Here is a 144,179-nt window from a genome sequence, read left to right as displayed (position 1 = left end):
ACACGCTGCCCACCTAGGGGAGGTAAGGAGTTGGGCAATTATTAGATGACTGTTTGCCCCAAGTACTGGTATGCCCAGCCCCAGATAATCTGAACAAATTAACTATGGTATGGCTAAGAGTTCCTGGAAGGAAGAAACATTGGAGGAAAGCAGACATTCAGAGAGGATCATCACAGCACCATCACAATCATTACAATGAGACTCTAGGAGTGGTAATTTGAGACAGGGAGGGGAAACAGGCCTCAAGAAGGCAAACTGGAGGATCAACAAAGAAAAATGTACTCCCCCATGTTTGCACCTGAGGACAAAGACCCTGGGGCCCTGCCCTAGTTACTACTCTGGTTGTTAGGATACCACAAAACACGACCAAGAAATTGAGGAGCAAAAGAAGAAGAAACAAGAATGAAATCAAAAGAACCAGGAGCAGTTCTATGAAATATATCACTTCAAAGTCAACTCTTCTACCTTGGAAGGATAGTGACTTTAATGGCATCAGCAGCAAAAACCTACAAAAGGGGTCTAAAATATTCATTTCCAAGATCATTTATGGAAAATGTCCAGGGTCCCTGGGGAGCAGCGGCCAAGTGTGCCCATGGAGGTGATCCATGATGATCATTCCTCCCCCCCGCACATATTCACTTCCAATTCAAGTGGAAGAGGAGGAGAAAGTAAGGGGGAGTCATTGATTTCCCCAGGCAGAATCAGCTCTGATACAGAGACAGTCACAGACTGAGGGAGAGGCAGAGGCAGAGGCAAAGACACAGTGAGACAGCAGAGAATGAGAAACAGATATAGATTCAGAGACAGGGGATGGAGAGGCCCAGAGAGACAGGGATAAAGACCAGCTGAGACCAGGAGACATCACAGGGAAGCGGAGAAAAAGATGGTGAGATGGGGGGAGAATGAGAAATGGATACAAACCCTGAGGCTGGGGTGGAGACCAACTGAGACCAGGAGAAATGATAGGCAGAAATGTACAACAGAAACAGACAGACAGGTGAAGAGGCTGAGCAGCGACCAGAAAAAGAAAGAGATGGAAAAGGGAAAAGAAAGCCATAGGAAATTTTCCAGCAAAACAGAAAGCATCACAATCCTTCAAAAAAAATTCAGAGACATGAAGCCCAATCTGAAGCTCCTTTCCATGGGGCAGTTTTTCCTGTGGTAAGGAAAACCAAAGTCAAGCACTATTCTGACAAGTGTCCATTTGCCCCCAGATTAAAACTTCCCTGGACTTAAAGAGGCCAGCATGAATGGGAAGGCAGCTACATAGCACAGTGGATAGATTATATGAATGGGAATTAGGAAGACCTGAGTTTGACTCCTGCCCCAGACACCAGCTGTGTGACCTGCACCCTTAACTTCTCTGTTTCCTCATAACAGCCCGTGCCTCATGAAGTTGTCATGAGGGTCAGAAGAACTGACAGATGTTAAGAGCTTTGTGAACCTTAAAGTTTTATACTAAGGCTAGCTATGAAAATAAGACTAATAATAAGATTAATTACGAAAATGGTCCCAAAGAGGAGATGAGGACACCTGGATTCAGTGTAATGTGGAGGAAAGAGCAGTAGATTTGAAGTGAGAGGAGCAAGGTTTGAATTCTGTTCTGCTTCTTATTCTCTCTTTGGCCTTGGGCATGTCACAATCTTTCTGAGACTCTGTTTCCCTCATCTGTAAAATGAAGGGGTCCCTTCCAGTTCTCTATTTATGATCCTATGATCCAGTTCAGCTGATTTACTACCTTGGCCTTGACCAAGACTTGCTTTCCCCTCCACTTCTACCTTTTCTCATCTCAATTTCCACAAATTGGAAAGATGGGATGAAGGGGACAATTATCAGGATGAGTTACAGGTTTAAGAGCTGAAAGAGACCTTAAAGGTCATCGAGTCTACCCCCTCATTTTATAAACAAGGCAATGATGACTAAGAGAGTTAATGAATAATAATAATAATTTATATTTACATAGTGATTTAAAATTTACAAAGGACTTTACCCACAACAATCCTACGAGTCAAGACAGCACAAATATTATTATGCCCATTTTACAGAAAAGGAAACTGAGGTTTTAAGTGCTTAAGTGACTGCCCCATGGTCACATGAAGTAGCAATGATAGAAAATATGATTCAAATTCATGTCTCCCAACTCTAGGTCTTCACTTTGGCTATGCTGCCTTTGAGACATAGGTGAGGAAGAGAGAAGTCAAGGGAACCAACCCCCTAGCTGAGTGGGTGGCTGTTGTGGTCATTATTTGTCAATCAAGACAAGGAAAGTTACAGCTCATTAATTCTATTGACAACTGCTCCGGGCCAGGCACTGTGCTGGAAATACAAAGGTAAAAATGAAAAACAGTCTCTGTTCTCAAAGAACTTACTTTTTTGCAAGGCACTTCCTTGTCCCAGGTGGGGAGTACAATGTATGAAGTAGCTTTCAAATGTGGGGATGATTATCCCATGAGTCTGATTTCTTTTTTTTTTCCTAAAACATTGAGTAAAAATAATTTTTAAAAATTGTGGTGGCAAAGAATTGGAAATCAAGGGGATGCCCATCAATTGAGGAATGGCTAAACAAGTTGTGATATATGAACGTAATGGAATACTATTGTACTATAAGAAATGGGGATGATACAGACTTCATAATAACCTGGAAAGACCTACAAGATCTGATGCTGAGTGAGAGGAGCAGAACCAGGAGAACATTATACACGATACAGACACACCGTATCTGTGATGACTAACTTTGATAGACTTGGCTCTTCTCAGCAATTCAAGGTTCAAAGACAGCTCCAAAAGACTTATGATGGAAAAAGCTATTCACACCCAGAGAAAGAATTACGGAGTCTGAATGCAGACTGAGGCAAACTATTTGCTCTCTCTTTTTTTTCTTCTTTGGTTTTGTTTCTTCCTTCTCATGGCTCATTCCATTGGTTATAATTCTTCTTTACAGCTTGACTATTGTGAAAATGAGTTTAATATGAAGGTATATGTAGAACTTATATCAGATTACATGCCATCTTGGCAGGGAATGGGGGGAGGAGAGAATGGGGGAGAAAATTTGGAACTCAAAAAGTTGTGGAACTGAGTGTTATAAACTAAAAATAAAAACAATTTTTAAAAAACAGCATCCTAAGGAGAATAAAATGATAAGAATCCTCCATCCAGGGAAGCAGTTTGGTATAACGGAAAATTCATTGAATTGAAGTTAAAGTTCTTTAGTTTCCACTTACCAGCTGTGTACTAATCACTTCACCTCTCTGGGACTCAATGCCCTCATCTGTAAAATGGTATTAATAATACTGTCCCTACCAAACTCACAGGGCTGTTGTGAGTGGAGTTCTCTGTAAGCAATAAAGTGATAGAGCCATCTTTGGCACAGTGGGAAGAATGACAGATTTATAGTCAGTGCACCTCATTTCAAATTCTAAATATTCCATGAACTACCTGTGTGACCTGAGACAAGTCACCTAACCTCTCTGGGCCTCAGTTTCCTCATCTGTAAAAATGGTAGAGGTTGAACTAGATGGACTATAAGATCCCTCCAAGATCTAGGTCTATGATCCTATGATTAATTATCTGTAGGAGGAATTTATAAGAACCAAGGTGGGTTGGAATTGTTTGGGGGAACTTACTTGGGGAAGGGCAGGTAGGTGGTAGAATGGAGAGAGTGCCAGGCCTAGAGTCAGGAAGATCTGTGTTCAAATCTGGCCTCAGACACTTACTGTGTCTGTATGACTCTGGGCAAGTCACTCTGTTTACCTCAGTCTTCCATCTGTAAAATGAGCTGGAGAAGGAAATGACAAACCAGCCCAGTGTCTTTGCCAAGAAAACCCCAAATAGATTCATGAAGAGTTGGACACCACTAAAACAACTAAACAACTCAGGGAAGGTATTATTTGAGTTTCTTTAATGCTTCAAAAGGACTATGATTTCATCAGCTTGGGTGCTCATGAACACAGATTACAACCCACACACATACTACCACCACCACCAAGCCTTTATTAGACCATCTTCATGAACCATTACGGCTGAACCAGTTCATCACCTGGTAGGGAATCTCTCTGCACTTAGCCAGAATGGATCTTTTCTGCAGACACACCATTGCTGATCTAGACTCACAGAAGCCCAGGATTGGAAAAGACTACAGAGAATGGAATGGATTAGTACTGGGGTGTATGAAGTGATGACTATGAAGAATTCAGAGAACAATAAGAAGTTTTATATGAACCAATGCAGAATGAAGTAAGCAGAACCAGGAAAACACAGTGACTGCAACAAGGGAAATGGGGGAGAAATGGTGATAATGAAAAAGAAAGTGAATGCTGTATCATTATAATGAGCAAGCTTGCCTAAGGAGAAGAAACGAGAAAATGCACCTGTCTCCCTCCTTCTCTGCAGAGGCGGTGGGCTATGGGTATAGAATGTTGCACATACTGTCAGATTCAGTTGATAAGTTGGTTAGTTTTGCTTATCTACTTTTTCCTTCTTTCTTTTTTATTCTTTGTTACAAGGGATGGATCACTGGGTAGGAGAAGTGAGAGATATATACTCCGAAATAAAGGTGATATAAAAACAGATGCTGTCAATTAAAAATTTTAATTTAAAAAACAAGAAAGAAAACTACCTCACAGAAGCCCCTTAGTCTAACCTTTACTTGACAAAGAATTCCTTCTACATTATACCTGATGTGTGGTCTTTCAGCCTGTGCTTTAAAAACCTCAAGGGAGGGGAAACCGACCACCTTCCCAGGCAGCCCATTTCACTCTTGAATAGCTCTGATTATTAAGGAGTTTTTCCTTACATTAAGTTTAAATTTGCCTTTAAATGGCAATTTCCACTCCTTGCTCCTAGTTCTGACCTCTGAGGCCAAGCAAAACATGTCTAATTCTTGTTTCATATGATAGCTTTTCCCATAATGAAAAGCAGTGATTGTCCTGCTGCACCCTCACCCTGGTCCCCAGTCTTCTATCCTCATAGAGCATGAACTAAGGTCCTTTACCATCCTGGCTGCCTTCCTCAGGTCACTGCCAGCTAAGCAGCACCAGCTCTTTCAGATGATTCTCCTATAGCATGAACTCAAGACCCTTCACCATTACGGTTGCCTTCCTCTGGATGTTCTGGTCGTAGATTATCTATGGCCTTCCTAAAATGAGCTGCCAAGATGTAAAGAGATACAAGAGATGTTAGGATGGTAAAAAAAAAAAAAACTTTAGAGGCAGGCAGCAAAGTGACATAATGGACAGAGCACTGAACCTGGGGTCAGGAAGAACTGAATTCAAATTTGGCCTCAGATAATGACTAGCTGTGTGACCTTGGGCAAGTCACTTAACCTCTAGTTCTCTCAGTTTCTTTAATGGTAATGTGGGGGTAATAGTAGCACTTAGCTCAAAAGGTAAGGATCAAATTAGATAATATTTGTAAAGCTCTTAGCACAGTGCTTGGCACATAGAAGGTGCTTATTAAATTATTTGGCAACATACCAGATATGGGGGAATAAGAAAGAGTGAGAAGTGAAGAATGTCACCTAAATTGTGAACCTGGGGGACTGGGAGAATGGTGGTGTCCTCAACAATAACAAGGAAGTTTAGAAGGAAGGTAAGCTGGAGAGGAAATACAATGAGCTTAGTTTTGATCACATTGAGTTTAAGATGTCTACTGGAGGGGCAGCTAGGTGACACAGTGAGTAGAGCACCAGCCCTGGAGTCAGGAGAACCTAAGTTCAAATCTGGACTAAGACACTTGACACATGTACTAGCTGTGTGACCTTAGGCAAGTCACTTAACCCCAATTGCCCTGCCAAAAAAAAAACAACAAAACAACAAAAAAAGCTATCTACTGGATTTCCAGTTTGAGATCTCCTGTTGGAGATGAGAGCCTGGAGGTCTGCAAAGGCAATAGAGCCACATAGATAAACTTAAGAGTCATTAGCATAGGAATGATCATTGAATGGATGGGAGCTGATGAGACCACCAAGTGAAATAACAGAAGAAAAAAAGAGAGCCCAGGACATAACCTTTGGGATACTCAAGGTTAGTGGTTGACTTGTCCATGATCACACAGCTAGGAAGTAACTGAGACCAAATTGGAACTCAGATCTTCCTGCCTCCTAGTTCAGCTCTCTATCTGAAAGAGGCACATATTTCTGGACATAGACAAGTGGGAGATTATTCTTGCTTGACTCTGCATATTTGATATAAAGATTTTGTTTTTCTTTGTTTCTCTAGTGCAGGGGAAGGGGAGGTGAGAGGGAGAAAATGATACTTGATAATTGAAAAAATAAAATTGAATTACAAATGCAATAATACCTACACAAGATGAAATGTAGCCCAAGATCATATTAACTTTCTTGGTTGCCATATTGTATGGTTGACTAACATCGAGTTAACACAGATCTTTTTCAGATGAGTTACTGTCTAGTCACATCTTCTCTACTTTGTATTTTTGATCTAACTTTTTCTTAAATTCAAGTATAAGACTTTATACTTAACCCTGATGAATTTCATCCTAATGTTAAGATCTTTTTGGCTCCTGGCTCTGTCATCCAGTGAGTTAGCTCAGACTCCTAGCTTTGTGCCATCTATGTTTTCTCCAAGTCTTTGATGAAGATGTTACATAGCCCAAAGCAAAGCACAGCTTCCTGGGTTGTGCCATTGGAGACCTCCTCCTGTGTTGATCTCAAATCATTAATGACTACTATTTAGTTCAACCAGCTCCCAATCTACCCCACTAGACTCACATCTCATCCACATATTTCCATCTTGTCCTTAAGAATAGCAGGAAAGATTTTATCAAAAGCTTGGTTGAAATCTAGGTAAATTCTATTGGAGTCTCCTGACCTATGAGGAGATTTTCTGCTTCAGTAGAACCCACTTGAACACATACTTGGGCAGCTTAGCATTCAAGAACCCAAGGTCACCTTTACACCTCAATGAGGCCTCAATCTTAACTAGAGGGAATTTTCTCCAAGGTCTTGAAAAATTAGAAGGTCAGAAGATCACGTGAAGCTGGAAGGAACCTTCAAGGTCACCTAGTCCAACCCCTCATTGTGTTTATTTTCTTCTTTTTAAAATAAGGCCTCCCCATCTTGCCCAGAATGGAAGTACAAAGGCTAGTACTGACCAGTCTTTCACCTGCTCCATCTGCAACCTGGGCTGGTTGGCCACTCCTTGAACATCCTACTTGTCCCCCACTCTAACGGGCTCACCATATTGATGCCAGACTTATTGAGGACACCCATTGGCATAGTCCACTGCAATTTGAAATTCCCAAACTCAGGGCATTTATATACCTCAGTCTTCCCACAAGCAGGGACCACAGGAGTTAACCACCATACTCCACCCAACCCATTGTACAGATGAGAAAACTAAGGCTGAGAAACCATGGTCACCCAGGTGGTAAGTGACCAAGTCAAGATTTTGTCCTCTAAGGTTAAATCCAACAGTCTTTCCACTGTACCATGTACTCAAATGGCCTAATTCTATTTCTATCATTATAGTCCTGGGATTCAGTTTTCTCCATCTGCAAAATGGGGGAAATGATTGTAACTATATATGAAGGATTAATTCCAGTGCTTTGCACAGTGCCCCATCCATAGTAGGTATATAATAAATGTTTATTGAATTGGATATTAGGGAAGATGAAGGAACTGTCATGTGAAGTACTTACTGTTTGAGCCTCAACAGATATTTTGTTATGTGCTTCCCATATAGTCTAGGCTGGCATAAAAAAAAGAAGCCAGATGGCAACCCCACTCAGTCACTGCCCAAAGCAATGTTACAGTTTCACCTCTTCAGAACCAATATGATGTGCACTGATTTTCTTTGTTTCTTGGAATACACACACACACACACACACACACACACACACACACACACACATCATTGTTATTTGCCACCACTTTTTCAGCTGTGTTCTTTTCCACAAACTAGACTGTAGCTTGGACTTGGTAAAAACTTCTAGTCTCCCCTTCTTCCTGGCATCTTGGCACAGTGGGAAAAAAGTACTAACCAAAGAGTCAAGAGACCTGAGTTCAAGTTCTAGCTCGTGCACTCACTAATTAAGCAATGGCTTGGGCAAGTCCCTTCCTGACTACAGCCTTCAACTTCCCTACTTATAAAACAAGGGAGTTAGACTGAGCGATCTCTATGGAGCCTTCTAGCTGTTATGAGCTTTTTCTAAACCTCATCACCCAGGTTCCATTCTCAGGATTGCTACCAACATATCCCCTGCTGTTAGTCCTTTGCTAGGCTTCAGTGGATGCTTCCAGCATGCCCTTCCTTCATTCCTCTGGCCCTGGAAAGCTCTCCATACCCTCACAGACTGATTGCAAGTAGTGATACTCAGAGCTGCCAAATAGCAAGATGCTGTATCAATAGCATGGTCCCATTAATGAGCCTAAATGGTTTTCATACAGCACTATCCTTCCCATAGCTATCAGTTTATTTTTGTAATAACACTTTACAATAATTGCTCAGGGGACAGGAGGAGGCTGTTACTCATGAGGGTAGGGACAAGCAGGGAGAGCCCTACCTCTTCAGGAATAAGGTAGAATAAAAATCATCTGGGAATGGTCCCCGACACTTCTGCTTGGAAGCAAGTGGATTGGCTAGGGTGGCTAGCTGCATGATGAGAAAGAAGCATATTGGACAGAACCAGAAAAGAGCTGGACTTAGCTAAAGGGGAGCATAGTTCTAGTGTTGAGAGGGACTTTAGGGGCCAACTTTTCCAACCTCCCCATTTCACAGATGAGCAAACTGAGGCCCAGAGGGAGCAAATAACTTGACAGAGGTCCTTCAGTGGTGGAAGTAGGATTTGAACCTGAGTACCATGACTTCCAAAGACCCCAAGGAACTAGGGTTCAAATATCCATTAGGCCTTAAAACCTCCCTGATATTTCTCAGGTCTTTCAAATGTTTTAAGCCACCATTTGCTCGTCTGAAAAATGGGAGTTTTGACTACATTCAGCTAGGTAGCACAGTAGAGAGTATTGAACTTGGAGTCAGGAAAACCTAAGTTCAGATCCTGACACAGAATACTTCCTTGTGGTATGACTCTGCAGAAGTCCTTCAGCCTCTATAGAGTGGAGATGATAATAACAGAAACCTTACATTGTTGTTGTGAATACCAAATGAGGTAACACATGTGTATCATATATATGTATATATACATATATATATATATAAATGATAATGATCAACTAAGCTAAAATAGCTAGCTATTATTATTCTAATGTACTTTTCGGCTCTAAATCCTTATGAATATGCCTTATGAGAGTTGTGACTTTCCCCATTAGGTTGCAAGCTTCTTGAAGTCACAAACTGTCTTCTTTGTCTTATTTGTATCCCCATTGCTTGCCATGGTGCCTGACTCCTTACTTTATAAATTTTTATTGAATTAAAAGAAGCTGTGGATGTTTAAGTTAGAGAAGAGAAGACTTGGGGAGAACATTAAAGCTCTCTTTAAATATTTGAAGGATCAACTTGGGAAAGATTAGATTTGTTCCCTCTGAGCAATGGATAAAAGTTCACAGGGGGCGTGTTTTGGCTTGATAGAAGGGAAAACCTCCTCACTATCAGAGTTGTCCAAAAGTGGATTGGACTGCCTAAGCAGGTAGTTAGCTCTGAGTCCTTAGAGGCCTTTTAACATAGGCCGGACAACATTTGTTTGTTTATTGTTGGGAACGCAGAGGTTATCCATGTTTCAGGTAGGGACCAACTTAGATGCCCTCTGAGGTCCTTTCGGGTTGTAAGAATCTCTGATTGTAGACCCATAGATTGACTTGGCCTTGCTTCTTTGTATTCATGGACCTGAGACCAAGAGCAAGAACACTCTGGAGAGATTTCTGCTATAATTTCACATTAAGAATTGATAATATAGTGGAGGGGTTGGACTAGATTAATCTATCGTCCCTTCTAGTGCTAACATTCTATGAATCCATGAAATCCAACTCAATTCATGTCATGGAAGTTGGGGCAGGGAGAGAAGAGAAGCCCTAAAAGACAGAACTAAGAACAATGGTTGGCTTTTACAGATTTGGGTTCAAGGTCCGAGGATTAGAGATCTCCAAAGTTGAATGTGCTGCCTTGGAAGTGAATGAGTTCTCTATCGGTGCAAATCTGCAAACAGAGTCTGGACGTATTTGTTGGGATGGAGCAGAGGGGCAGCAGCAGCAGCAGCAAGAGATACCACTTAAAGTCTGCCAAGCACTTTACAAATAGCAACATTTTTTCCATGTAACAGCTCTGGGAGGTAGATGCCAGCATTATCTCCATTTTACAGATGAGAAGCCTGAGGCAGGCAGAGGTTAGGTGACTTTCCAGACACCCAGAGCTAGTGAATTGTCTAAGGCTGAGTTTAAAATAACCCCAAGTCTAGCTCTCTGTCCATGTGCCTCCTAGCTGCCTTCTGGTTCAGGCAGGAGTTGGAACGAATGACCTCCGAGGTTCCCTTTCTAATGCTCTTTCTCTTAGCAGAATAGTTGGGGGCAGGAGGAGAAAGGGGGTGGGGGTGTTGGATTTTTGTTAGCTATAGTAGTACAGTTTGGGGAGGACTGCGTTTCCATGGAGACAGCCTCTGGGGAAGCTGGAAGATTGGGCCATCGTGTACACAGACAGATATGCATGGACCTGAGAGAAACAGCAACAGATTTGCTGAATCATCGGCCTCCTGTATTTATAGGCCCTGGCAAAGACAGACCTGCTTGTTGGAGGCTAATAATAATATATTGTGTTAATTGAAAAAAAAACCAGGCTGAGAGCATCCATTCAAATTCCACTTAGAATAAATAGTAGCGCCAGAGCCCACCAAGGAGGACTAAGTGCGAAGGAACGGGTGCGAGTGTGTGTGTGTGTAAGTGTACGTTGGCTCAGGGCATAATGAGGAGAGCCTAAGAGCATATGAAGCTAAGCAGGATTGCTGGCCCTTTGAGGATTACAAAGCAGCCTACAGATCTCTGGAGTTGGCTCCTGTTCAGCCCATTTTATATATGGGCACACTAACCTAAAGCCGGGGGAATCAAGGTCATAGGATTTCGATCTGGAAGAGACCATCTCAATCACTTGGCTTCCTTATTTTGCAGATGAAGAAATGGAAGCTTAGAGACATGCTGCAACTTACCCAAGGCCACACAGGCATTACAGAGCAGAGCCAGAATTCGAACCCAGGTCCTCTGATGTGCCTTCTACTACACATGGATGCCTCTCTCGGTAAGGCTATGATAGTCTGCACTTCAATGCTTCTTCCATCCTTAGGCTTCATTCCTGGGGGGAGGGAGCATTCATTATTCATTCCCCTCCACCCACAGCCCTACACTTTTTAGTTCCTTCTGTGTGCCAGGCTTGTGCTCTATGCTACTGTAGGGGAGAGGGGAAAAAAAGAGGAGACGCTGCCCTGAGATAAACAATCTGGTTGGTGGGAAAAGACAAGATTTGTATATAGAACAATGACGGAACACTACAAGGACCCTTGAAACAAGCATTGGATGGATGACTCTAGGCCTAGTTAGCCACAGACTAAAGGCAAGGGCCCAGGAGACCTAGAACATGGAGCTGAAGGGGCCCTTCGACACCCAACCCTATCCTGCCTTGGATGGATGGGGATTCAGAAATCCAAGTGACCTTCTCTCCACCACACATTAGGACAACCAGAAACATGGCCCCCTTTGGCAGTCAGCCTGGTGAAACCTAGGGGCCCTGTCTCAGAATTCTGCTTTTAAATGTAAAAAAGAAATAAGGATAGGGATTGTTACAGGTTGTAAAAAATATGTACTCTGTCTTCCTTTCAAGTTTGTGGACTCATGGGATCTGTCCATGGTCCTGTGGAACACAGGTTAAAACCCCTAAGCAAGAAGGTCATAGGTTGTAGAGAAAGGAATTAGGAGGCCTGGGTTCCAGTCCCATTCCATTGACATGCTATATCATAGGATCCATCACAGAGCTGAAAAGGACCTCAAAAGCTCTCCAGTCCAATCTTCTCATTTTACAGATAAGGAAAATGAGGCCCTGGGACATAATGTGATTTGTTCAAAGTCACAGGTAGTAAGTGTCAGAGACGGCACTTTGTGTTTGGTCCTTTCACCTCCAGGACAGATACAAAATCCTCTGATTGGCCTTCAAAGCCCTTCATAACCCAGCTCCCTCCTACCTTTCAAGGCTTCTTATGCCTTATTCCCCAATATGTTCTCTTTAATCCAATGATGCTGGCTTCCTTGATATTCCATCAGTAAGACACTCCATCTCAGCTCCAGGAATCTTGTCTGGCTGTTCCCCCATGCCTGAAATGCTCTCCCTCTTCCTCTCTGGCTCCCAACTTCCCTGGCTTCCTTCAAGTCCCAACTAAAATCTCAGCAACTACAGGAAGCCTTTCCCAACCCTTCTTAATTCCAGTGCCTTCTGCCTTTTAACTATTTCCTATGTATCCTGTAGATAGTTTGTACATATTTGCATATGGTCTCCCTCCTTAGAGTGTAAGTTCCTTGAGGGCAGGAATTGCTTTTTGCCTCTTTTTATATTCTCAGCACTTAGCACAGCACTTGGTACACAGTAGATACTTAATAAATGTTCATTGATTGACTGACTGCGATGGAATTTGAACCCAGGTTCTCTACCTCTGGAGTCAATGCTCTTTCTACAATACAGGTTGTTTCCACAGATCTCCTGATTCTAGTACATGTTCTGCACAGTTCATCAGGCTAAGCCCATGCCAATGAGGCACAATCTTTACTGAAAACCTGAGGGTAGGTCCAGGAAGCATTAAGGACCTTCTCTCAGGCCAAAGCCAGACAGCCCTGGGAATGTTTAAATGCCCCCTACAAGTATAATTGTCCCCCTTCACACCCCCCCAAAAAGGTAATCATTTTTAAAGAATCTTTCCCCTGCTGGTGTGATTAGGCAAGCAGCAGGGAGACAGGAGAGAAAATTAATTATGCAATTGGGGTTCAGGTAACAGGGGGCAGGGTGTAAATGAGAAAATGCTCATTGGTAGAGGTAATCATAGAACCCATCAACCCTGCAAAAGATCTTTCAAGTCATCTTGTGCAAACTCCTGATTTTACAGATGAGGAAAGTGATTCCTCGAGAGAAGTGATTTGTCCAAGGCCACACAGCAAGTTAGTGGTGGAGCTGGAACCAAAAACTGAGTCACCTCCCCCTCAGTCCAGGGCTCTCTGGATCATATTACTCTCCAGTGACAGTTCCTGAGCCCCTCCCTAATATCAGGAGTGGCTGGCTAGAATGAAGAGGCCCCTGAAAATGACAAATGGGGAAAACTTGAAAAGGAAAGAGGACCAAGGAAGAATAGAAAGAGGAAGGTGGGAGGAGAAAAATGAGGCTGGAGTGAATAGGATGAGGAAGAGAAGGAGAGAAAGGACAGAGAGAAAAAGGGAAGGAAAGAAAGGGAAAAGAGAGGGAGGGAGAAAGGGAGAAAAGAAGCAAAAGGAAGAAGAGGGGGCAGGAAGGAGATGCAGAGTGAATGAGAGAAGAGGAAAGGGGGAGAAGGAAGAGAAAGAAGGAGGAAGGAGTATCATATCTGCATGTTTGGCCTCATCCATTGGACTGTAGGCTCCCTGAGGGCAGGGATCTTGTCTTCTTCTATCTTTTATTTCATTGCACAGCACTGTAGTGAGCACACGGGACTGGAGAAATATTTGTCCACTCACTTTCAGGAAAAGCACAGAACCATATTCTATTAGAATAGTTGTGAAAACTCCCATAGGATTCCTTTAAACATGTATCAGATTTAATTGTAAGAAACACACCACAAGCCCTATCCTAATTGGATCCCCAGTGAAGGGAAGGCAAAATCAGGCAGGCCCCATTATCTATGATTCTCTAATGAAGATAATAATTCCAAACAGCAGATAATCTAAAGTCACTGATATTTAGCTCTGAGATACAGTAAGACATTTAGCAGTAGATTTACCCTTCAGGTGAGATCTTGTTGAGGTGAAGGTATGAGCTTCTAAGTGAGCAAACATGGTGAATGGATAAGAGAGGAAGGGCCCAACAGAGGAGCTAAAGAAGACACCCAGAGTCTGGCTTGAAGAACAAACACATTGTTTTAGTCAATAGTTCCAGTACAATTATCCCTTCCCCATCATGGTGGGTAGGGGCACAGTGCTCCCATGATCTGGAAAATCTGTAAAAATTTTGGCCCTCCCTCCATACCAGAGAAAAAGTCTGAATTTTTTTCTTTTTTGGAGTGTTTACAGTATCAAAAGATATATAAAATATGTGGATATTATACAATACTCTCTCTATGTATATATGTACATGTATTGCACTTCTAAGTTTCTAAACTTTTTCTGTGTTAACTGCTGACCTTTGCATGGCATCTCAATTTTCCACAAAACTCCCCCAAACTTAAAAATTCCCACTTAATTTCTAATGCTGACCCATGATATATTGAAAATGCAATGGGGAAAATCACAAGGTGGGAAGGATAACTGTATTTTGAAGGCTGCCCTTGACCCAGAGGTCTGCCTCTCCTCCTCACTGAAGGAAAGAGAGTCCCAGGATCGTAGACTTAGACCTTGAAGACGTCAGAGATCATCTAATTCGACCCCCTCATTTTATATCAGAGGAAACTGAAATCCAAGCACTTAGTAACTAGCCCAAGGACACCCAGGTATTAAGTCTCAGAAGCAGGATTTGAACCTAGGTTCTCTGACTCCAGACTCAGGGTTCTTTCTACAGTACCACGCTGCCACCCAAGAGGCTAGGCAAGCCCCTAGAAATTCAGTTAAGAGCCAAAGAGCCCCAGACTCTTTGTCATGGTTGTGGTAGAGACAGTGTGACAAGCTGGGGGTGCAGCATAGAATGAAATCACTGGGCATTTAGGATAGGCAAGGTGAGAAAGAGGAATAATATACACATTTTGCAAACTTAGAATTTCACTCTGATAGCCTTGTTCCCTTGCCTTTCTCTTCTACCCTCTCGTGTTCTCCCTCATAGGAAGATCCCATCTATGTCAAGAGATAGTATAACTAAGAAGCTAAGAGGTCTGCCGAGCTATTGGTCAGTATTTCTAAGATCTGTGCATACCCCCTCTCCTACCCTCCCCCACCAAGTTAATTTTGTCACAATTGAGTCCTTTGGGAAAGAAGGAAAGGGAGATGAATGGGGAAGGAGGCAAGAAGGAGGTGACAGAGAGGACCAAACAGACCTCTAGAAAATCACCCAGACAACAGGTATGAATCAGAAGTAGCTGAATCCTAGTACTGATTCCCCAGATTTTTAAGGGAACCATTGCACTCCAGGACAGATCCATCCATCAGAGGCAAGACACTGACCTCCAAAGCCAATAACCTCTCTAATCTCCCATCAGAAGAATTGAGCTTAGGATTGTTCAAGATAAAGGAGTTGAGAGTATGTGGGAAAATATCTTTTTATCCAACATTATGACACCTTTACCCATCCTGAATATGGAGGAGCACCCTCCTTCCTGAGACATATGGAAGCCAAACCATTGTCAAACATCCAGGGGCTTATGCCTGAATCACTGCCAGGTTAACCTGAGCTTACATAACTATGAAAGAACTATCTTACCACCCCTGGGGGCGAGAGTTGTAGTCAAGAGGAAGATGCTGTTTTGTAGGGCTGATCCTCCAACCTGGAGGATGACCCTCCACTGAAGAAGAAGATCTGGGCACAGTCAGAGGATCCAATTATATGTATAATGAAATGCTTTAGCTTCTGAAAACCTAGGGATTTTGATGGAATGTTATACCTTTTTGATATCTCACAAAACCCTTGAATCTCTGAGTTGGACTTTGGTGATCATCTAATCCAACATCCCATTCAGTGTAGGAATCTATTCTATGACATCGCTGGTATGTGGCCATCTAGCCTCTGCCCAAACCCTTCCAAAGAAGGAAGGAAGAAAGGGGAGCTTGCTAGGCTGGAAAGTAGACAGCTCTGCTGTCGGGCAGCTCTAATTGTTAAAATAATAATAACAAGAATGAAAGCTGACATTTGTATAGCACTTTATAGCTAACAAAGCATTTTACACACATTATCTCATTTCAGCCTCATGGCAGCCTGTAGTAATCTATTCTCTCCAGAGACAATAGTGGAATTATCCCCATTTGGATTCTACCACCTTAGAACCCAATGTACTATGTAAGACAGTGATAATGGCACTTAAGAAGATGAAGTTGGGAGGTAACACTGGACTTTACCAAATACACAGAGAAGGAATCTGTGCTGAAGTCAACACATTGTAAAAGCCACTCAGGTATTAATTTTCAAGATATCTCAAAAAAGGAACAATTTCAGAAGAATAGAAAAGAACATAGACAACATATTTCTGTAACAAAAAAGCTAATAAGATGTAAAAAACTATTAACTCATAGTTCAGAGCTATTTTTTATCTCTCTGTACACATTCTGAGGGCATCGTTGATGAAAATGTTAAAAGGGAACAGGCTGGCCTGTATAGGGGCTGTTGTACATCAGAGTATACCTTTGCAATCATATGACCAACTGAAAAGTAGACAGAATATTTTTTTTTCTTTTTAATCCCACTGTGTCTATTATTCAGAATTATAACTAGGATGATCTGTCCCTGAGTAACTGACATCCAGGGGGTCATATTTTCTTTCCTTTCATGGTCTTCAAGATCCCTCAAGATCAGTATACCTATTTTTTTTGGTACTTTCCATCGCCCAACCCCAGGAAGCTTCCTCTAGGTCTCATCACTGTGGTGCCTTTCTCCCAGAGCCTGTCTCCTCCATTCAAACATCCTTTCTTCCTTTTCTTCTCATAGATGTGAGTGTTGGAAACCATTGGTTCTGCCATAGGAATGTGGACTCAACTTTCTGGGGCGTAGATCATGCTCTCTTTCAGTACAACTCTATCCAGGGTGGGTTATCCCCTGTGCCACTTCCCCAACAACTATGTTTGCTTCAAATATAAGAACTCCTAATTACAAAAACCAATGAACCACTTAAAAATGCAATGGCATCACTTTGTAAATTGGACAAGTCATGTGGGGAAACTATTTAGAGTTCCCTTATTCATAAAGTGAGGCACCTGCTCTTCTTCAAAACTCTCGATGACCAAACTCCTATTTGAAAAGTAGCTAGGTAGGTACATAGGCAATGGGGCAGAAAACAGGGAGGAAGCAAGGAAAGAAGGAAGTAATAAAGGAAGGAAGGAAAGAAGGAAGGAAGGAAGGAAGGAAGGAAGGAAGGAAGGAAGGAAGGAAGGAAGGGAGGGAGGAAGGAAGGAAAGAAGGGAGGAAGGAAGGAAGGAAGAAAGAAGGGAAGGGAAGGGAAGGGAAGGGAAGGGAAGGGAAGGGAAGGGAAGGGAAGGGAAGGGAAGGGAAGAAAGAAGAGAGAAGGAAGAAGGGAGGGAAAGGGGAGAGAAGTGAGAAAAGGGTAAAAGAGAGAAATGAAAAGGTGAGGGGAGGGAAACTGGAAGGAAAATGGGGAGAAAAGAAGGAAGGGAAAGAAGAGAGCAAGGAAGGAGAGAAGTAGGGAAGGGGAAGGGTAAAAGATAAGGGAAGTGAGGGAGGAAAAGAATGAAAATAAGTAGAGAAGGGAGGAGAGAAAATAAAATGAGGGAGAATGGGTACTGTAAAAATACCAAGGAGGTCATTTGAATTCACATTAACATTCAAGAGAAGATCTCTTCAAGAGCTATTATTAATAGTAAATTAAATAGTAGAGCTAGTCTTAAAAGCAAAGAGTTATTCTGGTCCAATTTTCCACTCTTCTGGTTCTCAGGGAAATAACCCCTGTTTCCAGGGAAATAAGCCAATCCCTGCCATGCTGGCCACCATTCATTGATTTGAGTTTGGATGAAGAATTCTCTGCATTTTCTAATCCCCAGGCCCTCTGTGCACTTACGAAATCCCATCAAATAACTGTCCTTTAGCATCCTTTTGCATATTAGGAGTTCTGTCGTACTGCTTGGTCTGTAGTGAAAGAAGATGTAGATGACTCTAACAATATGAACTCCATGACACTGAATCTTAGGGTTACACATTTTATGTCTAAAAACAAGGAGCTCTTTTCTGGGAGAAATGGAGGAAGGAAGGAAGAGAGAGAGGAAGGGTAGGTGGGAAATGACCTTTTGACGTTGTTGTTTTGATCTACAAAGAATAGAGAACAACAAGCACCCATGGAATTCATGGTGGTAGATCTCAAGAGTATCTACTGTACTCATAGAAGAAGAGAAGAAATCTCAGAATAGTTTGATATGAATTCTTGATAGACTCTTAAAAATGAAACTCTAACAACACAAACACAAATGATTTCCATGAGAAAACAAAGGAGGAGTTGTCTAAAAATGATTGATGTGCATACATAAGGAATTTATTGACTAACTTGTGTTTTCTTCAATGTATATACAGAAGATGGAATCAGAGCAAGTAATAGAGGGTAAATGCAAAAGAGTGGCATAGTCATGTAATTATATGAGAAGTACCACAATTCAGAATGAACAGAAATGGCTTATCAGCTATGTTTGGAAAAAAGATAGGACAGTTTTATTGGCATGGATGAAATGATGATAACAGATGATAGAGGGCACCCAACGAATCCAGTGTAATCTATCGAGTACTTATTATGTGTCAGACACTGATAGATACTAGGAACACAAAGACAAAAATGAAATGGCCCCTGCCCTCGAGAAGTTTATATTCCATTGGGGTAGACAATTTGCATATATGTGTTGACATAATATATAGCCATATGTAATGCTGAGGTGATTGAATCAATCAATCAAATTATTCCAAGCCACTTAAAGTGAGTGATGAGATGCTCAATCAATCAATCTCAATCATCAGGCCTTTGACTAAGTGTGAAAAGTCTTTGAAACTGATGTGATGTTGCCCAAGATTTGTATCTGGATAGACTGAGAAAACTTGGTCATACTCCAAGAATCATCTATAAATTATCAAGCTAGTTTAGAATTGGACTCATTCCAGAAAGTGGAGCACACATGGTGTTCTAGATAAACCCTCTGAGAGGGAAAAACTGCTTCTTGGGGAATTAGAGCTCTTGACCTAGGTCTGCTTTTCTACCTCACTTTGGCTGTAAGGAGACTTTGTGAGCTTTGAAGGGTCCAGAAGATGATCTTCACCTCTTCTCAAGGATATCCTAGCTGAATCCCTAGATCAGCTGATGGAAGTGTCTGCACTGGAAGCCATGGATGGATTGGTCAAAGATTCACAGCTTCACAAGGATTCCAGCAGGGATTCTATACCATGACCAAGGGAGATTTCTTGAGTGCCCTGCAAATGGAAGAAAATTACTTCTAAGAAGGAAGCTATGAGTTACCCTCTGGCCATATGTGCTCTCTAAGCTTGAGTCCACTTTCTCCACTGGACCCTCTATGTGCTTGTAGAAGAATGGGTCACAGACTTTTTTGGGGGGAAGGTACAAATTATTGTACTGTATAACCTTGATAACTATCCCCTTTTAGCTAACTAAAATGATTCTCAACTAATCATCTTGGGGAGGAAGCATGCCAACAGGGGCTTGAGACGGTGACAATTTTTAAAAAAAAATCATCCTTTGGGACCTGAGACAGCTGAGATTGGCAGTTGGGATAAGGATCCTCAGACCTCAAATGGTCTAGCAATAAATAAAAATAATTTTGGAATAAATAAAGCTTCATGTCAAAGATGGTACTTGAGTTAAGTTTTGAAGGAAAGAAGGTGTTCTAAAAGGAAGAAATAAGGAAGGTATATATTCCAGTCATGAGGGACATAGCCAATGAAAAGGCAAAATGATGAGAAATAGGATGTCTTACAAGGAACAGCAAGGAGGCCATTTTGTCTGGATTGTAGAGTGTGAGAATGTATATACATAATAATGCTGAAAAGATAAGTTAGAATCAAGTTGTGAAGAGTTTTAAATGGCAAACAGGAGTTTGTACTTTGTCCTAAAAATAGTAGAGAGCCATTGGAGTTCATTGAGTAAGGGAGTGATGTGGTCAGCTCTGTGTTTAGGAAGGCCATTTTGGCAGCTAAATGGAGAATGACTTAGAGAGGGAAGGGACTTGAGGAAGGGAGAGAAACTAAAAGACTATTGAAATAGTCCAGGAGAGAGTTGGTAAGGACCCACACTGGCCTGGTGGTATCCATGTAAGTACAAAGAAGGGAATGAATTGAGATACATTGTGGAGGTGTTGCAGAGAGAAACAAGACTTGACATCTATGAAAGGTGATGGAGAATGAAGAGTTAAGGATAATGTTAAGGTTGGAATCTGTATGACTCAGAGGATGGTGGTGCCTTAGACAATGACAGAGAACTACAGAAGAGAGGGGAGTTTTAGCAGGGAAACAAGTTTTGTTTTGGTCATGTTAAGTTTCAGGGGCCTAAACACATCCAATTTGATAAGTCCAATAGGCAGCTGGTCACATAGGAGTAGAGTTCAGATCAGGGACTAAGGCTAAGTAAAAAAAATCTGGGAAGCATCTGAACAGAGATGATAAATGAACCTATGGGAACATGGGATCACCAAGTGAGAGTCTACAGAGAGAAGAGGGCCTATGACAGAGCTTTGGGGGACATCCATGGTTTGTAGGTATGGCAAGATGAAGATCCACAAAAAGAAATTGAAGGAACAGTCAGAAGATAGGAGGAAAATGGAGAGCATTCACTCAAGAGGAGAAAGCATCGAGAAGGAAAAGGTGGCAAAAAACATCAAATGCTGCAAAGGTCCAAAAGGATGTGGACTGAGAGAATGCCATTGGATTTAGCAGAGATCATCTGTGAGTTTGGAGAGAGCAGTCTCAGTTGAGAGATGAGGTCAGAAGCCAGGTTGGAGACGGTTTAGAAGAGTGAAAGGTGAAGACGTGAATGCACCAAGTACAGATGCATTTTCCAAGGAGTTTACTGGTAAAGGGGGAGGAGATAGAACAATAGCTAGTGGGCATGGCAGCTAGGTAGCATCTGGAGTCAGGAAGACTCAGACACTTGGTAGCCATGTGACCCTGGACAAGTCATTTAACCTTTGTTTGCCTCAGTTCATCATGTGTAAAATGAGCTGGAGGTAGAAATGGCAAACCACTTCAGTAGTTTTGCCAAGGAAACCCCAAATGAGGTCATGAAAAGTTGGTCATGGTAGCATCCAGTGAGGATTTTTAAGGATAGGAGAGATCTGGGTATGTCTGTAAGCAGCATGGAAAGGGAAAGATTATAGAAAGTTGAAAGGGGGAGAGTAAAGGTTAGAGAAAGATTGGAGAGAACAGTGGAGGCAACATTGGGGAGGAGACTAAAAGGAATAGGCCAAGAAGACCTGAGTTCAAATCCTACCTCAGATACTTTCTTAGCTGAGTGATCCTAGGCAAGTAATTTTACCCATCTCAGCCTCAGTTTCCTCTTCTCTAAAATGGAGATAATAGTAGTACCTACCTCACAAGGTTGTTCTGAGGATTAAATGAGATAATATATGTAATTTTTTTGCAAACTCTAAAGTGTTACATAAATGGTAACTTCTATGATGGTGATGATGATGATGATGGTAGTAGTGGTGGTGGTGGTGATGATGATGATGATGATGATGGTAGTGGTGGTGGTGGTGGTGAGGGTGATGATGATGATGGTGGTGGTGGTAATGGTGATGGTGATGGTGATGATGATGATGATGATGGTGGTGGTGGTGGTGAGAGTGATGGTGATGATGATGGTGATGATGATGATGGTGGTGGTGGTGATGGTGGTGGTGGTGATGGTGGTGGTGGTGGTGGTGATGGTGATGGTGATGATGATGATGATGATGATGGTGGTGGTGGTGGTGGTGGTGGTGATGATGATGGTGGTGGTGGTGGTGGTGGTGGTGGTAATGATGACCTGAGGAGGAGGAAGAGATAGGAAGGAGCTCTCAGTGAATGACCTCAATTTTACATTTTTGGTGCAGTATGACCAACGTCCTCCCTCATAACAGAACAGAATAGTGTCTACTTCATCTGATGTACACATACATCAGATGTTTTTGTTTGTTTTTGTTGTCAAAGGAAGAATCCAAATCTGGCAATAGAGGGCATTGAAATGACTGCAATATAAAACCAAAGGCGTCAATAAAATACATCGTAAAAGAAAAAACAGCAGAGTTACCACAGGATTAGATATGGGTAAATTGGCCTAATTGTTTTTTGTTTTGCTTTTTTTAATGGAAGAAAATGAAATCTTTAGATTACAGGCCTATTAGCTTAACTACGATTTCTGGCAAAATTCTAAAACATATTATTAAAGGGATGGTTATTGATTACCAGCAATCACAAGAGGCCAGCATTGCTTCATCAGAAACTGGCCATGCCATACTAAGCTCATTTGGGGCATATAGGTGGCACAGTAGATAGAGAACTGAGCTTAGAGTCAGGAAGACCTGAATTCAAATCAAGCCTCAGTCACTCCTTAGCTTTGTGATCCTGGACAAGTTACTTGACTCTGTTTGCCTCAGTTTCCACAACTGTAAAATGGGGATAATAGTAACACTTACCTACCAGGGTTGTTGTAAGGATCGAATGAGATAATATTTCTAAAGTGTTTAAAGTGTCTGACATATTGTAGGCACTTAATAAATGCTTGTTTCCTTCCTTCATTTTTGTCAGGGGTATTAGTCTTCCAAATCAATAAGCATTTATTGAATACTTACTATGTGCCAGGTGCTTCGCTAAGTGCTGGGGATACAAAGAAAAAGCAAGAATAGTCCCTGTCCTCAAGCAACTTGCCTTCTAACAAATGTAAAGGAGTTGCTATGGTTATTCACTTCTGCTATTCGTTTGGAAAAGATAGAGGGATGTGAACTAAATAATGGTAAAATGAGGCAGAGCTGGTTAATATTAGCTGTCATTTCCATAGTGCTTCAAGGTTTACATAGCTCTTTATATATATTAATTCACTGGGTCCTCAACAGCCTTTTGTTAGCCCCATTTTGTAGATCACCTGAGACACAGAGAAGGGAACAAGCACTTATTGAGTGCCTGCTATGTGCTAAGTGATAATTTTACAGTTGAGGTTAAATGACTCACCTAAGATCACACAGCCATTAAGTATCTGAAGCAGGATTCTTACTCAGGTCTCCTGACTCTAAGTCCCCAACTCTATACAGCCCAGCTGCCTGGTGAAATGATTAGATCCAAAGACTCATCATTAATAGTTCAAAGTAAAATTAGAACCCCAGGGATCTGTGCCTGTTCCTATGGTGTATTGATTAAATGAGATTCTATCTATAAAGCTCTTAGTGCCTGGCACATAGTAGGTACTTAATAAATATTTGTTCCTTCCCCCTCACGTGACACTTTTAAAATGACTTAAATAAAGACAGCATGCTCGGCAAATTTGCAAATGACCCAGATCTGGGAGGGCTAGCTAACCATTTGAATAACTGAGTCAGGATTCAAAAGTATCTTGTCTGATTATAACATTGGGTTAAATCTAGTAAGGTGGCATTTAATAAGGAGAAATGTAAAGTCTTAATGAGTTTAAAAAATCAACCTCATAAGTGCAAGGCAAAGAAGGCATGGCTAAATAATAAGTCATTTGAAAAAGATTTGGGAATTTTAGTGGATGGCAAGCTTAATATGAGTCAATGTTGTGATAGGTTAGCTGAGGAGCCAGTGAAATCTTAGGCCATAATAAAAGAGTAATTGTGCCCTGGACTAGGGGTTTCATTCTACCACTTGTAGTAGCAATTAGATTTGAAGATCTTTCCCACCCAGTAATAGGCCATGTGAACTGCTTATGTCATAGGAAGCCTAAAACACACGTGGTGGGAGGATCTTCCTGACAGGAAAAGAAAGTTATGTCACAGGAAATGCTGAGAGAGAGAGAAAAAGATGTTATGGCTGCTAATGGCTGCCCTTATGATTGTTAGAACTGAACAGGCTGACTTAGCTGTACTGTGAGTTTGTTTTGTGGAAGACCCCAGCAGGGAGTCAGAGAGGTTTTGGGATGGCGGGTCTCCAAGTTGTTACATTGTGTGTGGAATGTTTTACTGCTGTGGGAGACTGGATAAATGGCTTGTTGGATCTGGTTCTCTGATGTCTCAATAAATGGTTTACATCTTCTACCTTTTATGTGGAGAGTCTCATATACTTTGCGATACAGAACCACATAGGCATTTTGACAATTATCATCTATATTGTTATTATTGCTTTACTGGTACACCACGATGCTCTGGCTAGTCAGACCACAGAGGGAGTAGTTCTAGGTGGCACATTTTAGGAAGGATGCAGATAAGCTGAAGAGCAACCATGAAATCTTCAGACTATAGACCTGTGAAGATGGCAACCAGAAGACTGAAGGGCCTTCTAGAGATGCATTGAAGGTACTAGAGATGTTTAACCTGCAGAAGAAAAGATTTAACAGGGGGATGTGATAGCTCTTTAAATTATTTGTTGGAAAGAATGTGGGCAAATGGGGACACTAATTCATTATTGGTGGAACTGTAAAATGATCCAATCATTTTGGAGAGCAATCCGGCATTATGTCCAAAGAATTATTAAACAATCTATACCCTTTCACCCAGCAATACCAGTACTTGGTCTATTTCCAAAGATGATTAGGAAAACAGGAAAAGAATCTATATGTTCTAAAATGTTTATAGCAGCTCTCTTTGTGGTGGCAAAGAACTGGACATTGCAGGGATGCCCATCAATTTGGGGAATGGCTGAACAAGTTGTGGCATATGATTGTGATGGAATACTACTGTGCTTTAGGAAATGATGAGCTCAGTGATCTTAGAAAAACATGGATAGACTTGTATGAAACAATGAAGAGCAAGATGAGCAGAACCAAGAGAACATTGTATATAGTAACAGCGATATTGTTTTAAGAATGACTTTGAGTGTATAAGTAATTTTGTCTATTATAAATACCCAAGTTAACTATAAAGGACGTATGAAGAAAGACACTACCTGCATCCAAAGAACTGATAAGTAGAAGTATATATGGAATAATTTTACATAAACATAGCTATTTGTGTCTAATGGTAGCCAACTCTAGGGCAGCAGGGGAGGGAAGAAAAAAAGGAAATTTACATGATAATTTTGTTGTATATTTGAAAGGAATAGCAAGTTTTGCAATTTCATGTGCAATCATCTTTTTGTTGTACTGTGTTATGGAAATGCTTGTTTTATTCCATAAATTAAAAACAAATTTTTTAAAAAACTAAAGTATTTGAAAGGCTGTTACACGGAAGAAAGATTGGATGTGTTCAGCTGGGCTCCAGAAAGCAGAATGAGGAGCAATGGGCACAGTCACAAAAGGGGCCATTTAGGCTTGATGCTTGGGAAAGTATCCTGAAAATTAATCCCACTCCCAAAGTGGAATGGACTATCCCAGGAGGTATTAGTTTATTCCTCACTGAGGGTGTTAAGCAAAAGTTGGGTGACCACATATTAAATATGTTGGCAAGCACACTCTTGATCCACTATAGGTTAAACTAGATGTTCACTGGGGTTCTGGAGTCAAGAACCTCTGAGTTCAAATACAGCTTCAGACACTTACTAGCTGTGTGACTCTAAGAAGTCATTTCACCTCAACTATAAAATTATCATTTAGCACATAGTAGGCATTCAATAAGTGCTTGTCCCCTTCTCCCATCTTAACTCTGAGATCCCATGAAAGATCATTATTAGAATAAAACCTTCAAGATTTAACATTTTAAAACAATAGCTAGCACTTATCTGACGCTTTAAGCTTTGCAACATGCTTTACATGTTATCTTATTTTATCCTCATAATAACCCTATAATATAAGTACTATTATTATTATTCTCTTTTTACAGATGAAGAAATTGAGGCTGATAAATGTAAGGGTTGCACAGCTAGGAAGTGTCTCAGGCAGGATTGCAGGTGGTTGCCAGGTACTGTGGCCTCCCTCTCCAGTATCCATAAAATTACAATAAAAGAGACTTGTCTAAGCTGTTTTCCCCTTTTCACACTCTATATGTTTGTTTCACCACCTCTGTGTATGTGCATTATTCAAGTTTGCTAGCGAGAAAGGATAGAAAATTTCAGATAATTTGGTAGCTGCAGATATTTTAACTCACAAATATCTTTATTCCCTCAGAGAATGTGTTTCCTGTTTTGACTTGTACTCTAAATCGATACGATCTTAAAATTATGGGTTTATATCAGGAGAACAATTTAGTCATGTATTACTTTCTCTACAGAATGTATCCTGGAACAGTCGGAGAGGTAGGAGGAAGACCAGAAGAGAGCAAAGGCATAGCAATTAACATAGGAGAGAGCACTGGTCTTGGCACTGGTTTTGAGCTCTCAGAATAACAAAATCTTAGAGCTGGAATTAACCCCAGAGACCATCTACTCCACACTGAACCTGAAAAAATATTTCTATTTTGACATCCCACTTCCATTGTTCATGCCCTTTGTGACCTTAGTTCAGCCATTTAACTTGTGTGACTCAATTCTGTTATATGTAAAGTGAGGTTGGCACTTAATAGGGATGAGTGGATGGGCTAAGGACCCTTCCAGCTTTAAAGCCAGGATCTTCTATCCAACATCTTCATGAAAATCTCCAATGAGGCAGAACCCACTACCTCTTGAGGCAGACCACATTTGAAACAAATTTTATCCTAAGTACTGCTTTGGCCACATCCTACACATTTTGGCATGTTGTCTCATCATTGTTATTATCTTTAATTAAATGATTGATTGTTTCTATGATTTGTTCTTTGACCCACTCATTCTTTAGGATTAGATTATTTAGTATCCAATTAATTTTTAATCTATGCTTCAAAGGTCCTTCATTGATTTTTTACAGTACAAAATTACCCCCAAAATGTAATTTTATTGCATTATGGTATGAAAAAGATACATTTCATATTTCTGCTTTTCTGCATTTGTTTGTGAGGTTTTTATGCCCTGATACATGGGCAGTTCGGGGAAGGTACCATGAACAGGTGAGAAATAGGCATGATTCTTTCTATTCCCATTCAATATTTTCCAGAGGCCTATCATATCTAACGTTTCTAAAATTCTATTTATCTCCCTAACTTATTTCTTATTTGTTTTATTTTTAGATTTATCTAGGTCTGAGAGGGGGTAAATTGAGGTCCCCTACTAGTATAGTCCCCATACTAGTATAGTATATTTCCTCCTGTAACTCATTTAACTTTTTCTTCAAAATTTAGATTCCATACCTATACCATTTGGTGCAATATGTTCAGTATGTGTATTAATTCATTGTCTATGATACCTTTTAGCAAGATATCATTTCCCTGATTATCACTTTTAATTATGATGAATGTTGCTTTTGTTTTGTCATGGTTACTACCCCTTCCTTTTTTTTGCTTCAGCTGAAGCATAATAGATTCTATTCCAACCCTTTATTTTAACTCTGTGTGTGTGTTTCTCTTTCCACATGTCTCTTGAAAACAACATATGGTTGAATTCTGGTTTCTAATCTATTCTGCTATCTTCTTCTATTTGGTGATGTTTGTCCCATTCACATTCACAGTTATGATTGCTAACTCCATATTTCCTTCCATCTATTCCTCTTCTATTTATCTACCTCTTTGCTACCCTCTCCCCACCAAAAATTTCTTTTCCTTCTGACCACTGCTTCATTTAATCTACCCTCCTTCTTATCACTTCCTAGCCCTTTCTCTTAGCCCCTTTCCCTCCTACTTCTCTGTTGAGTAAGATAAATTTCTGTACTCAACTGTATCTGTATATATAGATATAGATATATATACTTTTCCCTCCTTGATCCAGTTCAGATGATGGTAAGTTTCAAGTATTGCCTGTCTCTTCATTTCCCCCTCCATTATAACACTCTTCCTTCACTTTTTTATGTGAGATAATTTTCACCTTTCTTCCTCTTCGTTCCTCTTTCTCCTAGCACATCCCTCATTTTTGCCCTTCCCCTCTTCTTTTGAGATCATCCCAACATGGCAGACACACACTCTGTCAGTAGACTGCTTCTAATTACCCTAATAGTGATAAAGTTCATAGGTGTTACATGTATCACCTTCCCATATAGGAATATAAAGAGTTTAAACTTGTTAAACCTTATAATTTCTCAATCATATTTACCTTTTTATACTTCTCTTGAGTCTTATATTTGAATGTCGAATTTTTCATTCAGTTCTGGTCTTTCCATAAGGAATTCTTGGAAGTCTCCTATTTCATTTAATATCCATTACCACCACCACCCCCTACACAGGATTATACTCAGTTTTGATGGGCAGGTTATTCTTGGTTGTGACCCTAGCTCCTTTGCATTCCAGAATATCATATTCCTAGCCTTTGCGTCTTTATGGTGGTAGCTGCTAAATCTTGTATGATCCTGAACGTGGCTTCATGGTACTTGAATTATTTCTCTCTGGCTGCTTTGCAATATTTTCTCCTTGACGTGAGAGTTCTGGATTTTGGCTATAATATTCTTGAGAATTTTCATTTTGGGATTTCTTTCAGGAAATGACTAGTAGATTCTTTCCATTTTTGCTCTCCCTTCTGGTTCTAAGATATCTATTCAATTTTCCTTTATAATTTCTTAAAATACGATGGCTACGCTCTTTTTTAATCATCTTTCAGATGGTCCAATAATTCTTAAATTATCCCTTTTGGATCTGTTTTCCAGATCAGTTGTGTTTCCTAAGAGATAAATCACATTTTCTTTTATTTTTCCAGTATTTGGATTTTATTATTTCTTGATGCCTCATGGAGTCATTAGCTTCCACTTGAAAAATTCTAATTTTTAAGGAGTAATTTTCTTCAGTGAGATTTTGTACTTCTTTTACCATTTGTCCAATTCTAATTTTAAGGCATTAATTATTTTAGTATTTTTCATCCCTCTTTCACCAAGCTGTTAATTTTCTTTTCATAATTTTCTTATATAGCTCTGTTTTTTCATCATTTTCCTCTATTGCTTTTATTTCATTTAAATTTTTTTTGCTCTTTTTATGTCTTTCTTTAACTCTTCCAAATATTCTTGTTGGGCTTACATTTGAGGCTTTGCTTGTACAGGTTTTCAAGTCATTGTCTTCTTCTAAGTTTATGTCTTAAGCTTCCTATCACTATAGTAGCTTTTTTATGGCCAAGTTCTTTTTTGTTTCTTTTGCTCTTTTTTTTCTAGCCTATTTCTTGACTTTGTACTTTATATTAGAGTTGGCCTCTGCTCACCTCTGGAGAGGAAGATGTCTGGCAGAGCTTCTGTTTTTTGTTTTATTTTGTTTTGTTTCTTAATAATGTCCTTCTGCTGCTCTGTCAGTTTAGTGGGGTCCTGGAAGTTTTCGATGCTTTCAAAATGGTATGACCAAGGGAGAAACCTGATCATTGCCCAACTGGTCTACGCTCTGGTCCTTACCCAGGTAGGATCCCTGCTCTTTTATGATCATGAATGTTCCTCTCCACCTTTGGAAATGTGACCTAGAACTTGGTAATGGGTGTCAGAGTTGCCAATCTTGCTTCTAGTACTAATATAGGGATCACCTAGGATCTCTTTGTGATGAGGTGTTCAGTCCCCTTTCACTCCCTGGGTATTGTGATGCTCCCCTTCACTGCTGCTACCCAACCCACAGCCAGTGACACTTTCACTGCTCCATTCTCCTAGCCAGCCCCACTGCAGTGTCCATATACCTCTCTTTCTTTTTTTGAACGCCGCCCTGGGCCTGAAAATAAAATGGCTCACTGTGACTTTTCCTTGACTTCCCCCCTCAGAATTCAGTGTGGCACAATTTTAAAACATTGTCGTAGAAAGGTTGTGTTGGGATAGCTTGGCAAAAATGCCAGCTTCATTCTTCTGTCTTGGCTTCACCCTGAGAAGACCACTTTTGAATAGCTCTAATATACAGAAAGTTTTTTCTTACACTTGAGTTAAATTTTCCTGCACAACTCTACCTAATACTCCTAGTTCTGACCTCTGGGGCCAAGCAGAACAAGTCTAATCCTTCTGCCATATAACAAGCCTCTAGATGATTGAAGACCATCATCACATACCAACTAAATCTTGTTCTCTCCAGGCTAAACATCCCAATATCATTCAAGTGATTCTTAAGTGACATAGTTTTCCATCCTCTCACCTACTAGTCACCATCACCTGGAATTGTCAATATCTTCCCTAGAATGTGATGTTATTGTTTGGTTGTTTTCAGTTGTGTCTGACTCTTCATGACCCCATTTGAGTTGGGTTGTTTTTTGGCTAAGATATTGGAGTGGTTTCCCATTTCTTTCTCCATCTCATTTTACAGATGAGGAAACTGAGGCAAACAGGTACGTGACTTGCCCAGGGTCACACAGCTATTAAGCCAGATTTGAATTCAGAAAGATGAGTCTTCCTGACTCTAGACCTAGCATTCTATCTACTGTGCCACCTACCTGCCCCCATAATATGCTACCCAGAACTGAACATGATAATTGAGATGTGGCAGGGTACAAAATAACTAGAGGTTTCCTTGTTTGGGTCAAAATATCTCAATGCTTCCTGCTATAGATTAGTTCTTCTGGCTGCTATCACACTGTTAATTCATATTGAGCAAAAGCCTCCAGGTATTTGTCACACAAACTGCTGTCTGAATCCAGCGACCTAGAGTCAATCAACAAGCATTGATTAAAACTAACTATGAAGCACATACTAAGCTAAGCATTGGTGGAGACAGAAGTTAAATAGCCCATGCCCCCCTAGGAGCTTGCAATCTAGCCAGCAGAGACAACCTGTATGTGTATGTGTGAGAAAGAGAAAAATAGAGATAGGGATGAGAAAGACAGAAAGAGAGAATGAGAGGGAAAGGGAGACAGAAGGGCAGAGACAAAGAGAGAGGTCTATACGAAGTTATTTATGGGGCAAGGCAGCAGCAGTTGGGAATATCAAGAAAGTCTTTACCTAAAAGTGGGTGTTTACCCCAATCATTGAAGAATACTGGGGATTCCAAGGGACAAAGATGAGAAAAGAGTGAGTGGCAGATACGAAGGCGTGGAGATAGACACTCAGTGCTATGAGGAAGAGTAACAAGACCAATTCCGTGAGATGTAGTTTACATAAAGGGGAATAACATGTGTTAAGTCTGAAAAGGTAAATCACGATCAGACTGTGAAAGGCTTTAAGTGCTAAACAGAGGCATTTATGCTTGACCCTTGTAGTTACAAGGAACCATTGTAGTTTATTAGTAGGGACTGACAAGGTCAAATCCATGTTTTTGGATTATTGCATTGATAACTGTGTGAAAGGATTAGAGGGGGAGGTAGAGGGACCAACTGGGAGGGTATTCCAATGTTCTAGGTGAGAAGTGATGTGGGCCCAAATTAGGGTATTGGTCTAATGAATGGAGAGATGCAGACAGATGGGAGAGGTGCTGTGGAGGTAAAAATGATAATATCTGGCAACTGACTAGACATGGGGGATTCATAAAAGTGAGAATTCAATGATAATAATGAGATTGTGAACTTGGTTTGCTGGAAGGCTGCTGGTGCCCTCAAGAAAAATGGAGAAATTAGGACTTAGGGAATGAAAGATGTTGGACTTTGTTTTGAAAATGTTGAATTTCAGATGCCTATTAGATGTCCCGTTAGAAAGGTCTAATGAGTGTAAAATTGGAGCTCAGAAAAGAGTCTAGCACAGGCAATATAAATATGGGAGTCATCAGAATAGAGATGATAATTAAATCCAAGGAAGCTGTAAAGGCCACCAGAAAGTGTGTAGAAAGAAAAGAACCCAAGACAAAGTCTTAGAGTACAGCCACAATTAGTGAGCATAATGTGGATGATGAACTAGCAAAGGAGATGGAGAAGAAATGGTCAAATAGGGGTGGGGGGCAGAATTAACAGAGAATAGTGACATAAAAATACCAGAGAAGTGAGAATATTTAGGGGGGAAGGTAGTGAACAGTGTCAAATGTCTAAGAGAAGTCATGAAGAAATAGAATTATCATTATTAGCAGTAACAATAATAACTGTCACGTAAAGCTTTAAGATTTGCAAAATACTCAACATATGTTATGTCATTTGACTGAGAAAAGGTCATCAGATTTGTAATTAAGAGATCACAGGTAGGGAGAAAATTAGAGAGAATAGTTTCGGGTGAGTGATGAAGTCAACTGGAAAAGGATTAAGGAATGAGTAAGAAAAGGAAATGAGTATAGACAACTTTTGCCAGGAGTTTGGCTGAGAAAGGGAGCAGTAATATAGGATGATCATTTTATGGGCCTGAAAGGTCTAGTGATAATAATTTTAAAGGATGAGTCAAAATTGGGGATGTTTGTAGGCAGAAGGGAAGGAACCAGTAAATAAATAGGGAGAGGCTGAAGATGGGAGAGATGGAGGGAATACTGAAAGGCTGATCTACTGGAGGAGATGAAAAGAGATGAAATCAAGGGCATGTCTAGAGTGGTTGGCCTTGAGGAAGAGAAGGACTACCTCATCATCAGAGTAAAGGAGAAAATGTTGGGAGATAATGTCAAAGAGTTTAGTATGGAAGAAAGAGTACTGGGTTTGGAGTCTGTCAACCTGGGTTTGAATGCCAGTTCTGCTGCTTAATATCTGTGACCCTGGACAAGACACTTACCCTGTTCTTCTAATTTTCTTGCAATAGCTCTTTTTATTTCTAGGTCATGTATCCTTTTTGACCTTAACTTAGTAAATGGTGTAAGATATTGGTCTACGCCCAGTTTCTGCATAGTGCTTTCCAGTTTTCCCAACAATTTTCACCAAATAATGAGTTCTTATCCCAAAATCTTAAATCTTTACACTTCTCAAATACAAAGCTATTATGTTTATTTGCTGCTGTAAATTGTATGTTGGCTCTATTCCATTCATCTAGCTTTCTACTGCTTAGACAGTACCAGATAGTTTTGATAATTACTGTGTTATAATATAGTTTAAGATCTGGTACTGCTAAACCTCCTTCCTTTACATTTTTCATTAGTTCCTTTGATATTCTTGAATTTTTGTTCATGACTTTCTCATTGCCTCAGTTTCTTCATCTGTAAAAGGAGGAGAATGGACTAGATGGCCTCAAATTCTATATTTTTCAACTCTATATTTATTGTCCTATGGGTTGTCAGATCCAAGGGAAAAGAACAGTAAAGTATGAGCTAAGGTCCTCAGCTGTGAGTGTTGGGGAAGAAGGTGATGTAGAAGGTTTAAGGAGAAAAGAGAAACTTTGGAATAGACACTGTTCAGAATGGGATGGAGAATTAATTGGGGACAAGTCAAAGGATTGCCTTGCTGAGGTGAGGGCCCAGAAATTAGATAACAGAAGTTGTTCGTGGGCCCAGTTAGGTTGGATGGCTTTCTCTTTCTCTATGCTTGTGAATAGGAGCAATTCAGGCAAATCATGATAGTGATTCAGGATTTGATTGAGCGTGAGCAGTGATAGAATAAGGGAGCATGGGATTTCAGAGTGGAAGACAGTATAGAGCTCAACTGGTTAACTAAAGGTACAAGACTAGAAAGGGAGGAAAGTGAAGCAAGAACAATGGCTATGTCAAGTCTTTCCTGACCCCAAGTCCCCTACTTTTGTCATTATAGTACAGAAGGTTTTCCTGGAGAAGTACCACTGAAGACACCTAAGGACTGAATAAGAGAAAAGTGTGGAGGAAGAGAGAGACAGAGAGACAGAAACAGAGAGAGACAGGCAGATGGATAGACACAGAGTCAGAAAGGGGGAGGGGAGTGCGTTGGTAATTGATAGGTTTTTAACACTTATTCAGTCAAATGCCCTGAAGAGTTTGGTCTTAGTTTCCTTGATTAAAGGAAAAAAGGGAAAGCCTAGTTTACATGGGTTCAAGTGACATGCTTGTGACATCAGAAGCTTTTAGACCATGTGGTTTAAGTCCCATTTTTGTGACACTTTTAGGTCACGTGGGTGAGTCGCATGTGTGACTCACCTTTGACCCTGAACAAGATATATAAACCCAGAGGTTGGCATTCTCCCTTGGGGTTCTCACTCTTGGAGGTGTGTTGATGTGGAGACTCTGGGCAGCTGTAGTTAAGAGCCCTCCAGCTTGTAAACCCGGATGTTGGGACTTTGTTAAATCCTGGTAACTGTGCGTTGAGATTTGAATCAGACAAGGTCTGTCTGTTGATGTTTGCAATTTGTTTGTATTTGCTCTGAAGTTCAGGGTGCTGGCTTTATCCTCTGAACTAATTGAATGATACTTGTATATTGGATTAAACTGAGATTGTTAACCCCTTAACGTTACTTTCCCTAGTAAAGCAGATCAAAGAACCTGCATTAGCAGCTTTCCGTGTGCTTGTTGTTGGCAGGTCTTATACCCTTATAGCACCCGCTAGCCAAACTGTTGCAACAGGGAGAAAGAGGGAGAAGGAAACAGAGACAGACAGAGAGATGGAGACAGAGAAAGAGAGGGGGGAGAGACGGGGGAAGGAGGGAGGGAGAGAGGGAAGGAGAGAGAGAGAGAGAGAGAGAGAGAGAGAGAGAGAGAGAGAGAGAGAGAGAGAGAGAGAGAGAACGAGAACTCAAACAGGGGAGGTGAGGGATCTGATAAAAAGATAAAACACAAGCAAACCTCAAAAAAAGGGAGATATAGGAAATGTCATCAAAACATTCTCTATAGTAAAACAAACAGTGAGCCTGGAGTTACAAAGACCTGGGTCCTCAAACCCCTTAACCTCTCAAAGCATCTGTTTCCTCATCTGTAAAATGGAGCTAAGGTTATTTGCACTCCTTTCCTCACAGAGTTGTTGTGATGTTCTAATAAGATAATATAGCATCGCCACCATGAAGCATTGTATAAATGCAAGCCGTTGCTATGGTCCTGAGCCATCTATTCCAGCAGTATCTCTCCCCAGCACATCGACCCCTCCTGCATGTCTCATTTCTATTACAACAGTTTGTGGCTAGGAGGCATTTGCCATTTCACTATTCAATCAAGTACCAAATAGCTGCAGCTAATGTTTATCAAATACTCCCCCAAAGGGAACCTCCAGATAATACATTGATAAGGAGTTCAGGGGGAGAGGTGGAGAGGGGTTTTATAGATTGCTTTTTTAAAGATCGGTAAAGAGAACACTGGTCTCCCTTTGATATATGTACATTTCACCCAGGGCAACTGCATGAACTTCAACAAAATTTGCCTTTTGATCATTAAAAAATCACCACCCCCAGCAAACAAGATTGAATAATCTGTGATCTCCTGGAGGAAGGAGTAGAAAGCAATGTTGAGTGCTCTGTTACTGACAGACTGGAGAAATAGCACTAGGCTTGGAGTTTGGAGACTCAGGCTTGGATCTTAGCTTTACCCATTGATAGCTATGAAACCTTGCACACATCACTTTACTTCTTCATGATTCAGTTTCTTCTTCCAGAAAAAAGGGATCAATCAATAAATAAGCATTTATCTCGTGCCTACTATGTGCTGATCTAAGTACAAGAGATATACAGACCAAAATGTAACAGTTCCTACCCTCAAGGATTTTACATTCTACAATCAGTTAAGAGGCATTATTAACTTCCTATATACCTGAGGAGACAACATATACATATCTAAATATATGCAAAACACTTAGAAAATAAATACCAGGTAGGCTTCTTGTTATCGTTCAGTTGTTTTCAGTCATGTCTGACTGAAGTTTTCTTGGCAAAGATAATGGAATGGTTTGCCGTTTCCTTCTCCAGTTCATTTTATAGATGAGGAAATTGAGGCAAATGGGGTTTAGTGACTTGCCCAGGGTCACAAAGCTAATCAACATCTGAGTCCACATTTGAACACAGGTCTTCCTAACTCCAAGTTCAGCATTCTATCCACTGCACCACCTATCTGCCCAGCAGGTTTTTTAGGGGAAGGGAAGGAATTAGCAGCTGGGGAGTGGGATGAGGAATCACATAAAAGGCAGAGAGTGAGCTGATCTTAGAAGAAAATAAAGCATTTAGAAAGGTGAAAATGAGGAAGAAATCAATTCAGGCACAAGGTTGAAAAGACAAAGGAGAGGAAGAAGGATTCAAGGCAATGAACATTTGTTAAGTGCCTACTTTGTGCCAAGCACTGTGCTAAACACATTTATAAATGTTTTGAACTCATTTGATTTCATCACATAGGGATGAGAAATGGGTTGTTATATATTGTATAAGCAAGAATGCCAGTTTGACTGGGGTATTGAGTATGTGATAGAGAATAATATGTAATAAGCCTGGAAAGGTAGGTTAGAGCCAGGTTGGAAAGGGTTTGTATGACCTACTTAACAGGATTATTATATGAAAGCATTATGTAAAGTATAAGTAATGGTTGTTATTCATTCATGTGAATTGCTAGACTAAAAATGCAATGATTGTCCATATTCAAAGGGAAATGTTAGCCGAGTGTTTTACTTGATGAAAGGAAGAATTGGGTACAAATTTGACCTCAGATGCTACAATGAAACAGTAAGCCCATAATAACAATGTAGATGATAATTGTCAAAATGCCTATGTAGTTCTGTATTGCAAAGCATACAAGACTCTCCACATAGAGGGCAGAAGAAGTAAACCATTTATTCAGACACCAGAAAACCATATCCCATAACCCAGTGCTCAGCTCCCACAGCCAGTCAGTCCACTTCATCATAACAACAAGAAACCCAAAATACCATATCACAGCCTGGAGCTTGGCCATCCCAAAACCTCTCTGACCCCCTGCTGGGGTCTTCCCCAAAACAAACTCCCAGTACAGCTAAGTTAGCCTGTTCAGTTCTAATCATCATGAGGGTGGCCATTAGCAACCATAACATCTTTCTCTCTCTCAGCATTTTCCTGTGACATAACTTCCTTTTCCTGTCAGGAAGCTCCTTCCACCACATGTGTCTTAGGCTTCCTGTGACATAAGCAGGTCACATGGCCTAGTAATGGGTGGGAAAGATCTTCAAATCTAATTGCTATTACATTCAGCCCCAAGATCTTTCTTATTCATTACATAGGGCAATGGGAATTTTGGGATAACTGGTGTCAATGGAACTTTACACAACAATATAACAGGGATAACACAAGAAAAGTATATAAAACAATGTCATCATTCCCCCCTCAAAGGAATGGGGCTCAAAATCTTGGGATAAGGGGTGAAGGTCTCGTCCTCCAAAGCTTCTTCCTACTGAAATTGGACATAGAGCTGTCCCTGCCCCAAAAGATAAAGAGTCATATTCAAGAGGTCAGTTCTTTAGCAAGCTGGCATCTGGAACTCAGTTGATGCCAGGTCCAGGGATGACACATCACAGTCATAGACAGGTCCAGAGGTGACATCTGAACACATCAGAGGGTGACATTTGGCTCAAGCGATCAGGAATCTGCAGGTGGATAGTACTAAGCCTACAAGAAACAAATCTCACAAACAAATCTAGCAGGCAAAAGTCCAAAAATAAACAGAGACTATCATAGCCTCATTTATGATAGAAAACATGAGTTAAAGATACAGTTTCATAGCCATCTTCTCCTGGGTAGACCACTGTTACAGTATTGTCTTTCCCACGTGCTATAATTTCTGCAGCCTTTGGAACATCGTCCAGCTTCTGTTTAACCCATACTTTAGCTCCCAATTTCATACTATCAGTGGAACCAAATCCTTCCTTTCCTCTGATAGTTATTTTGGAAGGAGGGCCAGTTTTCACAAGAGGGTATTGTTTCACAAGGAATAATAATCAATTGAACTATTCTATCATATTTACACAACTATATAGGCTCTTTACCTAAATTCTGGAGAGTCACAATAATTTCTCCTTAATAACTAAAATCTATCACTCCAGCCAATACATATATTATTTGAGCTGCTAATCCCGGTTTAGGTAATATCCATCCAATATTATTCTTAGGGATTCTCATACATATCCCAGTAGAGATTTTTCTTATCTCTTTTCTATCCAACCAAAAGTTCTCTATGCATTGTAAATCATATCCTGCCAGAGGTTCTGACATTGTATCCTCCTGTCTAGATTCTCTGCCCCTGTTTACATACCTGTGTGAATGTGAACAAGTCATTTCATGTTTCTGAGACTTAAGCAACATTTTAGACTTATCCCTTAAGTTAAAGACTTCAATGTTGGTGGTAGGTATCCCCACACAGGAAATCATTGATTGCTGAAGATCCTTAATGAAAGATTCACATTCACAATGCAACCCCACTTCAACCCAAGCCTGGGGCAGTTTCCTTCAATGGCAGAGTCATGGTGATAACATGTCTCCTGGTGTCTGAGAAAATGCTGAGCCACAAGGTTGCATACCTACATAAATGGGGAAGGAATTTCTTCAAAAACTGTTGGAGGACTTTAAGACAGAAGGGCAATCGCAAACTTTTGAGTGACTACTGGGAGCCCAGACATGTGGGAAGCTGGACCCCAACATGTCCTTCAACCCTGTACTTGCAACCCTAGGGTAGTAAAGGTTCTTAACTCCTATACTCAGCCATCTGAATATAGAAGAGGTTGGATCATTTTTTCATTCTCTCCTTTGGGTGATTCCACAGAACAAAGCATTTATATAGCCTCCTGAGAGATGTAATACCAAGGAAATGAGGCCTCTGATGACTTCTGTGCAGGAGCATACCTCCTATATATTTATTTATTAGCAGCATAGAATTGTGTAAATGCTACACAATCCTAAAGATTGCAGATTTAGCCTCATTGAGATCATTCTCACTCTTTGGTGGGATCTTATCTCACTTTCAGCCAAAGAGCTCTTTAACTCATATGTTTTCTTTGGTCTATTCTAATCTGTATAATAGAAAAGGCAAATTGGCAGCTGGGTGGTGCAGTGGATAGAGAGCATTGATCCTAGAGTCAGGAAGACTCCTCTTCCTGAGTTCAAATCCATTCTCAGACACTTACTAGCTGTGTGATCCTAGGCAAGTCACTTAACCCTGTTTGCCTCATTTTCCTCATCTGCAAAGTGAGCTGGAGAAAGAAGTGGCAAACTACTCCAGAATCTTTGCCAAGGAAACCTCAAATGGGGTCACAAAGAGTTGGACACAACTGAAATGACTGAACAATAACAACAATAAATCTGTATAATATCCCCAATATCTGCTTACTATTTGCTTTGATAAAGAGGTGCACTACTTATTCACAATTGCCTTTCATGTAACCAGTATTTTTTTAGGAAGAAGCTAAACTGGCAATAGTAAGCTAAGTATGATCTTCCCCCTGAGAGAGATCAGGAAAAGTGGCACTGATATTAGTTTTCCCAATGTACTTTATCCTTGGCCTACCAATATTTGATATGTGGTGGATAGATATAATTCTAGCCCAGGGGTTCTTAGCCATTAGTTCATGGACCTTCAAAGAATTTATTGATAGATTTCTAGGGATCCATGAACTTAGATGGGGAAAAAATTACACCTTTATTTTCACTAAACTCTAACTGAAATTTAACATTTCCTTCAGTTATTTAAAAACATTATTCTAAGAAGGTAATCATAGACTTCACCATATTACAAAAGGGATGCATGACACACAAAAAGGTCTGTTTTAGCCTTATACTAAGAGATAGGTAAGAGAAGGAACAAGTGCCCCGCCATAGCCTTCCTCTTGTCCCCATAAAGGTAGAAATTAGTCCCCCTTGCAGAGGGATAGGCTAGATCCCAGATCATATATCTATCCATTCCACAGATGTTATAATATTGCATGGCCCAAACAAATATATCAAATGTCTCAAAAACAATGGAAAATATTAGAATCATAGGATCCTAGAAGCTTAAAGGGACCTCAGAAGGCACTGAGTCTAATCTCCTCATTTTACAGACAAGAAAACTGAAGACAAGTGTTTGGAACACTCATTGGGAGGGATTATTTTTCTAGCCATAGAATGTGGCTCTCCGTAGCTGCTGCTATGAGGGGGCTTTCCCCCACCCCCAACCATACTGATTCTCCCAGATTATTAGGGCCTTAACTTGAAAAAATTTCACAGAGAGTCACAGAGTGTTAGAATGAGAAGAAACATGAGAGACCATGTAGCCTAATTTCGTACAATTGGTGGAGAAAGGAAAGGCCACCCAAATCCACATAGCTAATGAATGTGTAGGTGTTTCTTCTATCAGAACTGAAATCCCCTTTGGATTGTCCTGGGTAGCATCATCCAGCCTGTACTCTAATCAATTTTGCGTGCTTTCAACATATAGAGGAGACAGACATGTAGTACTGACTCAGACAAGGCACATACAAGAAGTCTGCCAGTGTCTTCAGGCAATGCTACAGATCCTGACTCAGTCTGCAAGACCTATGTTGGCATGAAGCAGGCACAGATATGGCAGAAACACAGGATGGGACCTGCAAGCTGACATTCTGAATCTTTGATTACTGAAAGAAAACACCTTGGTACCAAGATATAAAGTGAAGGGGCAGCTAGTTGGTGCAGTGAGTAGAGCACCAAGCCTGGAGTCCGAAGTACCTGAGTTCAAATCCAGACTCGGACACTTGACACATTTACTAGCTGTGTGACTTTGGGGAAGTCACTTAACCCCAATTGTCCTGCCTTTCCCCCTGCAAAAAAAAAAGATGAAAAGTGAAGTATCCCAGATGAGCCAGGGGAGTGAAAAGGGGAAGGGAAAGAAAATAAGTATTTCAATAGTGCCTATTATATGCCAGCCTTACAAATATTAACTCCTTGGATCCACACAACAACCCTGGGAAGTAGGTGCTTTTATAATCCTCATTTTACAGTTCAGGTAACTGAGGTAAACAGAGTTTAAGTGACTTTTCCAAGGCTGCACAGTCAGTAAGTGTCTGAGGCAGTATTCTGCCAATTTACTCAAAACTCTTCATCCAAATATAAGTGCTAAGAATTCTTCCAATCTAATTCAATCCCTTGAGATTCTGATTTAATTAAATATCTTTTGCTTTTGCTATGTCTTCTGGCTTGGTGAGCTTCATTGAAAATGAGGATTCAGAATCATGAATAAAAGAGAATATGGAGGGAAATATGGGCTGCAAGACTCAGTCTCAGTCTTCTGACCCCAAGTACAATGCTCTTTTCAACACACCACAGTATTTCCCTCAAAGCAGTGGTTCTCAAAGTTTTTGGTCTTAGGACCCTTTATACTCTTAAAAATCACTGAGGATCCCCCGACCAAGAACTTTGGCTTATGTGGGTTATATCTACTGATATTTACCATATTAGAAAATAAAATATCTTAATATTATTATGCAAATGATTTTGACCTTGCAGACCCACTGAAGTGGTCTCGGGGACCTCCAAGGGTTGGTACACTATCTTCTGAGAACTGCTGCCTCAAGGGTTTATAAGAGGGACATTAGCAACTGTCCTGTCCCATTTGGCCCAGACTCATCTAGAGGCCTGAGGTTGAACTCTTGGGGAAAGGAAATTTGGCATCTTCCAGGGCTATAGTGAGCCTTGGCGCTTGTAATCACGGATGCAAAACAGTGCTTTATTAAATCAGGTAAATGAACCATGTCCAAGGAGCTGCAGTGGGGTCCAGGATGGCAGCAAAGGAAAGAAACATACATAAGATGAAAGCAGGAACCTTGAATACGTACTGCCATGGAGTGATTTGCTTTCTTTAGCCATCAGAACACATGAAGGCCTCTTAAACAAGCGATGGAGGGGCTGTCCACGGCCCTCTATTCTTCTTAATATCAGGCAGCTGTGTTGTTAGGGATGGCATAGACATCATCTACATAAACACCAAACCTGTCTCTCTAGCCAAGAATTGGGAGAGCACAGTGATCTCACAGGATGCTTGCTGTCCAGACCACAAAGAAAGAGTTTCTTGGAATCTCCCCCAATGTACCCCCTCCTGTCACCCTAAGGCCACTTGGAACTGGGAGGGATGCCAAGGGTCTAGGAAAATAGTAGAGGGGCAGAGGCTGGCAGGACCTCAGCTGGCAATAGCTGCCTTCTTCCCTTCCTGCAGATCTTGCTAAAGCATACAAAAGCCTTCTGGCCCTAGATGTTTGCAGACGTGTAGATGAAGGACACATGACTGAGATTCAGCACTCAGAATGGAATGAAACCTCATCCTGGGGGTAACTTTGGTGCCAGAGGCTTAGTCTCATGGAAGGCACTCACAGAGGACTGAGAAGGGGACATGGCTAGCCTGCTGAAGCCATGAAAGAACAATGTCTTGCTCAGGTAATTCCTATGGGGAAAACTGTCTGAATGTCGACCCCTATTATTCGATCTTTGTAATGGGTCTGCACTGACAGAGTCCCTGATGACTTCCTGGCTTTCAAACCTTTGCTGCCACCTCTCTTCCCTTATCCTAGTTTGTACTTTAGATCCAATGTTCAGAATGATCCTGATTTGATAGCACATCGGATCTGAGACTCAGAGCTGGACAGGGCCTTAGACGCCACTTAGTACAATTCCCTCATTTTTAAAGTTTAGGAAGTGGAGGCCAAAAGGTAAGAGGATTTGCTTAAGATCATGCAGATTGAGGCACACTGTTTGCTCTCCTTTTTTCCCTTTGTTTTTTTTCTCTGTTGTTTGTTTTTGGGTTTTGTTTGGTTTTGTTTCTTCTTTCTCCTTATTCATTCCATTGGTCATAATTCTTCTTCACAATTTGACTACCGTGTAAATAAGTTCAATGCGAAGTCATATGTACAAGATATATCAGATTTCATGCTGTTTTGGGGAGGGAGGAGGGAGCGAAGAAAATCGGGAACTCAAAATTATGTGGAACTGAGCGATGTAAACTAAAAATTAAAAATCTTAATTATAAATTTAAAAAAAGAAATAAAAAAAGATCACATGGGTGGTAAGTGGCAAAATGACAATTCAAACCCAGTTTCTCAGATTCCACATCTTATACCCCTTCTTCCCTTTCTCCACCTCTGGTAGTGCCCCAGATCATGACCCCATCAAGGTACTCTCTTCCTAGGAGAATGCTGCCCTCTACCATGTCTGTTGACTGGTCTTAATCATTGGCACTGAGAGCGCCATCCACCTAATGGCCCAGCATTCCTACCTTTGGGGGAACTTCTTTCGATTGGTTCAGATTCCGTTTCCACCCCAAAGAGATTTTTAAAAGGTTTCCATGGTCCCCTCCCAAGAGCATCCTTAAGCCAAAGCCCATTGTCCACTATTCACAATTTTAGAGAAGGATGCTTCGTTGAGAGAATGAGAGAAATAACCCAGTAGAGCAAATTTTTAAGGGGGGAGAATTAGCATTTATATAGTGTCTACTATGTGCCAAGCACTGTGCTAAGGGCTTCACAAATACTATTTCCTCACAACAACCCTGTGAGGTAGGTGCTGTCATCATAGACATTTTGCATTTGAGGAAACTGAGGCAAATAGCGATTATAACATGACTTGCCCAGGGTCACCCAGCTAGTAAGTGGCTGAGGCTGGTTTTGAACTCACTTGTTCCTAAATCTAGGCCCAATGTTCTATTCACTTTGCTGTGATGCTATCTCTAGCAGCTTACTATGGGCTGATGCTACACAATATGCCAAGGCTAGGAAAATAGGCATGACATAGACCCTACTCTCAAAGAATTGACTATTTATTAGGCATATAAGGATCATGCAAATATATACCTGTATGTGCCAGGCACTAGATACAAAGACAAATTCATAATAAACCTTGCCCTCTTGGAGCTTACATTCCAGTAGGGTAAAAAACATTCACACAAATCAGTGAATACAAAATAATAGTGGGGCTGCAGATCATGAAGAGTAGGTAGGAGCTCCTGTACTAAGGGGTGGTCCTTGAATCCAACCTGGAATGGAGCTAGGGATTCCAAGAGGTGAAGTGAGGAGGGAGAGCAGTGGCTTTCAAACTTCAGCAGTATAAGGACCCACTTTTTATTTCTTTTAAAAACCATATAGCTAATTTTTGTTTCTATGTCACCTTCATTTCTAACTATATCCCTCTAGGGAGCTGTCCTTCATAACCTAGAATGACAAAGAGGGGGAATGGCAATTCTATACCAATTAACCAATCAAATAGGAAAGGGTGTATGGTGTCAACCATCCACAGTCCTCTGCCTCTGCAAAGAAGGTACATTTTCTCATCTCCTCCCCAGGACCAAAAGTAGCTATTATAATTGCACAAAATTGGGGGAGAGGGGTTCTTCTCATTCTCATTATTGTATCCATTACTCAAGTTGCTTTCCTGGTTCTCCTTCAGGCTGTATCAATTCATATAAATCTTTCTATGAGGATTCTTAGTTAATACCAAAATATTTTGCAAATTCCTATACTATCCCTCCTCCCTTTGATAATTATATTGCATTTTATGCCACCAGGTAGAATGTGCTAAGATCAAAGGAAAGGTCTAGACCACTAATTCCCTACCTATAGGCTATAGACTCCTTGGAGGTCTGCACATCCAGTCACATACTTTCTCAATAAGTGGATACTAATATAGATCACTCCTCCTTAGTACAAATAATGAATCCCATAAAGTGGTTACATTATTTGAATTCACGCTGCATATTTCCATTGGGCTGGGATCATTTATTATTTTTACATAATCATAACTTTGAATAGTGTGAATTCAAATACATGAGACTATTTCATGGTTTTCGTTCACACTGATTGGGATCTAGCAGTAATACAGATGCTCTCACATGGGGAATCTGCCCATTTTCTTGAAGTTAAAAATAGATCCTTATACTTGAAAATGTTGAAAACCATTGGACCAGATAATGTGTCTAAGAAATTTGAAAAAGCAAAGATCCTTTTCACCTACAGGAATCTGAAATAGCTTCTGGTAAAATATGGCACCTGAAGTAAGCCTGAAAGGAAGAAAAGAATTTCAACAAGCAAGGATTAGAACAGGATGCAGTCCAAGTATTAGGAGACAGCAGCCTCCTCAAATATGTGGAAGTGAGATAGGGCCAGATGAAATCAAGGAATACCTGGGATATACAGTGTGTGAAGGAAATAATAATATTAAACACACTGGAAGAGTAGAATTGGCTTGACAGCTATACACTGGAACATGTTCCAAGAAGGTGGACAGAGATGGTAAAGAAACTTGAAACCATGATTATCAAGGGATGGTTGAGAGACCTAGGGATATGTTCTTTGTCTTTCATTTTCAAAGAGGACCAATGACATCCCAGGGTGTGAATTGGATTTAAGTGAGGCAGAATAGCACAAAGTTATCAGCCTCACTCCCTCTTTTGGAGTCATGGAAATCCAGTGGCAAGACAAAAGTCAAGACAACTGGCGATTGCACAGGATGCAGTGGACGACCTGTGTCTGATCAAGCTCTAAACACACCACAGCATCTGCTTCAGCCACCTTCATGGCCGCTGGAAGAAATTGTTTTCATCTGCCCATTCTACCATAGGAAGTCTTCATTCCTCTAACTCATCAATAGGTTTGAAGCCTTGTTTAGCCCATCTGCCAAGACCATTTATCAAGGCATGGCTGTTGCACATGCTTTTTGGAGGCATAGGTAAGAGCTGGGTAAAAGGTGGCCAACAAAGATGGATTAGCATCCCTGAGAAGGCTTTGGCAAGCCCTCATACCAGAGATGCTAGTCCTCTGAGACACCAGATAAACCCCACTAGGTGTATATAGTCTGGAAAGGAGAAGACTTCCTGGAATGGAGCATGATCACTGTTTTCAAATATTTGGAGAGCTGCTATGTGGAAAATGCAGCAGACTTATTCCATATGGCTACAGAGAGTATAACTAGAACCAATGCAGAGAAAGTTGAGGCAAATTTCAGTTGGTTACAAGAAAGAACTCCCTGAGAATCCAAATCCTACAGTGGAATTGCTCAGTACCTAGCACATAATAGGCAAATGTTTATTGATTGAATAAATGATTGAAATGTAGTAAGTTCCTCATTATATGATGCCTTCAAGTAGATATTGATTAACTTGTCAAGGACATTAAAGATTTCTATACTGAATGGGAGATGAGACTACATGGCCAGTGGACTATGGTGAAAAAATTCACTGCATTTGGACTACTAGAATAGAACTTAAGTTGAAATTTTGATCCTGCTACTAATTCTGATTTTGGTTCCACCTCTGTTCCTCAGTTTCCTTATCTACAGAATGAAAAGGTGAAAGAGATGACCTCTAAGCTCCCTTCTAGTTTTAGGACCTGTGATCTCCTAGAGTCTCCTGATTCTATAATTCTTGTTTCTGACCTGTGGACTCCAAATGCATCCATCATCTTACTCACATGAGTATTTCCACTAGCAGTATAGATTGTACCTGTACATAACTTCTTACCCTGCTTGAATTTTGTCCATGTCCTCCCATAAATGTCCCCAAGAGGTTCCATTGAGACTTTCCTCTGCATGTTTAACATCTAAGAACAATTCAGCCATATTGTGAGAGACAAGGATTTGAGATAACAGATCATTGAATCACAGGATTCACAGATTTACATGTGAGGTCATGTAGTCCAACCTGTTCATCTCACAAATGAGGAAACAAGGCTTATAGAGGTTAAGTTATTTACTCAAGGGCATAGTGGTAGTAATAGGCAGACCTGGAATTCAATTACCTGTGCCTAGATACTAAACTTAGCACTCTTTCTACTGTAGAAGCTAGATGAAGTGGTAGATAGAGCATAGGATTTGGAATCAAGAAGATGCGAGTTCAAATCTAGATATTGCTGATCCTGGGCAACTTCTGTGTGCCTCGCTATCTTCATCTGTAAAATGGGTATAAAAATAGCACCTACCTCCTAAGGTTGTTGTATAGTTCGAAGGATAAAATCTGTAAAGTGATTTACAACCCTTAGAGTGCTGTATAAATGTTAGCTATTATTATGATGATGACTCAAGCAACTCAATGGATTTGTCAGGGATCTGCTGTGGATTATGTGATAGAAGGGGTGGAGACAATCCTAAGAGGAATCAGTGCATTCTTGTTGAAGAGCTATCTTGTGGGACAGCTTTGAAACTAATGTGTTCAATTTAATACATTATTTTTAAAGGCAATCTGTACATAATATTCATATATAGCTTAAAACTGCACTAAGACTTTTTGACACTGTATAATCTTCTTTTTCTCTCCCTCTTTGAAGATGGTAATGCTCATGCTTATTGGTATTTGTCAAGTTCAGAATTTTTTTAAAAATTTAATTGTAGAATTTCCCTATTCTTAGAGCAAGTTAACTATTTTCTGGCTCCATGGAGTTTTAAGGATGATTTACCTTTTAATCATGTTTTCCCTTGGAGAGAGAAGTATCTGACCTATTTCATGAATCAAATCAGAGGCTCTCCCTTAGTTGAGTCTCACAGTCTCCCTGTCCAAAATTCTAGTTCTTACGGACATTTTCAGGGGATCCCAAAGATCAAATATTGGGAATAATACTTAACAATAATAATAATAACAGTTAACATATAATACTTTAAGGTTTGTAAAATACTATATATATGCATATATAGTCTGATTTGATTCTCATAATAACCCTATAAAGTTGGTAATATTATTATCTCCTATTTTACAGATGAAGAAACTGAGGCTCAAGGAGGGTAAGTGATTTGCCCAGGGTCACAGAGTGAGTGGATATCAGAGGCAGGATTTGAACACAGGTCTTCATGACTCCAAGTCCGATATCCTTTCCTTTCTGGTTTCTATAAGATCTTTAAATGGCTCCCAAGCATCCCTAAATCCCCTAAATGATCCGATATGGGTCTTTCATTCCTATTCGAAAGTTCAGGTTGGAAAAAGTGTGATAGGGAAATTTTAATAGCTGGAGAAGAGGGAACAAAAATTCAAGAGCCACATCCATGGATGGGGAAACTGGGTCTGGGGAGCTTTGAAAGAGATGTAGCAGGAAAAAGCTGGGTGCTTGGGGGTTAGTCAGAAGGGAAGAAGTGTAAAAAGGATGATAATCAACCAGAGACAGGAAACTGTTTTCAAGTACCTTTGTGTATGTAAATTATACTTCTAAACACTTGATGTTCAATTTCAAATCACTTTTATCTATTCATTAAAGCTGGTCCCTATTGAACTTGTCAATTACACACACAACACCTACTTCATAATTCTCTCCAAAATGCTGCTAATTCATGAAGCATTTTTAAGTACCTGCTAGATAACAGTCACTGTACCAGAGGTACAAAAATAAAACAGGACACAATCCCCACCCTCAAGGAGCTTATAATCTAGGGAGAGATGGGGTTACACAAGAAACTTTCTGTGCACAGAATCTCAGCTGCAGGAGGGATTTCAGAGGCCATCTAGTGTCACTGCCCCTTGAGGAAGACTTTCTTCTCCCACAGAGGTTGTTAATGGGGTGGTGATGAGGGAGAAGGTTAATCTGTGGATAGATTTCATGGGGTAGTCTGTTAACTGGGATGAGGAAAAACAGATCGTCATTTTCACGAACTTTTGGTTTCCTTTATAATCCTATGCATTTTATTTTATGTACTTAAAACATTCTGAGAAGGGGGAGGGCAAAAAATACTTCACAATTCTTTGTAAAATGCTGCTAAGTCATCAAACATCTGTAAGTACTTATTATATACAAGTCAGTGTGCTATATGCTAGTAATAAACAAAAAAAGTGAAATAAGACACAATCCCTTCCCTCAAGGAGTTTATACTCTAGTAGGCAGATTGTATACAAGCAACTGCAGCTAACTTGCATGGGAAAAAAAATTAGATCATTATTTTCACTGGCCTCCTGTTTCCTTTGAAATTTAATGTATTTTATTTTCTGCATTTAAAAACATGATTCCTTTCCATAGGCTTCAACAGATACTGCCAAAGAGGTCTAGGACACAGGTTAAGGATCCCTGCTCTACAACATCCTCAACTGCCAGTACAAAGGTTTGGAGTCAGGAGATGGAGGTTTGTCGTTTGTCCTTCATTCCTTGAAAAGGACCAGGGACTCTTCAAGGAATGTCATGATAGACCAGGATCACTGGATGGCAGAGTCCATATAGGAGAGGAAAGAATAAGATAAGTGCAAAGGTAGGAAGAGGAAGCATATTTGATCTTGGTGGTAAGAGGGAGCCACTGAAGAATATTTTTAAAAGAGCTACATGTGCAGACCTCATCTTCAGGAAAATCTCTTTGATAGTTCTGTAGAAACTCCATTACACTCTTTGCTGAGGGGAGGTTAGTGGTCCAGGTAAGAAGTGATAAGACCTAAATAATCATAGTCAGTCAATAAACATTTATGAAGCACCTACTATGTGCCAGGCACTATGCCAAGTGCTGAGGATACAAAAAGAGGTAACAGACAGTCCTTGTCCTTGAGGACTTGGGACTTAAAGGTTGAAAAGTACTTTGCATAGATTATCTCATTTCCTGTGAAGAAGGGTTCTCCATTTCCCCAATGGGAAGGAAGCTCACAAAGGTTCTCCATTTCCTAGATAAAGGAATGGAAGCTCATAAAGGTTCTTCATTTCCTCAATGGGAAGGAAGCTCACAAAGGTTCTCCATTTCCCAGATGGGAATGGAAGCTCACAAAGGTTCTCCATTTCCCCAGTGGGAAGGAAGCTTACAAAGGTTCTCCATTTCCTAGATAAAGGAATGGAAGCTCACAAAGGTTTCCCATTTCCCAGATGGTAATGGAAGTTCACAAAGGTCCTCCATTTCCCAGAAGGGAATGGAAGCTTACAAAGATTCTCCATTTCCCAGGTGGTAATGGAAGTTCACAAAGGTTAAGGGACTTGCCCAGGGTTACCTAACTAGTAAGTGTCTGAGGAAGTATTAGAACCCAAGTCTTACCAGCTCCAAGTCCAGCACTCCACCCTCCACACCATGTCGAAATCAAGTGGTAACTGTATGAATGAATAGGCAGAGATAGAAAGATGGTAGCAATAGGGTAAAATTGACAGGATTTCACAACTTAATGTCTATGGAATATGAAAAAAGGGACAAGTAAAAGATGACTCCCAAGATTACTTGGGCACAGTGCCAGTGTTATCAACAACGACTGAATAAAACTTAGAAGGAAGCAGATTACTGGGTGATGATGTACTTAGCTTGGAACATGGAGGTGTTGGGATACCTCTGAGACAGCCAGGTGGTGAAGGCCACTTAAATTATTTAACCTCTACAAGTCTTCATTTTCCCATCTGTAAAATGAAGAGATTGGACCCAGTGGCTCCTGACTTCCCTTTCAGCTACAGTTTTATGATCTTAAAGTGGTGAGAAGCCAGCTTATAGTAGAATCCAGGAATGAGTGAATAGTGACGAGTAGTAGCAGGAAGTCTAGGTCACTCTGTTCAGAAGTTTTGTGTTGAAGGAGAGGAGAAAAACAGGAGAACTTGTGGAAGTAGCAGGATCAAGAAACACATTTGGGAGGATTGCCTTTGGTTTTAGAAGGGAGCAGGAGACTGTATAGGGGAGACTTAAGCATGTTTGCTAGCAACAGAAAGGATCCAGTAAAGAGGAAAAGACTAAGGATATAAAGAGATTGATCAAGGTCACAGAAGAAGTGGGAGAGGGTCAGATCAATGTCACCTGTGAAAGAGCTAGCTTTCTCAGAGGGAAGCCAAGACCAGGGGATAAATGACAAATGAGTAGAAAATGGATGAAAACACAGGATTTGATATATGGAGGAGAGAAGGTTAAAGGAGATGAAAGGGAAATGATACTGGATGCCCTTCATCTTCTCAGGAAAATAGTGAGTGGTGAGGTTATTGGCTAAGAGAATGTGAATGACGAAGGAGGAGCAGAGATGAGGACTTAAGAGAGGGAGAGAAGGGACAGGGGCCCCTGCTCCCTGTGTCCCCCCCCAGACCCCAGCCCAGCTTCCTTGTCACTGGAGATTTCCCATCCTGAGGGCATTAACCAGGGCTGAGAGCCTTAAGTTCTTGTGAGCTCAGTAATGTTGATTGTTTGGCCACAGCACTAAGACAATATTCAAGGGTTTGTGATAACCCTTCATAAAGGTGGAATAATCATGTTAGTTTCCTCTTTGGTTTCATGCATACGTGGGGACATCTGACAACCCATAGTAGTGAATGAAAGGAGCAAAAAAGCAAAGTTAGGCTGGATGTCAGGAATAGCTTAACTCCCCTGAAGTGGAGTGGGCTGCCTTGGGAGGAAGCAAGTTCCCTCATCCTTGGAGGTCTTTAAGCAAAACTAGATGACCATTTTCTTAGATATATCATAGACAGAATATTTTTACACAGGTAAAATTTGGACTAGAATGGACTTTGAGGTCCATTCCAGCTCTGAGATTTTGTGACTCTGTGAGCCTGAAAGTATGCCCAGCCCTACACTAAGAGGCAGAAATAACCGGCAAGTCATCCAGAAGTCAGAATATGATTGTTATCGTTATTAATAATAATAGCTAACATTTATATCACACTATAAGATTCCCAAAATGGCTTACAAATATCATCTCATTTTCTCACAAAAACCCTGGTGGGGGATAGATGCTATTATTATCCCCACTTTACAGATGAGGACATTGAGGCAGATAAAAGTTAAGTGACTTGCCCAGGATCACACAGCTAATAAGTATTTGAAGCAGTATTTGAACTCGGGTCTTCCAGATTCCAAATCCAAGTGTTTAGAGCCAGATTTGTCTTTGTGATTCCAGGTCCAACACTCTATTCATTTAGCTGACATGATCAAAGGAAGGAATCATAGAATGAAAGAATGAAGGCTAGAAGGGACCTTAGAGACAAGAGAGTTCAACCCCTTTCATTTTATATATGAGGAAACTGAGACCCAGAATGGTCATTGATTATTGGTATTTGGATCTAGACGGAAGGTGCCTTAAAAACCAAAATACCTTTATTTTACAGGTATGGAAACTGAAACCAAAGAAGGTCATAGATCATAAGTAGATCATAGATTTCTGTCTAGAGGAGATCCAAAAAATCATTGAATCCAACCCCTTCATTTTACATTCAAGGAAACTGAAGTCCATGAGGTTAAACGACTTATCCAAAGTCACACAGGTAATGAATAACAGGGCTGGGATTCAAAAATTCAGGTCATTGACTACAAGTTCAGAGCTCTTTCTATTCCACCATAATGCTTCCCTGGGTTTATTCAGCCAACAAGTCTTTCCTGAGCCCCTCACATGTACTCAATTCAGTGCTCAGTGGGGGAAACAGTTAAGAGAAGAAACAGTATCATTATCCCCATTTTATAGCTCAGGAAACTGAGGGTCTTGGCAGTTGTTATTTGTATCTGAGGCAGAATGGACTCACAGCTAGTATCTGAGGGAGATTTTGAATCCAGGTTTTCTGATTCCCTCTTCAGCCCTCTATCCGTTAAAGACTTGGGGTCAGGAAAGGCAGGTTCAATTTCCTACCATGCCACTTCCTCATTGTGCGACACTGGACAAGTTGCTTAACCCCTCTGAGATTCTGTTCTCTGCTCTGATGATACCAGTGGGCATCTTTAGTCAGAAGTCTTCCAGATCTATGTATCCATCAACAGACTTTCCCCTGAACTCCAGGACTGAATTACAAATGGCCTATTGGACATTTCCTACTGGATATCCAATAGGCATCTCAAACTCGATTTCCCTGTATTGCTTCTCTATCTTTCCAGCCATCCCGGCTTCTAACCTCAGTGTCACCCTCAACTCTACACTCCCCTCGTCATCCATATCCAATCAGTTAACACTAGAGCAACTAGAACTGTTGATTCTGCCACCACAATCATTCTCATACCTTCTTCCTTCTCTCCACTCCTATAGCCATGCCCTGGGCTCCTGCAACAGCTTCCTAACTTGTCTCACTGCTTCAAATCTTTCCCCCTCAATCTGCACAGATGCCAAAGTGACATTACTAAAGCATAGGTCTCAGCAAGTCACTCTCATTCTCAAAAGGTTCCAGTGGCTCCCTATTACCACCTGGATAAAATGCAGATGCTCCTATTTAGTGTTTAAAGCCCTTTATGATCTAGCTCCACACTACCTTTCCAGACTTATTGCACATTATCCCTTATTACACCTTTGCCCTCACTCTATGTTGCAGCTAAATTGTTCTTTCTGTCTTTGTACACAATATTCTATACCTTTGCACAAGCTGGTCCCCATGCCTAGAATGTTCTACCTTTATTATTCTTCAGTCATTTCAATTGTGTCCAACTCTTCGTCATCCCATTAGGGATTTTCTTGCAAAGATACTGCAGTGCTTCGCCATTTCCTTCTCCAGCTCATTTTACAGATGAGAAAACAAACAAACAAGGTTAAATGATTTGCCCAGGGTCACACAGCTAATAAGTGGTGGAGGCCAAATTTGAACTCAAGTCTTCCTAACTCCAAGCCCTGCATTCTATCCACTGCTGCCACCTAGCTGCCCATTCTCTTGAATAGGAGAAAGCTAAATATTAGTGCCTGAAAATCAGAGATTGGCAAGTGTTGCCTCAGGTCCCAGCCATGGCCAGCCAACCATGAGAATGCCAAGAGGCTGTATGCTGGGATGCCAATGAGGCACCAAGCTTCTGACCAATCCAAAGCATTGCTAGCACTCAGCCCAGTGTTCTATTGCTGAAAGAAAAGCCAGATTTTAACATAAAAAACAGATTTTTTAAATCCTTTCTATTTTCACTATGGCTGTAATGACATGGAGACAAGGTTATTAGGCATAGTGGCGTACATTATTGACATGACATCAAGGTATTTGATTTCATTGGTTTATGAATCCTATCTGACACATAAGTCTTGGAAAGTTATCTAGGAGGTTAATGTCACATAGCTAGGTGTCCAGAGGCCGAACTGAACCACTCACTCTTCGGTGGGAAAGAGTCACTGATTTGGAGTCAGAGGACCTGAATTCAAACCTCAGCTCTGATACTTACTTAGTCCAGAACTTGTATGACCTTGGACAAGTCTGATTCCCCATTGGTAAAATGAGGGGGTTGGACTGTTGGATGACCTCTAAATGCCAAATAAAATCCATAGCATGGCTTTGTCTGAAAAAAAAAGTCTTCCTTCCCAGTAGACAGCATACAGTGGGACGTGAGGAGTGCCAGGAAAATGTACTTGCCCAGAAATATCTCCCCCAATTTGTTGCCTGAAATTCCCCCATTAAAACTATCCCCTTTGGTTTCAGCATTTCCCTCTCCACACAACAAGCCATCCTCCCTCGAGAGCAGACTCTCCATCTTCCTCACCTACATGACCTTAGACATCACCTAGCCCAATTGCTCCTTTGAAAAATGGAGAAACTGAAGCCCAGAGATGTAAAAGGACTTCCCGGGGTCACACAGCTGCCTAGTACTTGAATGAGGTTCAACGTAGGTTGAGGTCCCCTACCTCATACTCAACTGCTTTCTCCACCATGCCACACTGCTTCCCCAGTTTTTCAGACAAAAGAGAGTAACAAGAGCAGGAAGTAGGGTAGGGGATCACCCCTCCCTCCCCACTCCCCAAACAAATTTTGCCTCTTTCCTAACTGTGCCACCCACAGCCCATTCTCCTTGACTTGGGCTTCATAGCTCCAAGGAGGGTCCAATCTGGGGAGGGTCTCTGGCATGCCTGGCCTAATTTACTAATCTCCTTATTGGTCCCCTAATCATATCACCATGGAAACCTAGGTGAGGTCATAGGCATGATAGGAGGCATTAAAGGAACATTCCCTCTTGGCTCCAGTGGACACTCAAACCCCAAAACAAATCCCCTAGGAAGCTTTGAACAGAAAGAAAAGAAGAAATAGATTGATTGCCTTGCCCTTTGGGAGCACCTGGTCCGAGGTGGGTGAGGAGTCATGGCCCTCTCTCTTATGCAGCCTCTGACCTGATGGGGAAGTCAGGGAGCCCTTGGTCTCCAAGGCAGACATGTTCCCTGCTAGGATTGAGGCTCCCCTAAAGTCCTGAATTAAAGACCCAACTCCTGGGCCCTTCCATCTTTGCCAGGGTAGGAATCTCGTGATGACTCAGCTCGTTCAAAATTCCAATCTGAGCACATCCTCTCCCAAACCCTCCTCCCTAGTCAGGGCTCACAGCATCCCCAGAGATATCACAGCTTCTCCGGCGGATCCCAGACACATGTGCCACCGCATGGCTTTTGTTTCATAGTGTTTAGGAATTTAGAATAGAGTTAAAAATATCCTGGCCTCTTTCCCTAGGAGGAGGGAGAGGTCAGCAGGAATTTGGAATCACTTCAGCTGCTCTGAGACCCTTTCCCTTTCAGCCTGGACAAGCCAAGTGGGGAGAGGGGAGGGCAGTTAGGAAAGGGCACTAGACCTGAGTGTGGTATCCCTATAATTGCTTAGGTGGGAAAGACTCCACATCTGCCCCTTCCCAGAGGGGCTTGTGGTATGAGAGGAGCCTGGAAAGAGATATCTGTGTGACTCAAGTTTCCCCAATGAAAAAAGGAGGGGGCTGGACTGCATGATTTCAGAGATACCTTCCAGCTCCAATATTCTGCCATAATAAGGACGAAAACTAGAGGAACCTCCTGTGTGCAGAAACTAGATGGATGGTTGGAGATCATGTGTTCCAACCCCTACCCCATTTTTTGAAAGTAGAAACTGGAGGTCCCAAAAAGAAATTTACTCACCAAAAATCAAATAGTGTGAGTTGTCTCCTAGATTCTTTCCCTTGCTCTACACTGCATCTTCAAAGCTATTGGAAGTCTCAGTAGTCACAGTAATAATATCTGGAAGGCAGGAGATATTTCATCACACAGCCCCATGATGAGAGGCAATCCAGAAAGGAAAGATCGCTGGCCTGCTGTAGTCTTGGGCAGTCTATCAATCAGGAAGCAATTTATTAAGGGTCCATCTTGTGCCAGGCATTGTGGGGGGCTCTGGGGATGCCGAGACCAAAAGGGAAGAGCCCCTGCTCTCAGGGAGCTTGCTTTTTAATCCTAGTCACTCCAATTCTCTGCACCGTACCTCCCTCCTCTATAAAATGAGGAGGTTGGACTGGTTGATCTCTTCCAGCTCTCCTTTTTATGACTCTGTAAGAATCAAACCCTAGAGCTTGGGCACCCCAGGCTTCTGTTCAGCTCTCGACTAGCAAAATCAAGGTCTTGGGTGAATGAAGGTCAATGAGTTCAGAACTCATTAGGCACAAATATGAACACTGTGGTACACCAAAGTTCCCTGAGCCTAGCCCTGTCCCCTGATCATCTGCTTGCACTAACCCTCATTGTGAATAGTTACCATCCTATCCCATTGAAAAAAAAAAAGATTTAGCTTTTCCAGGACACCCCACCCCCTCATCTATTCTTTCCTCATCTCTAAAATGGGAATAATAGTAGCACCCACCTCCCCCAGGGTTGTTGCGAGAATAGAAAGAGAAATATTTGTAAAGTGCTTTGGGAACTTGAAAGTGATATTTAAATACTAGCTACTATTAGCTGAGAGGCAGAGGACACAGCAATGATCGAACCCATTGTACAGATGGGAAGTTGAGGTCTGAAGAGGTTTGTGCCAGCCTACTTTCTTTTCCTCCAAGTACAGGTCCCAAGGAGAACTAAGGAAAGACAAAGAATTACCATTCAGTCATTTTTCAGTCCTTTCTGACTCTTTAGAATCCCACTGGGGTTTTCTCCGCAGAGATATTGGAGTGGATTGCCATTTCATTCTTCATTTTATAGATAAGGAAACTGAGGCAAGCAGGATTAAGTGACCTTCCCAGGATCACACAGCTAGTGTCTGAGGCCGGATTTGAACTCAAGTTCTCTTGCCTTTAGAGCCATAACTCTATCCACTGCACAACCTAGCTGCCCCAAGACCAAATAGGCAATGTTATTTTCACCCACAGATCAATTTATTTTAGGATCCCTGGGATGCTTAACTCCATGGCTGAATTTGTTGGTCAAGTACTAGATGGATAGTTCTGCTGCCAAATAGATTAACTCCTTAGGGCCCAGAATATCAGTTGCATAGACGTGCACTCCATCACCCTACCATTCTTTGCTTAAAAAAACAAAAATCTATGTATCATTATGGGATGCTCCAATCAGATGTGAAAAGAAACTGGGAAATTCCAATCCTGAGAAGTTAGTATTTAATAAGAAAACATGAATGTCAGTGACTCAGAGACAGACATCAGGGGGCGGAGGTGACATGGGGAATGGTAGATGAATGATAAATTAAAGAATAAAGAAAGGTATGGTCTGGTAAGACAGCAGGTGCAGGATTATACCAGGGTACCCTGAGCTATCCAGGACTTTCATTTATTGAATGCCACCCAGAGGACCTCTTCTCTGCCTACCTACCTCCATGACCCTGACAGGCAAATGGTCTATCTGGAAGCTCCAAAATAACATGACTGCTGCAGGTTACTACATTTAGACCTGGAAGGAATCTAAAGAGAGCGCCTAGTTTAAGTTTCTCACTTTTTACGAACAGGGAAACTAAGGCTCAGTGAGTTTAAGTGACTTGCTTCTAGGTAACACAGGTAGAGACAGTCAGAATTTGAACCCAGCTGTCCTGATTCCACTGTACTATAATGACCCCCAACCTTCTGCAAAGTTGAACTTTACACCTGGAATCTGTAAACTTCACAACACCCATGTCTGAGACATCATGTGGTTATAGTATCTAGACCTAAAAGATACCTTCTGGATATTTTAGTCCAGTGGTTCTCAAACTTGAGTCTCAAAGACACCTTTGTATTCTTAAAAATTGAGGAACCCCCTCCCAGTAAAAGCTTCTGTTTATCTGGGTTATCTCTACTGATATTTACCACTTTAAAAACAATGTCTTATTATGATGATGAAAATAGTTTTGATACTATAAAGGATCTCAGAGACCCTGAGGGTCCCTATACCACCCTTTGTTCTGGTCTAAATGCCTTATTTTGCATTTGAGGAAAAAGAAGCCTAGCAAATTAGTAAAATTATCTTTCCAAGGTCACACAGGTAATTAAAGGGCTCAGATATTACAGGATCATAGACTTAGACCTGGAAGGAGCCACCTTAGTGACCATGTAGTCCAACACCTTCTTTTTAAAAATGAAGGAACTGAGGAACAAAGAAATCTAGTGACTTTTCCAAGATCACATGGAAAATATGTAACCTGGAATTGAACCCAGGTCCTTTGATTCCAAAGTCAGTGTTCTTTCAACCTTCTCCAACATTCCAAAATCCCACCTTCTCCAAGAAGGCTTCTGAACTAGAGTCTACTATAGATAAGACTCCAGAATCTCTGCTTTTCCACACAACCTACTTTTATCCTCTACATCCTGTAAATATTTAAACCTATCTCTCTACATTCCCGGGACTCCCTAGCCAGTCTTCCTGTGTCTAATTTCTTCCATCTCCAATCCATTCTGCCAGCATGGTCAAATTAATCTTCTGAAGACACAATACTATTCACGTCATTTCTCTCCTCAAAGTCCTTCGGCAGCTCCCAATTATCATGGTTTTCAAGGCTTTTTATAATCCGCTACACACACACACACACACACACACACACACACACACACACACACACACGCTCGCACTTCTCTAACCTCATCTCCTGTGGCTCCCTAACACAGCTCCTGCTCAGCCATCCCAGTCTCCTCACTGCCTCCTTACACATATGAGGATGCTCTCCACCACCAAACTTCTGCTCACACTGTTCCCACAAGTTGGAATACCCTACCTGTTCCAACCTGCCTATCCAGGTCCTATAATACTTTTCTCATAACTATTCTCATCACCATAATATTATCATCATAATAACCATATGCATTACCATCAATGCCAGAATTGCTCTGGCTACCAATATCATGATGGCCATCACAATTAACCCCATCCCTTGCCACCTTATAAGTATCCACAGGACCATCAGAGTCAGTATCATCACCAGCATCAACATTATCATTATCATGATCCTCAACAGCATAAACATTCTCACCATCACCATCAGCCTCATCTTGGCCATCATCACCTTCAGCATCATCACCATCTCCATCGTAGTCATTGCCGTTACCATCAGCATAGAATCTCAGAGTTGGATGAGATCTCATAAGGTGCCTATTCTAACATGCACCTGAATAAGAATCCACTGTAAATTGTTTGTCATTTAGCCTTTGCTTAAAGACTTCCAGCAAAATAAAAGGAGAATCAACATGCTAAGGTAATCCATTCCCTTTTTCCATAGCTATACTTGTTAGGAAGTTGTTGGGGTTTTTTCTAAATTAAGCTTAAATCTGACTTTCTATACTTTCTACCCATTGTTCTGAGTTCTGCCTTATAAATCAACCCGAACAAGCCTAGCCACCTGCACATGAGATTGTCTTCCACTTGGGCAGCCATCACATACCCATTATTTTCTGTTTTCCTAGTTAAACATATTTAATTTCTGCAACTGGTCCTCATGGTGCCACAGTTGAGGCCCTTCGCCATTGTAGTCACCCTCTTCAGTTTATCAATGTCCTTCCTAAAATATGATGCCCAGGACAGAACACAAAAGTCCAGATGTGATCTGACCAAGGTAGAATAAATAGAGACTATTGTCTCTATATCCTGAACACAATGGCCCTCTTAACACTGCATTAGCTTTCTAGACTGCTATATTATATTATTGACCCACATTGAGCCTGAAAGCCCCCACAGATGTAAGCTGTTTGATGTAAGCTTCTTTCTAGTCTTACCTTCCCTTATTGTACTTGTGAAATTAATTTTTTAGACTCCAATATAGAACTTGACATTTATTTCTATAAAAGTTCATCTTCACAGATTGGGTCCAATTTTCTAGATTACTGAGACATTTGTGAATCAAATGTTTTATGTAATATGAAAACTTGTTAAGTATGCCATATATGTCTTTTTGCAAATTGTGGATAAAAATGTTAAACAATCCAGGGCCAAATACCACTGGGATACTCCCCTACAAGACTCCCTCCAAGCTGACACAGAGTTCTTAATGACTACTACAAGGTCCAGCCATTCCACCATTTCCAAATCTCATTTAATTATACTATCATCTAGCCCATGTAACCTTATTCTCCCATAAGAAGAGCAAGAGAAACTTGGTTAAAGATTCTTCTTAGAATAATTGTTAACACTGCTGCCATCAGCATGAGATCCTCCACCATTGCCACCATATTAAAAATGGAAACAGACTACATTTGTTCTGTGAGTAGCATGAATCCATCATATTTGAAGGCAAGAAAATATCTTCACACTTCAAAATACAGATACCCAAACAACCCAACTATTTAGCAAAAAGCCATGCCTACCATGCAAACACACGTTGCAGATCTGGAGCACCATAGATGTTGAGAGAGAAAGTAATAGTACATTCACACCATACAGGAAAAGCCAAAAAACACCTGGCACAGCTGGAGCTGCAATCATCATTTACCTTCTGTGTTGTAAACAGTCTGGACTGAATTTGCCCAAGGAGTCTTCTGATGCTGGTGTTCTGATCAGCTACCTTTCTCAGCTTTCTGCATCAGGTTACTACAGAATGGAAACTCTGCATTTCAAATCTAGAACATTTAGGCAGGTACCCAGTGGTCTGGGAAATTCTCTCTCTTCCAAATCTAGGATCCCTCCCTTACCTGGCCTATTACGTGCCTCCTTCCATTTATGTTTGTGCCTGTTCAAGATTGCAACAAGAGAGATGTGCTGTGTCTTTGTGTTCCCTTAGAAAGGAGAAGTGCTAACCTATGCCCTTTGCCGAGTTGGGAAAAGGAGGAGAGAAGTGGCCTAAACTTGCCTGATTAATAAAACAGCCACAAATGAAAACTAACCTCAGATGAGAGCAAATTCACAGCTGATCAAAAAATAAATACATTGGCTACAAACTAACCCTCCCTCTCATATATAACTGTGATTCTGAGGCTCTCCATCTCTACGTCCAAGAAATGCCACTTGTGGAGGATGTCAGTACCTTCTCACCAGCTCTATGGCCTTGGCTAGGTCATTTTCCTGCTTTGAACCTCAGTTTCCTCACCTGTAAAAAGAACTACTAATCCCTGACCAAAATAGGTCAGAGTAATATTGAAATGCATCGAAAGCTATGAACAACTATGCAAATATAAGGGCTTAGTATTAATATTATTATTATCATCACCACCACAGGAGATGATTGCCAGTTTACAAAAATCCCTTACTTACATTGTCCTATCTGATCTTCACAGCAACCCAGAGATGTGAATAGAATATGCATCATTATCTCAGCTTTCCGGATGATGAAACTGGGGTCTCAGAGAGGTGAAATACCTCACCCAAGGTCACATGGTCAATAAGTGTGTTAGTCCAGGCCATAAGTGGTCCAGATGTATACATATAGCTATGGGGTCAGGCAGGAAATCACCCCAATGGGACAGCAAAGAGGAGGAATGAGAAGCAAGGGGATGCTTTCTCTTCTCTCACACATCCCAAATCCTCACTCCACCATGTGCATCTCCTTCAGTTAGTATTCAGTGAAATAATGCTGGTGGTAATGAATTCATTTTGCATTCAGTAGGATAACACTCTTGGTTATGAATTTATAATTTGCAAAGGGATAATACAAGGATACTTTTTTTTTCCTTCAAGCCATCAGAGAGGCTGTTGCTTACAAACTTGTAATTCTCTGTTTCGAATCTGTCTGTAAATGACACTATTCTGAGCTGAATAACTCCCTGGGGCAAGGCACACTGTCTTAGAATTAGACATTGAATGTGGCATGAGCCTGCCGTTCTCTGCAGCCCCCAGTCCTCACCCCCCCACATAATAATTGTTCACATTATATAGCATTTTACAATTCAAAAGGGGATTCTCCCACAATTTCCAAATAAGTATTACTCCCTCATACGTATTTTGTCTACCTGACAGCCAGATCCTCTGTTCTCTTTTCCATTCTGTCTAGCCACCAGTTCCACTCTCCTCCCTTCCCAATTCAGTCCATCCCTAGCCCTGATTTCCCATCCCCAAATCTGTCTAATCCCTAGCCTTGCCCCCCTCCCCTTCCCCATTCTACTTCTCCTCAAGTCCTAGCCAAGCATGCCCCGCGTCTTCCAAACATGTCTGGCCATCCCATCACCACCTTCTTCTCCTGGTGTTCCCTTCTTTTTATTCATCTTCTGCTCCTCTCTCTCTACCCCAGGGAAAGTAGAGTCACCGAAGTGGGGGCAGGACTTTTCAATTCAAAACCAGACCATGGGGAAGAATAATTACAGGCTCAGGTCCATCAAAGCATTTTCCAAAAATTTTCCCTTCTCTCAAGAGACTTAAGGCCAGAATCCACCATGTGAATATAGACAAATTATGAGATGTATGAATGATATAAAAGCAGTGAACAGTGACAGATTACTCAACAAACCTTTGCTGAGTGCTCCTCAATAAGCAGTCCCATAAGAAGGGCTATGGAAGAGACAAGAGAAGACCAGGCCCCTGCCCTCAAGGAGCTTACAGTCTCATTGAGGAGATAAGGCAAATTTTGGAAAGGATTTTGAAGAGCTGTGGCCTCCACTGAAATCCTCTGGTGAGAATGTGGAGGTAACACAAGGTTCTTGAAAGGTTTGCAAGTCGGACCTGGACAGGAACTATGTGTCTGCCATTGAGGACCTGCTCAACAGAGTTCACAGAGAAGCTTATTATCCTAAGACGACAAATGGTTCCAGACACAGAAATTCATGAGAATCCCATTGCTTCCTATGTGATCATGGATGATTCACTTAATCTCTGTTCTTCATCCATGAAGTGGAAGAGTTGGAGTCGATGACCTCTAGGGTCCCTTCCAAGTCTATGACATGACAGAGAACATGCCTTTAAGAAGCATAATTGGGGATATGGGGTGGAAGATGGAGAGATGGTTCTACATATGTACCAACAGACACAATACAAGGACCAAAGTCCTTGTATATGTTAGGAAAGTAGAACGACAAAAAACCTGCTAGGAAAATTTGTGGAATTTGTAGAATGAAGGATAATATGCTATAGCCTTCTGGATTTCAAGTCAAAGGATCTTTGGGTTTGAATCCCTATCCTGCTATTTATTGCCTTTCATTTAACCTTCCTGAGACTCAATTTCCTCCTCTGTAAAATGAGAGGTTGGACTAGCTGAACCCTAAGGTGCTTTCCAACTTTAAATCCATGGCCCTAAGATCTCTTTATATCAAACCAGCCCCAAACCATCCACCAATCCTATCCACCAAGAGCCAAGGACCAGCAAACATGGGAAGTTTGTGATGTGTAGATATGTCCCTGCACCCGTTCTTTCCAAGCTCAGGGAACCATAATTGGATTAATAGGTGATACTGTTATTGCAAAGGATATTCAAATCTACTGCCCTGTTGCTCCACTCGTTGTTCCTTTGACTGCCTAGCTCAGAGAGTCTTATCCTAGGCCTGTTTACAATGGAAACTCTTTCTTAATGTATTTTGCTAACTGTATTTCAGCATAATTCATTTCCTTTGGAATCCCATGTATTTTATTTAATGGATTTAAAAATATTCTTTTGAGAAGTGATCCATAGGTTTCATCAGACTCACCAACAGATCCATGACACAAGAAAGGTTAGGAATCCTTGGCCCTGACAAAAACTTCCTGCTGTGTTCTGTCTCCAAGTGCTTGACAGCAGGGATAATCTTACTTTTCTAATTCTATTAACACAGTGATATATACATATATATATATATAATATACATATATACACATATATTCTCTCTGTCTCTGAGAGACAGAGAGAGAGATTCTTTATAGAATTATAGAATGTATATGTATATATATAAAGAATATATATGTAAGTTCTTAATAAATGCTTCATTCATTCCTTCATCCATCCATCCATCTCCCATAGTAAGTCTCTGAAGGTCAAGATCTATTTCTGTATCAGTCTTCCTAGCACCCAGAGTAGTACCTACATACAATAGGCACTTGATAAATGTGTGTTGAGGAACTAATTGACCAAGGGCTATGTCCTGTGGGTTATGGTCCTTTGAGTGCTATAGGAGGTCAGAACAATCATGAGGCTTCATGGAGAATGTAGGATTTGAGGAAGATTTGAAGATGGATTTGATTAGTTCTCCTGCCACCTCCATGAAGTCTCTGACCCATTCCCTCAGCTCCTTCTTATGCATTCCCTATTTTCATTCAAATCAATGTTCACTTACCTCTTGCCGGGCAAATTTTGTCTCCATCCCCCTCCCCCTTCTTCAAATTACTTTATATTTACTTGTGTTACACAGGCATCCTTCCAGTAGAATGTAAGTGCCTTGAGGGTAAGCACTATTTCATTTTTGTCTTTGTATGCCCTGCACCTAGCATAGTGCCTTGAACATAGTAGGTACTCAGTAAATATTTGTGGGGTTAAATCTAATTGAATCCAGTGGAACAATACCTGTGCTCTCTGAGGCGATAGCCTCGTGGGACAGTAACCTTGTTTCCCTCCTCCAGGAACACAAACTAAGAACAAGTGTGCTCCTCTAGTCCTTCTCCCCTTGAGTCCTCTCCACATGCTTTATCCCCTTTGTTCCCTCTGCCATTAACTCCCCCATCTATCTGCATCCTTCTCTAGCCAGTTCCGATTAGACACAACAATTAACTCATTCATTCTCTCATTCTCTGGCCTAACAATAGGAGAACAAGCTCTGAGTAAAAAGGGAACAAGGGTAGGATTATAAAGGCCTCAAGTGGTGTCCCTGAGTGTGGAGGAAGTGCAGGGGAGAAGGCTGGGGGGATAGAGAGAAGCCTCCCCCACTGTCAAAGTCAACCACAAGGGGAAGTGCCTGGCTTACCCATGTGCTTGGGAGCAAGCTTAATTGGCCAGGGCCTTTGGGCCTTTAAAAAAATACCAGATCTCAGCTCCAACAATGGTGAAAAGCAGACCCCCAAGCATCCAAGCTGGAGGCAGAAGACAGTCAGAGAAAGCCAAATTAGCACATCTCCCAGAGGGCGCTGCCTCAGAGCTCTGCTGTGCCAGGAGTCAGGGCAATGTGGCCCAGGGAGTCACTCAGCCTAGGGCAAGGAATGGGGGAAATGGGGACACAAGTGGAAGGGGAGGCTCAGAGAAAGCTCAGCAGTGGTGGAATGATGGAAAAAGGAGTGGTGACTGTACTAGGAAGCCAGGATTTCAGGGAAGAGATCCCAGAAAGGGATATGGAATGGGAAAAGGCTGGACCCAAGAGACTTCAAAGGAAGATGTATCCCCCTAAGGTAACCTAAGAGTCTCCATGGGTCCCTATATAGATTGTGGCCTAAGCACTCTCTGTCTCTGTTGCTGTCTCTGTCTCTGTCTGTGTGTGTGTGTGTCTCTGTCTCTGTCTCTCTCTCTCTCTCTCTCTCTCTCTCTCTCTCTCTCTCTCTCTCTGTGTGTGTGTGTGTGTGTGTCTGCCTCTCTGTGTGTCTCTCTGTGTCCCTCTGTCTCTTTGTCTCTATGTCTCTCTCTATCTTTGTCTCTCTCTCTCTCTGTGTCTGTCTCTCTCTGTCTCTGTCTCTGTCTTTTTCTGTCTCTGTCTGTCTGTCTCTGTCTCTCTCTGTCTCCCTGTCTCTCTCTCTCTCTCTCTCTCTCTCTCTCTCTCTCTCTCTCTCTCTCTCTCTCTCTCTCTCTCAGAGAAAATGAGTTTCTGCCCTTCCAATGAGGCTCATGAAACTGCAAACCTATTAGCCTAAGAGGATGATATTGTCAATACCTCCCTTCAAGAAAGGAGATAGAAAATGATACCAAGAAGAAGCTGCAGACACTTAGGGCACATTAGGGAAGTCCAGGAGCCCAGATGGCATTCATCATAGGTAATCATGGAAGATTTCTAGAAGAAGATGAGTTTCTAAGTTAGTGATAGAGATATGCCTTGTTCCCTAGGCCCAGTAGGACCTTTGAGGGGATAGATGTGAGGTGAGAATTGGATTTGCAGTTAGGACACCGAGACTTAAGAACTGGCTCCTGTATTTACTAGAGGTATGATCCTGGGAAAGCCATTCACCTCTATTCTGTGATCCTCAGTTTCTTCCTTTGTAAAATAGGAATAATAAATAATTTCTTGCCTCAGAGGTTGAAATCTGTGCCACTTCAAAAAGGAATCCTCCCTCATCACTTTATATGTTAGTGTTCTCTCCCTGTGCAAATTTTCTTGTACTTCTTTACCTGTGTATATGTTTTACCTGAGAGTAGAATGTTAGCTGTCTGAGGTCAGAGACTTAGGTTCCATGGTATTATAGTCATCATCATGTGCCGCCAACCTAAGTGTAGCCAGGCTCATTTGACAATGGCCTTACTCCAACTCTTCCAGTTTCCCCTGTTCATCTGTCCTGTATTTCCAGGATTCACATCATTTAATGGAGAAGCTAGAAGTCTGGGAACCTGAATTCCATACTAATGGGCCCTTACATGCCTCAGTTTTGCCACCTGTCACATAGCAAGAGCAAGAGTCTTCCTCACAAAGATGGTGAAGTTTGTTGGATCATAGACAATCACAGGGAATAACTTAGAGATCAAGAGCTAAGGGGGATATCTGAACTTATCTAGTATGGGGGTTCCACAGGTTTCAGGGGGCCCATGAACTTGGATGAGGAAAACCTACATCTTTTTCACTAACCATTGACTGAAATTGAGCATTTCCTTCTATTACAAATGTAGACAGCAAACAGTATTTAGAGAAGGGGTCCAAAGACTTCACCAGACTACCAAAGAGATTCATGACCCAACAAAGCTTGGGAGCCCCCGATTCTAACCCAACCCCTTGATTTTAGAGATCAGAAAACTGAGACCCAGAGAGACTGAGTGATGCTCAAAGTTGGAGTTCAGAGCCTAGATTCAAACTTGGGTCCTCTAGTTCCAAATGGAGCATTCTATCAGCTGTGGTATGCTATCTCTCTGTCACTGAGCAGAGCTACAAAATTTCTGGTAATGTTGAAGCCAGTAGGGGGCTGGAGAAGGAAGGGGTTTGAGGGAGAAATAGAAACATCAACAAAAATTAAATATATGCAATACTTAAAATTTTAGTGCATTTTGCAGGCCCCTGTTGGTCTGAACCATAAAATACATTATGTGCTGGATAGTCTCCTCATAAAACCATTGTATTTGGTTTAGGAAGAGAAATATGAAGGACTGGGCTGGGGATTGGGGAGGAAGGGTTGAGGTTTGGTTGGGGTCCCTTTTTGTCAGGAAATCTTTTTTCCTTAATTTTGTATTCATCCTTAGTCCCTTCCCCTGCCTCACACCTCATCTGGGGTCTTTATATTTGTGTCCTATGTCTCTAGAGGAGAATCAGTTTCCCCTCTGAATAATATTCATCCTTGAAAGACGGTGAGTTTTCTTAAAGAAGGGAAATCTAATTCAATTCAACAAACGCTTATTAAGCTCTGCCATCCATCGGATCACCAGATCCTCGTCAGGGTGGATATCTTACCCTCTTCCCTGCTGCGGTGTGTCTCTCCCTACCTGGAATATCAGAACTCTGGAGAGCGACCTAAACACATTCTCCTTATCCACCCTCACACACTGTGGAGAATTAAGTCATTTGGTTTCCAGACTCCTTAGAGCAGAACAACCCAGATTGAAGGGGAAGTCGGTCCTCCACTCAACTGTGGCCCTGAGGCCACAAAGCCTTAGGAATAAGGCTTCCCGGCCTTTCATCCTATCTGGCCACCCACACCAGTGCCCAGCCAGTGCTCGCACCTTGCCTTCTGTTCTCCTTTACATACTTATTATCCCTCTATCCCACACTTCTGTGCTATCTGAATCTCTTGACAATCCAAGACCTTCAACCCCAAAGCCTTAAGAATAGCACTGCTTCTGGTCCAGTGTCCACAGCCGTCATCCTGGAAAGCAACCCCCACGGAGAGACAGCCTGGTCATTGTTCCTGCAGGTGCTACAGCCTCATCTACTAAAAGCCCAGAACAGAGAGTTCCTGCCACCAATGTCCTTGGCTTTGTCAAATGATTCAACGTCAGAAATAGATGTGATTTTATCAGTGAAAATGACATCAAAGAAGAGGCACTACCATTTGCTTTGCTGCTGCACCCTAAAGACCATAGGACTCTTCCATCTGACTTGCAGCTAAAATCTTCTGTATGTATTATGTCCCCCATTAGAATATGAGCTCCTTGAGAGCAGCAGCTGTCTTACTATTCTCTCCATAGCCTCTGCACTCAGCACAGAGCTTTGCACATAGTAAGCCCTTAATGAATGATTTATTCATTCATTCTTGCTCCAGGAACAATAATAAAATCTGTTTTACTACTTCTCCTGACAAGGGCATCACAATCTATTACCCTGAGGCTCCACTTATGATTCTTGTAACTGCCTAGACCTAAGCTCCCAGTCCCAGCCACCTCCCAAATAGAATGGAAACTCCTTGAGAGTTAAGACTTTTGTATTTGTACCCCCCAAGTGCTCAGCACATTTCCTGGCACATAGTAGGCACTGAATAAAGGCTTCTTAAATAACTGGTTGATATGTGGAGGGAATGCATTCAACTCTGGGGATAAAATGAAGCTTACATTCTTCTGGTAGATACAATATTTACATAGATAAGTAAATACAAAATGATTTGAGGCAAGAGAAAGCACTAACAACTAGGGGAGATCAGGAAGGCTTAGCCAAAGAAAGTGCCCTGGAAAGCATCTCTCCTCTCCAGCTCTTAGAATCCACAAGTTCGGAAACATCACCTTCTATGTGAAACCTTTCCTGATTCCTCCAGTTGCTGGTGACTTCTTTTCTATCCTATCCCCATCTACCCCCACCAGAAAATTATTTTCATTTGTTTTATTTTGTTTATTTACTTATTTTTATTTTGTATATTCTCATATATGTACATGTTATTCAAATCCAGTCTCAGACACTAGCTGTATGACCCTGTGCAAGTCACTTAAGAGCTTCCATCCTCAGTTTCTTTCATCTATAAAACGGGAATAATAGCAGCCCCCACCTCCCAGAGTTGTTGTTATTGTTGTGATGATGATGATGGTGATGATGATGATGGTGATGATGATGCTGTTATTGTCACTTCCCCTAAAGAAATGTAATCTCTTTAATGACAGGGAACGTTTCTTCCTCTTTTTGTATCCCTGGCACTTTCACATTGCCTGGCATATACTGGCACTTTGTGAATACTGGTTGATTGGTTGGTTGATGATTGGAAAGAATCAGAGAGGCAGAGTTGAGGAGGAGATACATCACAGGCATGGGGACAGTCTGTGTACAAAAGCACGGAGGTTAGAGACAAAATAATGATTTCAGAGAACAGCAAATTGACTAGTCTGGCTGGAACCCCAGGTTCTGAAGAACAAATGTCCACCCTGGTCAAGGTGCACAAAGGCCCTTCAAATACCAGGAGGAGGGAGGAATAAAACAGTGGAATTGTTGCTCTTCCTGTGAGGGGCATTTCATCGTATTCAGAGACATTCATTCAATAAGCAATTAGAGAGACAACACAGTCTAAAAGTGGAAAGAGTATGAGACTTGTAGACAGAAGCCCTGAGTTGGAGTCTTGGTTCCACTATTGACCAGACCGTGACTTTAGGTCCCTCTGCATCTCAGTTTCTTCATCTACAAAATACATCTGCTCCTCACTTTGCAGCATCTCTATGAAGATCAAATGAAACAACATTTATAAAGTGCTTCAGAAATTTCTCCATGAGAAAGCTCATCTACCTATGTATGTCAATGCCTACAACCTGGGCACTGAGAAGTGACTCACCCAAAATTACTCAGCTAGTGTATGTCAAAGGCAGAACTTGGACTGAGGACTTCCTGGCTGTCAGACTGGCTTGCTATCCATTACTGCCCTTCTGCCTTTCGTGCCTGATGTTTTTATCCAACAGCCATGTCCTAATAAATGCAGCCATCTATTTCTACCATAGATAGACCCCTCCCTTGGAACAAATAAAAATTAACCAAAAGTAGCCAGTTCATAGAACACATGTAAAATTTTCTAAACCAATAGTCATCTCTCATGCAAGAGGAGAGAAGTGTAGTTCATCACCTTTTTTCCAAAACTAGGATTCTCTTCTTTCCACTTATTTCATATTCCCTTGTATCACAATTATTTTGGTCCTGAAGTTAATAGGTTCATATGGGTTAAGAGCCAAAAAGAAGCCCAGAGGACAACTAGACCAACCCCTTCATTTTCCAGATAAGGAAACTGAGACCTGGAGAGATGAAATACCTTACCCAAGATCACACAGAAAACAGAGGTGGAATTTGTTTTTTCATTCCAAAGCCAGAGATCTTTCCATCATGCCACTTCTACTCCTCTTTTCATCCATTCTTTCATCATATTGTCTTGGGAACAGGGCCTGGATCATAACTATGCCTATATCTCTAGCATCTAGCACAGTGCCTTGAATATAGTTTTAAATGTTTCTTAAATTTAATTAAATTTGTTAAATATTTCACCCATACAAGGGACTCTCCCAGAAAAGCAGGGCCAGGGCTTTGGATTCACATGGACCAGGTTCAGTCCTAGAGAAGTCTGATGACAAAAAGAAATGAGTCACACTTCCTCTGAACCGTCATTACCCTTATTCCAGAGTTCTAGGGGAAATCTCTTAAATAAAGTATAGTTATGGCTCTATGATTCTTTGGATCTATGGATCTATGACTCTAGCTCCCCCCAAAAGGGGTTAACAATGTCCTTTCAGGAAAAAGGTACTCAGTACACAAAGTAATAGATACCAAGTATGGGACAGATATTCATTTCCTCCACAACAACAACAAATGCTTGAAGTGTAAAAGATTTAGAAACATGCACTAATAAATATTTTAAGGAAATAAATATTATTATACTCCCTCAGTATGTTACTTTCACCACTGACTTATGCTGTCTGTGAAACTAACAAGTCTAGATCACTTGGCAAGCCATGGAATGGCTTGGACTTTCTTAGTCATTTCAACTGCAGTGTCCTCTCAGATGTTTCTCCTAGCAGTGGTGTGTCTTCTCCTCCAAGAATCTATGTATTTACAAGAAGTAAACACTGCTGAGCAACCAGAACTGACTCAAGACCTCCTGACTTCTCAAACTCAAAAAGTAACCTCCATTCCTAAGAAGGGAATGTCCATTTCTCAGGATTACTGTCTGTTCAACTACGCTCAGGGGAAAAAACCCAAAGCAGAAGAGGCAGACATGAGACGTGAAGTCCCGTCTCAGGCTCTCTAAAGTAGTTTCATTTTCTCACTTCCATGTACTCATTGCAATATAGATTCTAGGAGAAGTGGGGTAAGGGAGGAGAGAGATCTCTTCCCTACCAACCAGAAACCTAAGGAAGAGCAGGTATTGGCTGTCCACTAAAAGGAAGCCACCTTGAAACTGACTAGAAGCCCACAGCAAAGATTCCTCTTCCTGGATCAATTGTCACTTCTGTGACATGGGTCCTAGTCACAGGGACTAATGAGGGATGGCTGTGTCATGCCAAAGTATAATCCAATGCCCCTCTGCAAGAAGCAAACGTGCATACCTAACTCCATCATCCCTGCTACACACTACATCAATATAAGGTAATTATTATAAACCGAGTTAGACAGTATAGGGGATAGAAAGAAAGTTAAGAAGAAGTCTCTGCCTTCATGCAGTTTACAGTTGGAGAGAGGAGAGCATATATGATTTTCTCAGCCCAGATGCCCTCCAGCATCAAAACTAATCACAAAAGAGATTGTCGAATCATCGATTACTGACTGATGGGATTCTCTGAACTTACTTCACCTCAAAGTCTCTTATGTTTCTATGTGAACTGAAAGAGTCTGTGCTCCCCTGGAATAGCCTTAGAGAACCCAGAAGCATCTTCCTGTTACAACAAGGCAGCAGAAGGGGCGCTTGAGTGGAAGAAGACAAGCATAGAAAGAGAAAAATGTCATAATACTCCATAAACATGGACTATTATAGAAATACAAAGGAAGCAACGATTCATTATACCTAGCAGGATCCGAGAAAGCTCCCTGGTGGAGACAAGGCTTCAGTAAGGCATTAAAGGACAGGGAAGATTTCAGCTGGCACAGATGGGAGGGGAGGGGGAAGGGCATGCAAAGCCAAGGTAGCAAAGCATGGACCGAGTGAAGGAATAAATGAGAAAGCACTTATTAGGCACTTACTATTTGCCCAGAAAGCACTTATTCTAAAGTCCTATGGTCCCACGTGTTTGGGAGCTAGCTAGTTTAACTGGAAATTAGAATGTAGCGAAGTGTAAGGGAAGGCTGAAAAGGTAGACCAGAACTGAATTATAAAGGGCTCTGAATGCCAGGCTAAAGAGTTTGGTCTTTATTTTAAATATAATGGGGAACAATCTGTATTTCCTTCTTAGGTGCATTTTTGGTGCTTTATAGATGACAAACTGATATTTCTAAATCACAGATCCAACCCTATCACTCTCTACCCAAGAATTGTCAATGGCTCCCTATTGCCTCTAAGATTAAATGAAATCTCCTCTATTTGGCTTTTCTTTAAGTTAAACCGATGTCTTTTCCCCATTTTTACATGAAAATCATTTCTGCAGCTCCTCCCTCCCACTTCCCCCTCATTTCTAGGTTAAACATTCCCTTGAATTTGTTTAGTATTTAAAGTCCTATGCTATCAGGGGCTCACCTCCCACTGTTAGAATCCATAGCTCCTTTCTTTTAAAAAACACTATATTTTACTTTTGATTCCATGTAAAAACGATTCTTAACATTCATTTTTTTTTAATTTTGAGTTCCAAATTCTCTCTTTCCCTCTGTCCCCTCCACCCTCCTTGAGAAGGCAAGCAATTTAATATAGATTATACATGTGTGGTCAAACAAAACATATTTGTACATTAGCAGTGTTGCAAAAGTAAATACAGACCAAAAACAAGAAAAAGAAAGAAAGTTTTTAAAAGTATGCTTCAATCTGCATTCAGCCTTCATCAGTTCACTCTCTGTAAGTGGATAGCATTTTTCATCAGAAGTCCTTCAGAATCGTGTTGGATCATTGTATTGCTGAGAATAGCTAAGTCATTCACAGCTGATTATCATTACAATACTGCTACTCCCGTATACGATGTTCTCCTGGTTCTGCTCTCTTCAGTTTGCATTAGTTCACATATGTCTTTCCAGGTTTTTCTGAAACCATCCTGCTCATCATTTCTTATAACACAACAGTATTCCATCACAATAATATACCACGACTTATTCAGCCATTCCCCAATTAATGGGCATCCCCTCGATTTCAAATCCTTTGCCACCACAGAAAAAGCTGCTATAAATATTTTCGTACAAGTAGGTCTTTTTCCCTGTTCTTTGATACCTTTGGGAAACAGACCTAGTAGCGGTATTGCTGGATCAAAGGGTAGGCCCTGTTTTATAGCCCTTTTGGCATAGTTCCAAACTGCTCTCCAGAATGGTTGGATCAGTTCACAACTCCACCAACAATGCATTAGCGTCACAATTCTCCCATATCCCCTCCAAACATTCTCACCCCATTCCCCAAGTTACTTCCAGTTTACTGAATAAGCATTTTGTATTTACTATGTTCACTAGTTTCTTTCCAGTAAAACATAAGCCTCTTGAAGGCAGGACCCTAGGCTCTGATTGGTGGGTGAGATTTCTCCTTACCTAGCCCATAATTTACTTAAGTCACTTAACCTCTGTCTCAGTTTCCTCAACTATAAAATGAAGATAATAATACTTATCTATAGAGTTGTTTTGATGATCAAAAGTGAAAATATTTGTAAAGTTCTTAGCACAGTGTCTGACACATAGTAGGCATTTCATATATGCTTGTTCCCTGCTTCCTGTTCCTTTCCAATGCTTATTCCAGTGTCTAGCACAGAAAAGCTATTAAATTTCTTTCTTTTTTTTCTTTCTTCCTCCCTTTTTTTCTTCCACCACTGCCTAACATAGTGCCTGGAGCATAGTAGGTGCTTAATAAATGTTTGTCAAATTAAATAGAGTTCTAATATTCAATTCAACAAACATTCACTAGCAGTCCCCACTTTCTGCTGCTGGGTATTGCTCCAGGCTCTCATTTGATACTGTCTAATGATAACCCATAATTCACTCCTCACCATCACCACTAGCCCATCCTGCTGATTTTAGAGTCCAAGATTTTCTCTCAATGCATAAATCCCTTCTACAATATCCCCAATAAATGATCAATAGTCTTCGGTTTAAACACCTCCAGTGATGATAAACTTCCTTTTCCAGACACAACAAGATAAGACATGTCTGAACAGTTCTCTTGTTGGATAACTTTGTTTGTTAAAAAGTTCTTTCTCAAATTAAGTCAGAATTTTCCTCCCAGAACCTTCCACCCACTGGTCCTAGTTTCTAGTATGGAACAAAACCAAAGAAGCCTAGTTCTTGCTCCATACAATGATCCTTTAAATATCTGAAGATCATTCTCAAGTTTTCCCCAAGTCTTCTCTCCTCCTGGCTAATCACTCCTAAGTTTAAATATCCTGACCCCCCAGTCATTTCCTTATAACCTCACCAGACACTCCTTTGAAGAAACTTCTTCCTAGCCCCCTCCTTCTATGATTGGTGACCACATCTCCCTGACCCCTATTTCTGGAAAACCCCTTGCCACACTTCACTCCCAACTTTCTTTCCATCTCCTCCATAGCTTTGCCCAACAACCTTGCCCAAACAAACCTCTTTGAGTGTCCTTTCCTCTCTGTTCTCCCCATGAACCATGACTGCATCAACATTGCCATTGTTCCTGGATTAATTGTGTCAACCTATATCCATTCTGTTAAAGGCTATCCCTTTAACTTTCTAGATCAAAGTGCTCCTCCCTGGCCATGGCACTATGCTTTTATGTTAACTCCCTCATTATAACATACTGCCCTTGAAGGCAGTGATTATCTTTGCCTTTCATATTTGTAGTCCCATCACTTAGCACAGTGATTGGCACATAGGGAATAATTAATAAATATTTTACATTTATACATTCAAATTTCTTATGAGAAGCATTATAAACATGTGGACAATAAGATAATGGGAAAAATAAGGGAAAGAAGCACAGTACAGTATAAAGTGTGCCAAATTTGCCACTGAAGAGCCAGAGTTCAAACCTACCTCCAACACCTGTGTGATCCTGGGCAAGTCACTTACCCTTTCTCAGACTCAGTTTACTCATCTAGAAAAGGCAAGTTGGGCTAGATACCTTCCAAAGGCCTTTCCAATCCTTTCAAATTCCTTTCCAATTCTATGGTCCTATGAAATACTGATCCTGGACTCAGGGTTGTATAACCTTAGGAACACTGATTGCTTCACCTCCCTGGATCTCAGTAAAATGGACCTCATCTGTAAAATAAAGCATTGGGTTAAATCTCCAAAGTCCCTTCCAAAATTAAAAACCTACAATTCTGGGATCCAGATCAAGTCTTAGCTGAGACCCTCACTGATTGGAGCAAGTCACTTCAGTTTGTCATAGAAAGGAAGGAAAGAGTCGTTTTTATTAATCACCTACTGTGTGCCCAGCACTATTCTAAGTGTTTTAAAAAATATATCTTATTTGATCCTCACAGAGGGAGGTGTTATTATTATCTGCATTTTAAAGATGAGGAAATTGAGGCAGAGAGAAGTAAAGTGACTTGCCCAGAGTCACACAGCTTTTAAGTATCTGAGGCCAAATTTAAACTCGGGTCTTCCTGACTGCAGGCCCAGAACTCTATCTGATGCATTCACCACCTAGCTGCCTGAGTGAAAATGGTCAAACATGGAGTCAAAGGAGCCAAGTTCAAATCCCAGCTCAGTCCCTTACTGCCTGCATGACCATGCCCAAATCACATCAAAAGTCTGGGCTTCAGTTTCCTCACCTGTAAAGAGATTGGACTAGGTGATCTCAAAGATCCTTCTCGGTATGACGTCTCTGTTCCCATGATTCGCCACACCTTCCAAGACAAGACATGTCTGAACAAGCATGACCAGTACTTACCAGGTTCCAGGCACTGCCTGATCCTTCCTGGCACTGCCTTCCGCACAGGAAAGAGCTATCCAGATGGGAGCCAGTTTGTTCTTTTCAAGTAGCCATCGTATGACATGATTTCTAGACCCTTCACCTTCCTCCTTATTCTCATGTTTCAGTTGCCTTTGGGCTGACTGAAATGAGTTTCATTAGTCTGCCTTGAATCAGAGGGGTGCATTAGGTGACCTCCGGGCACCTCCTAGCAGAATGAGCTGATATGACCATAGAAGGCAGCTTCCCTCCTTTGAGACAGGGGTTTGGAATTGATGGCTGGTGGAGCACAGAGAGCCCTTTATGTACTTCCCTGCCCGCCTTTTAGCCAAAATAAATGAGTCTGTGCTTGCGTGTTGACTTATCGTATTAAGGGAATGGAAGTACAGCTCAGGGTTAGACCTTAGGGCTCTCCTGTTCCACCTCCCTCCTTCCTTTCTTAAAAACATAAAGTATCCTTCCTCCTTCATTCTTCTCCCCAACTTCCTTTATAGGCATCTTCTCTTTGGTCCCTACTTCCCTTTAGCCACCATTTAACCTCACCCCAGGCTTTCTGTTACCCTCCTGACTCACCTCCTCCTACCCTGATCTGTTCTAGGTCATCTCTCTCTCATCCTGCCTCCGACACTTACTGCCTACGTGACCTGAGGCAGTCACTTCACTTCTCTGGAATTCAGTTCCCTCGACTGTAAAATGAGGGCACTGAACTTGAAGATGTCTAAGGTGCCTTTTCTCTTTTTTGTCTTTTTTTGGAGTGGGGGAAAGCAGGGCAATTGGGGTTAAGTGACTTGCCCAAGGTCACACAGCTAGTAAGTGTGTCAAGTGTCTGAGGCCGAATTTGAACTCCTGACTCCAGGCTGGTGCTCTACTCACCGTGCCATCTAGCTGCTCCTCTAAGGTGCCTTCTTAAGGGATTCTGGTCCTCTATCTGGTCCTATATCTAACAATCCTAAAATCCTCTGGGCAAGAAGCTCCCTGCCTTCCAAGTTAACAATTAGCCAGCTGCTCTCCTTGTCATGGACGCTAGGTGGCACCATAGTGCATAGAGCACCTGGCCTGGAGTTAGGAAGACTCCTCTTCCAGAGTTCAAATCTGGCCTCAGACACTTACTGTGTGACCCTGAGCAAGTCACTTCATCCTGTTTGCCTGAGTTTCCTCATCTGCAAAATGAATTGAAGTAAATGGCAAACCACTCCAGTATCTTTGCCAAGGAAACCTCAAATGGGATCACAGAATGACTGAACAACTGCTCATCATAGTCTTGACATTATGGAAGTCAGATAATCATCTAGTTCTCCGTAACAGAAAGGGGAGGCAACAGATAGAAGTGCAGCCTGGAGATATAGAGGCCTTAAGAACTATTCAACACAGAGCCCTTCCCTGGTTTTGGACTAGGGATTAGTATCTGGAGGTACCATGGAAAGAGCACTAATTGGGGAATTGAAGACACTGGGTTCAAATTCCACCTCTGACATTACATTACCTGTGTGACCTTGGACAAGTCACCTAACCTCCATGGGCATGAATTTGCTCATCTGTAAAATGAAGGGGTTGGGTGAAATGGCCTCAAATGTCCCAGCTAGCTCTAAATCAATCATCTTACAGACTCTAAAGTCCCTCCATCATCCTGACAGCTAACAGCCTTGGGTACTTCGAATAGGCCAACCCAAGTGCCAGGGAGAGTAAATTAAGGAACAATTCTAGTGCTTTGCCAGCCCATGGGCAAATATAGAATGTGCCTCTTAAGGGAAGACTCCAATCCTTTGTATTAATGGGGAGAAAAGACATTGAATTTGGGGTTAATTTTCCTGAATAAGAACTTCCACAGAAGGATAGAAGCAGCGCAGTGAGCAAATCATAAGATCATGAGGTTTTAAGTTTGAAGGAATCTTAAAGATGGTCTAAGCAGGGGTTCTTAATACATTGAGAAGTGTATATATAATATGAGGTGAATTGAAGTAGAAGAATGTATTAACAGCAGGAGAGATCAAGGGAGGCCTCATAGAAGAGGTGACTTGCAAGATGAGCCATGAAAATAAAAAAGAGATTTATCAGAACAACACCAAGAAAGGGTTCTGAGGGTGCAGGATATAGGACTTGTTTCTTCTACATCTTCTAATGAGAAGCCTCTGGAATTAGCTAGACTGGATCACTAAGGATAAACTTTTGATGAAATGAAAGTCATTCCCCCTTGCTCTGGCCTGCCCCAATTTGCTTCAACAAGTGTTTATTTCATGCCTTCTATGTGCCAGGTACTGTGCTAGAGACTGGGGACACACACCAAAAAAAAAAAAAAGACAAGAAAAGAAAAAAAGAAATAGTCTAAAACTGATGAAATGCCCAATGTGTAGAGGGCACTGGGCAGGGGCTGCCTGAATGGAGCTTCCAGGACACTGTAGACATAGCCTTCAATTCGTGTATATTAAATACCTATAAATAATTTGATAAATAAAATAAACTAGGGACTTGACCTGGGACTTCATTGAGATAGGGAATTCACAGATGAGGAAACTCCTTTTGCTAATGGAGGTTGGCACCTTTTGTCAACTTATAGTCTTAATCTACAGGAGTCCTTAACCAGAAGTTAAAGCACAGTGACCTTGTGTTTTAAATATTTTAATAACTGCATTATACTATAATAGGTTCCCTCATAATCCTATGTGGTTCATCTTATGCATTTAAAAACATTATTCTGAGAAGGGGTCCATTGGCTTCACCAGACTTCAAGAAGGGTCCATCACACACGCACAGAGAGAGAGAGAGAGAGAGAGAGAGAGAGAGAGAGAGAGTGAGAGAGAGAGAGACAGAGACAGAGACAAAGAGAGAGACAGAGAGAGAAACTCCTAGTTCTTACTGGTCGGTATCCGACAGAGGGGAGGACTAAATAATCCAGGCCTTCCTAGCACGATGGCCACCTCTCTATCCAGAAGGCCACCGTGGCCCTCCATAAATTAAAGGAATATAATACAGTACTTCGGAAAGTTTCAGTCTATATCCCCACACCTCTTGAAGTGGTTACCAATTCCTACTGTAGCAAGTTATCCTAGCTGTCAGGTATTGTGACATCTGGATGTTGCTTCCAAGTTGGTGTGATTGTGGGCAGCGTGAGGAATACGCTTATGCAAAACCCCCTACCACCTTACTACCACATGTAAAATTCCACCATTGACGGTTCCTTGCTTTGGCAGAATCTCCAAAAGGCCCCAGTTAAAATTCAGACAGTTACCTGCAAGAGAGAGAACAAATGTACCCATTAGAATTCATTAAAAAATACTTCTCCGATCATTTTATCGGATTGGCTACAAGGGCCAAGAATCCTCCCTTGCTCCCACCCGCTGGCCGCCTGGTGGGGAGGAAACCGGGGGTCAGAAGCAGTGTGTGTCGCTTTAAAGGCTCCCCGCTCCGCTCGGCCCGGCCCCCTTCTCTGACAGTGCAGAGAGGCTGGGCTGCCTTTAGCTGAGCCATCGCCCAGCGCCGCCAGTCTAGCAGGAGGCAGAGCCGCCCGCCCGCCTGCCAAGCCGGCTCCCTGGCACCGCGGATCCGTGCCCGTCCCCCCAGAATCAGGGGACAGGGAAGATAGCGGCCCGCGGACCAAGAGGCCCCGAGGTGCCTGGAGAGGACCCATTCTGCTCCCCCCATCCTCCTCCTCCTCCTCTTTTCCTTCTCTGGATTTGGAAAGGCACTGCACGCCGTTCCTGTGGAAGGAGGAGCGAGTTCTCGTTCCCGCAGCCCCATGGCTGGCTTCCCTTGCGGATGGGCTGGGAACCCAGGCATCCAGAGCTGCCCAGCTCGGCTCTGCTGACAGCCAAAGGGTGTTGAGGAGTTAAAACCCCAAGGGAAGACCACCGAGCCCCAGCGGGGCTCCCTCCTCCGTTGGGCTGCTTTCGGGGGCCCCGGGAGCAGCGCAGCTCAGGGCGCTCTGTGTGTGTGTGTGTGTGTGTGTGTGTGTGTGTGTGTGTGTGTGTCCGCGCGCGCGTGTTCGGGTGCGCGCGTGTTTGTGATCTGTGTATGTGTTGAGTGTGTGTGTGTGTGTGCTGTGTATGCTCTGTGTGTGTGTGCTGAGTGTGTGTTTGTGTGTGCCGTGTGTGCTCGCGCCGGGGTGCGTCCCCCCACCCCCACCTCCGCCCCGGTCCAGGCTCGCTCCCACCCCCTCCCCGCCCCCACCCGCGCCCCGCAGCCCGCTGAGCCAGGCGGGAGGAGGAGGACGCGGACGGCCCCCGGGAGGAAGAGGACACGAAACCGGCGCTCCCCTGGTACCAAGGAGCTGTGTGGCGCGGTGCAGCCTGATTCGAAGGGGGATGGGACACAGTGGCGACCCCCAGCGCCCCGGCCCCACCACGGCGCAGGGAGCGACCCCGATCGCCCACCGCGGCTGTTGGCCGATGGTCCCGGAGCAAGCTTCCGGAGCTGGCCTCGCCTGATCCAGGCAGCTGCCCACTCCTCTGTTGGATTTGGGATCCCGCGCAGCGCCAGAGGCTCTCTCCCTGCTGACTTTGGCTCTCCTCCGCCCGGGACTGGCCTGCCGCTTGCGGGGCTTCCCGCCGGCCCCGCCGCCCCTGCCGTTCCCTGCCGGAAATGTCCGGGTCACCTGTGGCCTCGCGCCCCGGCCCCGCGCCGCGGTCCGCGTTCCCGCTGACTCCCTGCGGGCACCAGCAGCCCCGCGGCTTGCCCCGCGCTCCTTCTCCCTCTGCTGCCAGCGCCTGAGTCTATGTCCGGACCCAGTGCTCCAGTTTGGGGCAGGGGATGATCGTTGAAGGGATTTGTTTTTCCCGGGCCTTGAAAGGCAGGGGCCGGGAGACTCATTCCCAGCCCTAGACCGGATTTGAAAGCTGGGGTATTTTTGTTTGTTTTTTTCTCTCCTTTCTTGGAGAACGGAATTCTTCGTCCCCTCCCCCTTCCAGCTGCGCCAGTTGTTGTCCACTGCTTAGAGAAACTCGGGGACTCCTCCGGGCAGCTCCTCTCGCTTTGAACACTCACCCTAGCTAGGGAGCCTCGACCTCCCTCTCCCATCCCCATCCCCCAATCCTCCAGCCAGAGTCCAGAAGTGGGCCCCGGGCCCATCCCGTGCCCTGACTTTGAGGGCAGCTCTGGCCCATCCCGTGCCCTGACTTTGAGGGCAGCTCTGGCGCCGCCCCGACCTGGTTGGTGAGTCCTGGGGGGAGGGGAGTTGGGACAGGCCTTGAGTTAGGGCTGTACTCTTTGAGATCTCCTCCCCCGCCCACCCGAGGAAAGAGGGCCTAAAAGGTGGGGAGAGTCTACTAGAAAAGGAATTTGGGAGGGGGAAGCTCATCGTGCAGGGAGGGTGGAGAACAGCCTATTTGAAAATTGAGGGGGACCTTCCTCAGGCCCAGGCCTAGATGGGGGGTGCAATAGGGTGTCCCCCTCCAGCTTCTTCCTCTGAGCCCATGAAGCATTGGGTCTCCTCTCCTGCTGTCCTCTTGCTTTAGAGTTCTCTACCCTTTCCCCAATCTTTCTCCCCTCCCCTTCCAAGCCAAACAAGCAGAGGGGACAGGTTGAGGAAAAGAGGAGTTTCAGGAAGCCCACAGAACTCCTGCCTATTTTTTGCCCTGGTGCAAAGAGATCTCCTCTTTTGCTCCAGAGCAACCCACATCTCTGCCCTCCTCTGGAAAACCCTACTTGTTAAGAACAGTGTGGGGAATGAAGGGTAGGCCCTGCTGCATCTGGAACCCTCTCTCCTGACATTCTGTGCCTCCCCGTCTTCCACTCTCTATCTAGGACAGACTAGGAGTTTGGGGGGCTGTTGGTTGTCACCCCCTCCCATACATCACAGGCCCCAAGGACATCACAGGGGACGACCCGTTCCCTTCTATCCCCCAGCAACCATCTCTGGCAGCCATCCATCCAAACCAGGGAGGGGGGAGTACCACTTCAGCAAGTGGACAACAGAATCCATCCAGAGACATACACATCCCCAAGCCCTGGCACCAGGGTTCTAGTTCTGTTTTAACTCTCAGGAGGACTTGAGGACTGCAAAGCTGAAACTTTTAACCCCTTCTTTTGCCCCCCCTCTCCACTGGACTCTGTTCCTACTGATCAGTCTCCTGCCCTCATTCCCCTCCCTCTAGGAGTCTCTGCCCCATCAGGTGAACAGTCTCCAGACCAAGGGAGGAAAAGGAGAGAGCAGAGGGAGCTGGGGCTGAGATCAGGTGGGAGTGGGCTGGGGCTGGGGCAGCTGGGGGGGGTGCCGTTAAGATGTGGAGATCTCCCTGGCTGAGAGGGGCTCCAAGGAGGCAGTGGCAGCGTGAGGCCCAGGTAGAGCAGCATGGACAGGCCTGTGGCAGTGTGGTGAAGCATGAACATCCGGAGTGCCCAGGACCACGGGCAGGCCAGTGACAACCCCAGTGGTGGTGGTGGTGGCAGTGGTGGTGGTGAGAGAGAACGAATCCGAAGGCGAATGAAAATGGTCATCGGGCAGCTGGAGGGCATCCTGCAGGAGCTCAAGGAGGTGGCCAAAGAGCTGAGAGAGGTAAGGATGGGGGGTCGGGGGAGAGCATGTCTGGGGCCTAGGCTGGAGAGGGCCCAAGGGCCAAGGTAGGGGGAAGGGGTTCTCATCAGGAAAGTCATCTCAACATTTTTTTTTGTTTAATTTCTTTTTGCTCTTCTGTTTAACTCGATACAAAGAGAGACTGTGCATATTGTTATAAATTTTGACAGAGGTGGCTTCTAAGCCACAATTAGCATAAATGTCTTCTGCCAAGTCTTCTTTCTCAAAAAAAGCCTTCATTCCTGGGGTGGGGTGGGAAGAAGGGGAGAGGGAAGTGGACTCTTCTTTTCAGAGAATCCTGAATCCTAAAAGAGCTGCTCATGGCAATTTTACCCATGTCCCATTAGCCTGATCTCAGAGGAAGCAATCTTGCATTAACATCGGCATGACAAGTTAACTCTTTCAGGACCCCACTGACCAGTGGTTACAACCCAGCGCCTATGAGGCCAAGATTACAACTTGATTCATGCAATGAATTGATTATATTCAAATAGAGAGAAGAAACTGTTGCTTGGCTCCAGACTGACCATCCAATGTCCCCAAAGCCACAGACTGACCTATCCTTCACCCTCATACCTAGTCAGTGTCTTACACATGTGTGCCATTGATCACAGGAGGCATCATGCCAAAAAAGTTGATGATTTGATATGCTCCACTCATAATACCAGAAATATGGTTTAGTTCTTGTAAGGTGGAAAGGAAAAAGCATTAGATTTAGAATGAGGGAATTGAGTTTGAATCTCAGCTCTACCATTTATTATCCATACAACTTTGTGCAAGTGACTTTCCCTCTGGGCCTCAGTTTCCCATTTTTCAAATGGGGGAGGGGTGGAATAAATGACCTATAAGGTTCCTTTTGGCTCTCATTGTGGCTGACAGTGCCTTACTGATAGGGCTCAGGAGTATCCATTCTGTGAACAAAGGAAACCCCACTTTAGGGATATGTAAGACCCTGGAAGAGTCAATTTACTCCTTCCCAGAACATGAGCCATGCCTTCCCTCCTCCAGGATGGAGTCTGAGGAGGTTTGTGGGTCTTATTTAGACTGATGAGTACATGGCCAATTGGGACAGCCCTTAGGAGTGTGAAGCAGGGCATCCTTGCTGACTATCCCCTTGGTAGGAACTGCCCCAGGGCAAAATGCCCAGACAGAACTGTATCTTGGTATGATATGTGTGTTGAACCCTCCCTCTCCCCCATCTTCAGTGCTTCTGGGACCAGAGGTGTAGAGAGATAAAGAAGGGGGAGGCAGGAGGCAGGCAGAAGAACTGACTTGAAGGGCAAAGGATTGCCTGGAGTGGAGCATGTGGATACCTTTGCAGAACAGAGAGAACCAAGAGATTGTGTGTGTGTGTGTGTGTGTGTGTGTGTGTGTGTGTGTGTGTGTGTATAGTGAAGTAAAGTCTGGTTTAATTTCTACTCCCAACATCTCGATAGAAACAAAGTGCATCTGTCCTTGGCCCTGCACCACCCCACACCCTTGGGTAGCATTGAAGCCCAAAATTCATGATCCCCACCCCCTTCCCTGCTATTAGTTCCTGGTAGTTAGCTGGATTTGCCCCCAGAGCGACATTTCTGCAGGGCCAGGTGGGTTTTAAGCAAATGTAGACTCCATGTAAGCAGGGTCCCGGAGGGGTTGGGGGGACACATCAATTGAGCTAGAATGATGGGTCCTGGCAGTCCTTTCTGTAGCTTCCTAGGCCTGTCAGTCCCACAGACCAGAACTAGAAAAAGGAAAGCACCACCACTTTCTAAGGAAGGAGAGAGATGGGCACCAGGGCATGGATTGCTTAGATGAAAACTTCAAAAAGATGAAATGGAGAATATAGCTGTGGGCATTAGACTTGGTGGTGCACCCATGTCAGCTTCCTGGGGAGTTGGCTCCGTGGAATCAAGCCAGGGCACCTTTGCCTTTGGCCCTAAAATTTTCTCCTTTAACTTGTGCTTTAGGAATATTAGTTTGGCAGCTGTGTGGAGATTGGATTGAAGAGGGTGAGAGGCTGAATGCAGAGATACCATTTAGGAGATGTTGCAATGGGCCAGATGACATGTGATGATGACCTGAACTGGGTGGCTTGGGTATAAATGGAGAGAAGAGGAAGAAGATGAGAGATGTTGAGGAAGTGGAATTGACAGAGTTCAGCAACTAATTACATAGAAGGGATATGATCTGTTGGCTGAAGCACATACTATGTGCCAGGCACTATGCTAAGGGCTGGGGCTACACAGAAAATTTTTTTAAATGGCCCCTGCCCTCAAGGAGCTGACATTCTAATGACAATGACATAAAACAGCTATGCAAACACAAGGGGTACAGTGGGAAAAGCAATGGGCCTGGAGTCAGGAAGGCCTGAGTGCATATCCAGTCTCAGATATTTACTAGCTGTGTGACCCTAGGCAAGTCATTTAACCCTGTTTGCCTCAGTTTCCTCATCTGGAAAGTGAACTGGAGAAGGAAATGGTAAACTGCTCCAGTATTTTTGCCAAGAAAACCCCAAAAGGGGTCAGGAAGAGTCAGACATGACACTACTGAAACAACTGAACAACAACTTGTATATTGTTATACACAAGTAGTCTGTAGAGTAGTAGTTGGCAATCTCAGAGGGAAGGTGTCAGCAGTGGGGAACGCCTCCAACAGGTGGTGTGATTTAAGCTGAATCTTGAAAGAAGGCAGGAGACAGAAAAGAGGAGGGTGAGCATGTTGGGCATGGAGATAGCCAGTAAAAAGGCAAAGAGTACCACATGAAGTATGAACAAGAGCCTCAAAAAGGCTGGTGTTGCTAGATTGTAAACTATATGGAGAGAATAAAGCATTAGCAAGACTGGAAAGATGGGAAGGGGGCAAGTTGTGAAGGTGATAAGGGCCTGTACCAGAGTAGTGGCAGTATCAAAGAGAAGGGACCATTAATGAGAGATGTTGTAAAGACAGAGGCAAGAAGATTTGGCCACAGATTGGATATATAGGGTGAGTGTAGTGACAAGTCAGGATAACACTGAGCTTTTGAAGTGACAATGAGGGAGAGTAAAGAGTCATGTATGATTTCTGGGTTACAAATCTAGGCACAGAGGATGCCAGTGCCCTTTACAGAGATAGAGAAGTAAGGAGGAATGGTGGGTTGAGAGGGAAAGATAATGAATTCTGTTCTGGACATGATGAGTTTGAGATCCTCATTGGAATATTGAGGTGGAGATGTCCAGTAGGAAACTCAAGTGAGTGATGAAGGATGGATGTGTAGATCTGAGAGGCATCTGCATAGAGATGGCCATCGAAACCATGGAAGCTGATGAGATTACCCAGCCAGTATAGAGAAAGAAGAGGACCCAGGGTGTCTCATATGGTTCTCTCTTTCTTCCAGACCCACAGAACCAAGGTCAGGAATCTCTCAAGTATAGGGTCACAGAATCAGATGACTTTGGTGTTGGAAGTCACCTCGGAGGCATCCAGTTCATTCTTAAGCAAAAATCTTTTTATATTATACGTCACAAGCATTGATTCACCCTGTGGAGGTAGCTAGTTGGTGCAAAGCACAGAACACTGGACCTTGAGTCAGGAAGACCTGGGTTTAAATCCAGTCTCAGACACTTACTAGTTCTGTGACCCTGAGTAAGTCACTTAAACTCTGCCTTCCTCATTTTCCCCATCTGCAAAATGGGGATGATAATAACACCTACCTCCCAGGATCATTTTGAGGATCAAATGAGGTATCTGTAAAATACTTAGCACAGTGCTTGGCATGTGGTAGGTGTTTAATAAATGCTTTTTTTCCTTCCTTTGTTTGAAGACCCCTAGCGAGGAGGGATGGGAAAACAAGGCATGGCTAGACAACAGTTCCTGTGACAAAAGGGTTGGAGAGAAAAGATATTGCAAGGGCAGTATGAATCAAGGTGCTATAGGACCCCACCCCCAAAAAAGATATTGTGATCTTAGGCTTCCTTAAGAAAATCCAAGCCAGGACTAAAGTGATCGTCTCTTATCCTCTGCCTTGGTTGGACCACATCTAGAGGATTGTAGTCAGTTCTGGACCCCAAACTGTAGGAAGGACATTAACAAACTAGTGTGTCCAGAGGAGGATAATTAGTATGGTCAGTAGACTAGAGATATGACCAAGTAGAATTGACCAAAGGAACTGAGGATGTTTGGTGTGGAGAAGAGAAGACATTCAAGTATTTGTGGAGATGTCATGGAGAGGAAGGATTGGGTCCGTTCAGCACTAGTAGAATTAGAAGTGCACGCTCACTGTCAATGAAAGAGTGGGTTGAAATTCCAGAGAAGAAAATTTGGACTTGATATAGGGAAAATTGTCTAACCATTAGAGCTATCCATTAGTGGGATGGGTTGACTGAGTGACCATTTGTCATGTATCTTGTAGGGGGAATTAGTGTTCAGGTATGGGTTGGACCACATGGCCCCTGAGGTTCCTTGCTGTTCTATTAGTCTATGTCTTGGTGACAGATCAGTTTCATTTGTGTTGCCCTCCTCCTAGAGTTCTATCAAGCCCATTCCTTCAAGCCATCCCAGCCATCAAGCTTCTTTGCCTTTGGGCCTAAGTTGGGTAATAATGACCTGGTCATCATGCTCCAGGTGACTGGGGAGATTAGTAGGCTCTGGGAAACAAGTGGTTTCCTCTATATTCTGCTTCGCTGCATAGGGTTCTGGGCCCCAGACTGTATCAGTGGTGTGGGTGGAAATATGGAACATCTCTGCCTCTGCCCCTACCCTCTGCCATTAGGAGAAAGAAAGAAAGAAATGAAAAAGAACGTAGCCCCCACACAACCCAACAGGGGCAGAAAGAAGGGAGAGCTCTACAGAGCTCTCTACAGAGTCTCTGGGGCAATGTTGAGGGAAACAGATCTGATCTGGTGTTTCTCAAATTCAAATCCAAAAGATGGCATATTGGTGTCAAGTGATCTGGTAATTTTCTCTCCCTGAAGGCATCTTTTCCCTCCATTCCCTTCCATCCTCCCTACCAGGCCCCAAGGCTCTCAGGAATGACCAGTAACCACATGGGTCCACCTGGGATCATTCACAGCCCTGAGCTGAGCCTGGGTCTTAGTCTCAAGAATTAAAGATCATCACAATAGCTAGCATTTATATAGTATTATAAGGTTTGCAAAGCATGTTATACCATGATTCCTTGCTAGAGCTAGAAGGGACTCCAGAAATCACTGCAGCCCAATCTGGACTTGAAAGGTGGGGAAACTGAGGACCAAAGAGGGGTCATTAAGTCACATGAGAATAAATGGCAGAGTCTAAAGCAGAAACCTGTCCACTGTTCTTCCCACTAATCCGTGGTACTCCAGGGTGACATTGAGCTGATCAGATTCTGTTCCATCCAATGAACTTGGCAAAAGAGTCTTCTCAGTACAGAGAACTATCCTAGGCTCATAGGAAAAGACAGGGTTTAGATTAGACAAGGTCCCTGCCCTCATGGAGCTCAAAGTCGAATAGAGGGATAAGACCTATGGGCACATAACTTCTATGTATAGTAACAAAAGTGAGGGAACATGACACGGAGGCTAAGTCAACAGCAACAACTAACATTTATTGAGTGCTTACTATGGGTCAGGCGTTGTGCTAGGTGCTTTAAAATTATTATTTGATCTTCACAACCCTGAGAAGTAGGTGCCATTATTATCCCCATTTTCAGATGAGGAAATTGAGGCAAACAGAGGTTGTGGATTGGAGCTCAGGTCTTCCTGACTCCAGGTCCAGCACTCTATCCATAGGAAGACCTGGGTTCAGGTCCTGCCTCTGACACAGATCAGCTGTGTGACCCTGCGGAAGTCCCTCAGGGCCCTAAACAACTCTCTGAGGTTTATAAGGTGCTGACCTGCCCTAGTAGGGGAAGCTACTCACTGGAAGTATCCTACACCCATGAAATCACAAGTCTGGTTAGAAAAAAAAACCAGTACCACATAATCAGTGATATAAAGCAATATTCTCTGTGAGATCTGAAGGGGAAAATGTTGACCAGAGGAGGAGAGAAGACTTTCTAAAGGACATGAGATTTCTGATTCAGTTGAATTTACCAAACATTTATTATGTGCCGGCACTGTGTTAGTGCTGGCGCCCCAGAGATACAAAAGCAGAAATGAAAATGGTGCCTGCCCTCAAGGAGCTTAGGTTCTGCTGGGGATAGAGAGGAGACAATGTATGCAACAATGTATGCACACATAAGCAAAAATAGTATACAAAGTAATTGTTTGTGAGGGAAGCTTAACTGTTGGGAGGATCCAAAATGTCCACGTGTCACAGGCTGTGAGAAGGAGCATCCCAGGGATGGTAGAAGGAAGGAGATGGGATGTCATGAACTGAGAACATCAAGTCATTCGATCTGGCTGCTGAAAATTAGGTTTTAAAGACTGAGTTAGAATTCAGCTGGCGAAGGAGAGAACGCAAACATTCCATGAACAGAGCGTGTGGACAAAGATGGGGAAGTGGAAACCTAGACAGAGGCCAGAGGGTAATGTGCTTTGTCAGGAGCCAAGAGGGCTTGACCAGGAAGCCTGGTGCTGGCTTATGGCTTTCCGACAAGAGAGTTACATTTTAATGGGGCCTTCTGGAAATTGTAGCAAACCAAAGCCCTAATGATGGACATTCAGGAGGGGTGTGGGGTACTTACTTTCTTTATACCCTATTAGCTCACATGTTGATGTCCGTCTAATCCACCCATGTCTGAGGTCAGCTCCAGAGGAAGGGCTTCCCAAAGCCACTTTGCCAATGCACACCTTGACATCAGGCCTCATTTTAGGGTCCCTGGTCCAAAGAGTGAGTCCAGGGAACAGGGAAGAACAGAGATTGATTTCCAGGTGTTTAAGAAGCTCCATGAGGAAAGCAAACTAGCAGCAAGAGCTGACTAATGAGAGAGGGAAGCTGAGAATGAAGGCGTTCTAAGAACACCTGGGCAGCCTGTCCGTGTGCTTGAATGGGAAGCAGGGACAGAGAGAACCAAGTCCCTCTTTTTTATCCCATGTGCCTCTACCAGAATCTTTGGCAGGTTGCTAAGGCAACAGGAGTCTACCAGATAGTAATGCCGCCTAGTGCTGATGGCATTCACTGATAGGGGGAGGGGCAGGCCTCCAAATTTCCCTTTCTCCCATGACCAAGCAGGGCCAGAAGAAGGTCAGAGCTGGTAGGAAATTTTCAATAGACTTGGTCCCTTGAAGGTTTCAGGGTGACAGGTCCAAGTAATTGATGAGAAGGGAAGGTTGTGGCCAAGGTTTAGTGGAAGGACTGGACTGGAAGTCAGATGATGATGAAGGTGACTCTGACACTAATTCTCTGTGTAACTTTGGGAAGGACATGACCCACTCTCTGCATCCACCTGGGACCATTCATAGTCCTGAGCTGGGGCTGGGTCTTAGGCTCCAGAACTTCCCTAGCTACCAAATGACTGGGTCAACCAAATGATCTCTTAAGAGCCCTTGAACTTAAGTTCATTAAGACCCAGTCCCATTTCAGTGCTTTTGAATGGACTCTGGTGGAGCCAGGTGGCCGAAGTTTATTGTTGGGAAGCCTTGAGTCCCAGTAATGAAGATGGAGGTGTGGGAGGAGGGCTTCCAGGACCAGAAAAGGCTGACCCTGAAGAACAGCTGGTAGCCAATAGAGCTTCCTTTGATGTGTGCATTTGAGAAACACCAAATCAGACCTGTGTCCCTTCTGCCCCAGAGGCTCTGCAGAAAGCTCTAAGGAGCTCTATATTCTTGTGTAGGGGAGAAGAGGAGGAAGGGAGAGAGAAAGTAAATGGGGAGAGGGATGATTGTCTTCTTTTTGGCAGGGGAAGAGATGGGAAGGAGGATTTTCTTGTTTCTTCCCATTCCATCAGTATATTCTCATATTCAGAGCCCTTTTCTGGGCCTCAATTTCCCTGTATGTGAAATGGAAAGAAAAACAGGTTACCAAGAGAACAAATGGGAAATTGGGCAAGGGTCTGATTAAATAAAGTGTCACTGTCAGCAACTGTAGCAGGGAAAGCAATTTTAGGATTCTGAATGTGTATGGGGAGGGGAGGTAGACATTGAGTGGAAAAGCATCACCTCTGCCATCCACAAAACCAAGCCTTTTGTGATACTGCTTAGAAAGCCCACCCTTCATGTCCAGTCATGGATGTTCCTGTTTTTTCATGGCCTTATCACAATCAAGAAAGCAGAGGCACTGACTTGTGGGATGGGAAGACAGCAGCCACTCCCAGTGAGGGCACCAGCCCCTCTCATTCTGAGCCTACCTAGAGGCAGTGTAAAAGTAGGGAAAGCCCTTTCTGGCCTGATGTTTTGGCTGGTTCATAACACAAAAGTGGCAGAGTGTTCTTTTCATTGGAGAAAAAGCAGTAGAGTTGAAAGCAAGTTTTGCAGCAGATCCAGCTCTGTGGGCCTGTTGTTCCTGGGTGATCAGTCAGTCATTCAACAAGCATTTATTAAGCATTTACTGTATTGCAGACACTGTGCTAAGCATTGGAGATTCAAAGAAAGGCAAACACTGGGTGGCTTTCTTGAGTGTCTGTGCTCAACAACAACACATTATTAACACACACATTTATTAAGTGCTCAGTTGTGCCAAGAGCTAGCCAAAGGGTTGTGCACAGGGGATTCCTCATGGTTGGTCATGGTGTGTCTGTATCACCAGGCCAGAAACAGCTCCCAAAGCACTGAATTTCTGAAGTTTGCTGTGTAAAAATAAAATCAATGCTTTTCCATTGAGTAACTGTTGTGTGTCCACCCTGGTGCTTGGTGTTAGGGAAGAGGTGCTAAAGGCCCAGGGACACTACCATTGGGCACCTTGGTCTAGTTGGAGAGACAAAACTCATAGCCCGGAAAACCCAATGTGTCCTCAAGTCCTAGACTAGCAACCACTGGATGGAGCTCTTCAAGGGGAGGCTGGGTGACTGAAGCTTGCATATGTTCCTGAGGAGACTTGAGCACATGTATGGGCTGACCAATTGATCTCTGAGCTTCCTTGGTCCTCTATCATTCCAGCTTTGATTAGTGAGTCTTCTCTTGGGGTCCAGGAGGTCCCATAGAGCCCTGGTACCCAGAGCTGATGTTCAGCCACTATGAGGAGAAAGTTCTTGAAAGGCATTATGTATTCATTGCTTTGCAAAGCCCTTGGTGGAAGGCCTGCCCATGAAAAGACAAACATATTTCTTTCTATTCCCAGACTTGGGTCCATTCTAGACTCATGTTTAGTGGGCTCCTTATACTTCAGTGGCAGAGATATCCTTTTTTTGAAGGAGGGAAAGCATTAGGACAAGGTGAGACATTTTTGTGTTGGAGGCCCTTGCCACAGAAGAGGAACTGAGGCCCCCATAGAAAAAGAGTAGCTTCCCTAGGCATTCTGACTTCCAGCCCAGGACTCTGAGTACCAGAATGTGGAGTTAGAGTGGGAAGAAGCATCAGAGCATTCTCTATCTCTCTCTCCCTCTCTCTCTTTCTCTCTCTCTCTCTCTCTCTCTCTCCCCCCCTTCTCTCTGTTTCTCCTCTCCCTCTCTCTCTGTCTCTCTCTGTCTGTCTCTCTCTCTCTCTCTCTCTCTCTCTCTCTCTCTCTCTCTCTGTGTGTGTGTGTGTGTGTGTGTCTGTCTGTCTGTCTGTCTGTCTGTCTGTCTGTCTCTGTCTCTCTCTCTCCTGCCATGAAAAGAACAGCTCTCTTCACCACAGTTTTGAGGCCCTGCTCCTGAGAAACTCAGGGATCTCCGCTAGTAAAACAACAACCAACCACCACCCCCATCCACTAACCAAAAGCTCTGACTTGGCAAACAACATGCAGGATCAAAGAGGCAAGTCCTTTATGTGCCTTAGAGAATGGGACTAGGTATCAGAAGACCTGGCTGCCATAATACCTTGAGCAAGTGGCTCCCTTCTCTCTGCACCTTAGTTTACTCTTCTGAAAAAGTGAGGATTGGACCATTCCAGCCCTGGCAGCCTGTGGGTCTGAGAGCACGCTGAGGCCATGAGGCCACATCTATTTCAAGGACACAAAGCAAGGGAATGATTGGAAGGGGTGAAAGGTTAATTATGAAAGTCTTCCTGGAGGAGGGGAGTTTGGGACTGAATTTTGAAGGAGGGAAGAAGGGCCATGAACAGTCAGAGGTGAAATGAGAAAATTCTAGGCAGGTTTAAAGCTGTATGTCCAAGAAACCAGGTAGAGCTCAGGGTAAATATTGTCTAGCCCTCAGAGGTGACATTGGTTAGATGTCAAAGAATGGAAAAGGAACCATAAGAAAAAAAATTTCTATAGCAGCTTTCAGGTTTCCAAAACAATTTCCTCACAACACAACCAACCATATGGAGTAAATAATTCAAATATTATAGTGCCATTTTACAGATAGGGAAACTCAGTCATACACAGCCATTAATTAAGTCAGAGCTAGAACTCCCATTCATCTTTTATGACTACAGATCCATTGGTCTTTTCACTGGGCCCTACTTCCTCAAAAGCCAGGCTAAGAGTCAGATGGGACTGACTGTGAGCTGTCTTTCTAGAAGACCTCAGCCTAATATTCTTATTGGTGAAGGTCACATCTTAAGGCTGTCCAAGGCTTCAGTGCTTAGGAGGGAACATGCAACTCAATTCCGTTCTCACTTCCATCCCCCTGCCTTGTTCCATGTCAGTCAAGCATCCCATGTAGCCCCCCTCAGCAATGGACAGTAAGCCCAATACTCAGGGTTAGTTGTGGCATAGCGTGGTAAACTCCAAGTCAGGAAGACCTAGATTCAAATTCTGGGCTATGACTCTTAACAGATGCGCGACTCTAGGCAAGACCTTTAACCTTTGGGAGCCTCTGTTCCTCATTTATGAAACAAGGATAATGATTCACAGCTCCTACTTCTCAGCGTTCTTGTGTGGATCAGATGAGATAACGCCTATTAAGTAAAACTCGGGAAGCCTGAAAGTGCTACATAAATTTGAGTTTTTATGGTTATTATTGATGGTCAGCAGGGTATAGAGGATAAAGAGCTGTCCAGGGAACCAGGAAGACCCGGGTTCAAATCCTGCCTCTGACACATATTGACTGTAACATTGGCCATGTCACTTAACTTCTCAGTGCTCTCAGGCCCTAAAGCAGCTAGATGGCACAGTGGACAGACCACTAGGCCTGGAGTTAGGAAGATCTGCGTTCAATTCCAATCTTGGAATGCTAGGCACATCATTTAATCTGTTTGCCTCACTTTCCTCAACTGGAAAATGGGAATAATAACGACACCTATTTCTCAGGGTTGTTGTGAGGTTCAAATAAGACCATGTTTGCAAAGCCCGTGGAACAGTGACTGGCGCTTAGTGAGTGCTACATACAGGCTTATTCTTTTCCTTAAGACTCAAAGTTGTGGTGGTGGTGATCTGCCCTGGCGAAGGGAGTTTCCTTATTTGGGCGTGTCCTATACCTATGAAATCATAGATCCAATGTTAACATCTTCCTCCTCTTCATCATCCTCATCCTCATCCTCATCATTATTCTGACCTCCACAGCTATATTTCTTCACTTGTGGGTGCCTTGACTCTCTGGCCTTCCATCTAATATGCACTATCTATTCTAGTCTCTGTTTTATCTCAACTCTATCTCTGTGTGTGTCTCTCTGTCTCTCTCTTTGACTCTCTCTCTGTCTCTCCTCCTCTTTCTCTCTCCCTCTCCCTCCCCCATATCTTTCTCTATCTCTCTCTCTCTGTCTCTGTCTCCGTGTGTCTCTCTGTCTCTGTCTCTGTCTCTCTGTCTCTGTCTTTCTCTTACACACACACACACACACACACACACACACACAGCATTACTATACTTATTCCCGCCTACAAGACTTCTTTTTTCATTTGCCAGTATGGAAGCTAAGACAGTAGTAGCCAGGTGTTCCCAGTGCCAGAGAGCATTGACAGCCAAACCTTGCCAGTCTGATTGTGCAGCCATCTCCCTGCTGGATAGCAAGCTTCCTCCCCATTCCTCCCCATTAATAATTTGCAGATTGATGTCATTCCTTAAGGTTTAAAATCCCTTCTCCTCCCTCCTCCTCGCTGTTTCCAGATCTCACCTGTCCTTCAGAGCCCCCTTACATGCCACCGCCTCCAGGGAGCAGTCCTATACTAAGACTCCAGCCCACACTGACCTTCCCTTCCTCTGAATTTATTGAGCACTGAGTGCTTGAGCCCTGCGTTCTAGTTCTTGGTTATCTGGCTTTGTGGTGCTATCCAAGTATTTTGCATGTGAGTTGTCTCCTTAGCCAGCCTTTGAGGTTCCTAAGGGCAAAGGACACACTATCTCTCATCTCCCCCACAAGGTGAGGCACTCTTGATCTGACTGCAGTGTCTCCTCCACCTCCACCTTTGGCGCTAAGCATGTGACAACCCTCAGGTTACCTCTCAAACCCAAGACAAACCCCTGCGGCTACCATTGGCATGAGAGTCCCATGGAGGATGGAGAGATTGAATGGAGGTGAGGGAGGGGGATCACACTTATGGCACTGCCTGGTGTGGAAGCTGAGGCACCGGCCAGGTGTTCCCAGGGACAGAGAGAGCAATGGCAGCCGATCTTTGCCAGCCAGACTGTGCCCTCACATCCCTGCTGAGCAGTGTGTGAAGCAAAGCTGGGAAAGCCACCTAGAGTGTGAGTGTTAGATAAATGTGTCCAGGCAGAAGGCATGATTTGAGCTGGGGAGGCGCTAGGGACCGCAGAGTCTGTGCCAAAGTGGGTCAGCTCCATCATCCGCAGCTCAGCAATAACAAAGTTGATTCTCCCCCCTCCCTTCTTTCTTCTTCCTCTCCTCCCCCTACCCAGATCTCCTCATCCAGACGGATTCACCCAACCACTCTGGCCAATTAGTCAGAGTAGCCGAATGGAAATCATGAATCACAGCTCTCTCGTCACCCCCCCCCCCACATCCCAGAAAGATAATAAATAACATAATCACAGAATTAAAAAATAATCATCGGTCATAAATAATGCAGTTCCCCAATTACATAACCCAGCTGCCCACGGAGCCAGAGAGGCAGAGAGGAGAAAGGCTTTGTCAGGCGAGGTAAGAAGGGACTGGAGAGCTGCTGGAAGGAGGCAGATGCAGGGGTCACTGCTCCCCTGAGCCTAGTGGAAGCCTCCAGAAGTGAGGGACACAAGCTTTGCTTCCTTAGCTTCAAGGGAGCAGAAGCCATGGGGAGGAAGTGGGAGTGTGGGGCCCAGGGAGATTGGAGCTAAAAGGCTACATGGGAGTGCAGTCATTGAAAAGCATGCATGGGGAAGGGATGCCAAGAGCCAGATCCCCCTCCTGATGTCAGCTGCATCCTTCATCCTAGCCTGTTCACTCCCTGAACCCTGTCCTTCACTTAGGTGTAGCTCTACTAACCCAAAGCTGGGCATCTTGCCCACCATGCAGCCCCACTGTGCAGCCCCACTCACATCCCAGGTGAGAGATAGCTTCAGGCTCAGTGCCAACAGCTCTGGTCTCTTCCTGGGATTCTGGAGAAGTTTATCATTAACTGTAAGTACAGTTGGGTGCTGAGGGTCCCACACTATACTGTGAAATTCCAAAGTCTGTTGCTAACACCCTTCCCCTCTTCTGTTTCCCTGCTTCCCCTAAGTAGGAGGACCTCAGGGTCCCTTTCTTATCTGGAAGGGAGGCCTCTGACAGCTTCATTCTTCTTGCCACATGAGAAACTTAATGTGTTCTCCTTTTGCGCAGTTTTCAGGATAAGAGGTACATGTAGAGAGAAATGTTAAGCCTGAAAGAATGGTAATGGAGGAATTTCAGGCCATCTGAGAGAAGGGGCTGGAGATATTTCTAGGCATTCCTTTCTGACATTCCTCACATCATACCAAGTAGGCAACTGCCTACTCTGTCTAAAGATAAGGCCATTTTTGCTCCCTACCCCTTTTTTAAGGACTAGACCTCCTTATCCCACCTAGGCTGGAAGTGCTGGGGCTCTTCATGGGCCAGTTTCATTACTGATCAACATGGCAGCTTGGACCTGCTCCATTTCTTACCTGAGTCTGTTTAACTTTCATTAGGAAATCTGGTGGCCCCCACTTCCAGGGACTCACTCTATTCATGCCATATTTAGTATGGATATCCAATCAGCTTAGCTCACTGAAGCTCAGAACTCCTGAGCTCAAGATATCCACCTGCCTTAGCCTCCCCAGTGGCAGAGATCATGGGTATGTATGCACCACTACACCTCCTAGCCTTTCCAGAAAGAGGTGGTGGCTGCTAGACCTTTTACCTGGTCAAATATTCACATCATATTCGTGCCCTGCATGACTTAGAGGTATAGCATCTAGCAGTCCCTTTCAAATAGATCAAGCAATCCTGTAAATGGGTTTTCTTTTCTCTGGCTTCCCCATGCTATCCCATGCTTTCAAGCTTATGGCATGATGAAGCTGGTGCCTTATGGAGGTAAAGTAGAGGGTGTACCTCCCTTTATCCAGGACCCACATGTCTGCAGCCTGTATGCCAATGTGGATCACCATCTGCTCTATAACCTATAGTCTTAGAATGTTGTTTGGGGGCACTTAGAATTTAAGCAACTTGCTTAGGGTCACATAACTAGAATGTGTCAGAGAAAAGACTTGAACTAAGGCCTTCCTGACTCTGAGATCAATTCAATCAACCCCCACTATTTTGTAGATGGGAAAACCAAAGCCCAGATATGGGAAGTGGTTGGCATGATGACAAAAACCCCTCCACCTCCACTCAGGAGGCAGTTCAGGCTTTCTCATGATGGGCCCCTTCTGGACTTCATACAGAAATTCTGTTAAATTTCCCTAGTTCAGGTCACCTTTATTGAGAAGGTCAGACCAGATGATGTCTAAGGTCCTTTACAGCTCCAAATCTTTATACCTGTGATCCTATTCCTTAAATGCTGAACCTATCAGTTGGTCACTTTCCCTAGGAAGATAGTGTGGGAATAGGATTCCCTATTTGATAAGATCCTTCAGTCCTCTGTGTCTCAGCTTCCTCATCTGTAAAACAGAGATAGCCCCTGCCATGACTAGCAGAGGTACCTAAATTTCATTAACTGTTCAGTAGCTAGAGATTTCTGCATTTTGTTCCTAGGCACCCAGACCAGGATAGGACACTAGGAAACCATACAGTCTGTAGAATGTTAACTTCTTAAGGTCAAAAGCTATTTCTATTTTTGTTTGTATTCCAAGTGCCAAGGAGAGACAGTGTGGTTAATGGTTAGAGAACTGGCTTGGATTCATAAGACTTGAGCTCGAGACTGTATCATGTTTAATAAAAGTTTGCTAAATTGAATTTAATCCCTCTGGAAGGCAGTCAGCATAGTTCTGGACTTGAAGTCAGGAAAGCCCTGAGTTCAAATCACACCCATAAATCCCATATTTTTGCCATATTCATTTTATTTCTCTGAGCTCAGTTTCCTCATCTGTGAAACAGGGATAATAATATCTTCAGACTCCACCTCACAGGGTCATCATGAGGATAAAAGAAGTAATCTATAACAGGTATTTTGCAAAGCATATAAATGTTAATTTTTCCCCATGCCTTCAGATAGAACTGTATATTTTAGTTAATCTTAGACAAGTAGTATCAGCACCCTGGATAGTGACATGTTTCCCCATGGAAATCCTCCATCCATAGTCAATAATACAAAGGTTTGCACAATTTAGGGCTCAAAGGGCCCTTAGAAATCATACAATCTAACTCCTTCAAATATAGATAACATTTAGATAAAGAAACTGAGGCCCAGAGAGAAGAAGCAACTTCTGTAAGATCATACTGGTAATGTGTAGTAACCCTGGGATTTGAACTCAGGTCCTGTGGGTCCAAATCATTCTTTCCTCTAAGAATCTATCTTTACTGAGTGTCCAGCCTCTTCTACATATTCCAGGAGGCTAAAGGGAAGACATAGTCTTGTTGGAAAGGTGGAAAGAAGGAAATAAGTACCCACTATGTGTCAGATACTGTGCTAAGCACTTCACAAACATTATCTCATTTGATCCCCATCCTGGGAGGGGCAGGAGATATAGGTGTTATTATTATCACCATTTTACAGACAAGGAAAGTGATACAGACAGAGGTAAAGTGAATTATTCAGGATCACATCTAGTAAGTTTCTAAGTACAGATTTGAACTCAGGAAAATGAGTGTTCAAATGAAGGAAGACAACATACAAACAGCTATGTACACAGAAGATATATGTAAAGGGAGGTCTAACAAAAAAGGGAAGGTACTAGTAATGGGAGTTGTGAGTTGGGGTGAGGAGGATGAGTAGAAGGGCCTCCTGAAGTAGGTGAGATTTAAGCTGAGTCTTGATGGAAGCCAGTAAGTAGGCAGAATTAAGGAGAGAGAGCATTCCAGACATGAAAGACCACCAGTGAAAAGAGCAGTTAGCAGATGGAGTGCCATGAGTATTGCTGGGCCATGGAATATGTAGAAGAGAGTCAAGTTTAAAAAGACTGAACAGGTAGAAAGGCGTCAGGTTGTGAAGGGCTTTAAAAACCAAATGTAAGATTCTATATTTGAGCCTACAAGTAATAGGGAGCCACAGGAGATCATTGAGCAGGGGAAGTAGAACATGGTCAGACTAGAGCTTTAGAAAAGATTTTTGGCAGCTAAATAGAAGATGGCTTGGAATGCAGAGACTAGAGTCAGGGAGATGAACCAGAAGGTCATTGAGGTCATTCTAGTGTGAGATGACAAGAGCTTGCGTCAGGGATGTTATGAGGTAAAGATGAGTAGATGGCACCATCTTAGTTAAGTGGAATTAATGCACGTGAGAAGCCACCAATAGCACCAAGGTTTTGAGCTTGGGAGACTGAGAGGATGTTGGTGCCCTCAACAGCAATGTGCAAAATGAAATGATTAGGGTGAATGTTGGGATCCGCAAAGAAATGCCCTGGTTAGAATTTGATGGAATGTATGCGGGAACATTAACATTTTGGCTAAGATAGTTGTTACAACCAGAGTGTAGAGGACTTTGAATGCCATGCTAAGTTTGGATTGTAGCCAGTAGGCAATGGGGAGCTACTGGAGGCTTTTGAGTAGGAGAGTGAAATGCTAAAGGTGGTGTTTCAGTAGGGTTGTTCTGACATCTATAAAGAATGAAGTAGTGAGGGACAGAGGTTGGTTAGATTATCTGCAGAAATGTTCTTCAGGTAAGTAGAACCCAGACTGGGGTGATGGTGAGAGGACCGGAGATGGAGGCAACATAATACAGTGGAAAGAACACTGCCTGGAGGCAGAGAACTTGGCTTCAAATCCTACCTGTTGACCTAAAACAAGGCACTTAACCTCCTTCTATCTGAATGTCCTCAGCTATAAAATAAAGGCAGGGGGAGAGGGGATGGTAGGTTAGATGGCCCCCAAGAGCCCATCCAGCTCTAGATCTGAAATACTGAATCTAAAGGAATAGGAATCTTGAAGGAATTCTTGGTGAGGCAAGATCTGGCTGACCTCTCAGGCTTCACCCAGCTCTAAGAATTTGGGACTCTGTGATTGTTGGTCTCTCACAGGGGATGCAGCTGGGAAATAGGGAGGGGCAGGGAGGAAGGGGATGATATCAGCCTTCCTTCCCAATGCTTGTCCCATTCTTATCCCCTACAGTAAAGGTTACTCATAGCCATCCCTTCCATCTAGCTGCCTCAAGAGTCCCAGACGGAGCAAAGGTTTCTGGGGAGAATGGCAATGTGTCATGTTAAGAGCACTGAGGGTGTCAGGAAACCTGACTGGTAGCTGTAGTTTCCTTACGTATAAAATTAGCAGAATGGATGGATGATATCTGAAGGCCCTTCCAATTCTAATTCTCTCTCTCTCTCTCTCTCTCTCTCTCTCTCTCTCTCTCTCTCTCTCCTCTCTCTTCTCTCTCTTCTCTCTCTCTTCTCTCACTTCTCTATCTATGTATCTCTATCTCTATATATCTCTCTCTGTCTCTCTCTTCTCTCACTTCTCTCTCTCACCTCTCCCTCTATTTCTATGTCTCTGTCTCTGTCTCTCTTCTCTTACTTCTCTTGCTCACCTCTCCATCTCTCTCACACACTTCTCTCTCTCACCTCTCTCTCTCTGCCTCTGTCTCTCTCTCTCTGTCTCTCTGTCTCTCTCTGTCTCTCTCTGTCTCTCTCTCTGTCTCTCTCTCTGTCTCTCTGCCTCTGTCTCTCTCTCTGTCTCTCTGCCTCTGTCTCTGTCTCTCTCTCTGTCTCTCTGCCTCTGTCTCTGTCTCTCTCTCTCTCTCTCTCTCTCTCTCTCTCTCTCTCTCTCTCTCTCTCTCTCTCTCTCCCCTCTCTCTCCTCCCTCTCTGTCTCCCACTCTCCCTCCTCCCTACCCGTCTCTCTCTTTCTCATGTGTATATAATTATTTCCCTGTACTCCAAGACAATCCTGAATTACATGTAGACAAAATGATTATTAAATCTTTGAGGGAAATCACACATTCCAAGTAACCTAAAGTAGAGAGGCAGGTGGTGAGGGGCTCCCTGAATTAGCCCCACGCCCACACTGTCTGCTTTTCCATGCCCAAAACCCACTCTTCTGCTCCTCAGACTAGGGCCAGCCTTCATGGTAGGCGGAATACACAGCAACGATTGCTGCTTTAGGATTTGAAAGAGGACCAAGAAAGACTCCTAGCCTGCAGATAGCTCCACTCAGTTCAATTCAAATATTTATTAAAGTGTTTGCTGTATGCAGAGCACTGTCCAGCGTGCTGAGAAAGATATGAATAAGGATTTACATTAAAAATTACAATTTTAAATTTGGATAGGACATAGTCCCTGCCCTCATGGAGCTTACAATCTAATGAGGGGATACGACACATACACACATTATTAAAACATAGGAATAGATGGGAAGGGCATTGGAGAAGTGAAAAATCAAGCATCGGTGTCCTAAAGGCCTGAAGGGGAAGGGCATTACTGGGCCAGAGGGGCCCGAAGGGAAGAAAAGCTGATCAGAGAAGGAGGCCTGGCCTTTAAAGGCTCCCAGCCCCAGCTGGCCTGGTGCCTGGAATTCTAATATTACTGTCTTTACCTTTAGGTTAAGTCATTGAAGACCTCTGTTAATAATAATTGTAATTATAACGAGCAACAGTAATGTTTGTATAAACAATCCTTTAAGGTTTTCCAAGCACTTTTGAACCTCCCAATGATTCTGTAAACAGCATGCATTATTATTCCCATTGGGCAGACAGTAGGATGATAGGTGTGAAGGCACTTTGGAAAATGTAAAAGCATGGATGCTCCCGACTCTCAACTGGGCTATTCTTTGATTTAGGTGGGCCTCAAAGACATGTTTTAGTTGGCCCAGGAGAGGTAGCTAGGTTAATGAGTCTGCATCAGGGCCTGTGTGCAAGGAAGAATCTATCCACCAAACCCTTCCAACTCCCAGAGGTACCTGGTGTAGACATTTGGGATTTGAAATGGTCAGGTTTCTTAAACCTGGCCCCAGGGCATTTTAAAAATTGTTGGTATTTGGCTGATGGTTTGGGATAGGGGAACAAGAGAAATAGTGTGAGTGAGTGCGTGTGTGTGTGTGCGCACACGCGTGTGTACTAGAGCCTTTTAAGAGTTCCATCTTTGAGAGCTCCAAAGAGCCTGGTTTTTCTCTTTCCTTCTGTTGCAGCATGGTCATTGGCAGGATTGGTCAAATGATTTCAGGCCCTATCTTTCTTCCTTCCACTCTGTGACCTTAAGCAAGTCACATCTTCTCTGAGCCTTGGTTCTCTCATTCATAAATTTAAGGGGTTGGATTTGATCAGGAATTCTTATCCTTTTTATGTCATGAGCCCCTTTGGAAGCCTGGACTCAGAATAATGTTTTTAAATAATTGAAGCAAATTCTCAATTTCAGTTAGAGATTAGTTGAAATGATGATAGAATGTTTTCCCATACAAATTGGCAGAGCCATGAAAATCATGGGTTCTTTGGAATTCTCAGGTTAAGAAGTCCTGGACCAGATAACCTCTAGAATCCTTTCCAATGTCTGTGATTTAGATCTCTCTTCCCTGTCCCCTCTCCCATTTCCCTCTTCTGTCACTCTGGCTTGTCCCCACCCCAATTGACCCTATGTCTCCTCCAACCTTGGTCCTCCCCCCCCCAAATTTTTTACCTCATTTAGACTTTCCAGAGTGCCTTTATATCTATTACATAATCTGATCTCTAGATTCCTTCACTGTAGCCAGAAATAACAAATATTATGCCCAGTTTGCATATGGAGAAAAATGGGACAATGAAGGTAGTATGTAGAAGTTCATACAGCAAGACCTTGGACTAGGTCCTAAAATTTCTAGAGTCCAACCCAGTGTTTCATTTTGTTTTGTTTTCTTTCATTACTACCCAGTGAGCAGATTGTTGGGACTTTGGAGAAGACTGACTTCTCCAGATCACAAGTTAGTTAAGAACAGTTTACCCAGTCTGTTTTGCTGGGTACCATCATTTCCTTCCATCCTCAAGTTTCCCCCAACCTGAGCAGTTGGTTTAAGCCTGACTTGGGTTCCCAGGAAGGACAAAGGGTGTACTGACAGGGATTTGAATATATCGTCACATGAAGAAGGGTCAGCAGAGACGTATAAAACCTATAATGAGACCCGTAACAAAGTCTTGGATACTGTGATCTTCTGAGGGAAATTGATCCTGGGAAATGTAGTCCAGAGGGACAACCTGGGGTCACACTGATATTAATCAGCTGGATTTCACATGGGAAGGCCCTGGGTTGTGTAGCCCAGAAGTGGTTCTAGAGTTCAATGAAATCAAAAAAATATTTATTAACTACATACTATGTGCCAAGCAGTTGTATTAAATGCTGGAGATATAAAGACAAAAATAAAATAACCCCTGCCCTGAGTTTATATTTTACTTGAGGAAAATGGTTCATAGAAAATTGTGTGTGTGTGTGTATACACATATATACATACACACATACATATACATATATGTGTGCACATTATATGTAGGGTATGTATACACATATATGTATCTGTGTGTGTGTATAAAACAAATACAAATTAACTGTGGAAAAGTGGGAGTTAATAGCTAAGGGAATCAGAAAAGACTTCTTGGAGGAGGTGGCTCTTTAGCTGAGCCTTGAAGAAATCTAGGGATTCCAAGAGGCAGAACAAGGTGGGAGAATCCATGCAAAAGAAAAGAAGAGGGGGCTGGATTGTCACATATGGGGAACGTCAAGGAGGCAGGCTTGGCTGGAAAGTTGAGTGTGTAACAGGGAGTAATATGAAATCAGTCTGGAAAGAGAGCTTGGAGCCAGATTGTCACAGGCTTTAAATGTCAAACCAGGGAGTTAATGTTTTCTCCTAGAGACAGTGGGGAGTACCTGAAGCTTCTTGAACCGGAGAATGACATGGTCACGTGTGTGCTTTAGGAATCTCATTTTGGCAGCTGTGTGGAAGATAGATTAGAAAAGGAAGAGCCTAGAGGCATGAAGGCAAGCTAGGAGGCTACTGAAATGGTCCATGGGCAAAGGGCAGAACTAAGGTAGTGGCTAGATGATTGGAGAGAAGGGGATGGAAAGAACATGTTAGGCATGATCAATGATACTTGGCAATTGATCGGATATGTGAGGTGGGGAGAATTAAGAGCTCAAATGACACCAAAGTTGTTCATCTGAGTTATTGTCTTTCAGATCTGGAGCTGGAAGAAACCTGAGAGTTCTTCTGGCTCAGTCCCCTCCTTTTACCTGTGAGGACACTAAATTCTAGAGAATTTAAATGATTTGCCCAAGGTCATTCACATGAGAGTTGTTATTATTCTTTAACCTCTAAAGAGCAGATTTGCAAAATACTTTCTTCATGACAATCCTGTGAAGTGAGTATTAAAAGTACTATTATCCCCATTTTACAGATGAAGAAACTGAGGCTCAAAGATTTTTAACTCATTTGCCTGAGGCCATTGAACTAAAAAGGGCCAGATCCAGGATTCAGACCCAGGTCTGATGCAAACATGCTTTGTGTCAGAATTTGTTTCTTCTTTCATTTCCCCAACACCTCACTGCCTGTCCAGTGCTTCAGTTAACACATGTGTCAGGGGCAGGTTCTTTCTGACTCTGAGTTTGGACCTTTGAGCACTATACCATACTAGGCTGATGCCTTGTTTGCTATAATTCCATCATCAGAACTTCATTCCTTTAGGGTCCCACATACTTCTGACTGATTGATAATATGGTGCAGCAAGTGGGAGAGCCCACTTTTCCTGCTGATATTAAATATGCTTAGAATCTGGGAGAACAGTTTTAGAGCAGCATCTCTCTGATCTCAGAGGAGTTTGGAAATTGCTTTCTTTAGGAAGAGAAATGTGAATATTTGCTCTTGTGGTTCTTAAGGGTTCAGTGAAGACCCTGACCCTTGGTGAACAGCCCTTCTCCCTGTGCTCTGGCTAGGGCTGTTGAGGAGCCTCCAGGTGGGCCAGCTCTGAACTCAGTTTTAGTCATAAACTGGAAAACCTGTTAGAGAGAGAAAGTGGGTGAAGGACCAATTCTCTTGTGCCTGAAGTGTTTTCATCTTTCCATTTAATATTAACTCCTGAAGCAATGAATAGAAGTTACAAAGGCAAATTTCTGCTCAAGGTAAGCTAGAACTTCCTAATGATGTGAGCCATCTGTTGAAAAGCATTTGGCACAGAGTCTGGCACATAGTAGGCACTTAACAAATGCTTATTGATTGAAAAGTGAAATGGGCAGCCTCAGGAGGTAGTTTTTCATCCTTGGAAGGGCTCCAACTGGCTGAATGACGACTTGTTGAGATTGTTGTAGAGGGTATTTCTATTCTAGTATGAGTTGGACCTCTAAGGTCACTTCCAACTCTGAGATTCTATAAATCTCTTAAGGCCTTTCCCCTTGCCTTTGGATTAATCTAGGAAGACCACAGTGGGAGTCTGCTTCCTGGAACTGTCGGCCCAGAGAATCCTCCTGTCTTTTCCTATCCTTTACAGACAAGGGTGATGGATGTCAACTAGGCAAGTCAGTAATAGCAGAAATTGGCGTTGAGTGGAACACATAGCAAATGATCCACAGGATAGGAATACCCTAAGGTTTTGTATTCAGGGAGACACATCATATTTATAATCCAACCAAGGTGGCAGATTGGCATAGAGTAATGAGCATCACATTGGGAGTGAGTAGCCATGTGACCCTAGAGTCTAGGGCCTAGACTAATCACATCCCTTCTGAGAAGTTCCTCCAGTTATGAGAGTTATATAGATGATCTAAAAAAGCTCATTCCAAATCTTATAATCTATGAATATTTTCTCTATGCATATGGCACAGGAAAAGGGGTCTACATAGGCTGGGCCTACAGGCTCCCCTCTTAAGTCTTCATCATTCTTCCTGAAAAAATGTAATCAGATTTTCCTCTGGTCTTTATTGAGTACAAAGTACTCAATATTCCCTAAGGACGAGGCTGGGCCAGCCTAGAAAGGCAGGAGAAAAGTAAATTGTATTTTTAGTAAAGCCATTCTGAGAAGAAGTGGACAAGCCACTTAACCTCCCTGTCCCCTGCTTTTCTCTGTTTATAAAATCATACTGAGCTCCTCCTCAGAAGATAATGTGGAAATAATCAGTGCTTACCGGGTATCTGCAGATCCTTTGGGAGAGTCATCTTGCAAGGTGGGCTACAAACACTACCTTCTTCGTGATTAATAGGAGGGGCCCAGTCGTAGCCATAGAGGAGGTGGGTGACCTGTTTGTGCAGCATGGCCCAAATTACCTCCCCCACCCACCTGCCCTAGTGCCTAAAGTTCCCTCATTAGTACTTTCTCCCTCTGGGATCAGCATTGCCTTCTCCAGGTTCCCTCCAAATCCCAGGAGGCAGGGGAGGGAGGAGTGTAGTAGGGTTACACCTGTCAAACACCTTCCTCTGGGACAGGTGGCAGAGGCAACTTCACAGAATACACATGAGGAAACAGAGGCAAAGAGAAGTAAAGTAACTTCCCATGGTGACAGCCAATATGAATCCTGACTCTATGTTCATTTCCCTATACCACCTACACTATGACTATATAGTACAGTATAGCATGATGGTTCCCTAGAAGAAAAAAGGGGAGGGGGCAGAGATACTGAGAGGAAAACAAAGGACAGGGTCCAGATCCCTGAAACAGGCTTTTCCAACAATATAATTTCACCTAGTGTTAAAAAAAAAGGTTTGTGCTCCCTGTCCTTGTATGATAGGTATGAGGTGGTCAGGTCCCACCCATGAGTTCCCCTCAGGTTCTAGGTGGCCTCGGGGACACATTTTATAGAATGACAGCATCACAGTCAAAGATTTGAGTGATGGTGCCCCTAATGGGTGAGAATTGAGATAGAAGAGTTAGAAGGGCCCTCAAAGACCGTCTAGTCCAACCCACACCTGCACAACCAGACCCTCGACAACTCATGTGGAAATGATCATTCAGTCTTTGCCTGGAGATATCCAAGGAGAAGGAAGTTCCTGCCTCCAAGGCAGCCCATTTTTATTGATCCATCCTACTTTGGGCAAACTCTCACTGTTGCAAAGTTCTTTTTTCCTTGCACTAAGCCCAGATCTGCCTTTTTGTACTTTTTCATCCAATTGCCTTTAATTCCATCCTCCAAGGGATAAGCAGAACAAGCCTAATCCCTGTTCCACATGGTAACCCTTCAAATGCGTGAAGCCAGATATCACGGTCCCTCTGAGCTTTCTCTTTTCCAGGATAAATCTCCCCAGTACATCCCACCTCTCCTCATATGGCATGACCTTAAGGTGTGTGTGTGTGTCCTCATGCTGATCATGCCACCCCATTATTCCTAGTGATCCTTTATATGCTACTTTCCCTATTAGAATGGAAGCTCCTTGAGGATAGGGATTGGCTTGCTTTTTGCTCATATTTGTAATCTCAACACATAGCACAGTGCCTGGCATACAGTGATTCTATATCCATCTAGCTATCTAGCTATCTATCTCATATGTATATATACATATATATTATATTATATATGTATATCCTATGTGTGTGTGCATGTATGTGTGCATCTGTCTGCCTATCTGCTGTCTCTCTATGCCCTTCCTTAAATGTAGGGCACAGAGCCAAACACAATAATCCAGATGGATTCACACTAAGGCAAAGTAGAACAAGGTTGCCATTACCCTCATCTTGGATGCTATGTGTTTCTTAATGCAGACCAATACTGCATCACCCTTTTTGAATGCTCTGTTACATTCTGGACTCTCATTGAGCTCACAGTCCACAAAAGCCTTACATCTTTCTCAGACCAGCTGCTTCCTAGTCATACCCCCACTATCTTCTACATGTAAAGCTGGCTTTAACCCAAGTGGAAGACTTACATTTCTCACTATTAAATATTATTTTAATAGATAAAGGTGGGCACTCTCTTTTAATGGTTGGGGTTATAAGAGAATTGAGGAGAGAGCCTATGGGCCCATTCTATGTACAGCCCTTTCTCCATGCCCCAGTTCTAGTCCGTCAGTATCTTTTTGGATCCTAGCTCTGTCTTCCACCATGTTAGCTATCCCTCCATACTTTGAGTGATACGTACATTTGATAAGAATGCCACCTTTGCCTTTATCCAAGTCACTGAAAAGAAATGTTAAACAGTTCAAGGTCAAGCGCAAATCCCTTGGGTGCTAGATACCTCCTGGAATGTTGACATCAAACCATTTGACTCTAGATCTGGCCATCCAACTTGTGACCTTGTGACCATGCTCTCACCTAGCCAGTCCTTCCCCACAAGAATAACATTTTATTTCATCAAATGCTTAGCCAAAATCTAGATAAACTGTTACCTACAGCCTCCTCTTGATTGGCCTGGTAACCTTGTCACAAAAGGAGATCTGTTCTTGGTAACGCCATGCTGGCTTTTTGATCACTGCTTCCTTTTCTAAATAGACATTATCATCCCTTTCATAATAAATTCCAGGCATTAAAATATAGTTCACAAGTCTACAGTCTTTACCCCTCCCCCACTCTTCTATTTTTGAAAACTGGTGTTTTTGCCACTTTTCCTATCCTGTGTCACATCTCCCTTTTATTCAGTTACCTAAGTTCATTGACAATGACTCAATTACCACATTCAAAAGATTTTCCATAGCCTAGAATAAAGGTCATCTGGGTCTGCTGACTCGACTTCATGAAGAAAAGCTCTCTTTCTATCTCCATAATTATTCTGGATATCAACTCTTTATCATCCATTTTTGTCCTTTCCAGTCCAAAAATTCTTTTCTTTGGCAGAGAAAACAGAAACAAAATAAGAGTTGAATAGTTCTGCATTCTTTCCATCATCTATTATTGTCACCCAATCCTCCCACCATCCACAGTGCCTGGCATATCCTAGGTGCTTAATAAATGTTTCTTATCTGCATTCTTTCCATCATCTATTATTGTCACCCAATCTTCCTACCATCCACAGTGTCTGGCATATCCTAGGTGCTTAATAAATGTTTCTTATCTGCATTCTTTCCATCATCTGTTATTCTCACCCAATCTTCCTACCATCCACAGCGCCTGGCATATCCTAGGTGCTTAGTAAATGTTTCTTATCTGCATTCTTTCCATCATCTATTATTGTCACCCAATCCTCCCACCATCCACAGTGCCTGGCATATCCTAGGTGCTTAATAAATGTTTCTTATCTGCATTCTTTCCATCATCTATCATTGTCGCCCAATCCTCCCACCAGCTACGGTGTCTGGCATATCCTAGATGTTTAATAAATGCTTTTTATCTTAACTTCACCCCAAACAATGACCATTGACTTCTATGATCTTCTTTCCTCTATATTGCTTTTAAAAATCCCTCTTTGTTCTATCTTTCTTCATCAGCCTCTACTCATTGTGAGATGTAGCATCCTTGATACTCTTCTTACTAGACCATATTGTGTTTTTGTATTCATTTTCCATTACCTGTCCTATGCTGGGCACTGGGGTTAAAAGTACAAAATTGAGATAATCCCTGCCCACAAGAGTTAGTCTTTTTTGACAACTGCCTTTTCACCTCCTGGTGAGAGTTGTTTATTTTTGTGTCTTGAGAATTTTAAATCCTACCCCTCTTCAACCTGTCTTCGGGTTCCATCCTTCCTTCCTAACTAACTTCCCCTTTAGAATTTTAGGCCATGGAATCCTCAGTGTCTTTTCTCTAAACCCTTTGAAATCTGCTATCTCAAAATCTAGGGTGCATCATTATTCTCTGCTCTGTCACAAATTATAAAATGCCGTGGTCAGTTTCTCCCCAAGTTCTTATCATTACTACTTCAGCAACCAGCTCCTCCTTACTAGCTGTGTGACCCTAGGCAAGTCACCTAACATTTTTGTACCTCAGTTTCCTCATATGTAAAAAGGAAGAGGTTGGATCCAGTGGCTCCTAATATCTCTTCCTGCCTGCTCTAAATCTATGATCTTGCTTGTAAGAGCTAATTTCAAAATAGTAGTTTCCCTAGCATTTCCTCCATCTGCTGAAGGTCTGAAACTATCATTAAGGCAAGTTCTATTTATTGTAAAGTTGCTCTGTTTGGACAGAGAGAGGTCCAGGAAATATTCAAATAACTGAGTCCTTTTTATTAATTTTATTTAATGTTCCTATGTAAGGCTCCTGATCTGTTTCTCCAAGTCCTCAGCTAGTTGTTCTCAATACCGAGGTGGTCTGTAGTATAGTCTGATGATGGTCTGACTTCTTTTTCTTCCTCCATTAATCTTTTCCTGAAAACTCTCCAGCATTGTTTCCTCCCCTCTAATTACTAGATTTCCTCACATGAGTATATATCTTTTTTTAAAGGCAGTTGGGGTTAAGCAACTTGTCCAGGGTCACACTCAGGTCCTCCTGATTCCAGGGCCAGTCCCTCTATATCCACTGTACCACCTAGCTGCCCCTATATATCTTTTTAAGAAGAAGAGTGCTAGGCAGTCAGGAAGACATTGGTTCAAATTGTGCCTATGATGCTTACTAAAATGTGACCATAAGCAAGTCATAAACCTTCTGAACTTTGGCTTGCTCATCAATAAAATGGGAATAACAAGAAGAATACCCATGATACCTACCTCACAGAGCTGTTGTGAGGTTCAAATAAGATAATGTATATAAAGCATACTTTGAATAATAATATTGTAATGTTTATAGTACATTTATTATTTAAAATGTTTAATACTTTAATAAGAGCTAGCATTTATATAGCACTTTAAAGTTTGTAAAGTGCCATGTAAATATCACTTTATTCTCTCCTCCCAACAACCCTGGGAGGTAGATGCTATTATTATCCTCATTCTTCAGATGAGGCACAAAACTATCTCCATTTTACAATTGAAGAAACTGGGGCAGACCGCCGTTAAGTGACACAGAGCCAGTACATATCTGAGGCTGAATTTGAACTCATGTCCCCCTGACTCCGGGTCCAGCAATCTATCCTCTATATCACCTGGCCACATGCCACTTACTGTCGTCATTACTATACGCATTCAACGTTTTTTAGCTATCGTTCCCCTCAGAACCCTATAAAGGCAGCTAGACAGTGCAGTGCGTACACTGGACCTGAAGTCTGGGATATCTGATGAGTTCAAATGCAAGCACAGCTACTGATTAGCTATGTGACCCTGGGCAGGTCACTTAAACTCTGCCTCAGTTTCCCAATCTGTGAAATGGGGATAATAACAGCACCTACCTCCCAAGGTTGTTGTGAGGATCAAATGAGAGGATATTGGTGAGGTTCTTGGCACAGCCTGGCACGTAGTAAGCACTTAGTAAATTATTGCACCCACCACTGAGTCTCAATGACTGCTAAGGTAAAATTCACTTACTAAAATCTGCATTGAGATCTTTGGTTCCTGTTGCTTGCTGTCCATACTTTTTGTATTTGTGCATATGAAGACCGGAATTTTTTGCAGACTTCTTTGGATTTTGTCTCTTCTGACTTTCTGGCCGTCTCTATCTCTGCTACTCTTCTGTGGTCTAGCTACTACCTATGGTATCTAGCTTGGTTGATATACATAAGTAGTTTTCTTCCTCCCTTTTTTTCTTAAGTTATTTTGATTAGCTTTATAAAACTCAAGGCAAACACTTTTTTTTAAGTCTGGGTCTCTCTGTGTCACCCAGGTTGGATTCACAAGGGCTACTGATGGGCCCAGTTCCATGACCGTCCCATGGATGCCTTGACCTGCTCCATTTCTGATCTGAGCCAATTTAGCCCTATTAGGCATCCAAGAGGCTCACTGTCTAGATACCATGCTTAATGCAAACACCTGATGGGCAGAACCCACTGCATCTCAGAACCCTTGAGCTCAAGAGATTTCACCCACCTCACCTTAGCCTCCTCAGTAGCTGGGATCACAGACCTGCACCACCATACCCAGCAGCAAATACATTTTTGCCAGCCCTTGTTGTTCGTATTCCAATCCCGCCAAGGGCTCATCATGCCTACATTTTAAACCAGGATCCAGAAATCCAAAGCCTGTACCCAGATATTGTCTTCTAAACCAGCTGTTCACTTCCCAGATCTGCCTTTCTCTTTTAATTCTTTAGCCTTTGCTCAGTGGAAGTGATGAGGACACCACCTGAGCCCCAGAGGTTTTTGGTTTCTTGCCCAGGATTTCTTCCTGGCTGAGCTCTGAGCCAGCTTGGGTAACTACAGCATATATTCAGGTAGCCTGCTCACACTTAGTGACTTTAAATCAAGGATTTTTATTCATTCCTGCACTGAATGTCATGTTCCTGCAAAATCCTTTCCTTACCCTTTCCCCCAATCAATCAATCAATCTCTGCTTTTCCTGACGGAGAGGGAAAGAGGGGAGGGAAGAAGGGAGGGAGGGAGACAGGGAGAGAGAAAGAGAGAGAGACAGAGAGAGAGACAGAGAGAGAGAGAAAAAGAGAGAGACAGAGACAGAGAGAGAGAGAGAGAGAGAGAGAGAGAGAGAGAGAGAAGGAGGGAGGGAGAGAGGGAAAGAGGCAAAGAGGAAGAGAGGGAAAGAGGAAGGAGGGAGAGGGGAGACTTTATTAAGTGCTTACTATGTACCAGGCACTGTGCTAAAACACAAGACTTCAGAAGCATAGCCAGGAGAGAAGTTAGCACAGATGGATGGCCTAAACACTTCCAAAAATGGTGATCTGAGAAGGAACTCAGCAATCACAGGAAAGAGGTTGCAATGGCAGAGATATCTCCAGGCTGAGAAAGCTGCTAGGACAGAACTGGAAAAGTCTAGAGTAGGAGGAAGGCTTTCAATTCATTCAACAAAGATTCATTAAGATTCATACATCAGCAACAAATGTGTGTTAGGCACTAAGAATACAGAGACAAATACAAAACAATCCCTGCCCTCAAGGAACTTATATTCTATTAGGGGAAAACAACATACATAGAAAAATAAATACAAACTATATGCAAATACAAAGTAGATGCAATATAATTTGAGAGGAGGCAATAGAAGCTTGGGGATTGCAGACAGGCTTCCTTTAGGAGATGATACGAGTTCAGTTGGAAGGGGACCTGGGGATTCTGCCCTAGACACTAGGAACCCTAGGGATCTCATCCTGGAACTTCCCAGTGGAATATTTTTCCCATTTCAGTCCTAATTCCTTCTCTGGGCTTGATGGAATCTGAAGGAAGGATGGCTAAATACTGTTCATGTGTGACCATGTAGAAGCCCCAGCCCAGACTCTGAATCCAGCCATCAGTCAGCAAATCCTTCCTGAGTGCTCTGCTGTCCTCAGGCTGGTCCTGAGCATGGGGGAAGACAACTGAAAGAGACAACCTGGGCTGTGCGCTCACAGCGCTCCTAGTCTGGTTAAGGTACCAAGATTCACCCACTGATGTGCTTGGAGATCCTGATTCTACAGGGAATCAGAAAAATAGGACATGAAATAGTCAGGGAAGGCACCCAGGAAATGGGGGGACACAAATGTTAGTAGGTCTAGCTTGGGTTGGACATGGGGAGAATTAGAACCGGATCTCTGAGAGATTCCCATTTCGAGCAGGTAGCTGCTCTTGGTCAGAAAGGAGACAAGGAATCTTTAAAAAGGACAGTGAAGTTGTAACAATTGAGGCCTAATCCTAGGACAGAAAGACCCTGGGGCAGTCCCAGAAAGGCAGTCTGATTTTCAAATACTCCAGGGGCAGGCAGATTGCCCACCTTTAAAGCCTTGTTCCCAACAACATCATGGTGGGATGGGGAATGAATACATTTCTGAGAGCTCCAGGGAGGGGATAACACAGTATTCCTAACTCAATACCTGGTTCATTTTCAGAGCCAGCTCTCCCCGCAGGTGACCAGGTCTGCTGCTACTCGGTCCTCATACTACCATGCTCTCAACCAGTTGTCACTTGGAATGGAACCATTAAACAAATTCCCATTTGGAGGACATGTGTTCATGTTTTAAGTGATACTTCAAAAGGAATGAATGTCTAATGGTAAAAATTTGTACATCAGCAAGGTCTTTAAACTAAGATTGTAGTAGAATATAGGTTCCTCAAGGGCAGATACTATTTCACTTTTGTCTGTTTTCCAAGCATCTGGCACCATGTGTGACACAGAGTATGCCTTTAATAAAATCCTGTTAAATTGAATTAAATTGAAGATTAGGTGTGTGTAGTATAGACTATTTCTGGGCAGAGGACCTTAGCATCAGGTACCCCTTATATCATGTCACATCATGTTGGCACCTACCTACACCTCAAAGTAGAAAATCAATGTGCATCATAATCATTGCTGTTTTACTCTGCTCATGAAAGGCTGGTGCTGGCCCACTTTTTTCTCCCTCTCCTCCTCTCCCTTTCAGACCCCTACCCTCACCAGGTCACTAATGGCAGTGCCAGCCTGTCTCTTTCTCCAATAATTGAAGCCCCTGGCGTTGCCCATGGCAGAGCCAGACAGATGCTGTCACCAGTGACTGCTAGTACCCAAGGAGATTTCCCCATTGAGGTCCTGCATTAACTCTCTTTCCCAGAATCATGCCCAGAGCCAGCAGGCAGCTTAGGAAGTGCCAGCATGCATTGAAAAGCTATATTTTCAGAATATGTTTGCTTCACAGCTTCCCGGGTGTGAGTGGTGAATCAGTCACTCGTCCGAACTCCCACCAGCTGGGCCGCCATGAATGGAGCTGGTGGCTTCAATGGGGCAGGTTGGCTCCAGGATTGGCTGGCCAGACTTGGAGGAGTGGGGAGGGCCTTGGGTCAGAAGCACTTCCCAGATCTGATGGCGGTTTATCAATTCTGACCATCCTCAGCCATCTGATTGTCTACACATGTCCCGGAATGATGATGGCACCTTACATCTGCAGTGTGATTTTTTTATCTATTCCTTCATTATCATAACAGTTCTGTTAAATAGGCAGGGCTAGAATTACTATTCCCAATTGCCAGATTGGGAAACTGAAGTCTAGAGAGATTTAAGTGAAAGATTTCTTGGTAGAGTAAAAAGAATCCTGGCTTTGAAAGCAAAGAACCTGAATTCAGATCCTTTCTCTCTGGTGCTTATCTCCTATGGTACCCTGGACCAATCACTTAACCTCACTGGGCCTTAATTTCATCATGCAGAAGATGAGACTAGGCCGTCTGGCCTCTGAAGTCCTTTCCAGGTCTAGCTTTATGGTTTAAGGACACAGAAAGTCAAGATAGTAGGACCAGAAATCAGGGCTTTCCCCACCCTTGGCGCCTAGCTGCCACATAGGTTGTCCCACTTCTCTTGGGGTGGGGAAAGGATTCGTCCTTTCCCAGCCACAGTCTCTTCATCCCAGCCACAGTGTCTTCCTAGTAGGCCAAATTTAGGTCACCTGGGAATTAAAAGGAGATTCAGAATTTGGGATGGTTTGGGCAGATGTAGGCAAAGAGAGATGGAGTGATTGTACAGACCCAATCTGTAACTATCATGGGCTGAGCCACTAAGATAGATTGATGTCATTAGTTTGGGATGAATAGGGCTTTGGCTCAGGGTGCCAGCTCAGGGTGGGGATTCTTCATCCCCATGGTGGTTACTGTCTTTTCCCCTCCCGGCCCTAGGAGTTGGTGCTGAATCCTACTGTCCACTGATTACCATCCCCAAGGTCCTATTATCTGATGCCCCTCTCCTAAGCCTCCTTCTCCTTCCTCCCACCAAACCCCATGGGGACAAGGGCCAGATTCCCTTAGAGACAGGCTTCCCCCTCTCTTAGGTCATCTACACCTGCAGCTAAACTATTTTCCAAGCTGACACCACCTTCCCTCTAGCCACCAGCTGGGTTTGAGGTCCACGTAGTTAGAGCTGGTTATAGCTCTGAGACTCAACCAAATGGCCTTTCCTCAGACCAGTAGTCTAGCCATATCAGGAAGGAATATCTTGCGAGTCTGAATGTTGGTCGAAGAGAAAGGGCAGAGAATTTGGGGGTCCAGGGAAGTTGAGCAGGTAGGGAACCATTCTTCTTGCCTGCATCTCAACAGAGGTCACATGATGGGAGAGAGAAGGGAAATCCACTGCTCAGTACAATTTCAGCAAGGCAGTCAGGTAGTCAGGAAGACCTTAGTTCAAACTGTGCCTGTGATACTTTCTAAAATATGTGACCCTGAGCAAGTCGCAATCTTTCTGAGCCTCAACTTGCTCGTCAGTGAAATGGGAATGATAGCAATAGTAGTAATAATATCCTCCAATCCCTTCCTGATGTTATACAGGGTAATGGATAGCGTTTCTTTCTCCCATCATTCAAGGGGCCCTGGCCTGACCATCTACTGCTTCCCTCCTGCTGGGTCAGGGAAGGCCCAGGTGTTTTATCACTAATGAACAGTAACGAGACTGCAATGTACAGTAGCTGCTGATGAGGCAGGAGAGTGGGCAGAGGGGGAAACCTGGGAAGGAGGTAAGGAAACTGTAGCTGGTGCCTTCGTGGAGGCACCAGGGATGGAGGGGTACCAAGGTTCCCCCTCCCCCGGGAAGCACCTAACACCAGCATCGAGCATTAGGCATACAAGGATGGTGGCCTCCAGGGTCTATTCTCCTCTCCCCAATACCAAGGCATCCTAAGCTTTGACCAAGAGGGAGACCTCTGTGACCTTGTTTCTGTTTTACTTTTGGTAACTGCATTTTGATATCATTGTTTTCCATTATAATCCTGTATATTTTATTGTTTGCGTTTAAAACCCTTATTCTGAGATGGGGCCCATAGGCTTGACTAGGACACAGAAAAGATTGAGGCCCTGCTCTGTTCTCCCTCTGCCTCTCATTCTTGTCCCCTGCTCAGACCAAGAGGCACCAAAAAATGGTTTTAGATGAGCCACAAAGGACTCACCTGCTTTGTAAGACTCTCATGCCCTAACTCTCAGCACTTGGCCCTGTGCCTGGAACATAGTAAGCGCTTAATAAATGCTTGTTGATGACTGACTGACTGCCAGGTGGGAACCCCATCCAGGAGGCACCTGCATCTTGAAGTTCTGAAGTTTGGGTTCTGGCTTTGTGATCCAGGGTGGGGGGTGGGGGCGAGATCATTTATTTTCACTGAATTTAAGTGTATCCTTGGGTTCAAGGTGCAACAGACCCTTGCAGCTGACTTCTGCAAGAGAAGAGAGGTGGGTATGCTAACAGCTGCTGCAATCTCATCCCTAGGAAGGAGGGAAAACCAGGAAGTCCTGGGACCTTAGATATTCTCTAGCCCAACCCATTCACTTTATAGATAAAGACACCATGTGACTTGGCCAGGGTCACATACACAGTAAATGGCAGAGCTGTGGGATTCACACCTCATTCCTCTGATTACAAATCCAGGGTTCTTTCCATTAAGCTATGGGTCTTTAACCTTTATGGTGCCATGGATCTAATGAAATCCATAGACCCCTTCTCAAAATAACATTTTAAATGCAGAAAATAAGATGCTTAGAATTAGAAAAAAACAATTATCTTGAAAAGAAGTTATCAAAAATATATGGTTTTTTTTAAAAAAAGAACATGGACCCCAGGACCCCAGGACCCCAGGTTAAGGCGTTACACCAGTAAGTTCAGGCACCAATTCATTTCTGGTGATTCAGAGATCCTTTCCTAAGATCTCAAATTACTTTACAGCCCCTAGTCCCCACCTACACTTAACCCCGGTTCCTTGGGCATCCCTAGTCATACTCCCTACAGAATCCTAGACCCAACAATGACAGGGTTTGGTAGGTTTCCGAGCTGTTTGGGGTGTTAGGTATCATTGAGAGCTACCCCCGCCCTGGTCTTAGACAGGGGCGAAATGAGGCCCAGAAAAGTAAACTGTGGTCACATACATACTGAGTGGTCAAAGTGAAACATGAACCCAGGTCTTCTGGTGCCAAAATCAGTATTCTTTCCAACCCTACAGCTGCTACTCCCTTATTCTTCTCACTGTACACCTGGAGCAGGCAGGCTAAGGGCCAAGGCTTGGGGTTGAATTGAGGCTAGCTTTGCTCCAGCCTGTTCATTGATTCTCAGAGAGCCTCCCCGAATGAGCTGGGCTGAACTACCTAAGACCAGATGGCATATAAAACGATGGACTATCTCAGACCAACTATTGTGGCTGTGGTCTTATCACTAGAAAGACAAGGTAACCATAAGATTCAAATCCAGGAGTATAACAGGACTTTAAAGATTATTTAGCCCAACTCCAGAAATTTTAGAGGAGGACACTGAGTCTAGCTGACCAGGATCGGAGGCCAACTAGCCCAATCTTCTTGTTTTACAGGCAAGGAAATTGAGACCTATGAAGGTGAAGTGACTTACCCAAGGTCACATGTATAGTAAGCAAAGTCATATCCAAACCCAGGTCCTGCTGTTTCCACTGTGCTAAGATTGAGATTCAGGAATCACCTTGTTTTCAAACACTCACAGGAGGCAGCCATTCATATAACCTTCCTCCACTTCCAGGAACTTAAAACCTAGAGAAAGCCTGAGGAGTCCTGTGACTCTTCACAGCCCTAGAACCCTAGCCTGTCCTACAAAAAGTCAGACAGAGCCTACTACATCCCCTAATCCCTGATTATCAAATACAGTATGTAGAAGGTGTTTAGCACAGCACCTAGCATGTAGTAGGTGGTTCATAAATATTTGCTCTCTGCCCAAGATGATACTAATACCCAGAGAGACTAAATGATTTTTTGAGAATCACACGTTATCAGTCCAGGCTTCAGAACTTTAGGTCATACTGCCTGAGAGAAGGATCATGAGAACTGAAGTGCCCAGAAGTATCCCTCAAAAGATAATAGACATAGATGCTCAGGAAGCTACTGGCCTGATCCCATCAAAGAGCATGTCAGCCCAGAGCAGGGAACACAGCAGATGGAAGGAATATAATTGGGTGGAAAAGACAGATGGATATTTGGAGGAAGTAACCTGGGAATTGTGAAAGAAATGGAAAGGCCAGAGCCATAGAATTTCAAAGCTGAAAGAAATCTGAGAGACCCTTTAGTCCAACCCATGCTTAAACAGGAGTCCCTTCTCCAAGATCCCCAACAAGTGGTCATCGAGACTTTGCTTGGAGTCTTCTTTACTTCCAGAAGCAGTCCCTTACACTTTTAGACAGCTCGGACTGTTTAGAAGTCTTTTCTTACATGAAGCCAAAATCTCACTCTTTATCACTTCTGGTCCACTGATTAAAGTTCTGCCCTCTAAAGTTAAATAGAACCCATCTAATCCCTTTTCCACATAACCCTTTAAATCCTTGGTGACAGTTATTGCTCCCCCTTACCCACTAAGTATTCTCTTCTCCAGCCTTGAAATCCCCATTTTCTTCAACTAGTACTTGTGGGACATGACCTCCAGCCCCCTCTCTTTTATTCTCCCTTCTCTGGCCAGGTTCCAGGTTGTCAATGTTTGTCCTAAAGCTTGGTGCCTGGAACTGAGCACAATCCTCCTGGTGAGGTCTGACTAGGGCAGAGTGCAGAGGGGCTATCACCCAAATCTGGACACTTTGAGCCAATTAGTACCATCTGAGATCTTATTAGCATTTTTAGATGCCATGTCCCACTGTGGATCCAGATGGAGCTTGCCATCTAACTGGATGAATGCAATTGGGGAGGCATCATGACTAGTGAGTTGGCCAGCCTATAGAAACGGGACAAAGCTGAGGCCAGCATCCAGAGGGACTGAACAGTCCAGGTGCAGAGTTCAAAGAAGCAAGCCTGGGCTTGCTAGAAGGAGTTCTTAATCTCTTTGTGGGATAGCCCCTTTTGGCAGCATGGCAAAGCCTACTGACCCCCTTCCCAAAATAATGTTTAAATATATAAAATAAAATGTATAGTGACAATCAAAAATCATTAAGTGCCCCCTACTATGTGCCATGCACTGTGCTAAGCTCTGAGAATAAGAAGGCAAAAATAAAATAAAATAAAAACAGTCCCCTGAACATTTATGGGGGATACAACATGGGTGAGATGTTGAGCGTGGTACTGAGAGGAAGCCAGGGCCTTCAGAGCCTCTTACATTCACGCAGGCAGCTCTGGGAATAAAGCAGACATCCTTACCCACACCCCGCACCCACTCACAAGTACATAGACTCTCATATTCACACTGACATCATCACAGAGTGTAAGACTTCCTTACACACACATACAGAAATACACACACACACAGATTCTTATACTTATCCTCACAGGCTTAGAAATATAGGACAGTAGAGCTGGCAAGGACCTTAGGAAGCATCTAGACCAGGGATTCTTAACCTTTGCTTTAGCCTAGTGAAGCCTCAGGTCCCCTTCTCCGAATAATTTTTAAAAATACATTAAACAAGCTGCATAGGATTACTAAGGGACCTAATTATATTGAAATACAATTACTAAAATACTTTTTAAAACAAGTTCACAGACCCCAGGTTGAGAACTCCTGCTCTGCTTGAATGGGTAATATAGAGGAAAGGGTTCTAGGCTTGGAGTCAGGAACCCACTGTTCAGAGCACATATAAAAACATTGTGCTTGTTTCTAGGTGCCATGCTTTAGACATTGACAAGCTGGAGCTTAGCCATAAAGGGCAACAAGTATGGTGGAAAAAGAGCCTAAAGATTATGCCAGAAGACTGTTTGAAATGCTTTGCATAGAAAGGAGAAGAATTAGGGGGAATGCGGTAGCTGTCTCAAGATTTTGAAGGGTTGTCATGTGGAAAAGGGATAAGACTTTATTAAACATGACTCCCCCCAAAAAAAGATAAGAGCAAGGGGTAGAGGCTGCAGAGAGACAGATTTAGGGTCAGTGGAGGGAGAAACATGCTAACAATCAGAGCTCTCCAGAAGTAAGTGGACTGCTCTCCCCATCAGCAGAGGTCTTACATTCAATCAACACTCATGACTGAAGTAGCCCAAAAGAAATGTGAGGTGCACAAACTTAGAGAATCAACCCCAAATGTTCCTATGGGCTATCAGTGATACCTGTGATAGAGCCTTCTGAGCTCATATTGGTCTGATCAGACACAGTCGGACACACCCTAACTTAACTCTCACATAGTGATGGCATTTTGGTCCTCTTCAAGAAGGGAGGACAACACATTCAATCAACATTCATGAAGGATAAAGAGAATCTGTTCTGATATAGGTTGGACTGGCTGACTTCTGCCATCTCTTCCAACTCAGAAATCCTTTGAATCCCATTTCTGTGACCTTGGGAGTTCTCTCTGGGACTAGCCAACCTGTGAGGTACATTCTAGCTCTGCCATAGAATTGTAGATTTAGAGATGAAAGGGAACTTAGAGATTCTCTGGTCCATCCACCCCCCATTTTACATATGAGGAAACCAAGGTCCTGAGAGGTTAAGTGAATTATGAACGATTGTTGCTGTTCAGTCATTTCAGTCATGTCTGATTCTTCATGGCCCCTTCATGTCCTGGGCTCTAGCAACTGCACCATCTAACTGCCCATAGTAAGCATAGTATATACCAAAAGTGAGACATAAATCAGGAACCAGGATCTGAGATGAAGTGGCAAGTGAGTGGGAGTGAGCAGGCTGCCATAAGGAATAAAGCGAGCCATCTTTGTTGGTATGTCCACCATTACTAATCTGGTGGCTTGGCCTTGGGACAGTTTTAGGTCCTTGGTAAAGTCCAAAGTTATTTCTGCCCATGGCTGTTGCAGCATGGGAAGGGTTTACAGCAGCCCCAGTTCCCCACAGAAATGCATTTTATAGGTCTTCCATTAGCAACATTAGCACTCCTTATGTGTTCAGGGGGTATGAAACTTTGTAATGACCAACAGCTGAATAGACATAATGTAGGTGAACTTCCTGGTAAATTTCCCCTGGGACTAGGAGTATATGTGCTAGAACCCACTGGAAACCAGTTCTCCTTTGGGTTTGAGGAACTGATCGGTTTTCAGCTGACTCTGGGTGTTGGTAGACCTTGCTGCTGATGGTCAAGTGTGGGCATTCCAGGTTAAGGAGAGCAGGTGCAAAGTTTCTCAGAGGTAGGAATGACCATGTTCATGACTGATCAGAGGAAGAGAGATATGCTGACTCACAGGACAAGGAGTTGGTCCTTAGAGTGCCACACCCTTCTTTGTAGGAAATCTAAAAAGTCCAAACAACACAAAAATAAGGCTTAGCTGATTAACCTCTGATCCAGTTTTGTGTTTTATTTGCACAGGGAGGGAGTGTCTGGTCCCTTTTAAGTTGCATCCCAGGCCTAAAGGACAACCTTGACTACCAAAAACTGTCACTATTATATAGGATATATCTTCCCCATTTGTGCTAATTTACTCAGTAGGCACAGAACCATAATGGATTGGATGGACCAACAGCTTCAAAGAGGACAACCCAATTGTGACATGCCTCAGTTTCCACAAGAAAGCATCAATGGGGGCAGAGATCTGAGTAAGTCAAGACACAGGCCACCATGTGAATTTCCTGAAAGTGACCATGATCTACTATGTTCTGTGAAATGCCTCTGAGTATTTCAACAGAGAATTACACACAAGAGAGAAGGGAAGTTCTGGAGAGTGAGATCCTGAGGATGCAAAGTGATTCTAATGAGGAGAAAAAATGAGGCATTGTCTACAAACCAATATAGATGCACAGGGATATCAGCCAGTCAATTTAGATTTTGTTTTAAATGTACAGAAGATAGAAACAAGACAGGTAACGGAGGATGAATAAAAAAACAGAGGATGTGGTTCAGGCCTGTAAGAATAACATCGTCAGACATGCCAAAACTGAGAACAAGCTGAGACTTCTGGAGAAAGCTAAGGATAAGAGAAAAGGCCTTTGTAAACCATAATGGGGGATGGTGGAGGGAGGATCAGAAAAGAAATAGGGCAGCCATGCCATGTGGATGGGCTGATGATAATGCATGATGAAGAGAAGGGGCAGCTGCTCAACTTTTATCCTGATTGTATTTTCTCTGCCAAGGAGAAATATCTTTACGCTGAAAAGGACAGAACAAAATGGGCACTAGAAAGTTGATGCCCAAGATAAATAAGGAGATATGAGAGCACTTGGCTGCCCTTGATGAGTGCAGGTCACCTGGCTCAGGTGAACAACTTCCTTAGGTACTCAAAGAACTGGCAGATGGGGTTGCTGAGCCATTGTCAGTGATCTTTAGAAAGATCACGGAGGACTGGAGAGGTGCCGCAAGATTGGAGAAGGGCAAATGGCCCATTTTTTTTATAAAAGGAAGAGAATTGAATCTGCAAACTGTAAACCAGTGAGCTCGACTTTGATTCCTGGCAAAATTATAGAATTCATCATTAAATGGATGTTTAGTGAACACCTAGAAAAGGAAGCCACGAACAAAAAAAACCCAGCATGACCTCAGCAAGAACAAGTTGGGCCAGACTAACCTCATTTCCTTTTTTATCAGGGTTACTAGATTGGTAGAACAGAGGAGTGCCACAGATATGGTTTCCCTAATTTTCGCTATGCATTTTATAAAATTCTCATGGATGAGATGGTGGGATGCAGGTTAGATGGAAATGTAGTTATGTGAATTCAGAACTGGTTGAATGGCCAGATTCAAAGAGTAGTCATTAAAGGTTCAATGTCAGCTTGGAAGGAGGTCTCCACTGAAGGGCCCCAGGCAGCTGTGCACAACCCTGTTCTGTTTAGCATTTTTATCACGAAATTGTAACAAGGCATAGATGGTGTGTTTGTCAGTGTTCAGTTAAAGCACATTTTGCAGGAATAGCTAATGCGTTGAAATCAAAAGGAGCCAGATCAAATGGGTAAACAAAGCCAGTGGACCTAATAAGGTGAAGTTTACCAAGAATAAATGTAAAGTTGGAACTTAGATTCAAAGAATCACCTTTGCAAGTAGAAGATAAAGGAAAGATGACTAGATAGCAGTTACTCTGAAAAAGATCTAGAGGTTTTAATGGACTTTAAAAATCAATATGAGTCCCTGGTGTGATATGGCAGCCAAGAAAGCAAATGCAATCACAGGTTGAATTATGTGAGGCATAACATACAGGGAAATTGTTTCACTGTTTTCTGCCCCAGTCAGACCACACCTGGAGTTCTGAAAGTCATATGTAGCGACATTGATAAGCTGAAAGGTATCCAAAGGAGGGCAAACAGAATAGTGAAGTGAGTCATGCTTCTGCCACACAAGGATAGGTTGAAGCTACCGGTAATGGTAAACCTGGAAGATACACTTAACTGCAGGCATTTTCCTTGGCTGTCCCCCATGTCTAGAATTCTCTCTCTCTCTTAATCTCCATTTCCTGGCTTCTTTGACTTCCTCAGATCTTAGCTAAAATCACACAGGCAGCCATTCCTGATCCCCCTTAATGTAAGTGCCTTTCCTCTGTTGATTGTCATGAATTTATTATGTATATCTCTGGTTAGTGCACAGTTGTTTGAATGTTGTCTCCCCCATGAGATTGTGAGTTCCTTGAAAGCAGGGAGCATTTTTTGCCTTTCTTTGAATCTCTGGTGCTTAGCACAGTGCCTGACACATAATAGGTACTTAATAAATGTGTGTTGATGGACTGACACGATAGATGCCCTTAAGTATACAAAGGACTTTTCTGTGGAACAGGGATTAGACATGATCTGCTTGGTCAAAAGGAGAAGAACAGGAAACAATAGATGAAAATTGTAAACAGGACAATTTAGGCTTGATGTAAGGAGAAATAAGAGTCATAGGATAATTGAGTGGATTGCTTTATGATCTAATGATTTTCTCCTCAATGAGAGGAGGAAACAAAGGCTGAATGGCCTCCTGTTGGATTCGGTTAATAGCCTTATTCAGGTATAAGGTGCGCTAGATTTTAGTTCAGGCAATGGTGCCATCATCTCAAAGGACCGCCAGACACAACAGCAGTAAAGACAAAGCACATATCCTGGGAACCACTGCAGGATCTTGCCAGTATTGAGAGTCTTTACTGCAAGACCACTACTACTTCCAAAAGCTCTATCTTTATTTTCTAAGGGGAAACCTTCTAGTAACCCATTAAATCCATTGCCATCTTGTCAAACTGGCACTGATCCAGCTTGGTTAATAGCCTATACCAAGGAAAGTGTCCAAGGACCACATAGACCATGTAGGATTTTTTAGTAAATTAAAATGTTTTCAAAATACATCACTTCTCCACAGTATAGCACTGAAAGAGGACATGGATGTTACATAGCCTGAATGGCTTGATGATATATTTATATTTAGCCAAAGCTAGTCTGGAAGGCTGACTTTCATTGATCTCCTTCCCAAGTCCTTACCAAGTAGCAGGCCATCCACAGGAATAATTCAGCATGAACTAGTCGGTCCAGGAAGTAGAAGATTAGTGATAGCAGGTTCTTTGGTTAGGATGAAATTCAGGGCAGAATAGTTGTAGAAAAGGTGTAAGTGTTGTTTTGTACAAACAGCATGGGGGCTCCAGTGGGTAGGTCACCTTATATTGGGTTTTCTCAGCAAACCCCTAGAGCATGTAGTTTCCAACCCTATTAAGGAGTAGAGATAGCCTACACTAATGGAGATGCCCAGGACCACGGAGACAACAATGATTATTGAATAGTCATCCAGCTTGGTTGACATCATCCCTGGAGTTCTGATTGGAGTATTGCCTAGTAACCATGTGGGTACCACAGTATTAGCACTAATTTCAGAAAGAGGAGCAGGACTGGCCCTGCTACCAGTCCAAGCTGGTGGTTGGGTTAGGTTGGGCCAGTAATTTGACCCCCAAGAAGATGGACATTGGAAGAGATTGGGTAATGTCAGGAAGACAGCATGTTCCCCACCCCAGGATTGTAAAGATTTGGTCTCCTAAAGGATTAATCTGGCCCAGGGGATATCCATGACTATGAAATGCATGTGAGTCTTCAGAGGAACCCACTACTTTTGTGCTACTGTTATGTCTAGAAATTCTCCTAGGCTCCCAAGTCCATTGGGACCCAGACCTACAGCACATAATGGTCCAGGAGCTCTAGCCCCAGGGCAGGAAGAATGGGCTGATGGATACAGAGAAGGCCAGAGGATAGGCAAGTCACTCTGGGACTCAATGTCATCATCTGGAAAATTAGGGGGTTGGACTAAAGGACCTCTAAGACTTTTCAACTCTCAATTAATGATCCTGTCATTTTATGAAATGTGGGGCTGCCAAGGGTGCCTTCCCATAGACCTTGGTTCATTTCCCATTGGCCATGGGACCCAATATCATTGGTTAGGGAAGTTGTGCCATTGCAGCATACTCTCTGTGAGATACCAGCTATGTTTAGTAAGGATGAGCCAAAGAGTTATAGGATCATAGATTTAAAGCTGGAAGGGACCTAGGAGATCATTTAGTCCAACCCATTCATTTTATAGGCCCAGAATGTAACCATGACAACAGAATGTAACCAGACAATGGCTTGTCTGCAGTCACACAGCCAATGAAGTGTGGAAGATCCTCTGACTCCGGATGCAGCCCTCTGTCTTTACCCCACACTGCTTCTGCTAACTCTTTCCCAACAAATTACATGAGTTTCCTGGAATCTGAGATAATTTCCTAGAGAACTAAAGGCAGCACCCTACCAGAAGTAAATCACAAAGCTACCTTGGCTTATTCTGTGCAGAAAGCTTGAGAGTTCAGTGGATGGAGATCTACTCAGGTAGATTTTGGATGTTGATCAAGGGTGACATTACCCCTTCTCAAGGTCCCCTTCCCATGGCATAATAGAGCTTTGCAAAGGAATGGATTTAGAGGAGGGAATCCATCAGCTTTGTCTTCTCCCCTCAGCAGGAAATGCCCTCATAGCCTAGAAGTGGAAAGCCTATAAACCCTGAGTCTGGGTAGAAATAGCAGTGGCTCAATAGTCTCTTTGTACCCAAGTAGTAGCCACAGCCTCCCTTCCCTCCCTGCTTAATCCTCTGCAGCTGTGTTCGGAGCTGACTTTGACAGCAGGGGATCCGGGTGATCCAGGGCTTCACAGCCAAGACCCAGCACCCAGCACAGTGTAAGGCCAGTGAGGAGACATGGCTGCCTGGGATAAATGGTGTGCATTGGGAAACAATGGGAAATGAAGTTGGATCAGGTCGGATTTTGGAGAACCTCAACTGCCAGACTGACTGAGGAGTTTGACCACAAAGCAGTGGGGAGCCGTTGAAAGTTCTGGAGCTGGGGTATGTATGATGGAAGAGAGTAGTGCCATTTAGGTAGAAAGGGGCAGGTGACAGGTTGAAGTTTAAGGCAGTTCCCCTCCAACCACCACAACCCCCCAACCCAGCCTGGGTCTAAGACTTCCATACCTTAGTTCTCTGCCTATAGGTTTCCTTTCTAATGGATTTTCTCTGGGAAGGAGAGCCTTCTCTCCCCTGAGTTCTGAATGATTGGTCAGATATCACCAGTGAGATGTCATTTGGAATTACTCATTGATCCTTGGATTTAACTAAGGCTGGTAACTGGGAAAATTTCTATTCACCTTCATTCTTTGTCCCCAGCTCCCATCAATGACAGGTCGGGCCCCTACTTCTCAGCCTTCCAGAGCTTAGGCTCCCAGCTCCCTGCTTCCTAATGCCTTTGCTGTAGTTACATGGTCCCATTTTCCTCCAATCCCCAGCCTCTTTTACAGAACTCTGGTAAATGGAGCCTGAGGGTGAAGAGAAAGGGGTTTTCTGCCAGATATCCATGGATGTGACCTTCTCGCTTGTGATTTCTTTCCATTATCCCTTCTTGAATGATTGAATGATCATAAGAATGTTACTATAGCCACCTCCTCTTCCCCTTCTCCTCCCACAAAAACCCTCTCCAAACACTTCCACTTCTACTCAGGAAAATAGGCTGACTATATATGGGAGCTCATGCTATAGGGAAACTCCTAATATCCCGCCTCTGCTTGGAAGCATCCTCAGCTTAGCTTATATGAGACTCCCTCTCCTTCTGCCCTCTAGCCCCAAATACATCTATGAATTGCATACTTATTATGGCCCCTTCCAAAAAAACAGCATTCATCAAACATTTCCTACGTCCGGCCATCCTATGCTAAAATGTGTTGTGGTGGAGACAGAAAAGAAAGATCCAGGCCCTGACCTGAAAGAGCTCCAAATTTCACTGAGAAGACAATACTCACACATGTGAAAAAATGAATGTATATATGATCAAGGTCTAAATAGTGTTATCAAGACTTTAAATGCCAAAGGAAATCAGAGAAAAGGGAGAGTGGTGATGCCTGAGGTTGGCAGAGAAGGCTCACTACATGAGGTTGGACCTGACTTGAGTCATGGATAGAATTCCTAGATTATTCAAGCTGGAAAGGGCCTTAGAGACCATCAAAGGTACAGCACTGACACCCCTGATTTAATATTTTCTATGGCTACCTATTGCCCCAAGGAGAAAATACATATTCCTTAGCCTAACATTTCAAACCATCCCCTGTCTGGCTCCAGCCTACTTTTCCAGACTTACTTCACATTACCCCTCTTCCTGCTCTTCACAATCCAGGCAAAATAGCCCACTAACTGTTCCCCAAACTCAGTATTCCACATCCTCTCTCCACACCTTCCCACAGACTGGGCCACATGCCTAGAATTCACTCTCTCCTCCCTCTCCCTCTTAGCATCTGTAGCTTTCTTCAAGGCTTAACTCATGTGCCACCTCCTACAGGAAGCCTTCTAATCACCTCCGACTGTTACTGCTCAGCCCATCCTCAAATCATTGTTTTATTTATTTGTGCACATGTTGCATTTCTCTGCCAGAATGTATGGCCCTTGAGGGCAGGGACAATTTGTGTATAGTAGTAAGCACTTGGAGTAAACGTTTGTTGGACTGAATCTGGACTAACCCTCTCATCTCAAAAATGAAATTTTGGTCTGGAGAGGAAAAACAATTTTCCCTAGACTACACTGTTTGGATGGGAAAAGAGGAAGGAAAAGACGCAATATCTAGTGGGAGGAATGTTCTGAGCAAAGAACAGGTGACAGGAATAAGCACAGCCAATTGGAGGTGATCATAGGCCTATGGGTTCTATGTTGGAACGGGGTCAAGTAAGACTTGAAAAGCATTGTAGTATGGTTATATTCTAAGATTTAGAGTAGGAAAGCACCTTGGACACCATCCATCCCCCATCTCATCCAACTCCCTTCTTTTCTTTTCTTTTTTGAAGACAGTATGTCCCTATCTCCGCAAGGCTGGAAGTAATAGGATTGGCTTGTAGCAGCCCTTTTAGCCTTGATGAGATAAGGAGACTAATTTTTTTAAAGGGAGGAGGAAAGAAAATATAAAAAAACAAGAGACTTGAATGTGACGTGGGTGGGATGATGTCTCAGATGCCTTCCAACTCTAAATCATGTGATCCAATCATCCTACATTTGACTCAGTCCCAACATAGACCCCATAAGTATAGGAAATTGGACCTCGTCCATTTGTGACCTAGGCCACTTTGTCCCTCATTAGGCAACTTGGTGTTCCCCATTCCCAAAAGCTTAACCACATTGATGCCTAACCTTATGCAGATGTGATCAGCTTAGCCCACAGCAGCTCAAAACCCCAAGCTCAAGAGATCTGCCAGCTTTGAATTCCCCAGCAGCAGGGATTACAGCATTAGAGAACTACTGTACCTGGCTGTCCCACGTTTTTTTTTTCAGATGAGGACGTTGAGGTGCAGAGTGGATGAATGGTTTTCTCAAATTCACACAGTGGGCAAAATAGATTGGTGCCAGATTGAGAAGAGGCTTAAAAGGCAGAGTTTAGGCTTGACGTCAAAGGCAGTAGGGAGCCAGTATACATTTTTGAGCAGGGGTATGACCTTCCTATCCCACTTTCTGTCCTTCCCAACCTAGTCTTCTCACATGGGAGATCAGCAGAGGCTAGCAAGCTTTTAAATCTAAGTGGTCTCCTTGCCTGCCGAAGGCTGGCTTTGTCCAGACTCTTCGGAAACCAGTTTCATTGATCTAGTTACCTGATCTCTCCATAGAAAGAGCTGGATCTGGGAGTGACGTGCTTGCTGCATTAATAAATAATAATAATACCTTGTTGGCTGGGTGACCAGCCAGATCCTTACTGGGAAACTGACAACCTTCGGCTGCTCCACGTGCTTTCTCTTTGTTTTATTTTTTGCTGGAGCCAGTTAAAGGGCAAGGAGCAGGGGGTGGAAAGAGATTGATTGGTATGTATGCTGACCCTTAGGTAAAGCAGTCTGCTACCTGCACAATGTGACATTACAATTTTGGGAAGGATCTTTCCCCATTTCCAATGCTACTTCACAAAGCATTTTAAAGTGAAATGGGCTGTCTCAGGAGGCAGTGGATGCCTTCAAGTAAGGACTGTGTGGCCACTTGTCAAATAATTGTATAGGCCCACAGGGATGGAGAGCCTGTGGCCTCAAGGCCACATGTGGCCCTCTAGGTCCTCATGTGTAGCCCTTTGACTGAATCCAAACTTCACAGAACAAATCCTCTTAATAAAAGGATTTGTTATGTAGAACCTGGACTTAGTCAAAAGGCTGTACCCAAGAACCTAGAAGGCCACATGTGGCCTCAGGTTCCCCACCCCTGGATAGGTGATTCCTATACAGGGACAAGTTTGAGAAGATGGTTTGTGATGTCCCTGCCACCTCCGAAGTTCTGTGATTCTGGATAATGTCTGAGATTCCTATCAAGGGGTACAAAATCCCTGGTTCTCCAGTGAGACCTCAGACTTAGAATGTGTATGGCCCTGAGAGATCATGGTGCAATGGAGAAATCAATTGCTCTAGAATTGGAATATTTAATTCTAAATTCTAACTCTGATACTTAAGTACCCTGTGACCTTGGGTGATTTCCTTAACCTGGGCCTCAGTTTCCTCATCTGTAAAATGAGAGGGTTAGATTGTAGTGCCTATGAGGTCCTTCTCTCTCTAAATGGATTGATGCAAACTAAGAGTTTGCTGACTGAACTCAGAGCAAGTTTGCTAGAGGAGAATGGAAAGCATGAGCACCCTATAGCTATAGAAATTAGAAAGGGGGAACCACAGAAGATAAGTAGGACCCCAAAGGGCAAGGGACAGAAATCTATTTTTTGTCTTTCTGTTTTGATTTTTTTATTTATTCCGATTGCCCTGTTCCCCAATCAGCCCTCCCTTCTGTCACCCCACTCCCCTCCCATCCCCTTTTCCCTCACTCTCTTGTAGGGCAAGACAGATTTCTATGCCCCATTGCCTGTATATCTTATTTCTTAGTTGCATGTAAAAACTTTTTTTTTGAACGTCTGCTTTTAAAACTTTGAGTTCCGAGTTCTCTCCCCTCTTCTCTCCCCACCCATCCTCCCTAAGAAGGCAAGCAATTCAACACAGGCCACATGTGTATCATTATGCAAAACCCTTCCACAATACTCATGTTGAGAAAGACTAACTATACTTTGCTCCTTCCTATCCTATCCCCCTTTATTCAATTTTCTCCCTTGATCCTGTCCTTTTTCGAAAGTGTTTGCTTTTTGATTACCTCCTCCCCCTATCTGCCTTCCCTTCTATCATCCCTGCATTTTTATCTCTTTCCTCCTTCTTTCCTGTGGGGTAAGATACCCAATTGAGTGTGTATGTTATTCCGTCCTCAGGTCAAATCTGATGAGAGCAAGATTCACTCATTCCACCTCACCTGCCCCCTCTTCCCTTCCAACAAACTGCTTTTTCTTGCCACTTTTAAGTGAGATAATTTACCCCATTCTATTTCTCCCTTTCTCCCTCTATCAATATATTCCTCTCTCATCCCTTAATTTGATTTTATTTTTTTTAGATATCATCCCTTCATGTTCAACTCACCCTGTGCCCTCTGTCTATATGTGTGTGTGTGTGTGTGTGTGTTTGTGTGTATTCCCTTCAGCTACCCTAATACTGAGGTCTCATCAATTATACACATCATCTTTCCATGTAGGAATGTAAACAAAACAGTTCAACTTTAGTAAGTAAGGGACAGAAATCTAAAACAAATTTCTTAAACTTCGCTGTATTATCGAGCATCATTTCAGCTCCATATGGTCCCACTAGAAAGAGCTCTCCCATTCCCATTCCTGACTGTTAGAGTCATGAATTTGCTGCCTTCTAGAACCTTCTCTGTTCTCTCTAGCATAGCCTAGAGAAGGACTGCTTTTCCCAAGACAGACAGAAGCAGGGTGCATGACTGATAGTCTGACTTCCTTGGGACGGGTCCCCATTGGTTTGGTGTAGAGGGTGAAATATGCTGGCTTTTTGGTAACCATCATCATGGAATATTAATTCAGCAACAACTTCTACATGTACAGAGAAAGCCGGACATATGTAACCCACACTTTCTGGGAGTTTATAACCCAAGACGGATACATAGACACAGACTGAAATGCACAAAGTGATTATTAGTAGGGTACAACTGACAACCGTAGATCAGAGGTCAGAAAATTTGAGTACAAAATCTAGGTCTGACACATAATAATGCCATTGTGACTTCGGCAATGGTATTTGGGTAGTCAGTCTCAGTTTGCTTATCTGTAAAATGGATATACCCCTTCTATCTACAACACAGAGGGTGCTGGTGAGGATCAAATGATCTAAAGCATGTAAAAAGGGCTTTTAAAAAGTGAAACATTACAGAAATGAGACCTGGAATTCTGTCTGTCTACATGGTGCTTCCTACTTGAAACATTCTTCATATGGCTTAGGTCATTTAATTCTCATAACATCTATCCTGTAAAGCAGGTACAGTGGGTTTTATTATACCCATTTTATAGAGGAGGAACCTGAGACCCAGGGATGATAAATCATTTGCCAGAGACCACACAGCAAATCAGAGGAAAAGCAAGAACCAGCACCCACATCTCATGGTGCTCAGCTCAGGATTCTTCTTCGTACCATACCTCCTCCAGAAGAACATACTAAATTTAATATTTACAAAGATCTATGATTTCATCAATGTGGGTGCTTCTTCTACTGATACCTTAGTAGAGAGCTTCATGAATTGCTCTAACTAGTGATATGAGTTGCTGGTGGCTGGCCCTGTGGCTCTGAGTTTCTACAAATGTGACTAAGCTGACATACACAATGTCTGCCATGGAGTTCTGAACTTAAAATCTTTGCAGCTTGATGGAGCCTGCCAGGATTTGGGTTTTTTAACTTAGCCTCCATGAGCCCAGAACCACTTCTCCGCCATGATTAGAAGGCAGATGAGGACTTTGGCAGAGAACAAAATGAGGTTTAATTATTGACTTGTGCAAACCAGGGGCCAGTCTGGATAGACCATTAAAGAGTGCTGACTTTGATTGGGGTACAGTCTTAGCAAACTGTTTACATATGAGTTAACATGGCCCAATAATGAGTTCAGAATTCCTGAGCCCTTGAATTTCAAGCCCAGATCCAACCGATGCTTGCCTTGTGACCTTGGTCTCACCCTTTTCCCTTTCTACACTTCTGTTTTCTCAGCTGAGTAAAACTAATCTCTGTTTTCACCTTTGTTCATCGATGATTGATGGTGACCATGTTGACAAAGTGTTCTTCAGGGAAATACCTTTAAAAAATCCAGATTTGCCTCTCTTAACAAAGTGAGGTGTTACTGGATAAGTGTATGTAAATTGAATTCTCTTTCCCCTACTTTCTCAGAAAGGCTTCCTTTTCATTTCCTATGGATGAGGATTCCTAATTCTTTGTATTGGAATATCTCCACCCCTCTTGCCCCCAGTTCCTCTGTCACTTTCTTATCCATCCATAAACAAACACTTTTTAAAGCAGAAGAAAAGCTGCTATTTAAAGGAACCTTGGGGAAATATTTTCATAAACTAAAGAGTACTTTTGCAAAGCAAAAAAAAAAATTAAAACCACAGTGAAATGTCTTCGTTTCATAAAATTAGGATTTTCACATAAAGGATTTGTTTGCTTATACACACACGCACACACACACACACACACACACCAGTTTTCATGATGCCATATACTCTGGCCCTAATTTCAGGATCGTTGACAGCTCCCTTGGCTGATGCTAAGATCTTGCCTGCAGAGGTGGAACCAAGGAAACTGGCGGAACACCAACTGACCCCTTCTCCTCTTCAGCCCCAGAAACTACAGGGAAAGGATTCCCTCCCTCCATTGAAAGAGCTTGGATTTTCTATATCATGTCTTATTCATGGTGTCTCTATGAGTCTCTGCCCTTTGTTTTTCTGAGGTCTGTTGTATCCATCTTTGTGTCTGAATGTCTAACTCACTTTTTCCTTCCTCTCTTGCCTCCCTCCCTCTGCTACATTTCTGTGTGTTGGGTTTCTTTCTGTGGGCAATGTCAGGACTTCACTTGTCACTGGTGAGCAGCCTGGTGAGCAGTGACTGGTCTGTGTCTGTAACAAATCCTCTTTTCTGTTGTGTTTGTCTGAGCCATACCCTGAGACCTTTCAGCAAAGGAGCCCCAACACAGAAAGCATCGCCCTTTTATTGCTTTCCAAATAATGTCTGGGTTATTTATTCTCTCAACAAATAATACAGTTGATGGAGAGGGAGAGAAAGGAAGAAGGAAGAAAGAGGAAAGTTTCACTAACTGATTCAGCACATAGGCTTCATAGGGGATTTTCACGGAATGTTAAGGATAGAAGTGAGTCCAACTAATCCACTGTTTCATTTAACAGAGGTCAGGGAACCTATCCAAGATCACACAAGGTGTAAGTGGTAGAAACAGGATTTGAGCTCAGCACCCTGGCTCCAAATTGGGTGCTCTTCCACTGTATTCCCCATTTGTAAGAGGGCAGATCGCCAAGAAGATCATCATACTCACTTCAGCTTCCCACACACCACCAACGCCCATGACCAGTTTTATTCTCCTGAACGCTGTGGGGCTGAGCCTCAAGGACTGACAGGAGTTCATTAGACCACTGGCTGATTCTCCTCTTTGGGGCACATTTCTCTGGGTTCCTCTTATTGCAACATTGTATCCTTGTTTCCTCCTGCCTCACTTTCTCCACTGTGATACCCTATCCATTTGACTTCCATTGTTGATGGCTATTCCTGTGACAACATTGTATCCATTTCACGACATTCTTTTCTGCTCCCTCTAATTATAACACTCCAGTCTTGTAGCTTTTAGCCTGTTTTGAATGAACTTGCCAAGAATCCTTCTGGGCTGACTCCTAAAGGACCCATTCAATTCAATCAACAACATTTATTAAATACCTGATGTATATAGAGCAGTATGCTACATGCAAAGGAGTATGTCCTCATGGTATAATGGATAGTGCTGGATTAAGAGTCAGGAACTCCTGGGTTCAATCCAGATGTTAATTGTGTATTTTCAATGTCTTTTTGCATTCTCTCTCACTCTCTCTCTCTCTCTCTCTCTCTCTCTCTCTCTCTCTCTCTCTCTTTTATTTTGCATGTCTCAGGCTTATCTCTAAATCAAGAATAAAAACAGCACCCACTTCACATGGTTGTTGTGAGGATTGAAAGGGTTAATGTATAATAAAAAGATAAAAGACTCCAAAGATTCTTTTGCTCTTTGTAAGATGGAAGCAGCAGCTCAGGGGTGCTACAGTACGCATAACACTGGACTCCAAAAGACCTGAGTTCGATTCCAGTCTCAGATACTTAGAAGCTGTGTGACCTTGGGCAAGTCACTTAACCTCTGTTTGTCTCTGTTTCCTCTTCTGGAAATTGAGGATAGTAATATTATATGATAATAATAATAGCCTCCCGCAGTTGTTGTGAGGATCAGATGACATATTTATAAAGCCATAGTAGGCACTATATAAATGTTAGCTATTATTATATAGTAACATAAAGAAAAAAATAGATTCCAAAATCAAACACCCAGATACAGGATACAGGTATAACAGTAGAAGGAAGGCAGCCAAGGATTAGATATGACAGATCCCTGAATCAAGTCAACCAAAAAGACTTAGGAATCAGGAAGGTCAAGGAGTTCTAGGTCTCCAGCTAAGGGCCAAGAATCAGAAATTCTAGTCCAGGTCCAGAAATTAATAAAAGAGAAAGCCCTGGGGACAAAGGCAAATGAGGACCTGGAATGTTCAGGAGTCTAACTGGGATCAGCAAGGCCTAGGGCCCAGGCTCAAGTCTTTTATTGGATGAGTGGGAAAACCTGACAATCATCCCAGATACCTCAATGGGAACAGAGAGAATGTGTGATTTACAGAAAGAAACCAAGCATTGGTCTTAGCTTAGACATAACCTGGACACACTCAGTTCATTCTATGCCTTGGTTCTTCCCCAGAGAAAAAGCAAATGGTATTGGTTACCACCCCACCCCACCCCTACCTTGACCTACTCCTGCCTTCCCATTTTCCCTAATGGATTCAGGCTTTTGTAGAAATATTAATAATAGCACTTAGCTAGTACTTTACGGTTTACAAATTCTGTATCTGTGATCTTGCTTCATCCTCACAATCACCCCATGTAGTAGGTTGGACAAATATTATCCCCATTTCACAGATGAAGAAACTGAGGACAAAAAAAAAGATTAAATTACTTGCCCTTTGTCATACGATTGGAGCCAGGACTTCACCATGGTTTCAAATCCCACTATCTTTCTTCTACACTGAAAGTTTGGACAGAAGGAAGAGAAAAGATGTTGAGACAGCTCTGGTATTCTAAGTTAAATATTGGACCCAAGCTTGGAACCTAGCTACATGACTATAACCAAGTCATTTCCTCTTTGGGCACTTCAGTTTCATCCTGTATAAAACGGAGGGGATGGGCCAGATGAGCTCCAGCCTTTTAAAAGGGAAGGGGGTGGAATGACAAAGTCGTGGAAGTGTTTACACTGTCTTTCCCCTTGTGTCTCCTCTTCCTGCATTCTGGAGCAGGTGGTGAGCCAGATAGACAAGCTGACCTCTGATTTCGACTTCGAGCTCGAGCCTGATGATTGGACAACAGCCACAGTCAGCAGCACATCTAGCAGTGAGAAAGGTGGCGGGAGTGGCCCCTTTGACCTGACTCACCTGGATTTCATGACCTCAGACATCCTCTCTGACAGCTGGGAATTCTGCTCCTTCTTGGACATCTCAACCCCCTCAGACTCAGGCGAGGTCCCTGAGCCAGCCCGACAGCCTCCCACCCCTGACTACAGGCTGATGAATGGAGGCGTGCTTATCCCTAACGGGCCCCGTGTTGAAACCCCCGACTCTTCCAGTGAGGAAGCCTTCAGTTCTTGTCCCCCTGATCCCCCCAAGGGCCAGCAGGCCCATCGGACCCCGGGCACCAGGGAACGAGTGCGTTTCAGTGACAAAGTGCTCTATCATGCCCTCTGCTGTGATGATGAGGAAGGAGAGGGGGAAGAAGAAGAGGAAGAGGAGGGGGCAGCCCCATCCCCCAACCCCCCCCAGACAGAGCCCCATGTGGCACCTCTCAAACCCCCCCTGGCATCCTGCAAGCCACGGAGATCTCCCCTCACAAGCCGGAATGGGAGTCATATTCCCACACTCCCTCCAGGGTCAGGGCAGACCCGCAGGGTCACACGGAACACCAGCACCCAAACGGTGTCGGACAAAAGCACCCAGACTGTCCTACCATATGCAGCAACCAGGCAGAAAGTCAAAGGGAAAAACTGAGAGGAGCAAAAAGGGTGGGAGTGGGGATGGGGTGGGCAGGTGGGGAAATAGATACACATATATATTTAAACAAATCCAATCATAATAAAACAAAAAACAAAAATGGTGAGGAAAAGGTCATAAGAATTCCCCAAACTTGTCATCCAGGCAGGGCTAGCCTTATAGGCAGAATGGGTGGTTGCCTACAGGGTCGGACACGAGCACTGGGAAAATTCCTCAGAAAAAAAAAAAAAAACACCCACAGCCTGCCACAGTGCCTGAAATGTCACCATTAGAGCTACCTCGATTTGGGTTAAGCATAACTCCTCTCTTACACTGAATACCTCCATGGGAGGGGGCATCTTCAGTCCCTCCTGCCTCAGGGGGAATTACTTTGATATTGTAATCTGGGGCAAGAGGCAAGGATAGCTTGGGAGCTCTGGTACAAAAAGGGGAAGAAGAGATACAGAGGCTGGAAAGGATCAGAGCCAAGGCACAGACACAGCCTTTTCTAAATTCCCAATTTTACCAGCTGTTAACAAAGTAGGACTGTGGTTCCTTACCCTCAACTGGCAGGGTCGAGATGGTTACATTCAACCCCACGGAGCCCACTGAGAATGCCTCTTGGATCTGGGGTGATATTAAGGCCACCCTTGTCATGGGGTTATCAATTTCAAGCTTAAGGGGCAGCTAGGTGACACAGTGAGTAGAGCACTGGCCCTGGAGTCAGGAGGACCTAAATTCAAATCCAGCCTCAGACACTTGACACACTTATTAGCTGTGTGACCTGGAGCAAGTCACTTAATCCCAATTGCCCTGCCTTCCCGGCTCAAAAAAAAAAAGAAAAAAAATTTCAAGCTTAAAGGGACTTATCATTATTTAATGTTGTTATTTAATTCCAAACCCTCATTTTACAGATGAGAAAACCGAGGCCCAGAGAGGGGGAGCATTTTGCCCAAGGTCACAGTTACTTTAAAGGCAGAGCTGGGAGGGACTCAGACTCCTAAATCCAGCAGTCCTTCCACTAAACCCTTTCAGCTTCCAGTGAAGAACACAGACTCTCGCCCAGTCTGTTCTCCAGCCCAATCAGTGCCTGATCAGCCTAGTGAGCACCAGGTTGGGATAGGTTTGGACACCTGTCACTTCCTAGCGTAATGCCTCTCCCGTCTAAGTTCAAACTCCCCTGAGAAGCGTATCAGACGTTTCTCTCCTTGTCTGGAGGGACCTGAGCCCCTTGCGGAAGGAAGAGGACAATTATTTCCTTCCACGGGCAGGTTGGGGGTGGCTCAATTTGCTTTGCAGAGCTACAGAATCTTATGTGAAACTATAAGCAAATGCAGGGGGTGAAAAGAAAGAGCAGCTATGTTATTGAAAGAATCACGTGACTTCTCAAGAGAAGATGGTGATTTGGGGACTTTCTAGGGTCATAGCTGTAAGATCTGGAAAGTATCTTAGAGGACATCTCATCGAACCTCACTTTAAAGATGAGGAAACAGGCACAGAGCTATGAAGTCTGCCCAGTGGCACACAGCTTACAGGAAGTGTCTGAGGCAGAATTTGAACCCAGATCTTCCAGAGTCCAGGGATCACTACACCATCACCCACCAAATGGTCTTATTGCAGGGGACCTAGGGCACTGGACTTCTGCTTGGTTGTCACTCCAAGGCAAAATCTCCTCCCCTTGGGTTGGACTCTAGGTCATTGAAGGGGAGGATATGCTCTCCCTCATAGCTTCATGACTTCAGACTATCTCACCCACAGAAAATAACTACCTACCTCTGAACTGAACACATCTCTCCACAAATCTCCCCCAGCACCCCCAGACTCATTCCTTTGGTGCCAAAGGACACAGGGTATTGGGAAAATTTGGGAGAGGAAGCAAAAACATAGGGAAGGGGAAAAGAAAGCCGCTGGTAGGGAGGTCAGGAAGGCTCTCTGAAGGATAGAATGATTAGTCGTAACAGCTGGCATTTATGTAGTGCTTTAAGATTTGCAAAGAACTTTAAAAGTATTATTCCATTTGAACCTCACAATAACCCTGGGAGGTAGGTGCTATTATTATGCCCATTTTACAGATGAGGAACCGAGGCAGACAGAACTTAAGTGATTTGCCCAGGGAAGCACATCTAGTAAGTGTCTGAGGCAGTCTTCCTGACTCCCAATTTGGTGCTCCATCCACTGTACTTGACTTGTGAGGAGTGCGAAGCTTGTTTCCCCGTGAAAATAAGCCACTTTCCATGAGAAAGGAGGGTTCCCCTTTAAGAAGCATGGAGGGCTGGGGAGGAAAGGGAGAGGAAGAGGAAGGCAGAGATGACAAGCTACCTGTCTTGAAGTATTTGAAAGATGTCCTGTTTGGCTCCAAAAACAAAATTAGTAGAGCTGGGTGGACGTCAGAAAGAGGTAAACCTGGATTTAACCTGCTGGGACGAACTGCTAACAATTAGAACTATGATAACCATGGTCACTCATTTATATAACTCACAAGAATCCTGTGAGGAAAGTGTTGTTATTACCTCCATTTTACAGATGACAAGACTGAGGCTCATAAAGGTTAAGTGACTTGCCCAAGGTGACACAGCTAGTAACTGTTTGAAGTAGGATATGAACTCAAGACTTGCTGACTTCAACTCCAGCCCTCTCTCTCTGATCCAAAAGTGGAATGCGAGGTGCAGGATTTACTCTCATTGGAGGGCTGTTGTTAGGTGTGATTACTAGGGATTCTTTTGGGGTGTCTGAACAGTGAAATTCCTTCCAACTCTAAAATACTGTGATTCATCAGCATGGGACTGGAACCTGAGCCTTGGGGAGCCCAAAGGATGAATGAAGGTCATCTTACCCTCCCAGGCTGATTGTACCTAAGGTTGGATGGCATGGTTCCTAAAATCTACCTAAGCCCCCTTAAGAATAAAACAAAATAGAACAAAACAAAACTGGGTTCCAAATACCAACCAAACTGGGCAAGTTGAACCCTGATAGGAAACTTCACTGTGTGAATAGCCTCTATTTAAGACAGACTTCTTGAGTATTCTTAGAATCCCTTTCAATGAAAGTCATGCAAATGACCTCTAACCCTAGTCACAAACTGAACCCTAACCCCAGCTACAGATTGGCTCTTAACTCCATCATTAAACCAGCTACCCATTCTGCTCACAGACAACACAAACTAGCCCATACTGACCCCAACCTTCCTATCTACTCCTTAGAAGATGGTGAGATACAAAGGAAGAATTCTGGATTTGGAGTCAGGGGACATGGGTTTGAATCCTGATGTCCCTATTTATTTCCTATGTGATTTTGAGAAAGTCTTTTGGTCTCAGTTTCCTCACCTGTAAAATGAAGAAATTAGATTCCATGATGATCCCTTCCTCCATAACACCTTGCAGCTCAAAATATGTGATTCTTTGACCCTTAACCTTGGCAACAGATTCACAGACTGAGTCCTAACCTTGAAACAAGACTTACCCTGAACATCAGCCATCTACTAAACAGACATCTCACAAATGTCCTTAGTCTTAAAGGGGACTGGATGAGAATTTAGGTGACTCAGTGCTGCTCCGCACTGCCCCCCCTTTGTGTATTCACTAAAGGAAAGGCTCAGGATCCTTCTGATTTGGGGTCAGCAGAACTAAAATGAGGACAAGGGAGATTGGAGTTTGGCCCAAGGGGCTGGGATTTAGAGGGATGTTGCCAGTACTTTCAGCCCTTCAGTGGCTGCACACAGCTAAGCTTCACACCTAGTTAGGGAGAACAAATGGGGGAAATAGGAAGCTGCTAGGTGACAGCTTTCTTCCCACCAAGGCTCATCCTCACAAGGTCCAGCTGTTCTCCCCTCCCCCCAAAACGAATTGAGGGTACTTATTATGCGACTTTCCCCAGATACAAAAACTGCTAGTTATGGTTCTGGGAGGTCATTAACCTCACTATAAATACAGGACAGAATCTGACCCTTTCCCACCCACTACAAACCACACTGATGCTCCCTCTCCCCCTCCCCAGCCCCCAGCCTCTAAATTCCTGCAGAACTTTTGATCTGAACCACTACCTGCCCTTTGGTCAGACCTAGTAACACACTTCTGTAATTGCTCCTTCTGTATAAATCTTATTTCCCTGCCTTGCTAGAGGCTGAACTTCCTGAGAACAGGGACTTCTCCTATAACCACCACAGTGCCTGATCCAAAACTGGCGGACCCAGGAGGCCTCTTTAAAGACCTGACATGAGTTTCCGAAAATGAAGTGAGATCTCATTTAATCTCTGAGACTAATTCTCAATTTCAAGTCAGTTCAATTGAACAAGCCTTTATTAAGCACCTAATGCATACAAGGTACCATATTGTATGTACAACTGGGGTATCCAAAAATGAAAAATAGGCACCCTCTTTGTTCTCAAGGTTATTTACAGTCATGGGTATGAGACATATACACTCATAATTATAGCACAAATAAAAGGAGAGACCAGAGATGTGAAAAATAAGGTTGGAGAAGGATTGCCTCTAGCTGAGACAATCAGGGAAGGCTTCTGGGAGGATGTGGTACCTGATCTGACTTTAGAGGATAGGTAGGATTTCAAAAGGCAGAGACATGGAGGAAGTCTGTTCCAGGTATGGGGCAGGGGGATCCCTAGATAAATACAAGGGAGTAAGAGAGGGCAAGACAACCAGAAGTGTAGTTTGGCCAAAATATGGCATGCATGAAGTGGAGTCCTATGAGAGAGCATTGAAAAGATAAGTCAAAGGCTTTGAATGCCAAGTTAAAGAGGTTGTATTTTGTTCTCCTCTAGGTACCTAAACTGAGGAATAAATTGATCAGAGAAGTATATGAGAAAGATTAATTTGGGGTCAAGGAATGAATGAATAAGTGAATGAAAAGCATTTCTCAAGCACTTGCTTTATGTCAAGCATTGAGCATACAAATATAAAAAGTAAGGCATTTCCTATCACAAGAAACCAACATTTGAGTAGGGGGAGACAACATATATAAGGGGAGTAGCTGCCAGGAAGGGATGTTTTTGGTTTGGCCAGTCACAGGAAAGGTAAGTGGAGTCAGATGGGAATTAACTGGTACCCTCTTTCCAGAACCAGTGGGAGCATTGATTACTCTTCTGCAAGAGGCAGAAAGTATATATGAAGACGATGGGGCAGGGAAAAGGTGTACAGCATGGTGGCAGGGCTGATGGCAAGATGGCTGGCTGAAGGGTCAGATGGCATTTCAGAGATTAGAGTCAGGGAAACCAGGTGGAAATCATTGGAACAGAGAATGGGGAAGAGACTGAGATGACAAGAAGGACATATGTCTAGCTACAGAAATGAGGCATGAATCTGAGGTTCCTTTCATGACACCCTCAACCAGTATACATATCTAAATTGGGCAAATGCCAGGCAAATCAAATTTAGTGTTTTCATTATAACCATACCAATTTAGCACTTGGCTTTTATGTTTAATTGCTATGGTTGAAAAAGTTGTCCATCGCCTTCTAACCCAGTGTTTCTGACCCACTAGGAGACAGACAGGTAGATAGGTAAATAGACGGATAGATGGATAGATAGATAGATAGACAGATAGATCTATATATGTGTATGTATATGTATATGTGTGTACATACATATGTACATATATGTATGTGTGCGCGTGCTGTATTTTATATATATACATATATATTATACAGCACACACACAGAATATATATTTATGTATGTATATATATACATATTATATATGTTCTGAGTTTGAGGTCTAGGTATGATGATGGATTTCACTGAACTACTGAATTATTCACATGCTCATTTTGGTGAAGTCTGCAGCCAGAGTTAGGACCTCAATCCTAGTCTCTCATTTTAGGTCTCGGTGGTAGTCAAATAGTAAGGACAGAATTTGAATCCAGATCTTCTGACTTCAAATTGAGTGTTCTTTCCATTAGCCTACAAAAGGATCATCCTTTGGCAGGGGTTCAAAGTCAGTCGGTCTAGGGCTAGGGTTAGGAGTCAATCTGTGGTCAGAGTCAGGTCAATTTCAAGGTTCAGTGATTGGAAACAGAGGCACCTGACCTACACAACCTTCTCCACCATATTTGATGTACAGAATCTATCACATATCAACATGACCCCTCACTTGAGAAGGAGAGGGGAGGGAAATGAAGGAGAAAACTGACTGTGTGGCTGGGTGTGCCCTGCCTTACAAAAAGCTATGTTCCTGAATCATTGTGTGAATCCTTTTTTTCTATAAAATGTTCATTGTCACATTCCCAGAGCACATGAGCAGCCACTATCCTTTGTTTAGAGTCTAGAAGAACCTTAGTCCAACCCCCCTTATTTTTTGTCTCAGAGGTAGTAAGGACCAAAGGTAGATTTCGAATAGAAATGAATGACAATAGTAACAGACATTCATTCAGTGCTTTCAGATTTGTAAAACACTTTCTCTACATTATCTCATTTGATTCCCACAACAGCTCTGCAAGGTGAATGCCACAGGGATTATCATCCCCATTTTACAGATGAGGGCACTGAGTCTCAGAGGCCCAGATTCACCCATGGTGACACAGCTAGTAAGGGGCAAAGGCAAGATCCAAACCTGGGTGTCTCTTTACTCCAGGCCTAACTCTCTTTTCACTGCACATCACTTTTTTCTCCATAAAAAATTATTCCCTAATTTATGTATTAGCAAGCATGGATTTTGGCTCAGTAGTTAATATTTATTTATATAGAGCATTAAGAATGCAATTTCATTAGATCCTCTCAACAGTCCTGGGAGGTAGAGATACTATTACGTCCATTTTACAAATAAAGAAGGTGAGGGTCTGGGAGGTTAAGTTCCTTGCCCAGAGTCACAGTTAGTGTTTGAGGGAGGAATCAAATTTAGATCTTCCTAAGTCCAAGACCAACCCTCTATGCACCCTATCCCCTATCTACACAGATTTACTGGTGTTCCTTATAGCATGAGCCGCTTGGGGAAAAGGACTATTTGGTTGATGGTAACCTCAGAGTGGTCTAAGACATATTGCCCCATGATCTGACATCCTAGGAAGGGACCTGCCTGCTTTGGGTCAGAGCATCCCCTCCCTCCCTTACCAAAGATCAGACTACCCTGCCCCCCACCTTTCAACCTTTCTCACAAACAGAAGCACCTTCCCAGATCCAAAGGGACAGAAGTCTCCATCAGGGAGGCAGTCAACAAGCATTTATTAAATGCCTACTATGTGCCAGGCACTATGCTAAGCCCTGGGGAGATGAAAAAAAGCAAAAGACAATCCCTGCCCTCAAAGGGCTTACAGTCTAATAAGGAAGATAACATGCCAACAACTATGTCCAAACAAGATACAGTCAGGATAAATTGGAGATAATCAACAGAAGCAATGCATTAGCATTAAGGGGGATTTGGAATGGCTCCTTATAGAAGGTGGGTTTTAGTTGGGACTTGAAGAAAGCCAGGGAAGCCAGGAGCTAGAGATGAGGGATAATCAGTGGAAATGCATGCAGTTAGGGAATTGCAAGGGACAGCAAGAAGCCAGTGTTGTCAGATTTTACAG

The 144,179-nt window shown here is 43.1% G+C and overlaps 1 protein-coding gene across 2 annotated transcripts; it reads left to right on the top strand.

Annotated features, from left to right (window-relative positions):
• Positions 1–81,683: 81,683 nt before the first annotated feature.
• INSYN1 (inhibitory synaptic factor 1) lies at positions 81,684–136,682 on the top strand. Of its 2 annotated transcripts, none has more exons than XM_036736003.1 (2): positions 81,684–81,956; positions 135,939–136,682. In XM_036736003.1, the coding sequence occupies exons 1-2, from the start codon at positions 81,783–81,785 to the stop codon at positions 136,680–136,682; spliced, it is 918 nt and encodes a 305-aa protein (XP_036591898.1). In that variant the 5' UTR covers positions 81,684–81,782. The 2 variants fall into 2 exon arrangements, with proteins under 2 accessions (XP_036591898.1, XP_036591897.1); XM_036736002.1 differs by having other exon boundaries at positions 135,936–136,682.
• The last annotated feature ends 7,497 nt before the right edge of the window (positions 136,683–144,179 follow it).

The sequence above is a fragment of the Trichosurus vulpecula genome, chromosome 8 (assembly GCF_011100635.1).
Source record: "Trichosurus vulpecula isolate mTriVul1 chromosome 8, mTriVul1.pri, whole genome shotgun sequence".
Lineage (NCBI taxonomy): Eukaryota > Metazoa > Chordata > Mammalia > Diprotodontia > Phalangeridae > Trichosurus > Trichosurus vulpecula.
The sequence above is the reverse complement of the archived record's forward strand: the minus strand, read 5'-3'. Positions and strand labels throughout refer to the sequence as shown.

Excerpts from the sequence above, each read along its gene's own strand:
- INSYN1 (XM_036736002.1), top strand. The coding sequence starts at position 81,783 with ATGAACATCCGGAGTGCCCAGGACCACGGGCAGGCCAGTGACAACCCC. Across the intron at positions 81,957-135,935 it reads TGGCCAAAGAGCTGAGAGAG|CAGGTGGTGAGCCAGATAGA; the intron begins GTAAGGATGGGG and ends TGCATTCTGGAG.